Source organism: Thunnus maccoyii, chromosome 10, assembly GCF_910596095.1.
Source record: "Thunnus maccoyii chromosome 10, fThuMac1.1, whole genome shotgun sequence".
NCBI lineage: Eukaryota > Metazoa > Chordata > Actinopteri > Scombriformes > Scombridae > Thunnus > Thunnus maccoyii.
In genome coordinates, this window is record NC_056542.1 from 21,108,259 (window position 1) to 21,219,736 (window position 111,478).

Here is a 111,478-nt window from a genome sequence, read left to right on the forward strand (position 1 = left end):
GTTTTACTACACCACAAGGCTGAGATGGCTAAGTATGTCTCCAGTTAGTTAGCTACTATACATCTAGCATTTTGTTTAGCATGTTATACAGCTTTGGACAGGCCTAAACATAAAACCAATTTAGAAAATACAGTATACATACATTAATAATGCATCCTTAATAAAAATTTAATCCATACACTTGTTTTAATTGTAAATAAGCCTTGCACCGTGACCTATACCTCACAAATTGTAGGATCAAGGTTACAGCTTAGACTGCACCGACCCAAACAATCTAAAGTGCAAACTAATGAGTACTACTGTACCAAAATCAACCGAATGGAATAATGTCAGCTACAACAACTACAACATGTTTTTAAAGTCCCAGTGAAAGGGAAGTTAGAGTGTCTTTAGCTTCTGTACTGTGATGTAGTTCCAAATGAAACGGTGTATTTTAGCGGTGTACAGTTACAAGAGGGACTTAAATCAAATCCTTCGCATTTGATTGGACCACAACACTAAAAAGTGGGCAGGGCTTACAGAGTTGAGCTTGATATGCAGCTGCAGAGAGAAACTGAGCTACAGAGGACTGTTAGCTCCACTCACACCTCCACCACCTGTTGTTAGATCAGGAGGAGGATGAGGGAGAGTTGAATGAATTAGACCTCAGCCATACTTTGATGTAATAAATAAATAATACTCTGATACTGATTTGTTGACAGATATTTGGCATATAACAAGAGATGAATGAACAGTTAACACAGGGACACAGTCAAAACTGGGAACATGCATTTTTCATTTCATGGGACCTTTAAGTGTGCTTTATTTTCATAATGCTCAGCCTACTTAAAGGATACATTATTTTCATAATGGCCAGTTTACTCCACTAATCATAATTTTCCTTGACGACCCAATTATTCTTTAGGTGGCAAGATGAAGCCATTCACGAAGAAAATTTGAAGTCAATGGAAAGATGCAAGTTTGCTTGAGTCGGACATGTGTGTTGAGCTAAACACAAACAGATGGACACACTCCGACAAACACAGTTGGTGCATCTGTTGCTAGATAGCTACAGCGTTGGCATGTTAGCTGTTTGGGGCGAATAAACACAAACAGGCCAGCGGTCAAATTTGCGTGAATGATGTGAGGTGAAAATTTGCTTTGCTTTCTGTGTGAACACACCTTTAGGAATACAGTAGGACACAAGCAGAGTGCTCTTTTATAGTAGATTACTTACTGTGTCATAGTCAATTCTTCCTGGGAAGAGAATAAAGCCATACATCATGATCACCATCACACAGCCCAGTGACCAGATGTATATGGCCTCTGAAAATGGGAGGCCCAAAATAATTTCAGGAGCCCTGAATGTGGGGGAAAAATATTACATGGAATGAGAAAACATAGTTCCAAACTAGTTAAATCAGGAGAGACAAGTGAATGAAGCAAAGATAATTGTTTATTATTCAGATCATATTGATGATTAGTCTTGTCAAAAGTCTTTGGTGCTTAGACTCTACAGGGAGGTTTTGTAATCGAGGGACATCAGTCCTGAGCAGCAGCAAGATAAATCCCCCCATGGAGTCCTGACACTGGTGGTTGTGGTGGCTGATGACTTCCGCTGAGACTGATAAGGCTGATGAGTTTGATGACGTGATGAAGTGATGAAACTATGAAAGTTGGTGGTGATGGGAAGTTGGTGGGGCGCGCATGACTGTAGCATGAAAGCAAGAGGGAGAAAAACATATTTAAAAAGACAGCCACAAGATGATAGGCTGACAATGGAGGTGTGTCACCTTGCTATTGGATAGATGACTGGCTGGTGTGAACAGCTGATAGCTCAATGGACAGCCCCGAATAATGACAGCAAAGGAAATTATGAGTGAGCATGTGAGAAATATAACTACAGGCTTATGCAAAGATAGTCTTCCTGACTGAACCTTCGCCATAGCTCCAGCTTCAGTACAAAGCTGTTACTGCAGATGAGAAGTTTGAGCCCTGATTAAAGATTTCTCAGTTTCAAAAATGATCCATTCCTTGCCTAAAGCAAGGTGTTTGGTGAACCCTGCCCGCCTTGGCTTGTGATCTGAAAATAGCCAAGCCGAGGTCAATCAGTTTCACCTTGACTGACTGCCTCACTTGATCCACCATGGTGACTTTGTCTAGTTTCACGTCTGTATGGATCACACCAATTCTCTTGAGGGGATCGAATGCTGTGGCCATCTGCAAGTAATAATTTTACTAATAATTATAAAATGTATCTATAGAAAACAGGATTCTGAGCAAAACTTACAAAGTGCTTAAATCATAAAACTGAACTAGGACAAGAATAAGTACAATGTCAGTGTGGACCACGGTGTGAAAGCTTTAAGTTTTGCTTTCTAGCTGATGCCATACCTGCTGGATGACAGTTGTGATGTCCGCCAGATGCTTAGGACTCCCTAAATCCAGTGGGTATTCCTGTAGGCTGATGTCCAACATCTCAAATGCCAGACTAATCCTGCTGTTCATGAAGAACTCATTATAAAACTTAATGATGTTAAACTTGTCTAAGTTGTGGCGCATGAGGACCATTTATCATGTTTGCCTGAGGAAACATGACAAGTTTATTCGTTTGTTCACAAGGACTGATTAGCCATTAACAACAACAAACAACAACAACAACATAAAAGTCACTACTAGTAGTTCTCCCCCGTAATATCAGGCAAACAAGGTCATTTTTTTGGAGTAGACATCTGGCGTATGTCTAGCATTTGACATACAATCCTTCGCCAGGAAACAGCTGGAATTTCACACAGGCTGCTAGTGTTGAGTGTGAGGGTGCTTACATGTGGTCCATTTTGCAACTGTAAAATTAAAATTATTAGTGTTCTACCTCCTGGCACAAATCATTGTGGTGTCTGGCGATCTTTACAGCCACAGTCTGAGTTTCCTGTGTCACACATTTGATCACTATTCCAAAGCCACTCTCTCCCAGAATATGCAGGAATTTATGCCTTTTGGGGAGTTGGAGCCATGGTTGGATTTTTTAGGGCAGGTCTCAGGGGAAGACGATGAAGATGAACTGTCCATGAGTATATTTATTTTTTCAAAGGCAACGGAAAGTGAAGTGGGGACCAAAAAGTGCTTAATTTGTTTCATTACATATTTCACAGGAAAACACATTATATCTGAACCTTTACTAGGATTAAATTTAGGATAGGAGAAAATAGGTGGCCACTTTTGACTTACTCTTAATCTTGTGATCTCAATTTTGCAGATTTCTCTCCTCTTTCCTCCTCTGGCTATGAGTTATATCAGGATATCTGGAGCTCAAAAATGTTGCAACATCATAGAGAAAAGAAGACTTACTTACCTTACACGGTTTGATTTTAAAGTTTCTTTGGATCACTTTAAAAATTGATTTTCTTGACTCAGAGCTTGCTTCAGCACTTGCCCTCTGTTCAGTTCAACTCTGTTAAATGACCTAATTTCTCAGCAGAATTAATGTGAGACATTAGTTCCACAGCATCTTTATGATGTCATGATCTCTTGAAAGTTTTGTTTTTAAGAGTTAATTATGTGCAACAACCTCACAACAACGTTCCTGTACATATAGACAAAGTGAAGCATTTATGAAATATATTCATCATTGACAAGGTTTCACTTCACACAACTAAATTATGTAAAAATAGGTTGGATTGGTGGGTCAGTGCAAAATGCATAAACACTGATTTGGTCTTTGTACAGTGGCTAAATGTAGCTATTTATTGATGTATTTGACCAACTTGACTATGCATCAATTAAATGTCTCTTAATATTTAATTATTGATCATGACACTATCAATCCCTGAGTTACTGAACAGCAGAGACAGTCTGGTCTACTGTAGTCTGAGACAGACAATTGGTCTGGACAAAACCACATTTTCAGGGGTCACATGATTGACTTTTTCTTTTTTCAAGTATCATCATTGTTTTTTTATTGAATAATGTTTTATATTTTGTATTTTAAAAAGTATTTCAATCACGCCAAAATACTGTGTGGCCTGGCTACATTTAAGTGTTAGCTGCAGGTGGTTTAAAGGTTCACAATTTTTCAAGTCTGTCTTAAAACAATAGTCAGGTGCCCAAATGAACATTGAAATAGGTTTTTCTTGCCATAATCTTTCCTCCTGTTCATACTGGCTATTAGAAGATCCCTTCATAATGTGTTTACAACGTAAGTGATGGGGGACAAAATACACAGCCCTTCTTCTGTGCAAAAATGTATTTAAAAGTTTATCAGAAGCTAATATGAAGCTTCAGCCATCCAAATGAGTCACATCAAGTAGATATCTTTCAACATTACAGTCTTTTTAGTGCCAAAGTCCCTCTTTTTGTTACTGCCTTCCACCGCAGCTCAACAGGGAAACACTGTCTGAGAAACACAAAGAGGGAGTTTGATGCTAAAAAGACTGTAAATGTGGCAGATATCCACTTGATATGACTAACTCAGACTGCTGAAGACTCATATAAGCTTCAGATCGACTTTAATACTGTGGATTTTGTCCCCCATCACTTACATTGAAAGCACATTTGAAGGGGATCTTTTAATAGCCAGTATGAACAGGAGGAATGATTACAGCAAGGAAAACCTCTTTTGTGTTCATATGTGCACCTGACTGTTGATGTTGCAGTAATGCGGAATGTGTTTAACTAGTAGACTAACCAGGGCAGCCCTGAAAGAGCAACTGCATGACTCACTAAAGGGCAGCATAGAAAAAAGCTTGATCAAGTAAAATATGTTTGTACACCTGCAGACACGCCAGCCAAGTGTGTGACAGCTTTTTAGGCATGACTTGCAAGTGCATTAAGGAATTTTTTTTTTTAGTGACAGGTTGGGCAGCTCAGTCCCCATCTTGATCCCATAAAATTCCTCCTAAAATTGGACAAAATGAGCATAGGCTAGGCAAAATCTGCGACAAACAGCCTACCCCCAGTGGGTGTCTTCAAACACGCTGTATATTTGTGACACATTGCAGATCTTCATATTTCAGCATTCAGCAGGACATGGAAGTGACTGCTACCTGTGTGATGCTGAGTTTTATCTGTGTTCCCTTCAATTCTTTAAAGGAACATAGAATACTTTTTTTTTTTTTTTTTTACATTTAAATAAGAACCCAAAAATTTTCAGGCATCCTCCTGACTCAGTTTCCATGTTTGTATATCTATGTTTAGTCCAGACTACACAAGATATGTCACTCAGTGTGACATATCTTATGTGTCATATCTTCAGTGTGACAGATGCAAAATTGCAGAAGGCACTTTATCACACACATTCACCTCCTTACCTTTTAAAAGATGGATGTCTGAAATGGTTTCGATCATAGGGATTAAAAAAGAGAGGTTTATGAGAATCAATTCTCTGAAAAGAACCTTCTAGAACAACCTTATGTTGGAACAAGTGATTGACCTTGTTTTTTCAGACACACTGTGTAGCACTTTCAGTGTATGCTGGCAGCCCTTGTGTGTGTGTGTGTGTGTGTGTGGTCCTTGCAGTGTATTATGTAACTTTGTCATATTCTCTGCTTTGCTAAATGTTGCTCAATTCTCAAAAGTTAAGGTTCAGGTCTGTTTTTTGCATTCTGTTTTTGCAAGCTCTGTCTGTCTGTCTCTCTTTCTTCCTCATTTTCTAACTGTATAAATATGCTTACTTTGGAGGATAAATAGACAGACAATGAGATAACTCCTGAGCAAAAACACGCATGACTTTTGAAAAGGTATATGAACCCAGAAAACAGACTTATTGTATGGGAAATGTGTGTCATTAACTGCCCTTAAAGTGTGTATGTACTGTTCGGGTTTGAAGGAAAATTAACGCTTGGAAAATGGTTTAAAACAAATCATCCTGAAATGTGTGCTCAGCTGAAGCTGGACCTGTTAGCCTCTCCTTTTGCTGCATACTTTTCCCACCATCCTTTTTCTGCTTTGCCCACCCCATTCTCTCCCTTCCCCAAATTAAAGCATACATACATAGCAATACACTTGCATGCAACCACATGCAAACATATACACACACAGAGGAAGTCCAAAAAACATGTGAGGACTTGCCACAGGGGAGGAATGCAACAAGAGACTGAGCCAAGAGAAAAGCTTTTCATTCAGGGCCCCTTCACACACACAAACACACACAAACAAAAAACTAATGGATTTGCATGTCACTGAGAGAAGTATCCACTGTGCGCACATGATTGGGTATTTATTAGCTCACACACATGTAGACACACACTCACACACTTGACACACGCAATTTTGGCTGATTGCTAATTGATCTGGCTCTCATCCAGCCTCTCAAAATGAAAAGCTGACAGTCTGAGTCAATATGGCCCCCTTTCTTGCTATCTGGGAAAGCTGATTATTAGGGAGAGTGAATCTGTGTGTGTGTGTGTGTGCAACAGTAACAGTGTGGGTCCATTTGTGTGTGTGTTTTCAGTCTTAAGATCGACACATTAACAGTCTCGGTAGGCCAACATTGCTTTCTACCTGTCTCCGTGGGAAAGTTGACCTGGAGAGATTTCTTTGTGCTTTGCTTTCATATTATGCAACAGTTGCTATCTGCAGACGTTTAGCGCCCCGTTGAGAGTCTGACTTGATTCACTAAAAGCCTGAACAGAAGGGGAACAGTGATAAACACAGAGAGGACGGAAATATGCTGGTAAACAATGTCAAATGGTAAACAATGTCAAGAGTAATGACGGTGTTTGAGGGTTAAACTCCTTACCCTTAAAAACATGAATGTGTCCATCCATCCGTGTATGTCTGTGTGTGTGTGTGTGTGTGAGAGAGAGAGAGGTTGCCAGCTCATTACCTAGGAGCCAAGTAAACAATGTCAAGAGTTACAATTGTGTTGAGCAACTCAATTACCTTCAAGTTCTTTGGCTGAAGACACATGCATGACATGTGAAAAAATTTCCCAAATCAAGCGGAACAGTCGCTAAACCACAGTAAATTAGTATACCACCTTTCATCTCAACTGTCCGCAAAATTAAAAAAAAATGTTCTTGTTGTGAATCTGAATATCCTACTCTCCAATAATAGTATCATATTAAAAATAATTAAGAATCATCAATATAATTAGCAAACAATTTACAGATGTCATGCACACTTTAATGCGATTGAACTGAAAGCAAAATTTTCCCCGGCTCATAGAATAGGAAATTAATAAATCACAAGTGAAGACAATAAAGACAAACTCATCTTGTCACTTTTGTTAAATACATGATTTATGTGCACCGTTTGAGTTCAAAACTAAGCTTTATCATTCTGAGTGACAGTACAGTAGCTGCCGAAGGCATCGGAGTATTCTACATATCAAAGCAGCCTTTACTCACAGAGCTTTTCTCCACTTGAGGTTATCAGTAAGTGCTGGATTTGTCGCTTAACATAAGTGTTACAATGCTGCCACTATCTTTTAGTAACAACAAAACAGATGATATTTCCTCTACAGTGTGGTATGATTACAATGTGTAAATCATTTTTTACAGTGTCACTGTGTATGTAAATGGTCATTGAAAATGTGTGTATGTGTGTTTGATATGAAAAAGAGAGAAAACACAAAATTACTGCTGGCTGAGAATCTGTGCTCATAACGAAATGTAGCCATCACAGTAGTCACATCATTGCTCCATGCTCATCCTGTGATTTATTTCTTTCAAAATTCAATTTTTTGTTTTCCTCTCAGTCATCTGAAGGCACAAGGAAAGACCTGGCAGCTGGCCATGTCAGAGACAGTGCAGCGCACAGATTTAATGCTGCATACTGTAACATCCAAGACAAAAAGACCTGCACTGGCTGCTGCAGGATTGAAGCAGAACTGAAGACTAATATGATGGCTATCTTGCTACTGTGTATTGATAGATGAATAATACTTCATTGGGTAATTGTGGCATCATTAGTTCATGTGGCAGTTTTCAATTTGAATATTAGATGTATTTTTGGCAGATGTTAGCTTGATGGGGCAGAACATGACTTCAGTTTGTCAGTTTAGCATCCTCAGTTATTCAATGTGTATTTAGAAGGATTTCAGTTGGTAAATCAGGCTTAAAAGCATGAACAGTCACTCTCCTCCCTGAAATGAAGGAGGAAGGAGTGAGCAGCATTCACTGAGCAGACTAGAGATTTTGACATTTTAGGAAATACACTTTGATTTCTTGCTGAGAGTTAGGTGAGAAGATCACTCTCACATCTATCCATTAAATATAAGTCTACAGCTGGTAGCTGGACAAAAAATAAAGTGTAAAAATGACAATTTGTCATTTCACAGGCAGCTACGTGCCGTACTATTTCTTGTCTAGGAGCAGCAAATTCTTGGAATTAGCGCTGGTTGCCTGTCAACATATCCTGGCTGTTTTTTAAATATTTTTTGTTGTACACTTCAATTTTTGTACCGATTCAACTAAGAAGATATAACTTGTTAATTAATGAGCTTAAGAGGTGCTGGTCAGTAGGATTTTGTTTCCTTTGGCCATTTGTTGAATAAGGACAGGCAGAAAAGAGCATTCATTTCAAGTAACAGTCTTGTCATTTTATTATTTTGTTTGTTTAAATTATTTGTGCTTCATTATTTTATGTTTCACATACCTAATTTGTTGGGATTGTGCAGTAAATATTGTTAAAGTAAACTTAAACTGAGAAAAAAAACACGTTTTGCATTTAATGAATTATTAACGATGACTGTTGATTGTTAACAGGTTCAAACAGAGTCAGACTAGCTTTTCCCCCAATTCCAGTCTTTATGCTAAGCTAACCAGCTACTGGCAGTAGCCTTATATTTAACAAATATGATAGCGGTATCAATTTTCTCATCTCCCTCTCAACAAGAAAACAAATAAATGTATTGATGTATGTAATAAATCTTCAATTATTTCTTAAAATTATCCAAAACATGTTAACCAAAGTATCCTTAATATTATCTCATCATTTAGTTGTGGTATTATTAATACCTATTGATATCCTAATCATGAACTTGCATGTATTTTAAGTTTTACTGTGGAAGTTAAATGCATCAGAAAAACAAATGTGACAACAAAAAATAGAACGGTTGAGTAAGTTATAAATGATGTAAATGATGCCAATGTTTTTCATGATTCAAGACATGAGAGCTGACATTGGATCACTGTCAACTCAGTTGCACACTGAAATACTATGACCACAACATGGTTACTGTATGCAACCTGTTAAAGAAATACTGTGACATTTTGAATTTGAGTCAGCTGTCACATTGTGGGAAACTGTGCGGCCAGTCGGGCCTCCCAGTTTCAATGATGAATAGTGACATAACTAACAAGACATCTCAAGGGGACACTAACAAAGACAAATGTTTAAAGTTTTTGGTGAAGAAAAATGACAGAGTTAAATACAGAGTGTCCTTTCAGAGCTGATGGTGAATAAATTATATAATTGGTAAATGGAAGGCAGTTTGCCATTACATTTTGATTGAATTAAAAGTGAATTCATCTCAACCCCTGCTGCACGTATCCAGTCTTTCCAACCCTGGACGTGACAGTAATGCCCAATCTGTTTCTTTCAGTGTGTCCTTCTCTATATACATCATACCATCCCTCTGCTTCAAGTCCAGTGACAGTCCATGTTTTCTTCTGTGGTTCCTCAGTCAACACTTAAGTCATCACAGCCCTTAAAGGGGAAGGTTTAAAACCTAAAAAACCTGTCCATCAAGAGCACATTCCACTCAAAGCAAAACCAATCTGGATTGGTTTCTCCAGTGTTTCTTTAACTTGGAGTTGGAGTAGTTTTCAGAGAGAGGCTACATTCGCTCAGCTTGGGTCCCCCGCTATAGGAGTTTAACGAGGTGCACTGCATGCGGCCTGCAGAGAGGTGGAGAAACACGGTGGATTTCTGTTTTCAAAGCAGGTGAAATGTCCCTTCAGAGAGGCTGTCAGGCTACCAGACCCAGGCGGGAGATCTTAGCAGAGAGGAAGGAGTGGAGGATGAAGACAATTGGCTTCGGACACGAGTGGAGGTCCAGTTGCTGGAGGAGGATGAGAAAACAAAAGAATTAAAAGGCAGAATAAGACAGAATATTGGATAACATGACAGGGATAAAGAGGAAAGAATATGATTAAAAGATCTGAGAATTCATTAAGGCTGAAAGGATGACAAAGAGGGAAGGAGGCACAGTAGGGAAGTAAAAGAAAGGGGGTTTATAAGACACATAAAACCATAAAAATATATTCAAACCTAACTCCATAGTCAACAGTTCCCCATGAGGCAAGGATTAGACAGTCCAAGCTGGAGCTAAGCACTGTATACACACAAACACCACATCATTTTGAACAAAGCTCTTTTCATAGCCTGAATCAACAGTGATTTTACCGGCGCAATGACTCACATCCTGTTTCTAAGACCTATAGGGAGATTGAACCTATAAATTCACACTTAAACTACTGTTTGGTCTGTCAGATGAAACACTGAGGAACTTTTAGTGACTACTTCTACTTCTCCAGTAAACTGTGCAATGAAATATGAGTATATCTACACATTACAACTGGGCAACAAAAGTCTTATGTATCCAAAAAGTCAGTTGGGGATAACTTATGCTAGCGACGTGGCTCTTGGGGTGGCAATGTTTGGTACAGATATCCATGGAGGCCAGAGTATGAATCCTAATGACTTTGGTGACCCCCTTACTTTTCCCCTAGCGCCACCATGAGGTTGACATTTATGATTTTGAGGAAAATGTCTTGACAACTATCGGAAATTTATGAAATTTGGTACACACATTCATGCCCAACTCAGGATAAATCATCATCACGTCTAAATCTTTTGTTTTATGACCAAACGCCTGCATGCTAATGACATTACCATCATCGTCAGCTGTACTTTAAGTTGAGTGCTAATAAGCAAATGTTAGCATGCTAACATGCTAAGCTATAAACATGGTTAGTGTATTTGCTTTAAATCATCAGGTTAGCATTCTCACTATCTGCATGCTGATGCTAGCATTTAGATCAAAGCACTGCTGTGCCTAATTGCAACCTCAAAAAGCTGCTTGCATATACACCCTTAGTAATGTTATTTTCTTCGCCCTGCTGTTAAACCATAGTGCCTTGGTGCATATAATATTTAGCTTTCCAAGCCACGATCAATGGTTTGGTTCGGACTAAGCTCTAGAAACTAAAACAGACTCTGTGTTGGGGAGATAAACTGTCAACTGTTGTGACTGAGACAAATTTAGACATACATAGTTCCTGCCAAATAATGACAGTATATTCAACACTCTGAAAAAATAGACCCGGCTGATTCCACTTTCAAATGTTGAGCTAATGAGCCATCAGCCACATCCATAAGTGCCTTGGGATTTTTTATAAAGCCTTGTCTTTAACTGTGCTGGGATTCGGAAATGCTACAGAATCCAAAATCTATCCTGCTAAGGTAGCCAACAGAGGGGTTTGAATCAAAGCTCCCAAGTCTTTGCCTTCAGCATAAACTGGGCAGTCAAAAATGAATGTATCTGACAGAGGTTTTAAACAGAGCTGTATATGGACTGTTATACCTACAGATTGTGGCGTTCAGATAAAATGTGTTTCTATGTTTCTAAATCCCATAAACCTAGAGAGTAAATATTTTAGTTTTAAATGTCACTTTATTTCCCATCATACAGTAAATCACAGTGCTATGGCTTTATGAATGATGGAACATCAATGCTGTTTTTCTGGGTAAAAGCTGTTTGTATAAGTGCCACGTGACTGTTATAAAAGAGCTACTCGAGCTCCTCCTCCTGACAACCACATAATATTCATCATCTGTTGTCAAATGAGATCTAAGAGATTAAACACTGAAATTTTTAATACAAAAATTCCACACATATTGGATAGTAGGGGCTGAATATAACTGGTCCTGATTACTTTGAGGGTGGCCCCACAGTGAGTTGCTGAGCAGTGTAAACAGATTAAAACTCTTACAGTATGTGACAGTTTTTTTTTTTTTTAAGGAAACTCCACTCTCAAAGCTCTTACCATGTAAGACCTACAGACGTGTGAAGTTCATTTTATTTCAGTGATAAAGTGCTGTAATTTACTTTCTGTTGGACCACTTTCCCCCTGCCTGTCTGATATACTTGTACTCCAGTTTATATTTTGCTTCACATGAACTTGTTCTATTTATTGTGGATTGTACATGACCACAGTAAAGTAAGCTTGATATTGGATTTTGTTGTTTCCAACAGTAAAGCAAAAAAATTTAAAAGGACAGTTATTAATGTATTTCTAAAGGCAAAAAGAAAAAAACATTTCTCAGTTTAACCAAAGATGAAAAGGGATATTATCAACGGAAATTGTTTGGATTATGTTAAGATATTTAAAAATATTTCATCTGAGTGGTCTGTGCTCATATTCAAAATTCACAATGTATGAGCACTACACGCTGTGCTTTCCAGTGCTCCAAAAATGCATTGTGTGTACCCAAACCATCTAAGAATAAATATGTGGAAGCACTGTGGATTCAATGTGATAAGTGTGAAAATTGTGGATAATGGTAAGGCTGTTTGTTGCTTTTGTAAAAATGTTACTGCCTTAGTAACATTAGCTTGTCACTCAAGTGATGTTTCTTCTATTGTAGCTGAACAAAAAAGGCTTCAATATTGTCATTGTCATTGTCATAAACATCATCTGTCTTCACCCAGTTGTACACAATAGATAGATAAATAGATAGATAAAATGGATCCAAGACTGTACATCACCAACAGTTGTTTTTAATAAAGTTACAATTTTGTCAGGTGGATGTTTTTCTGTCAGCAGAAACTGATTTTTCACCCTGTTTGAATTAAGCGGACCATGATCATGGAGGACAAAACACAGGCCAATTGAGTTTCTGTCAGTGCTAGGTGGCTGGGTAACATGTCTTGTTGCATTGTCTGTGTCAAAACATAATGCTTGAAGTAAGAAGACACTCACAATCTCCCCCTCTTTCCCTCCAAAGTCAAGGAAGAGCATACGAACTCCATCATCTGAGGACATCTTTAGTTTTTCGTAGGGGTAGGAGAGGAGTACTCGTGGTCTGGTAGGAGTGTGAGTTCCTCTCTCCTCCCCATTCTCCCCATCTCCAAGTTTGGGTTCAGCCAACACAGAGAAACCCTGTTCGTAGTGAATCACCAGCCGGCACTCCTGACCCCGGTAAAGACAACCTGAAAGATAGAAAGACAGAATTCAAGCTAATACATTTCTCTAATCCAGTGGTTCTCGAAAGGGATTTTTACACTGCACTTAGCCCAGGGCTAAAAGCATTCTTAGAAACCTTCTTAGTCCCAGGCTAATGGAGCTGTTCGCCCCAGGCTAAGAAAGCTGTTAGCCCCAGCCTAAGAAAGCTTTCACACTGGCACAATCCTGCCACATTCCAAAGTGGGCTAACCCCAACTTTAGCCTGGGGCTTGCTGGCCCTGCTCCGGAGCAAGGTTTGCCCCGAAGTTGCTAGTGTGAAACAGGGATAAAGTTGTGGATTAGTCATGCGTCATTCTATAATGTAAACATTAGTCATGTGTGCCAACGGACATTTAACCCAGAGCTAGTAGAAGTAAAGTGTGAATCATATAGCCCTGGGTTTAGGTTAACCCTGGGTTAACAATGTGTGTGTGAAAAGGGGCTAAGTTATCCCAGGGTCAACTCTTAGCCCAGGGCTAAGGATAGTCCTGGGCTAAGAATATGCAGTGTGAAAACTAAGGTGGGGTCCAGGGACACCCAGGGGTGCTTGAGAGTGTTCCAGGGGATCCCCAGCAAAAAGGGTAATAATTTATTTTCAATATAATTACAGAATGTGTGATTATTTTGTTCATGGGTTTCATACATTTTCCATAATAAAACATCTAAAAGCAAAAAGCTTACCAGATGGGGGTCTGTGGTCTAATTTGTGTTAGTTTAGGGATCCTTGATAAGAAGAAGTTTCAAAACCACTGCTCTAATCTATTTGACTGTAGAGCTTCATTTTGGTCTGTTTTCTAACAAGATGCTCATGAACAAATCCTCCTGTTCAAATCCATATTTCCATGTATTAATAATGTGTGCATAACAGAAATAGGAGCTAAAGTGCAAATCAGAATGTGAATCCTTGTCCTGCTACGTAAATTAAAGAGTAATTAATTACACTGAGAGGCCAAAGTTAGGCTATTAATCACACTTGTTTGTGTAAATAACAGTATACTTTTAATTGCATATTGTGGACTTTAAATCTATTAATCGCTGTTTGTAGAAAGCCTCCTCAGATGTGTGAAGTTGATTTTATTTCAGGAGTTATTTTGTGATGAAGTACTGTAATTTACTTTCAGTTGTACCACTTTCCCACTGCCTGTCTGATATACGTGTACTCCAGTTTATATCTTGCTTCATTTCCCAGAAGGCTTTCTGAAACCCCTGAGAATGGGTGGATTGTGCATGTCCACAGTAAAGTAAGCTTGATATTGGATATCATTTTTTCCATCAGTGAAGCAAAAAAAAAAACTTACAGGGACAGTTATTAATATATTTCTAAAGGCAAAAAGAATAACATTTAAACTCAGTTTAATTACGAGTGAAAAGGGATATTATCAACTGACATTGTTTGGATTATGTTAGCTGTTTAAAAATGTCTCAGATTTCTTGAGAAAATGTCACACCACATTAGGTCACTTTCATTCAATTCAAACTGCTGTCCAAATGTGGGAAAAATATTTAATCTGAGTGGTCTCTGTTGAAATTGAAAAAATTACAATGTATGAGCCCTACAGGCTGTGCTTTCCAGTGCTCCAAAGATGAACTGTGTGTACCAAACTACCTAAGAAATAATATGTGACTTGGAAGGACAGGGCCATTCTATATGATAAATGTCTTATGTACAGTTCCAGTCAAAAATTTGGACACACTTTCTCATTCAAGTGAATGGGATGTTTCTATAACTACATTAAACTATATTATAACTATATTAATATATAAAAAGATGAATAAAGTTGATGCAATTTATTTTTCAGCTGATTTAGTGACATGCTGTGATCATATGGTTGGAAAAGCCTGAGACAGATCAGTCTGCTTCTGGGAATACTCAACAACAAGAGAAAATATGAGCTGAAAAACCGGTGCCAAAAAGGGCATTAACACTAAACCAATCCTACACCATGTAAACAACTCACATCTCACGTCTACATGGTAGAGATGAAGCTACAGCCAGGAGACGGTTAGCTTAGCTTAGCATAAAGAGTAGAAACAGGGGACAACAGCTAGCCTGGCTCTGTCCAAAGGTCACAAAGTCCACCTATCAGCACCTCTAAGCTACTTAATTAAGTCGGTATAATTTGTTTGTTTAATCTGTACAAAAACTGAAGTGTAAAAATGACAATTGCCAGACTATATCTTTACTGGGTGCAGTTGCCAGGCAATAAGTGGAAACTCCAGGGAGTCACTTAAGCAGTATCACATGAGAGGGAGTGCTGTTGTACTGAATAATATGATTACTTTCGGCACTCGGCACTTGGCCTGTGGCCTCGTACCTATGACCAAATAACAGCTGTGCTGATATTTAGCACCACCTTGAGTGTGATATTGCTTTTATACAACAGTTCTACAAGCGTCATTTATTACTTAACAGTAATAAGTGACAAGATATTATGATCGGTTTGATTATTTAATCATTTATTTGCCTCCACCAACACAAATAGTTCCACGACTGGACTGCTGCCAAGCAACACATAAAACATTTTCCTGCACATTAGCTTGCTAATTTGTGTAGGTCTACATGTTACCATAGGCCAGCTACTTTGTATCATGTACATTTATCTGTATGTTTCCATTTATTGTGCAACCAGGGAAATAAGAGTCTGTTGACAGCCGCTTTGGTGGTGTGTGACTCCAATGAGTTAACAGCTTGATCAGACAGTACATTGCTCCATCGTTTCCTGATCTCCATAGATGGTCTCCAGTAACTTTTTAGTGAGCTTTCAGACTTGCAAGACAAACAAGTATCTTCAGTTTCTTCTTTCTTCACCGCCATGATCTCCTTCGCCTCGAGTCCTGCATCAGACAGTTTCTGTATGGCAGTGGCTCTCAGGCTGTGGTTGGTGTAAGACGTGTGTCTCCCTGTCTCTTTGCACATCCTGGGTAACATCTGTGACAGCTGGTTTACTCCCAGGGGAACAGCGGTATACCAGACGCTGTCTGTCAGAGCTGTTACCCTCCTGGGCTGCAGACAGAGGGCTTTTGCACCAGGCAGAACTTTGCTCAGGAATTTTTCAAGAGATGCTACCTGGCAGAGAAGATTTCCCCACTCTTCAAACATAGCACCCCTCAGATTTTCTCTGTCTCTCTCCAGTGGTTTTTTTTTCTTTTGTTAAATGTCTTGGTGAAATACTTTGCTCCATTCTTGTCATGTTTTAGGATGAATGATTCCCCTATTTGCCTCTGCGTCCGAAGTGCAACTGAATATCATACCAGACCTTTTTCAGTAAACCTTTTGGAATGTCTGGACTTAGTGTTGCAGAATATTTTAAGATGCTGGTGTTCAGGTGAAATTGGGGGGTCGTGTGTTCTTTCTTTTCCTGCCCTTCTAATCTCTTTTACAACACCTTAAAAAACATTATTAGCTGATGTGAATTCTGGGTCCTGCATTAAATTCCATGAACGGCTAACCAGAGGCTCGTTGACATAATGATTTAAACCAGGCCGAAGCCCAAGGTAGCTGCTAATGCTGTTGAGCACCCCTTTAGTTGCCCGGATGGATCCATAAAACTGCCTCAACTGTATTCAGCTCTGTCTTCTTAATGGACTGAATGTTGAGGTTTACATTTTTGAGACTTAGCCAAGTCTGAAAGCAGTTCAAAGACCATGTTGTTTGTTAGCTTCATTTTTGCTCTTCTCAAACTTGTCTAGGTCGGATGATGTCATATGAGCACGCATGGAGGTTTGCACTGAAGTATCTAGGCTTCTCTCCTCCCATTTGTCCTCTTCTGATGATGATTCATAATTAAAATCAAATTTGTGGAAATATGTTCATCTTTGTGGTGCAAAGTTTGTTACAATCTAAGCTAAATAACAACCGTTAATGTAATTAACAGTTATTAGAACAACTGTGAAACGGAGTGACACATGTATAGTTAAAAGTCCCAGTGCTGTTGTACTCTATATCAGCATTCATGAGATGCCTCTTGTCTAATCAAATTACTTAGTCAGAGATACTTGTTGTCTAATGCTACGTATTTACTGAACAGGTGTGAAATTGGCATTGATCATCTAACTCTCAGCAAAAAAATTGAACAAGTGAATTTTTCCAAAATGTCCAAATATTCCTTTAAAACATCAGTTGACCTTTCTTCAGTTTCAGAGAGAATAATGATTGGTACAGTTGGTGTTAATTACTGTTATCATCTATTGTTCATAACTATCATATTCTTGACTCTTACTGCTCAGGAAGCATTCACTCTCAGTTGCTAGTTTATTAGCTTTACCTAGCTGGCAGCAATCCCACAAATCTTACTTTGATGAAGGTTTTAATATAGTTTTTCTTGAAACTGTTTTAATTCAACATTATATCTGTTTTGGAGTCTGTTTGTGGTGCTGTTGAATTGTATTATATTGAAAGGTTTTTCTAATATTTTTTCCACCTCATTTATATGATTGAGGGTTATTAACACAGCATTAGTTTTAGCTAAGCAACGGTGTGTAGTTTCATGCTCTCCTTGTTAAAACACATTGTACCATTCTGTTGTGTTCAGTTGTCTTGTATCTTTTCTGCTGCTGTGACAACTGAGAGCAACTGTTAATACATTAGTTATCTATCAAAAGGGCCCTTCTGTTCCCACTCGTGTGTCCTATGTCTATTACACATTACACTTTACCACATTTCAGTGGCAGACTACTCTCTTCACATGGAGACCATCCTGCTGAAAGCGCAGTGTCATTTATCCGTTCAACAATATTTCCCATTACTTTCACTCCCGCTCTCATCTCTTTTCACAGCGTGTGTCTGGGCTGAAAGCTAAGTGTACTATCTTTATCTACTCTCCCAATTTACACATCACTTTCCTCTGCTTTCATGACAGACCCGTCTCATCTCCACACAGTGTGATATAGCTGCATTTATTCTTATTTTTCAGTGTCTTGACAGCAGAGATCCCTCCCTCTCGGCAGACATGAAGGCCGCACTCTGAAAACTTCATTTACAGCATAAGCTCTTCTCTCTTGACGACATCTGATCTACCGAGCAGAGTGTTTGTGTGACAAAGAGACAGCAAGTGAGAAGAGAGTTGTTATCTTTCCATTGTTTGCTGACAGCCTGAACAGGATGTGTGTGTGTGTGTGTATGGCACCTACAGGGAGCGGTTTGTGTGTTTGCATATGTGTACATATGACAGTGAGAATGTATTTTCTAGCTTGCATGAAAAAGAGAGATGGAGATGCATATTTGTGTGTCTTGTCTTCCTGAGGGCTACAGAATACCTATGCGTGTGTGTGTGTTATATGTGTGTGCTGTCGCTCTCTGTGGCCTGCCTCAGCCTCTTTTGTCCGACTATCAACAGGCTGATTCTTTGACTACTTAACCGTGTTGTCAGTCAAACCTCGCTAATCGCCCCATACACACCTAAATCCCTTCCTCGTTCGGCTCTTTATCTAAAGGCGATTATGAAACCAAGGTTGGCAAATGTGTACACAGTAACACACACACCAGGCCTATGGTCAAACAGATTTTGCAAATAGTTTAATTTACCCTGCACGGAGTGGCAGATGGATGGTTTGTGCTGCACAGTAATGCTATCAAGTCTTAGAAATGCATGCTGAATTGATTTTGATTTTCTGTGACTGGAATTTTTGGTGCTTTATTGTGTTCCGCACAGTTTAACAATGTATGAAAATCTAACAATTTCATCACTAACTAACACGAATGTTCTTGCGCTGAAATAAGTTACCCCCAATCATAAACACCACTACAAAGGTGGGTCAAATTAGTTTGATTGCCAATTAGCAACATTTAGTCAGCTGTAAAGGAGGTATGGTAATTAGCACTTTAATATGAAAGTTTTCAAAGCAAAATGAGACAACCAACAGGGTGTCAAAGAGGCAAAGTCGTCAGAGCCCAAATTGCAGGTGCACTGCAATTTGGGAAACTGCAATTTTAAAAATGATGTCAAGAGGGTAGTCTGATATTTGTAAATGGAGCTGAACGTTTTTACACTTTGGTTTTGTACAGATTAAACACATATTTACCATACAAACATGAGAATGGTATCAATCTTCTTATCTTCCGTTCAGCAAGAGAGCAATTAAGCATATTTCCTGATTCCATGATAACTGGGCAAACTCCATATGCTAATGAAGATCATGTGATATAATAAAAAGCTCGAGAACATTCACTAAATGTACCTCATGGTTGTTTTCTCAACCAGAGTTTTGAATGTTTTACAAGATCAGTGTATTTTCCTTCTGCCTCATGAAATACTGCATCAGTTTCTTCATTCATCCTTCACCATCTTTAATTGGCTGCTTGACTACCAGCTGACTAGTAATGTCCAATCACATTCATGCAGGTGTTTAGTGTGGCCATTATAACCACATGTTTCCGTTTCACTATTTACCTACTGATACGCCAATACCAACTACTGTATGCTGCTGCACTTCCTCCTCCACCATCTCACACTTCTTCTTCAAGTACTAAGCTTTTGTTAGGGCTGATTTAACTAAGATGTAACGTTCATGAATGTGTATTAAAGTGGATTAGTTCTTGAAACTGAATCCTTGTTGCTACTCAGAGTGCTGAGCCAAATGTAACTGTATAGATATTTGCTATAAAATAATAATACATATTTATTAACAGAAGTGTTTGTGACTAAACTTTCTTTGTAAAATCACAGAGATGTTCATTTGTTTCAGTATCTCTCAAATTGGACTGAATATTATGGATTGACAAATACTGTTAATTGTCATGCAAACAAATATAACTTTTGTAGCAGTGTTTCTGCTGATTTTGTTTTCTTGAAGGTCTTTTTTCTTTACCTTATCTTGTCTAACCCCTGCTTATATAATGTGAAAAACTACTGCATTACATTCTTGTACTTCTAATCTATTGGAAAATATTCAGCATATTTTTAAATTGCAACACCACAGAAGCAACAGTATTGTCAAACCACTTTGGTCAGGTGGGGTGTTGGGAGTATTACAGTACATAGGAAGTGCTAATGTCAGTTTTGTGCCAGGAGCAGTGTGGAATATTAATCCTGCCTCTCCTTATCAAACACACTAAAACAACACTGGTGTGTTGATTACAACTTCAGGAAGTAATGTTGATAGGAGGGAAACTGAATCAAACAGAAAAACAAATACACACCACTAAATATGCAGTATAATATCCCTCGAACCCTGAAGACCACCCTGTCATGATGAAAAATGAATCTTACAACTCTTATTCTAATGATGTGTAAACAATTTGGCGAGACAAATGTCTCCCTAATGGCATAACAGTTGTAAATGAAGCAAAGAGTGTGTTGTCTTTGTTGTGTTCATGAGCGAAAATTAAAAGTGAAACTCTACTCTTCTATCTAACCTTGATCTGTGGGGCAAGCAGGGTTTCCCACCAGAGCACACACATACACACACACACACACACACACACACACACACACACACACACACACACGCACACACACAAACACGCAGAGAAAGAGGCTTTTCAGGCTGCAACAAAAGCCCTTCTATCAGCCTGACGGTGAGTGGAAAAGACAGAAGGAGGTTGAGAAGGGCAGAGAGTAATAACTCTGACGGGATGAGAGACAGAGAGAGGAAATGAAATGAATGAGGGAAGGAGAGAGACAATGAAAGAGGAGGGAGGCACTAATTCGGTTACCCGAACGACAAGTAGAATTGCTAAAAGGTTATTATGGGACAGGAACTCAGTTTTCACTGTCATGTTTTGAGCTTGTAAATGACATTAGCAGCAGGTAAAGTACTTAATGTTTTTAAACTGCATCCCATGGCACTACATTTTAGGTGTCACAGCAGGTTAATTATGTTAATTTTCCACAACCACTGTGATAAAAGAGTGCCACAAGGCATTATGCTGTTTACCCGTTCATTAAGGAGGTCCCAGTCAACCTCTAAAACAATCTAACATGTTATACAGCTGTCACCTTTGACAACAACATTAACGACAAGCCTGTGCTAATACGGGAATCAAGTGAAGTGGAATTAATGGCAGATACATCTGAAACTGATCATAAAATTATGTGTTGAATCTGTAGTTCAAAGTTCTTTCTTGACCTCGGAAATAGCTGATGAGAAAACAGTCTAACCACAGGGTTAGTATCTGGTCTAGTGTTTTCGAGTTGCTGGTTAGCTTAGCTCAGCCTAAACCCTGACTTGATGTTTTGACACTTTGGTTTTTGAACAGAATAAACCTCTACCTCATGAAACACTGCACAGGGCTGTCAGATTATTGATTTTTGTTAAATTGGTTAATACTGCAGTGAAGACAGATAATCAAAACAGAAAAATAGATATGCAGTAAACATAAGCAAGGTTCAAACCTTGACATTATGACTGTATGATATGCAGGACCTTATCGAGCTAATTGCTGAAAATATCAATATGACCTCTGAAGTTTAAGTCACCTTAGACATAATAATAACATAAACGACAGCAGGCCAAGTGTCCCCTTTAAAATCCCTCCAAGAATGACCTGCTGCCCGGTGAGTGATTGAGAGTTAATCTATCTTCAGAGCAAATCTTTATCATGAGCCATGACAGTGAATAAACCATCACAGTGATTTATCAGAATGTAACACAGATGAAAAGCTGACAAGGTCAGCGCAATGACTCCTCAAGTGGCAGTGCTGAAAAATGAGTGAATGCACTTTGGTATGCATTATCACACTCCTCCTCGGGCAAGTGTAAATTACTTTCCTACTTCCACAACAAGAAACCGAGGGCTCGGTGCTAACATCAATCTGTTTCAGGAAAGTTATGGGATCTATTTCAGGCAGAAATTCAATAGTGAGCAATAAAGTTTCAAAACAATTCTCATCTTTGATCATTCTTTTGGCCTGTGTCACTGACATGTATCCTAAATCAGAATTATAAATGTAAAGATGCTGTGATAAATATTCTTATATTAACAATGAATCAAATGACAACATGAAAGGTGTCGCTCGTACTGATGGACCAACAGAAAAACTACAGGGCTTTATCGAGCCTGTCAGCATCTGTCAGCTTGTTGTTTTAGTTTTACAGTTTTGATTCATTCTCCCACTCTCATCACTTCCAGACATACTAGCAGGAAAAACTCTGAAAACTCACTGCACACTATCCGTTCAGCATCAAACAGCAGACTAAGGTTCATTTAGTATCTGTTCTGGTGTTTTTGTGTAACTGGTTCACTTCTGCTTCCTACTACTGACTGCTGTTTTTATATATTTTTGGCTTTTTTTTGGTCACTTATTGACAATGCTGTGTGGTCAGAGTATTAATGGATTATTGGATTTATAGCCAATAACTATTAATCAAAATGCCTGGATTTATTGGTCCTGATCTGTAAATCCTTACTCTGTTTCAGCTTTCAGGGTGTAATCATTTATAATTGTAAGCTATCCTTTAGTTAAACCTACTGACTTACTGATTACTACGTGACTGGAGTTGAGGACGCACCTGTGCACATATTAATCATATCCTGGTTATGGGTCTTATCCTGCTGTGGATCATATTATGATGTTTACATGGAAAATAAGTAACCTGGTAACTCATACGTGACTCTTTCACAATGGTGTGAGCAAATTAACTGCAGGGTTGCAAAACAAGCAGCAGCCAGCAAGCACAGTTCATGATATGACAGGGAGCGTCAGCCCCAATGAGTGCCCCTCTACAGACTGCCTATAGACTCTCAGCATCAGGTAGTACAGAGTGAGCAGAGGGATTTTTTTAACAGCAAAATGTACAAATTGGATGTCAGTGACGGTCTTTAAAAAGTACATTGTGTGACCGTAACTAACTACAAAATATTTCTTCCTTATCTTTGACACCCCTCCAGCTCACCTACACCTAAAAACGTCTCTTGTGCTCTGTATCTGCTGGATATGTAAATAAGCAAGTGTATGCTGGAAAGTTTGCCATATCAACATAAAAACTTAAAAAGTGAAAATACGTCAGTGTTGTGTTTACAGCTTGTTTCCGCTGTCCCTAAGTGGCCACAAAAAAAAAAGAATTAAAAAAAAAAAAAAAAAAAATCAATAAACAGAGGTATAAACTTTATCTGTTGATCCTACTGTGACAGTGCCTCAAAAGCTACACCATGTCAATACTGAGCAGCTTGTTTCAGTCTAGACAGCGTTTTGTCATGGCATTCAATAAGATGTCCTTTTAACATTCACATTTTCCTGCTAACAACCATGACATACAAAATCTGATTATCACACACCTTAGATAGTGTTTAATTCAAACCGAGCCCTACAGACGTGAACGAAGCCTTGCTATGCTCATCACAGCGTAACATTTACACCTGGATCAATGGTTGCGGAGACGATTTCGAAGAGTTCTAACGAGAGTTTGGTGGCGCCAAACGATGTGGAAACAGCAGTGAGAAAGAGGGGGTATGGAGTTGACACCCTGCATCATTGGCTGCTGGATACACTCCGTTTCGTATATGAGTGGAGTCTGAAGTGAAACTTAATTTGGCACAGTGTTTTTATAGATGGGGAGAGGAGGGGGACCCAGGGGAAAAATGCAGTTCCCAGGACATTTTGTGCTTGGAGAGAAAGGGAAGCAAAGACGGAGAGGGGGGTATTCTGTTGGAATTCCCTGGACAGCCAATATGCAATGCCAAACATTATACGCACACACACACACACACACACACACACACACACACACACACACACACATACACGAATAGCATTCCTTTCCATAAATAGCAAGTGCTTTGTCCGCGTCTTCCATATGGCTGTCATATTATATCACAACCCCTCTTCTATCTCAGTGTACGAGTGGACGTGAGAGCTTGTGCAGTGTGTGCGTATGTATAAATTTGGCTTTATACGCTGGATTTAGACGTTATTTTAGGCTTGCAAGACCTCAGGCAGTACTTACCCTTGCAGCCTCTTAAATCTCTCAGGATATGTTTTGCTGCAGCACGCCTGAACACGTCGAGGAGGCATCACAGAATCCAGCACAGTGACCTGTGCAGCTCAGTTGACTCCATACACGTGCTTTTATCTGTCAGCTACATGTTTGAGTCTTCCTGTCACAGTTCATAGTGTCAGAGTGTGTTTGTTTCTACATGTCTTTATCCATTTTAAAGCTGTGATAGTGAATCCGCATGTTTATGTGTAATGTATCTGGACTCACTTGTAGTGACTTCCTTGATCATCTCAGCTGAAGCGTGACACCCGTTGACTATATGTCGAGTCCACAGGGACAGATCCTTGGTGGTCTCAGCTCGGAAGAGGTATGTCTCGATGCCGAGGCGTGTGCCGGTCCGAGTGGCAAAGAACAGCTCCGTGCCAGAGTGAGGTGAGCCTCGGTCAGGGCCAGAGTGGACCAGACTGGAGAAACACATACACTGTCATATAGTGTAGAATATTTAAATTACAGTTGCCATACTACAATAGAAATTATTGTCTTGCTGTATGAAAAGAAAAACTTGAGAAACTTTCTAACTAACACTTTCTTGTTATGAGGATATTTTTTCCTCACTGTGGTATTTTCCTATCAAACAGTTCATCACATCTTGAACTGACTTTCATAAAAACTGGTGGTCAAAACTATTATCAAGGACTAAGCTGCAAGTTACAAAAGACACATCACAAGCTGTGCAAGAGTTACTTCAACAAGACTGTAAGTCTATAGTCACGGTAAACAATTCTGTAAGATGGCTAAAGCCTTGCAAACATCCTCACAGTGGCAATGTGAACATGCTGATGTCTAGCAGGCATGACGTTTACCAAGTTCTCCATCTTAGATTAGTGTGTTAGCAATGCTCACATTTGCTGACAAGCAAATCAGCACAACACAAAGTGCAGCTGAGGCTGATGGGGATTGTCATTAGTTCTGCAGGCATTTGCTCATAAACCAAAGTATTGAACAAAAAATTTGACCTGACAATGGTGCTAAATGAAAAGTTGAGAGATAGTGAGAGAGAAAGTAATTAAAATTCATCCAGAGGGGAACATGAATGTCTGTACCAAACATTATGGCAATCCATTCAAAATGTGTCAAGATATTCAAGTCTGGACCACAGCAGTGCAATGGTATTTAGTAATATCAATTATCTATAGATATACAACGTGTGTGTTGGTTTTAACATCAAGCTATGACTTATTTTTCATACTATTACATGACAATGGAACAATGTATCTTTAATATTTTGTAGTGCAATAACTGTGTTTGTGACTTCTGTGGATTTAAATGTGGACCTACCGTGTTGCTAGTAGTGGATAAGTGTGTGCCGGGCTCTGCCAGGCCTCCTTGCCTCGTGGTACACTGTCGTACAGCAGCAGGTCTTTCTCTGTCACCACCACCAGCACTGGCTTCCAGCACTCCTTCTCACTCTCTGTCTGCAGCACAAACAAACAAACAAACAAACAAACAATGACACGGCTGTATCCATGCATCTATTTTCTGTACCCACTTAATGTATCCTGTGCAGGTCATGGGGTGACTGCTGTATTCAGCTATTTAACTGTCTGAATTTTTGTCAATAGATTATTTCACTGTTTTGTTTAGTACATAAATTAACACTGCTTAAAGTAATATATTAAAATTGCTTACTGAGTCTCACCAGTGGCCGCAAATGAGTCTTAAGTATGAATTTCTATAATTATATCAAACATATGCAAATTATTGTGATAGTGTACCCAGTAAAAGTTTGAATTTAGTTGATGAATGAATTTAATAAGTGATTACTTGGATTCTGATCTAATTGCAGTGGATCCTTCAAGCCATTAATCAATCCTGCAAAGCTGCTCAATTTGAATTTGAATAAAGCACAACCTCCATTACTTTGACGCTGCAGGATTGCTCTCCTCTATTTGTCACCAACACTAAAATCTTCCTCAGGTGGAAGCAGGTATTTTATCAGAGATATCAATGGATGTGCGGCAGCGAGTTGTTTTATGCGACTAATGTTATGTCAAAGAGAGGAATAGTATGTGTGTGTGTGTGTGTGTTAAATATGTAAAAGCCACCTCTCAACATAATCCATGGGTGGCTGGCTATGCAAACATTATTTATCTTATTCTTTCACTCTCAAGATCTTATTGAAGGGAGAAACTAATGTGGGCTGTTATAAGGCAGTTACATGGATGCTCTATATTGTGTACCTGGTGGGAAATTAGCTAAAAATAAAGGTGGCTGGTGTGCAGGTGCAGATACACTTTCTACATATTTGCTTTGCTGTGTCCCCTCGCCCACCCATCCCTCCTATTAAGCAAACCTCATCGCTTTTCATACACACATACACACACACTGTTAATCTCTTAACTTAGAGCACACAGATACACACACACACACACACAGCCCTGTATTTCATTTTACAATGCTCCATAACTATTCTCATTATGAGAGCTTATCTGCAGCCCAGCCATGGAATCCTAAGCTGCTCTTTGAAGTTCTGCCTCAGCCAATCATATCGTGGGATTAAGAGGGTCAAGGGTCAGCTGTTTAACATAATGAGAATATGTTGCTAAGTAACAGTATTGTACTGCATTTTAAGGATCAAATATTGGCAAATTCATGAGGACTATACTAGACAGGTATGTGTGTGTGTGTGTGTACAGGTGTGTGTCTGTGTATGAAATAGAGTGAAGCTTTAGCTGTGTGTGTTCTTGCTTGTGTGAATTTCAAAGATGTATGCACACATGTGTAAAGGTGCACGCGCACACGCACACACACATATACACACACACAGATGTAATTCTATACTTGTGAGGACCCTCAATGACATAGTGCCAGCCCCGACCCTTATCCTCAAGTGAACCTAAATCCAGTGTCTGATCTTATGCATGATGTCTCTTGGCCATGCACAGTCTGACAGGTAACAGCAGACAACATATGAAAGACATATTTAAATTCATTCTGTCAGTAATTGTGTGACAGAATGAAAAAATTACTTCCGTCACTTTTTTATTAAAGTACAAATGAGTGCAGCGTCATGAATATCTCGGAGGAAAGATTGTTCAATAGTGTGTCCCAATTTGAACGATTATCTGGTCTCGCTTCTCTCGATGACAGCCAGCTTTTCACCCAGCAGCTCGGAACAGTTGAAAACACTTTTGACACAAACTCACTATTCACTATCAAATTTAATGGCAATTCACCCAGTAGTTGTCAAGAAATGTCACTCAAAAACACAAATAGGATGCTTATGGTGGTGCTAGAGGAAAAGTCAGGAGATCACCAATGCCATGATGATTCATCCTCTGGAAGCTATGGATGTCGTTACAATATTTCATAACAGTCCACCTTTGCATTGTGGAGTTATTTCAGTCTGGACCAAAGTGGTGGAGCTATACCAACCGACACTGTCACGCCTAGAGCTGTGCCATTAGCATGACAATGTAAATGCAATTGATTAACTGATACATAAATGGCTGATCATAAGTGACAAACCTAAAAACAAGACCATTAAGAGTAAATCTGGAAATGAGCAATTAAGTAACAAAATACAAATGAAACAAAACCTTCAAACTTATGTCTAAAATAAAACCCACATCTTATAAAACAAGCAAATATCGTGTCATCTATAAGTTTCACACAAAAGAGCCCTAAAAGTATTTACAATTAAACAGTAGTTTGCCAGGTAAAATGTCCTCACTTTCTAAAAATGTCCTCGCTTTCAAGTTCTAAAACTCAACTTGGTCTTCTCAAAGCTAGAACTAGAGTGCAGGAGCACATAAAGACAGAAGGCACCCCATTAAAATTAGAAGCACTGAGCACACACACACACACACACACACACACACACACACACACACACACACACACACCAACTCCTACCTACCTTCCCTGCCAGCCATCCCAGGTGTCGTATCTCTTTGCTGCCAGCAACCCCTGTCCTGGCTGTGTTCTGGATGACTTCTGCCAGTGCCCGCTGTGGTGGGATGACAATTTTTAGTATATATACGATTGTTCAGAACACATTAGATTTAAAGCAGCTCTGAGAAGCTGAATAGTAGCCACTGTACGTAATCACTGAAATATCTCACTCTAATAGTCGCATGAGGATGATAATTACCTGTAAAATCAATGAAATCAAAGACAGACCTGTGCCAGAGTGAATGTGACAGAGTGCATGGCAGAGAACCAGGCCAGGGCAGATGGTTGATCTGGGCACCGCAGCACCACGGTGTGCCTGGCGTCAGGGGAATGCAGCTCCAGTTGTCTGGAGGAGGAGATAAGAAAAGTTAAAATGCTTTAACCTCTATGTTATCACAGGGAAGGAGGGTTGTTCTAAACTTTTCTAGTTCAAAATTGTTTTTGAATACTGGAAAGCGACTGCTAACCTTATCAGGCAGGCCTAATTTGACCCAATTTGGACTGAGACCCATAGCTTTACCAAATGTTCTCTTTTTAGGTTTCAGCTTCGGCAGATGCTCGTTTGTCTCATTCACTTGAAAATGGAGACTCAGTCAGAACAATGAAATGTAGTGCACTCAAATTTGAGTTTATTCAAGTCAATTCAAAACATAAAAAAAGGAAAAGGCATTGCTCATGTATTCTCTGTGGGCCATTTGACACAATGCTGTCTCCTACTAAATTTCCATAACTAATCTCCTTATATCATATGGGAGTATTTCTGGCCTTGAGAGAAATACATCAGTAGGATGTCTTACTATCTCACTGAACGGCTCTTTGATTGTGTGCTCAGTAAATGTGAATTTTAAAAAGGTACATGTCGCAGCCCTTACAGTGCATACTGCAATATGCTTCGTACTGTAGCATCAGTGCAATTAGAGAGCTGCAAAAACTATTCTAAACAGGTATGCTAAAACAAGTGTCCACTGTCCTTTTTGTAAGGTAAAGTAAGTAAAAATATGCAAAGTGAAGACTGATATTCCAATTTTTACAAGCTTAGAGGACAAAACATGGTAAACGACTCTTCTATTGGCTGCCTCATGCTGAGATTTGGCCATGTTTGAAGAATATGAACTCAGTGTGTTTGTCTCAGGAGGTTTGAGCAGTGAAAACGAACAGAATGTGGAATCAGAAGCTCAAGTGAGAAGTACAGATACTTCTGTGATCGATCAAGAGAACTGGCTCAACTCAAATGTCTTTAGAGTGTAATGGCTGCCGACTTGACTACTACCACCTGTTTCTCAGTTGGTTAAAATTGTTGTCAGAAAACAATGGGATATTCTGTCTAGTGACCCCATTGTTGACCGAGAGTTTGTTAACCCTCCCATATTCGCTACTGAGCAATCAAGTAATTTGAGGGGCAGACACGTATGTTAGGCCTACACATTTTTTAAGCTCTCTTTCTCTCTCTCTTTCCCCGGGAAATTTTCCTTGTTCAAACCGTGTGAATTGTAATGCCATGATCAAAGAGGACCATTTTTTTACATCCCCACATGGGCAGGAAAATGAAAGTCAGGGGTAGAATCACATGTAGGACCACACATGTAGTCTACCATTGAAATGTCCTTGTGGGTTTTTCTATGTGGGCGAGACGAAAAGGGAATTGAGAATTAGGAGGATCTTTGAGCATAAGAGTAGCATCAGAAATAGGGATGAGAGGTCTCCTGTAGCCAGACGCTTTTATTCTGCTGGCCATGGAGTTTGTAGGTTCATGGATATTGAGGCTGTTAGGCCTCTATTGAGAGGTGGAAACAGGGAGAGGAACCTTCTCCAAAGAGAGGCCTATTAGATACACCATTTACAGAGTATCGTAAGGGTTTAAATGATGAATTGTTCTTGTCCTGTTTTTTTATGAATACAGATGGGTATTACTGATGTATATTGATTTGTATTTTCTATGGAGGTTGTGCTTTCTATGGAGGTTGTGCACTGGGCTGGAGGTTGTGCACATGATGAGTTTACATATGTACATACCTGCATTTTCTTATTGTTAGTGTGTAAATCAGGTGGTCACTTATCTGGTTGTTGCAATAACAGAATGTGATATATTTCTTCTTATGACTTAATTTTTCTGACTAGTATTTTTCTTACTAGTATTTGTCTTTTGATGATGTTGTTTTGATGATTTGTATCAGCTGGTTGTTCATCACAGGCAGTCCCTGGCTGCTGTTTAATAGGGGTTACACTCACATAAGAAACACTGAGGAAAGCCTAGGGTTTCCTTCTGCTGCTGTACAGTATTAAAAGTATTACATACTCATTTGTGAGTGTGATCAATGTCAGTACGATCAGTATTTGTAGCACAACAACATATTTGGTAAGGCAAAAAAATAAAGAAGTAAGATTTCAGACAGCACACCATCAACTCCTGATACCTGGAGCTGCTGTTTGGTGAATGAAATGAGTGCAGTCAGTAAGAAATTGCTGCAGGGGTTACCCAGGGCAATTTTCAGGGAGTACGCGGTTCGGTTTCAACTTCAAAACTCACAACACGAATGAAACTACATTCTTTGTCCATTTTGTTTACTGTACCGCCAACTCTGAAACAATCTAACATCTCTCTTAACAGAACTTTACTGTCCAGGTGGCCCCAGTGGCTTAGGAGAAAAACTACTCCAAACCGAGGGTGGTTTCAACTCTGCAAACATGCTTTCTTTGCAGCTTTCTTTATTCGCCAACACTGGGGACCTGGAAAAGCCCCAGTGAATGTGATGAATCTGCTCTTCCATAAAACCCTCAGAGATAGGAGAGATCATCTAGACCAGCTCCAGGTGTTGCATGGGGGTTAAAAATAGAACTAATGCCTATAAAAGGCGAGTTGACTAAGGACAGGGCAGAGCAGAAGGAAAGGAAGGTGGAGGGACTCCAGATGTGTGTTTGTGTTGTGTGCAGTCTGAAAGGATGGTGTTTTTTCTCAGCAGCAACATGACCCCCTGACGTTATATAGTACTAGACCTCGAGAGAACATTATCTGCCATCTTCTGGCAAAGTTTCAGAGTGATATTGGGGCTACATTAGCATCTCTGGCTTGCATGGCATGGCCCATGAACATGGGGAATCACCTAGGGACCAGCACATTAATTAGATGACCGCGAGATGGACTTGAATGTATGGAATTATATAAGTCTGGTCCTGCTTGAATGGAGATCAGTCCGTCACTTGATCAAAGGGTAGTTGTTCTCACAGGATTATCACCATATACAGTATATAAAATATGCAGATCCAAGCTTGGTAGGTCTGTTCCAGCATACAGATGTGATTTATGCAGTGATTGTATTCTATTCATTGAACAATCCTGTGTACATAAACACCAGTCCCATGACAGAAATGTCAAAATATAAATTTTAAAGTAATAACATTAATGACACTATTGCTGAAATGCTTGTGTCTTCAATAAAATAAAGCAAACTATAAGCCTATTTCAAATTAAACCCTAATCTCCTTAAATGCGCTGACAGATGAGATGACATTAAAAACACACAAATATGGTTAGAATTAGTCGCTTTATTGTCTGTTTTGGCCCACCGTGCTTCTGCCTAAATCCAGATGATGACTCAACATGGAATAATTTCTGTTGCACTACTGCACAGACTGGCTGCAACCAGAGCTGTTTTTAAGTCTTGACAAAGCAAGGTTCGAATCAAGTCTCATAAGCGAATTGCGAGTCGCTCACAAGTGTTTCAGGTCTCAGAACATTTGAACACGTTCCTTTTAAAGCTGTGTAATAGTGTGTTTTACTTTATTTGGGTTCTTTCAATGCAAAGGCAAAACGCAAAATAAATGCAATGCAAAATTTGAGTATTTGCGGCCATGCAAGGCCTGCCTATTGCCGTATTACTTATTTACTTTATGTTCTGGGATTTTACCAGGTCAATAATTAAAATATTTCATTTTTGTCTTTGAGTATCAAGTCAAGTTAAGTCCTCTGGCAGTCAAGTCTCAAGTAGAGTTGAACGTTTTGCTGTGATGCTTTAATTCTTTTAGCCTTCTCACCTGTTTTACATCCAAGTGGCTTTACAAAGGTGTTGGACCATCTTTACTGCTCTGACCTGAGGTTATTAGGTTAGTTGTAACATTAGGAGGATTTTATGCACTTGATGCTCTACTTGTTGGACACCAGTCTGCAATCAGCCCTTCTGCTCTAAGATGGAGTTCTTGTTGTCCCTATTGAGCTGAACCATTTACCTTTACAGATTTTGCACTTCCCTTCTTTTACTTAATCTAGAATATTTCACCATTTTGCCATTGGTGTTCCAGTGTACACATAGTATGTGAATACACAGACACACAAGCATACACATGCTAAAATCCAGTGACCCCACAGATAATTCTCCCAGGAAACAAAACCAGACTTTGGAGAGAAATTCTGGAAAAAATTCCCGGTATTCAACCTCAGTCTCAACTAAAGGAAGAGTGGTTCAGAGTCTCACCAAGTCCAAGTCTCACATCTCAGGTCTACAGCCTTGGCTCCAACACAATCATGTTTCCTACACTGAAGTGTGTGTAAATATTGGGCCAGTGTCACAGTGCCACAAAGTGCCCTCTCTCGGCTGATCTGCAGCCATTTTAAAAATGCTGTAAATGGGCAGGGCTAACAGTCGGACTTCTCTAGGCCACAAGAGCTGCATGTTTAGAAAGGTAAAAGATGTGATGAAATGTGGAATACAAATAGGTTCTCCACATCAAACCAACGATGCAGGAGTAAAAGTTAAAACTCTAAAAACTAAAAAAGAAAGATGCTACAGTAACAGGTTCTATCATTACAGTTGTAAGGCAGATTCTCCTGCACCAGTATGTGAGTAATCTTATCATATCATCTCATAGTATGCAGGCTTGCACTTGACCCAGGTGTGAGAAGGAGAATTAGAAAGAGTGTATCTTTTCATCCTTTCAAAAACTTGTCAAGGTTAAACTGACATACTGTAGAAAAATGTCATACTGTGAGGAACCATGCTGGTTCTGCTGCGAGTCATCTCTCCGCTTTTAAAGGTTTTCTGTGGATATTCAAGTCTCACATGCTGACACTGAGGTTTTTTAAGTCTGTTGCTTTCGTAATGACACAGACTAATGGTGAAAGAAAAAAAGAGATAGATTTCATCCATTTTAGGAGCTAATTCTTTTTCTCCTCTTGTCTCTTTACATCTCTGTCTTCTCCTTTTCCTTATCTTTACTCATCTCCTGCTTTCCTTCACTCCGCTTCTTTCCTTTTCCTCCTCCAACCCTTCTCACTTCCTCTTATCCTGTCTCTCCAAGCCTCCTCATAACATTTTTAAATGCACACTGTAAATGATAATGAGGCACTCATATCATATTTCAATATATCACTAATGTCACAGAAAGCCTGACTTTATTTCTTTGTATACGGTGTATGCTAAGGTGGAGAAGCATAATAATTTAGTAAAGATGATTAAACTGATTTCTGGATAGTCTCTCCTCTCGTCTCCTTCACTCCTCTTGAATCGTCTTTTATCATCTCTTCTCATCGCTGTGCCCCTCCTTTCCTTATACACAGTTTAAACATCTGCTAAAATGAAGAGAGAATTCCTCAGAAGGATGCCACATGGAACTGAGTCTAGTAAAAAACAACAAGACAAACCAGATTTCCCTGTCACTTAACATAAAGCGTCTTAAAACATTTCAGCCTTAAAATAAGGAACACAGAGAGTAAATTTAATCTTGCCCTGTAATCTTTAACTTCTGGCGTAACAGACGACATTTCAACTTGGGTGTCCTTCCATTTAAACATTTACTAAATATTTACCAGTGAGTCAAAGAGGAATTTGTCCTGGCTGCGAGGATTAGGAAGGAACTTCATAAAAAAACCTGCGGGTCAAGGTAAATTTGGCAAAGGACTTTATGTGTGTCTATGAATCTGCCCTCGAGTTTTATCAAACCACAAAACACAGTGTTATCTGGGCAAAGCAAAAACTCACTTTGGCACATGTCACGAGATGAGATATTGAACCTGACTTCTTGTACAACCGGCTAACCAATAAAGTCAAAGTTACGGCCAACAAAGTGAATGTTCAACCCTATTGTGCTCTTAAAGGGTTTAATATATTAACTGAGATATGTGAGAGTACAGCTGAGTCTTTCACTTTCACCGTTTCTGGGAATTTTGAAAGCGATTGAATTTGGTTTCATACTTTTGTCTGTGTTTGTTATGTAACCTGTTTAACACGTATTCCCATTTCCAGGAAAACTTTGTTAGTTACACAGATTAATATCTAGGATTAACTGGTCCAACCACAACTTTATGCTTAGTAAAATCTAACTACAGCCATATCCTCACTAATGTCTTTAAAAGCTTTTACATGTGTACAGTCTTCAACATGATGAACATTTTCAGTCCAAACTTGTCTTTTCATATCAAACTGTAAAAGCTATTGACACCAAGCTGCTTCCTATTGATTATTGAGTTCAAACTCTCATAAATGCAGCAGGAAAAATCATATGTCAGCATTTAAAAAAAACTTGAGTTTTCCCAGGTTACATGGGAGGAGATTAGCTTAGCTTAGCATAAAGACTGGAAGCAGGGGAGACCGCTAGCCTGGCTCTATCAAAATGTAAAAAATACGCCGAAAAAACACCTCTAAAGCTCACTCACTAATTTGCACATTGTTTTTAAGCAATTTAATTTTAAGAAATAGAAGAGAGAAAAATTTTAATTTTAGAAGGATATTAATTTTAGTCACAAGTTCACATGAAGTCAATTGAAAGATGCAATTTGACATAAATTTATCTAGGGCGGTGAGAACTGATTCGCAAATGTGTCTGTGTGAGTTGAAAATGTTTCGCATGAATGATGCAAAGCATAAATTTGCATCATGCCAATTGGATTTTGGGTTTAGCACTCCACTGAGAATCCCATTGTTGAAGCGCAACCTCCCACTAAAGCATAAATTTGCTTTGCTTCCTGTCTGAACACAGCTTTAGAACAACAATTATAAATTATATAAAACATTTGCACATTAGCTTAGCTTCAGCCATGCCACATACACATTATTTCTCAAACTACTAACTTATCTGCTTCAAAAATAGGAATTCCACAATTTGACCTCAGTTCCTTGTCTGCATTTGAAGTGGTCAAGCATGATCATACTGCCACAGGCAGGAAGTACAGAGAATGGCTAATGGACACAATCTCTGTCAATAACTTATTCTACAGACTGTACATATGCCCAGCAAGGAGAGGTGACATTTGCTTTTCCCTCTGTCAAGGAAAATGTGCGTTTTTACTATTTAACTTTGTTTAGTAAGGAATAAAAAAAGCTTCGTCTGGTAGAGAACCATTTGCTCTGTCTATGGATGATGTTCTTATTTTTCATTTTGTTGAGTGTTTCAGTTGTGTTTGTGTTATTGATTGTTTGTGCATGTTGGCATTTACATTTTACAATTTGAGCACTGAGCAGTCTAATGACGCCTATACGGGCTGAGAAACTCTGAAGTCACTGCTCACTGTTTCGACTTGACTTTGATGTTTTCTCCATCGCCTGAAGCTTTGAAGTTTAGTGAGGTTCAACTATCTCAGACTTCTAATATCATACATATGCAGGGCGACACACATGAGTGGAGGAAGAGAAGGATGGAGAGACACTGAAAAAAAACACTGAAAAGTGGACAGAAAGAGACACTTTGAACAAGAGAGAGAGAGTAAAGAAAACAAATCGATTCATTCACTTGCTTTCCATCCTTGGTTTTAATCAAATCCTGATGCGTTTAAATGTCTTGACAGTATATTTAGTGCAACATTAATGCTGTCAAAGAAATTTAAACTGAACAAACTTAGATACAGAGAGAAAGACAGCAGGGAAAGCAGGGGACACAGAAGGAGATCATGAAAAAAAAGGAGAGGACGAAGTGATGACAAGCGGTAAGGGAAAGAAAATGGTAAGAGAGTAATAGAGGGAGAGAAAACAGGGACAGAAAGAACACAGTGTATACAGACTGTGACACCAAAAGAGTTGAAACAGTAAATCGCTTTCCGCCCCCATGCTGCTCGATTGGGCCATTGTCATATTACCAACCAATTAACTTGACGACACCTCCTAACAGACCACCCCCCGCTGACTGAGAATTATCTTAGTGCTACTTCAAACGTCTGTCTTTAAGAACAACTGAAAAACACTAGTGAGTAATCCCCTCAGGATAGCAGGAGAGGGCTTGAGACCCAGGAGAAGACTTTTCTATTCAATCAATGTCACACTGTTGAGTTAAAGAGCAGGTCATGTTTTGGTTGCTTCATACTTGAACTTTGGGCAACGACAATGGCAGAATAGCAGCCCGCCAGCTAGTTCAGGCAATCAGCTTGAAAAGGAAGCTTCACTTTCGTAACTACTGTGCAATTATTTATTTTACTTTAAAACTCGGCCTTTCAGCAAACTGCCATCCTCTTCTACTACCTTTTAATTGGGACTAGTGTTTCAAATCAGGACAATCAACTTAAGAGGCCAATGTAAGGGAGGCCTGACACAAAAACACATATTAAGAAAACAACTTGTACCACCACTACACTCACATGGCAGACTCTTCTTATTGCAACATACATCCAACGCGCCCTTTTCATGATCATGTATGTAAATGATATGGCTATCCAAAAGTCTGTCTGTCTCAATACTTTTCAACTTCCCTTCCCTGTCACTGCACTCAGCCTCAAGTCCATTAGTTCCTTCTAAATCTTAAAAAAACAGGGTCATAGGCAGAAGTTTCCATTTAAAAAAAAAAAAAAGGCCACTAATTTTGCAAAACATCTGGGCACTGTAGTTTTTTGCAAACATTAGTCAAACAGCAGTAAATAGTGCATTTGTAGGGGACTATTTTCAGTGGTGGATTAATACATATTTGGAGTGCTAGCATTTAAAGCATCAGAATGGTGTTTGTGGGATTGACAAAAAATAAATAATAATGCCCATTTTCATAGTAATTGAGGATCAAATATCCCATTTCAACAGTGAGTCTCATTCATGTGGATTTTAATAGTTTTGGGATAATAATGGAAGTCTATGGTACAGAGGAATAAACTCTGTTGGGCTCTGGATACACAGGTACTACTTGTTAGTAGGATCAATTCACTGTATGCTTTTGTCTTTTCACAAGATTGGTTGATAATAAGAAAAATATACAATATTGCTAGTCTTTTTTCATTTTAAGCCATTAGTGCTCTTCTCACCCCTTTTTTAAAATTTTTTTTATTGGTGATACTGTTAACGAGACATAGTGGAAAGGGAAAAAAAAGACAAATCAAGCAAATAGACAAACAAACAAACAAACAAAAATAATGACAAACAACAGCAATGACAACATCATATTACAATGAAAAAGATAGTAAACGTAGAGAGCAACTAAGCAATATGGATTGATTGTGGGAAAAGGGAAGGGGGGGTGAGTGAGAGGAGGGGGAGAAAGGGAGGGGAAGAAAGAAAAAGTGAGAGCCTTAATAATTATAATAATAATAATAATGATAATAATAACAACAATACAACAACATATAGTAATAATGATAATAGTCTGTTTGATAGTATACTGTGGCGGCGGTAGTGGCAGAGGCAGCCACAATAACAGAAAAATGGGTTAAATAATTAGATATTTAAATTAATTTATATCAATTTATATCTATTTGAGTTTATATTAATTAAATTAAATTAATATGGCTATGAGGGGTGGAGCCAAACACACAGAGCCCAAGGAGGGGAGGACACCATCACCCTCCCACACGACAGCCAGCCCCCCCAGCAACACAGCCACAGCCCAGGGACCAGACCAGCTGAGACCAGCTAAGGGGTATTCCTCCTATAGTATTTATTTGTTTTGCTTCTTTCCCTTCTCCCCTTCTCTGTCTTTTGTTGTTTGTTTGTTTGTTTGCTTGTCTGTTTTGGGGACCCTTTGGGAGAGAGTTTGTCCAGTGGGAGGTGACCATAAATTCAAGGACCACGGCCATACCACCGGAGGGCAAGGAGTCAGGAGAGGCGGGCGCCCCCCCCCGCCCCACGCCCCCCACTGCCCTGCAAATATGACATTACCCAGACTTACGACTGCCTCTACGTCCACCACCACCACACTCAAGGACCAGAGCAACAGCAGTAATAATAATAATAATGATAATGATAATAATAATGATTATGATAATAATAATAACATCAACAACAACAACAATAATAATAATAGCATTATTGATCATATCTGGAATAACAATAATAGTGATAACAATAATAATAGTATAATTCATAGTATCTGGCATAAATGACAATAGTAGTGATAACAACAATAATAATAATAATAACAATAATGATAAAGATATTTAGTTTCTAAACAACAATAATTAGCCTATTATGATACATATTGATGATATATATGTATAACTGAAATGTGAGGGAGCAGGGAGGGAAGAAGTAAAACAAAGAAACAAAAAAAAAAAAAAGGAAGACAAACAAAACAAAAAACAAACAAAAAAATGGAAAGGAAAAGTGAATTAAATAATTAAATAAAATAACATGAATTAAATTTAAAAAATGTTATTGGTTGGGTATGTGGTCTGATATGTGGTCATGTACGTGGCTCTGGCTTTGGTTATTGATTTGGATTGGATTCTGGGTGGAGTTTTAGGTGATTAATGAATATGTTCCATGTTTCCTCAAAGGCTGATATATTGTTGCCTGCTACACTGCTCACCTGAAAGCAACGCTGTAACTACTGCTGCTGCTGTCCACATACTAGCATTTTATAATTGCCTTGTCCACCGCAGCATCCAACTGAGCTCAGAGTTGATGATGATGATTTTGTTTTGGGATTTCGACTAATTAGTTTGTTTGATAACCTCTGTACATGCATTGTTTAAGTTATCTGATAATTTGATTACTTTGACTTGACTGTTAATGATGTAATTTTTGTCTAGACTGCCTGGGCGTCAGTTGATGTTTGTATGTCTGTATGCTGTCAGTGTTTGTATAATTTTATATGGACTCCAGTGAGATAAGCAGCTGCAGTAGCGGAAACTAGTGGGGATCTGAAAAAAGAATAAAGAATAAAGTAAATGTTTCCGTTTGGGGGGAAGTTATTGCCAATCCCCACTCAGTGCTGTGCTGAGCTGGGGCTTTCCCTTTGAGGAGTGAAGAGGTCAGAGCCTAGAGGCCATATATCAACACTGTACATATTCTACATTCACATGATAATCTGTTCAAAGGGAGTAAGCTGCCTGAACTACAGTATGTGAGTGGTTAATCATTGTATGAAATTGTTCTTAGTCTGTGAATGAAAAGCAACAAGTATAAGAGGAGCAGAGGTACAAAGAGCAGACAGATAATATTTAATGAAAAAATGACAGAATCTGCCGTCTGCTTCTGTTTTGTTTGTGTGTGTGTGTGTGTGTGTGTGTGTGTCTCACCTACCTGTTCTCAGGGTCTGGTGTGGTCATGGCTCTGGTCACATAACACATCTTAAGTGGTAGGCACCTCCTGTCACCCTGCAGTGACAGGGAGGGCTGGGGAGGAGAGCTCAGAGGGTCAGAAGAGGAGGTGATGGGAGTGCTGCCAAGGCGGGGAGACTCAGGAGGTGGGGTTTCCCATCCGATCTCTGACACAGGGGACCCCTTTCTGACGTACGGCGTTGCCTCGCGCATGTATTTGACTGGACAGGAGGGAAAGAAAGAGATTTTCAGCATAAGCCATGCTAAAGGTTGAACACAGACATGAAAGTAGAACATTTTTGAGATTTTGGTACTTTTGGTCAGGGTGGATGATTCATTTGAACACAGTACACATTGGCAAAATATACAGATACAGAATAAAGCCTTCCATTGTTTGAGGTATCGAAAGTCTTTCACCCACTCTCTCTTTGGGTGCAATGTGTCAATTCTTGCACACAGACTACTCACTCAGTAAATTCATACTGTTAACTGCAAATCACTTTCCTTTCTTTACACAACAGTATGATCTAACCTTTGTCTTATAAAATGCTTTATGAATTAATTATGATTATATTGCTAATAAGAAAAAACATTCTTTATTATTCATCAAGTGGCACAATAATAACAACTACCCAAATTATTTTAAATATTAGATTTGAAAATAATCACATTCATAGGATTTAAACTTCATCAAGGCCACATCTGTAACACTAAAGTTACTTGGCTCTGGCATTGTTTTAACATCATTTTACACAAAGCCCAATTAAAATCTTAGAATCTGTCTGTCTGTTGTTTAACCTTGAGTCAATCTTTTGATGTGCACTTCAGCAGTAAATAAAGAGAAACTTGCTGTTTTAAACGTAGTCTGTCTCTGTGTTAGGAGGAAGGATGTGGGGATACCACAGATGTGTGATACACAGCTGAAATAGACACAGCTTATTACTGTACCACCAAGGTGTTTGGTAAGTATCACAGACCGTCACAGCCAGGGCATCAGATAGTGTGATAATTCTCAGCAAAAGCTATGACACTTGAACTCTGCTGAAAAGGCCCACAAAGATGTGTGGGTAGTCCAATGAAACTTACATTTCTTTAGTAACAAAACTTATGGCTATAGCAGAGGTTTGTATTTTCCTTAGGTGTTTTGTTTCAGGTTTGCAAGAACAGCTGAATAGATTTTCTTTAAAGATCTGGTATTTTGGCCTTTTTTGATTCTTTTTTTTATAAATACTGAGTATTTTAAACATATTTGTGACATTTTATTCACCAAAAGTTGTTTAGATTTCTCCAAATCCATTTTTCCTTACAGCCAATATCCCCTCTGTTCTCACCTAATCTGATTGGCTGGAGGTGTGCCCCCCCAGCCAACTGAAATACTAACTAATGAATAATGCAAGTTCCATACATCTTTACCTGGAGTAATGGCGGCAGCTAGAGACATAAGACAGTATATAGCAGTCTATGAACTTGAGTCTGACCCTGAATGAAGGGGAAGAACCTGCTGTTGCACAGTTAAGATTTCAAAAGGATGTTTCAGAACTGTAAGATCATGTCTAAGTTTCCAAACAAAGTAAAAGTCATTTTTTCAAACATTGCCAGAGGTTGTTAGCTTAGCTTAAGCATAGATTTTTTATTAGATTTAGTTTTTTTATATAAATTATATTCCTTTAGCTGAGTAACAGAAAGAAATAATGTTTACAAGTGCGTTTGTTTTAAAACATCCAAAGATTGAAGATGAAAAAGTTGAAAATCCTGAGTCTTGTTCAGCAGACAGTCAGCTGTAAAATGTGTGGAACACACACACAACCACTTGCTGATAACGGGGAAGATTGTCTCCAAAAATGAATTTCAGCCATTTCTGAAGTAAATTTCCATTTTCTGGAAGGCTGCAAAGACTTTTTAGCTGCTGAACAACAAGCAACAGCATAATTTCAGTGTTCTGCTTTGCTTGTCACCTGGCTGAAATCCAAACTCCGACTACAGAAGTTACAGCAGGGGTGGACTTATGCTAAAGCTTCCTGCGTACTTGATTTGTCGTTCTGATGTGATGTACTGACGGGTTTCGCTGCAACACTCGCTCAAAATTTCAAATAACTTAAAAAGACAGAGGAGATAGAATTGAGTAATTTTACAGCATTGGAAGGTCCCCGCCATCACCTTAATCCATCCCAAAGCTAACTTTTCTTGTTTCCCACAATACCAGCTCTTTAAGGAACCAGTTTGTAGGATTTAGTGGCATCTAGCAGTGAGGCTGCAGATTGCAACCAAATGAATATCCCTCCCCTCACCCTCCCCTTCCAAGTGTGTAGGAGAACGGTTGCTGTGGAACTTCCGAAAAACGTGAGAGGCCCTCTCTAGAGCCAGTGTTTGGTTTGTCTGTTCTGGGCTACTGTAGAAACATGCCAGTGGAAAATGGTGGGCTCCCTGGAGGAGGACCCGTTCCCTATGTAGATATAAAGGGCTCATTCTATGGTAACGAAAACACAACAATTCTTATTTTCATGGATTTATACAATAATTAAAAGATACACACTAAATTCCGCACACTGGACCTTTAAAGTAGACCTAACCAAGTTACAAACTACATGTTATTCTATCACTGGATTGTATTCAAACTAAAACAATTCATATTTGCTGCACAGACAGCAGGAGGCTCATTTGTTGAAGTGATTACCTTTTGTCGCGCTATTACAATGAGCTGGCACATGTCTGCTTTCAATTTGAAATGATAACAGCAAATTTCAAAATGCTAATAGCCAAAACAGACTCAGGTGGCTCTTCACCTCCCAGTTAATTCCTCAAAACGCAAGTATTCTTGCTGTAAGTTGGACTAATGATTCACACTTTGTCTCTGCTGCTACAGGCAGGTGGCGTCATCAGAATTATGGCTCTGAATACACTGAGGTGTCGTCCCAAAGCCTCCCAATATTTCCTGTCAGGACAGTCACAGCTGATGCTGCCGGGCAAGAAACTGTCCAACCAATGAAACAGACAGCTTTACTTGTTAAACCCCGAATCACTGGAGGCTTGATAGCGATTTTAAACAGCTTGTGTTTTTATAAGACGTTTGAGATGGGGAGAGGGAATGATAAAAGAGGACACATGTTTCAGTGAAAGACAGAAATAGAGAGGCAGATATAATGTGGGTGCTCAGTATGCTCTCTATGTCCTGAATGTTCTGAATCCTTGGTATGCCATAGATGTTTAATTGGCATATCCCACTGTACGTGCCGCATATAATTGGCATATGGCATTTGTAATCCAGTATGTGAACTATTCTTTGGAGAAGTACGATAGACCCCTATGAGACTGTGTAACAAGCCTAACCGCCAACCTGTAGAGGAGAGATGACAGGCTGACACATAACACAGAGGAGACGGGGGTGATGTGAGAGTATCCTCAATGGCCCTCCAGTGACGATATGATCCAATTGCACAGAAGAAGAATAACCCACACAGTCAAGATATGCGGCTATCAGATTAGGAAGACCGAAAAACGGCTGATGGGTTTGTTAAACCACATCATAACAAATTAATTCAATGGATTGAAACTATCGAATCTGAAAAAGTAACAAGATTTTAATAACTGAGAAACACTTGTGCAAATAGAAAGCGGCACAAACACACAGTCTGCCTCATCTTCTATGTTGTGAAGCATAAGGAAGGTAAACAAGGAAATACCTTAGATCCACAAAGTGTGCAATAGAATGTGTGTGAGGACATTTTTGCGAAATGAGAACACTCTGACCAGTCCTCACTTTGGGATTTTGTACACAGTATGCCACAAGGTAACACCAGGAACACATGTCTTAGATCAACATAGTGTGTGTGTGTGTGTGTGTGTGTGCATTATTGCTGGACTTTGGACATTAAATGACACACACACACACACACACACATACACGCGCTTGTAATCCTTTTATTAAACTTCTGCTATCAATATCAAACTCATGATAGTGTCAAACAGAAGCAAAATCAGATCGTGGTAAGCTGCTGATAATACTGAATGTAAAGACTTGTTTGACTTTACAGGGCTTCACTTAAAGGAATAATTTGACATTTTGGGAAATTTGCTTATTGGCTTTTTAGCAGAGGGTTTGATGAGGAGATTTATACCACTCTCATGTCTGTACGGTAGATATGAATCTACAGCCAGCAGCAGATTATCTTATTTTAGAATTAAGACTGGAAGCAGAAGGAAACAGCTAGCCTGGCTCTATCCAAAGGTAAAGAAATATCTGCCGGTTGCTTATCAACCTCATGAGGATGACTAGGTGCCAGGAAGTCACTGTGCCCGAACAAGAAATATTCCTGCACATAACCCCCACCCGGCCGTAAGCATGTTTTTCTGTGTTTTTTCTACAGATTAAACAAAGAAGATATGACGTGTTAATTTGTGAGCCTGAAAGGTGCTGCTATGGTAGCTGTTTCCCCCTGCTTCAAGTCTCTATGTTAAGTTAAGATATTCAGTTGCTGGCTGTAGCTTCATATCTACTTTATGGACATAAGAGTGCTATAAATTTTCTCATCCAACTCTCTGCAATAAAGTGAATAAGCATATTTCCCAAAATGTCAAAACTATTACATTAAGTGAAGCACTGTCAAGAAAGCAAAATAAGCAAGAGCATCAAAAAGGCTATTTCCAAAAATGCCAAACTATTTCTTGAATACTTTGTGGAGTGAGGCAAAGAAAAAACGATGAGTTTATTAATCACAATTCAAATATGCCAAATACTCTCTGATTTCAGTCTCTTAAATGTAAGGATTGGCTGCTTTTATATCTGTTATGTCATTGTAAATTGATTATCTTTAGGTTTTGGACTGCTCGTTGGACAAAACAAGCAGTTTGAAGACTCTGGGATATTGTGATGGACTCTTTTTTTTTTTACATTTTAAACCACTAATCAGTTCATTTGTAATGAAAATAAACAGCCCAACAGCCTAATTGAGAGAAAGATAAGGGAGGATTTTTACTTTGGCAACAATGATTGTCAAATGAAACTGAAAGTATAGTGGGTATATAAGTAGCTATAACACAAATATTACATCTAGTACAGTAGGTCATTTGTTTTCAGTTAACATTTACAAAGACAGCCTGGCAATAGGAAATGTAAACTCATTGACCAGCGTCACTGTGCCCCGAAATAGAGCTGTAAGTGTTTCCAGAGGAGGGGAAAATAAATGGGGTGGAGTCCAGGCGATCGTTACGCTGGAAGTGTGTAAATGTGTGTCCATTCCCCTGAGTCATGTTTCTATTCCATTACAGCACCGACTCAGCCAACTCTGTACAATAACCTCAATAGCACAATAAGAACTTGGAGAGGATGCAGCGCTCGTTCTACTTAAGCCTTGATTTGAGAGCAGCTGGTTTGCTGTTACATAAGTCAAACCATAAGATCCAAATCAGAGGTTGCCCTCCCCCTCACTTCTGATTGAATTTTTCTGTTTCCCTTTTTCTATAAACTTGGAGGATGCACATACAGACACAGCTCAGTCTTTTTCATTGTGACTACTCTCCATCTCATTTAGAAACAATAGCTTACTGTAGCAGTGTGATGCAGATGTAAGAATGACAGTGAATTACCAAAGCCCAGCTGCTCAACTCCCCATTAAAAATCCCATTCACTTCTGTTGATGACGGTTAAACATCATTCACTCATTTCAAAACTGCACTTAACCCCATTCAATTACACATTTTACAAATGTGGAAATTTACTTCTTCAGAAGTGGTGTTGACAGTGGAGCCCTGGATTTCAATATGTGTCTACCACACACGTTCACAATGAACACACACACTCGCTCAGTCGCATTCCTCACCATGTGTGTTTATGCAGCACAACCCCCTTCACACTCACATACTCTCTACTCTACAACATCAGGTGTAATGACTATATTTGTCTCATTGTGTCTTCTTCACCTAATGGTCCTTACAAATGTTTAATGAGGTCTGAAGTCATTGAACTTCTTACCATATGCTCCGATCTTTATCTGGTGAGAAAATGTACCAAATGAAAAAAGAAACCTCCTCTCATTAAGCCTGTGAAAGAGAAGATAGAAGGTTTAACACTGGTAGGAGCTGGAAAGAGAACAGACCAGGTCAAAGAGGCAGAAAAGAAAAAAGGACTCCTCTGATTACAGAATGAAGGCTTTCACTCCTTGTAGGCACCGGGCAGGTAGCTGGATACAGCAGCACAAAGGGCCTTTACAAATCCACCCTCAAGGCATCTTTTTGTAAGATTTGAACCAAAAGAGTTCAAATATCGCCTTAACTGAACAATGAGCACTGAATGAGGTGAAGGTCCTTTTTTACAGAAGGAATTTGACAAAAATTTGAATGTGCGTAGGTAGGAGTAATTATTAAAACTGAACTTTAATGTCAAACAGTCATAATAAGCTCTAGCTAATTCTCAGCTAGAGCTTTCTCTTTTATTTTCCTTATTTTTACATTCAACATACTGCTGTTTATGTTGGATTAAAGAGACAGTGACAGTGAACTTGCATGCTACTTTAGAAGCTCTATATTAAAGAAAATGAATGTCAAAGGTCTTCTGTATAATACTGAACATCATAATATATTGTTCTGGGTTTAAGTAGGTTGATGACTATGTGAACGTGGGAATTTCAGTTTCTAGTAGCCACACACGTGCACTGAATTGTGAACACAGACAGGAACTAGACAGATGAAGCTTGTTTGCAAAAAATCAAATAAGCAGAAGCAAATACAGTGGATGTTTAGACTACAGTGTGTTCAGAAGGATAGGTTAAGTGTGATATCTCCATTTCACTAAACAATAATCTGAATGGAGCCAAAATGAATTTCCCCAATATGTTAAACAAGTGTCAGAAAAAAAAACAACAACTCACATTCCACATATTCTTACATAGTGTTGAGGCCAAGGATCACACCATTAGATAACTACATTAGTTTATGGGGTTACAGGTTACAAAAAAAAACCTGTTGCCATATTTCAGACTCCTTTCACAATTTAAGATTTATGTTTAAAATGAGTCAGCATGAAACCAAGCATTATCAACCAACTCATAGCTAGCTACAGATAAAAGCTGGCAGCAACAGTTGTCATTTCAGCTGGAAATTTCAGCCAAACTCAACAGTCAACAGCTAGAAATGAAAAGCTCGCTTTTTTCTACCTCTGTCTGAAATCAAGGATCCATTGTTCAAAACATTTTGCGTGGTAAATCTGCCATATTTGCCATGCGAGAGCAGAAAGCTTGACAAGACATTAGTGATAAGGAGACTTAACGAACAGTCAATTACTGCATTCATCCTCCATAGAAAGTAAGTGCATCATCCTCATAGCAAAAACCTTAAAATCTGCTGCTTATAAACTACACAAACTAACAAGGTGCTTCTTCAGTGTTTGCTTAAGAAGGCCCAAAATTTGCAGAGGCATCTCTTCCTATTGCCAAAAAGATGTTTTCATAAAATAACTCACTCTTCTCAAAAAACGTGGAAAAAGTAAAAGGCATGATATCTTAATTATCATCAGGCATTAAAATAGAGAATTGTGTGGTACATGTCACATTATTTCCATTAACGGCAACTTAAACCACCATACTTCCTCAAAACCACAGAAAGTGTTAGCAGATGGTGGCTTTTTTCCCCCGGTAGGCTGTTGACTCATCAACAGTGACATGAATTCAACAGAAGCCAGCGGAGCTGCGTAACAGTCTAACAGACTTTTATTATGGGTCATTTTTGGTCACACTGTTTTTTAAATTTCCACTTCAAGTGGTAAACTTGAACAATAACTCAGTTTTATGATGACCATTACCAGAAAACTAGGACAAAACAAATATAATAGACAAAAACAATGATTACACCAGCTTAAGCTCAGGGTCTCTGCTTTTTTTTCCGGCTGTATAAACATTCGCAGAGGAGAAGAATGAATGATTCACTCTATTATCTTCGCCACAACAATCACTACTGCAACACCACAGCTGTTGTTATTATCATCACCATCATCTGCTCTGAGTCAGACTCTGCAAAGAGTAGCGGAGGAGATGATAGCTTCTCTAATGACATAAACAGTCAAGTGGTAGACACATCTCTCTCTTTCTTCCTCTTTCTCTCTCTCTCTCTCTCTCTCACACACACACACACACACACACACACACACACTGACTGTAACATCAATCTCGACTACCCTGCTGATGACTAGACTCAATGACACACGCACACACACAAGTAGGCACATGCATACAGACACATGCACACTCTGCATCATACAGCTGACGGTGGTACATATATACACATATACACAGACCCATCCAGATGTCAAGTGGTGACAGGTACAGCTTGTTAAGAGCTCAAAAGGAGAGCTCACACAACTCTGACTCATTTCCTGTCTGTTGAAGTGAGACACATGTTTTTATTGTATTCTGACTTGTCATTCTTATTTTCTTCTTTCATGTTTAGGCTTGATTTGGAGTTCTCTATATGCTTGTAAATAATACCGTGAAATGCTGTGTGAGTGTAGTATTTCCCTCATTGTTTTCTCCCACCATTTTCCATCCTATTAATCAGTTCTGACCAAAAAAATCTCCATTGCTTCAATATAGGGTCCTGACATAATTTCCATCAAATATTGGGGCACATATTCACTACTATTCACTACTATTCACACAGTAGCTATCTACATCTTTATAGGCTACAGTGACAAAAATGTACATTTGGCAACTGAACTCTTACTTGAAACTGCAATAGCTGATTTTTTTGGCCACTTTGAGGCAGCGGAAACAAGTTGTGATCACAACACTGACATATCACCACTTTCAGAGTTCATATGGCGAAGGAAACAGTTGCTTATTTACACATCCTCCAGCTATAGAGCAAAATTATCATTCATAAGGAGTTGTGTTTCTGACCACCTGGTGAATGTAAGTGCTGAGGGAAATAGCTGGCTCTTTAGCTGCTAAACTAACTGTGTCTGTTTACTGTTTAGTGCTGAGCAGGTAGTGTACAGTGGGTTTTTTTCTCTGAAAACAGCTGCCAGCTGCAGCCAAAAACACTATGCGCGGTGAGAGTGAGTCAAAACTCTGAAACTGAAGCTGAAACTTGCCATAAAGTTCTGTAAAGCTGAGCAGAGCTGCAGCTTCACGTGATGATTCTCTGCAGGTTCATCAATACGAGCGACACCTCTCACATCACACATTCTCATTTAATACATTGTTATATTGTTACCCTTATAAAATCTGATTGATTATAGTTGCTTTAAAGATGAATTAATTTTGTTGTTCTTGGTCACTTGCACATATTATCACCATATTAAGTTTATATGGCACACTTGTTAGCGAACAGTTTCCTGTTTACACATCCAGCAGACACAGAGCCACAATAGCATCTATTCAAAGTTGTGTTTCTGGCAACCTGACAATTGTAAGTCCAATATTAACTCCCCTTTTAGCTCTGTTTTGGTCTCCCCACTCCAATGTTGGCGTCTTTAGCCACTACATGCTCCACTTCACCTCAGTTTGTCAGTAACTTTGTCTGCATTACAAAATTATAGTCTTTTTATTTACAAATAATAAAAATGCTAATTATGTAAAAGTTTTCTAGCACTAGTTCTACAACACCATGTATTACTAAAACAACCTCTACTACTCTGAGGCCAGTGAAAATTAGTTTAGCCTCTTAGCTGTAAGTGAACCTTGGGAAGCCTTTGTTCTACCTACAGTTTGTTTGATGAATGATAACACTTTCCGTTAGTGTGATACATAAATGTTCTCAATAAATAATCTGACAGTGGAATTCCCCAAGCATTTTTTTTGCATATTTACAAATTCTTCATTCTATTTTTTACATCTGCTGATAAACCTGTCATTGACAACTTTCTCCTTACCTCAGATATTTCAAAGAAATTAATGTCTTTATTTTAACAGAAGTTACAGGCTCTTGTCCAGAACAACATTGATAAAATAATTAGTACATGGGAGGGAGACACTGGAGTTGGACTAGACAGGAAGGAACTGATACTGGAAGAATAAGGAGGGAACACTGCCATTTTGGAAATTAAAATACAAGCAGGACTGTTTTTGCTTGGACATTATTCTGAGGGCTTGGACTTCATTTCTGGACAGTACACTTTGATAAAAAAAAAGCTTCTTCTGTGAGCAAGACAGTGCATTTTGCTCTAGTGGATAAAAGCTAAGACCCCAACTGTATTCCAGTGGCACAAAGAAATATATATGGTTCTTCCAATGGAATGATTCTTGCTTCTTTAGGTACCATTTTGTAGAGATTACAAATTTGTTTTTGTAGAGATTATTCCTCTACACCATTGCATTTTTGAGGGGCTTGGGATGCTCGAAAACTCACAAAAATTGGCACACATGTCAGAACTGGCGAAAACTGCAAATTTCTGTAGTGAATGGGCTCGGGCATGGCCAGTGGGCTCCATGGCGCCCCCAAATGAAGAGCAATGTTGGGATAAAGTTGCTTTGATTTTCATGAAATTCAGTGGGATCATTGCTCACATCATTCTGGACATAATACATTTAAAAAAAAATTTTTTTTGCCTGACAGGAAGTCAGCCATTTTGGACTTTGTGTGTCAATTTTAATTTTACTAACATTTTGAGGCCTTTAGGATGCACAAAAACTCACAAAACCCATGTTCGAACTAGTAAATATTTTGATTTGATATGACAATTGGGCTTGTGTGTGGCATCTTGGCTCTATAACGCCCGGTAATTACTTTTAGCCTTGGACATATTTCACATTGGCTTTCATTAGCTTCACCCAACCGGCCGTTGGCCATTTTGAATTTTGTGCATTTTTCCTGTATTTTATACAAACTTTTTCAAACTCCTCCTAGAGGGTTTATTGGATTCATTTGAAATTTAGTCAGTATAACCCTCAGACTAATGTGACGCTAAATTGTGAAGGAATAGTTGATACCTCCAAAGATGATGTCATAGGTCATGTGACAACATGCCATTTTAGGCACTTTACAGGTATCGAACTTTTTGAAACTCCTCCTAGAGGATTCAACAGGTCCACCTTAAATTTAGTCAGTGAAATCTCAAGACCTTCACAATGCCAAATTGAGAAGCTTTGGAGTTTTCGTGGAAAGCTGTTACCATGGCAATGCGGAAAATTTGCATGTTTCACCATGACAGAGGAAACTGTTGTAACTTGACTTTACATTGTCCAGTCTGCCCCAATTTTCACACGCTGGATAAGAGTCCAAGCCTGAAGACATCTACATGTCCATATTGAGTCATAGTCATAGCGCTGCCTACTGACAACAGTAAGGCAATCTTGTGTGACAAACATCATCCAATTTACATGAAATTTATATTGTGTGGTCTACACATGATACACACATGGATGTCTATTAAGAGCTGGATAGGGCTCCACCTCTCAGCCTTGCAGCCAGTTTTTTCCCAACGGCCACTCACTGCCCAAAAAGCATTTTTCCCAAAGGCCACCTTTGTGAAAGTGATGTTTGTAAAATTGTTGACAGGACACCTCAAACTGAAAACAAGTTATGCATTATGACTCTTTCTACTATAAATTTTTGGAGGTTTTATATTTGTAAAATTTCCTCGAGCCAAGAAAAGCAATTTAAAAGCCTGTGATGTCATCACAACGTAAAGTTTATGGGCTAAGCAGGAACTAGTGGGTGGGGCCTGTGGGGGAAACATTACTTTGCATATTCAGTGGGCCACACAACATGGAAGCATGGAGCTAGAAATTTTTTTTGGCATTTGCACCAGCCGAGCAATTCTTATTGAACTGAATGGGTGCCATTTTTGGTTCGGTATCCAGCTCTTATAATACATCCATGGATGTACAGCAACATGACGTATAATTAGTGGGTGTTCTCTAGCGCCACATGGTGGACACAGGAAGTGATATATAACTCCTTCATGCAACATCCAATATTCATGAAAAATGCATATGCATGACAGGCGATCCCCACTAAATGTATTGCTGCATCCACTTGTGTAGCACCGCCTACGGGCAACAGGAAGTGAAACCTAAATGACACGTAGTACATCAAATGTATACACAATTTCCAGTATGTTATCTCCAGTGCCACTTACCACGCACAGGAAATAATATTTCGATACCACGGCTGCCGCTCCCTCCAACACAAGATGTGAGGGCCCGTTCATTGCTGCTTGCAGCATTAATTCCACTTATATTTGGAAAAAAAACTATACAATACAACCAATACAAAAACAAATATCATTTAAAATATTACATAATGATATGTAATACTAATCTGATCTCTCCTTGTGTGGGTTAGATATAATCAATTTCTCTTATCTGTCTGTAAAACACTCAGTAACCTAAAGTTAGAAAGTTTTTCACGTTAGACTACTGATTGTTATTCATAAATACAAGTGAACTAAACCACACAATTCTCCACATGAATTGTTCACATCTTTTTGTTTTTATCTTACCCAATTTCCGTTCATGCTCAGAAGGAAAATTAAGCACCCACATGGTTGGACTGAAATATCAATCATCATTGCATAAAACAACAATGGAAAAATGCATACAATAGGAGGAAAACAAAACCGTGCAACAATAACAGCTGTGGACAATTAAGAGCACTTATCCTTGTGTGACCTCCTCTTGGCCACCATTGACACCTGTTTCTCTCATTCCTGCCCTATGAAGTTATGACGACTGGCAAGCAAAGGGATTACGTTATTATGTCCTGATGTTGCCACCCAGGGCACCTCACAGGTTGTCTAGATGGGGACTTTTTTATCAGGAGTGGAGGGAGACTGATGGCACAGTCAGATCGAAATTCACTTCTCATTCATGTCTATGTGTAACAGGGTGAGACATATTTTCTTCCAGTTGCGAATTGACCTGCCTCTTTCGCTTTGAGCAGAATTCAATCTGAATGAACTTTGATTTGTGAAACTGTGAGGCTTGCCAATGGGCAGCCAGTTTGGTGGGGGGGTGGGGTGGGGGGGTGGGGGGTCTTGACCTGTCATTCAGAAAATATACTTATATGGCAAAATAAAATGATACAAAAAAAGAAGGGCTGTTGTTTGGCTGCATGGAATGCAGGTGTAACTGGAGCTTGAGGCAGGACCTGCACACCAGAATCCCTCAGCGATGTTTCTGATGTTTAAGTGTTCTGTACTTTTGAAACAAACTGGTTTGTACGAGATATTGTCTGACCACATCTAAATGCAAAAGTGTTTATACCCAAACACACTCAAACACGAGGTGAAAAGCTGCTGTCATGGCCTCCTCCTAGGCCAAAGCCACATTGCACTGCCTCCCAATCTCTCTACAAGAACTCTTTTACACTATTTTATATGTCTTTTTGAATTGAACCGTAAAAATGGGAGAAACAGTGCGGATTGTCAGACAGTCTTTCCTCAGAGGCATTCATGGTGTTGCACTCAGTTGTACACACAAAACGTCAAACAAGAAGTTGTGTGTAGAACAAAAAAAAAAAACAATCTTGAGAGAAGTTAAAATCCTGCCTGCACATACCCTGGAACACAGAATAGGCCTTTTTCTTTTTCAGAAGACATATACTGTAGGAAGAATGTGCACAATAACAGGGTGCCAAAACTGAAGAGACTAAATAAAGTTCAGCCATCATTAATTCTATTATTTACACCTGTGCTTTTCCTACTGTGACATGTCAAAATATCTTTTGTGAATGCAACACACAGCAAACTGTCTAAGCGTGGCCTTTTTATAACCTACAGTACTGTACGCTGTGAATTAAAGGTGACCTGATTAGGTAGTGTTCCAGCTGGACCTCGTTAGCTCACTAACAATCTTTCATGTGAACGTCTCACCGCAGTAAAACCAGTCCTTCACTGGACCTCCATAATGGCACCGGCTGTGGTTGCTAGGAGCTTTGTGACACAGCTGCAGAGCCTTGATTGATCCCCATAGGGAAAATTCACTTTTGGCCTGTCAGACTGCATGCTGAGCCATAGAACAGAGCCAGCAGAGTCATAGTCTTGCTTGGGGGACACTTTAACAAAGCAGCTGCTCTCTGACATGGGGACTTGAACCCTGGTCCTCTTTTTGGAGAGCGGTTTTAAGCACCGGATCGATCTGCTACCCCCTTACAGCCTGCATCAGGTGGGAGAGAACGGCTGTTGTCTATTTTAGCTCAATTTGTCTACCATCTTCCTAATGAGTTTCCAAGATGGCTAGTAAAATACACAGAAACATGCACGTACACAGCACACTCACTTGCACACACACAAATACACAAAAATACAGTGCCCTGTACACACACGCAGGCATGCAGACGCACAGTCCTCTCCCATGAGACGTGTACTATCTCTCCTAACAGTCGAATCAGATGTTTCCTCCTGATCTCTTTCCTTGTATGCCACAGCTTCTCTCAGATCTTAGAAGATGGTTTACAGTAAGGAATAAGTGGAATAAAGGGAATATCACTGCTCACATTTTTTTTAATTCGGAATGAAACATTACATGCTTGATAACATATTAAGTGTCTCTCATGGCCCCTAGAGATCCATGCAACCCATTGAAAACACACTTTGTACTATTCCTCCATGTTTCACTGCTTTCCTAAATGCAAATGATCCCTGTGAGAGTGCAACTGGGGTGAACTTCTGCCTCTCCGTTACCCTGAAGTTACAGTAACCCTCGCTGTCATCTTTATATCAGCTTAGCCTCCCTCGTTGGCTCTCCTTCTGTTTCAGTCTTTTTCTATCTCTCTCCCTCTCAGCATTTCCCTATTAAATTCACATTTCAGCTCCACCCCCCTCCTGGTTTTTCTCTGCTCCCTTCCCTCTTTCCTTTTTTTTTCTTATCTCTGTAAGTTTTCAGCTGGGACCTGTTTTTCCCTCTGCAGTGTAGCCCCTTTGTACCCGTGGGAAGGATCATCACCATGTTTGCATGCATGTGTATGTATCTCTGAGAGAGAGACACTTTGTTCTTACTGTTTTGGGTCCAAGAGTCCTCACAGGAACAGGAATTAAAAACTCAGAAGTGGACACTTGTGTGAAACGTTTTCCAGTGTGTGAGAGTGTGTGTGTGTGTGTGTGTGTGTGTGTGTGTGTGTTAAAAGGGAAAAATTCAGTCTTCAGAGTATAGTCTGCCAGCCATCAGCCTAATTTTCATCTTCACTTTTGCCAAAAAACAACAGTGTGAGTGAATAAAAGTAAGTGCGCGTGCCTTCACTTAGGTGCATGTGTGAGACGCTTGAGGAAATGAAGACCTGGATTTGTTTGAGTGGCCTTGCTTAGAGAAGAAAGGGGGGGAAAGGGAGGCCTTATGAGTTTGATCTTGCATGTTTCTCCCATGGAACCTCCATGATTGCATAATAACTGTTTTCCTTAGAAATCTGAAGTGTTCTTTTGTGCAAAAAGCAGCCAGTCAGTCACTTGTTTTCCAATATTGCATAAACCAAGCTTGTCCTGATGGTAAAGCTGCATTGCATACACCTAATAAGTACAGTGTCTTCCCCTCTCCTGCTCAGAATTAAATAAAATTGCAGAAATGCCAGAAAAAAAAGTTTCACTTCTCTTCAATTTGGTACCGTGGGAGAGATTGTACGTCAACAATGAATTGTGACTTTGTAAATGAATAAGAAAACACATTTGATGAGATATGACTAATACTGGCTGGTGCAAAACAAATATCATCTTTTCTTTCTTGGCTTTAGTTGTTAACCAGTTCCTCCTTACTCTAATGGAAAATAAATCACAACCCCTACAGCTAGGGATGGGAAGATATATGATTTAAAACACTCATGATAAGTTGATTGTGGTGAACTTCCATAATGGGGATAATCATGAATATCCTCATGTGAGTGACTTGAAAAAGCTGTATATTACCTTTTATTTACCTTATTTTAGATTGTTTTTTTCACTAAAAAGGATGTTCACTAAAAAAAAGGATGTGTGTCCTTTCTGTGACACAATAAAAATATTTGTTTCTTAACAAAATGTAAGGTGAAGTGATTCCAGTATGTTTTAGTGCCATTTAAGAGTTTTAAGCATATTTTGATGATTATCAGGATAATATCTTGAATCGCAATTATTTTGGCCAGGATAAACATGACATGAGATTTTCATATCATCCAATGCCTTTTTACAGCAGGGGTTATTACTCCCAGGCTTCAGCACTCAGAGCCCTGCTGCTTTTCATTCTGCTCGTCTAATCAGGGAGTGATTTATACCGTGGACACTAAATGAATGCAATCAACTGGCAGGTACAATAGAGAACCTGCAGTACTTTGTATCCAGTGGTCCAGGATTGAGGACCACTGACCGTGGATATTCTTAATCTCCAACAGCCAACAGCAGTGAATGCAATAGGCAGCCATGTGAGGTGAGAAATCAGTTGATGGAAACCTAAAAACTCTCAACTAGGGCTGCAACTAACGATTATTTTCATTATCGATTAATCTATTGATTATTTTCTCGATTAAACGAATAGTTGATTGGTCTATAAAATGCCAGAAAATTGTGAAACATGTCAATCATGTTCCCCAGAGCCCAAGATGACATCCTGAAATGTTCTGTCCTGACCAACAGTCCACAACCCAAAGATATTCAGTCTATGACTAAAGAAACCAAAAAATATTTTCATTTGAGAAGAGAAGAAAATTTGGACATTTATTTCTTAAAAAATGACTCCAAACAATTTATCGATTATCAAAATAGTTGGTGATTAATTGATTGCAGCTCTACTCTCAACCCTACAATAGATGTTTCCTTCACTGAAAGACGAGGTTCCCATAGCAAGGTCAAGAGTTCCCTTGAGGGTTACATTACGTTTGGGGCTGAAATACACCAACATTTCTGAAATATTTTCCAAACACAGACTGACCTTGACTTTCCTGAGATCTGACACTCATCTCTTGTCTCTCAACGTATGCTGTACAAACCCTCACTACAAGACATCCATAAAAGCACAAGCACACGTGGAATCCCTAAAACAACATCTTATCTTGTGGGAGTTCATTAAATGATTCGGGACATGTATGTACATGGAAAAAGTCTGGGAGTCCCTGACCCATCACCTCTCCTCGATCCGCCTCTGAATCTGACTGCTTCAGTCATCCTGTCTCACACACAGTCTGCCCAGCCTGCTTACCTTCCAGAGTCACCTCTTTCCCGGCCCGTTTCAGCGCTTGCACAGCTTCGTCATGGGTCGCGTCCCGCAGGTTCATGCCGTTCACTGACAGGATGGCGTCCCCGACATACAGAGCCTGGGTCTGGTCCGCTGCGAGCCCCTTGAATATCTTACTGATGAGGATGGGCATTTTATTCTCCTTCCCACCTTTGATGCTGATCCCGAGTCCCCCGACCTCCTGCTTGGCCACCTTGACGCACCGCTTTCTGTTGGCGATCGCCTCGGGCACTCGCTCCGGTAGGTCCGTGAACGCGGTGCGCACAGTTTGGGGGCCGTTGTTGGAGTTGGTGTTATTGTTGTCGAGGTAAGATCCGTTGGTAACGCCGTTAGAGTTGACATTGTCGTTAACGCAGCTCTCCTCGCAGCTTAACGTGAGCGCTTCCTCGTTCAAGTTGACCAAAACTTTGTGCCACCGCTCCCGCACCAAAACCTCCAGAAATCCACTTTTTTGCACTCCGGAGGCACCAGAAACTCCAGTCGCAATTACCACCGCCATCTTTGGAGCATTTCTTTAAAATGACATGTGATTTTGTGCCCAGCACGCTCTCACACATTAACTTCCACTCTGTCTCCCTCACACTCAGGCTGGACTTTGCCCCTCTCAAGTTTTCTGCGGGACTTGTCAAGCGTCCCCTCCAACCAGCCTGAGCCCTTTCGGCACAGGCTGCCCACCGCTCCGCCTGCCAGAGATCCTATCTGATGGGTGGAGTTTGCTCCCCCCGCCGTCAGGCGATCCCATCTCCAGATCCTGCATGCACAAACTGTGTTCATCATTTCCCCACAACATTTGAGACGTGACAACTGACTTAGAGGTAAATAATAAGCATAATCACATTCATAAAAATCTAATATTTTATCAACTTCATGTGTACTATATTGATAAAATTTACATACATAGCATATTTTAATATTCATTATGTTGAATCATAGGATATATGATTAATGGGTTTTGACTACATAGGATGAAGAGAGCATCTGTTCACTGATGGTAAAGATTTTTGAGAATTACACCTATTTTGTAATAGCCCTATGTTTGAAAAAAAAAAATTAGACTTGTCGGAAAAATTTGACTTGATCTGAAGTCTACAGTCTTCAAATGTCCGGTGAGTCCCACTCCGCCGTACTTGACCGCGTTCACGTTGGAGTAGTGAGATCGGTCACGCGCGTACAGGAATGCGCCTGTGCCGGTTTTGATGTTTCAAAAGAGAGAAAGAGAGGGCGTTTTGTTAGGAAGCTCTGACATGGAAAGACCCCCCTGCGAGGCTTTGCTCTCCGTCTTTATTGTTATTCCAAAGGACATCCTCGTGCCCTGTTGACCTTATTGGCTCGTGAGAGTTCAAATAAGTGAAATGAAGGTGCAGTCAGTGATGACTGGAGCCGCTTGATGCCACCGGTGGTCCTTCACAGGGATGAGGACAGGGAGGCTGAGAGAAGACGCAGACAGATGATACGGGCAAACTACAGTCAGCCAACAGGACATGATGACATTAGGAAAAAACTAATAAGCAGCTGTGGCTTTAGTGAAGGCCCAGAAGTTTCTCCACCACTAATACTCCTCAACACTACTGAACAGGATTTTGGATCGAAGGACACCTAGATCTATAAATATGCATTTTCCTGTACTTTGGGTAACAGCTTTCTCACTGAAGCATGACATCCTGTTTAATAAACGGCTGAGGGAAACCTTGCTTCACAGTGATCTATGAGCAATGTAGTTATGACACCTGCTGGTCACATTTTAAACTGTTTGTCTGTCCTGGCATTACATGAAAACCAGTAAAGCCCCTCTGGAACAAAAAGATACACATGGGATCCTTTGCATCAAGTGCAATCAGTATAATGAACAAAGTGCATAAAAATATCTCCATGATGGGAGATTTAAATTACATAAATTGAATCAACTTTTGCGTGTATGTATGTATAGTTGATGGCTTGTGATGTATGTGTGTGTGTGTGTGTGTGTGTTTCTTTATTTTATGTGCATTATGTTCATTCTTTTAGTTTGTTACTCATCATATCAGTGGCACAAAGACACATTTCCTGCCCTGGTGCAATAAAATTTATTCTATTCTAGAAATACAGCAGTAGCTAAATTTATATCCTGAGGCCACTACATGTTGACTGACAAAAATATTACCATATATATTTACTTCCCAAATCCTGTAGAATAATCCATAATTTAAATGTAAAATATTTATTTTTGATAAGGATGTTTATTTATATGAACATTTTCACAAAAAAAGATAATCGAGATACATATTTGTGTATTTGAGCTACACCTTCATGCTAAATATTTAGATTACAGTGCAGATCTATGACTTGACCACAGGCCTTTAAAGAATAGGTTCCCAATTTTTTAAGTCTGTCCTTAAACAACAGTCAAGTGCCCAAATGAACGTTGAAACATGTTTTGCTTACTGTAATCATTCCCCCCGTTCATACTGACCACTAGAGGATCCCCTCCAAATGTGCTTACAGTGTAAATGATGGAAGACAAAATCCATAGTCCTTGTTTTGAGTAAAAATATACTTAAAAGTTTATCTGAAGATAATATGAGTTGGTCAAATAAAGTAGATATCTTCCACAGTTACAGTATTTTTTTTTTAGCAAAAGTTGCCCTGCATCTTCACAAACTGTTTTCCTGTTCAGCTGTGGTAGAAGACTAGTAAAAAAAGAGGGAATTCCGCATAAAAAGACAATGAATTTGAAAGATATATTGATATATATTGATATTGACTTGATTTGACTAATTTGGACAAATAAACAAATAAACTTTTAAATACATTTTTGCATAGAACAAGTGCTGTGGATTTTGTTCCCCATCATTTACATTATAAGAGCATTATAGGTTCTAAAAGGGATCTTCTAAAAGACAGTATGAACAGGAGGAATGATTACAGCAAGAAAAACATGTGTTAATATTCATTTGGGCACCTGACGGTTGTTTTAGGCCAGATTTTAAAAATTATGAACCTATCCTTTAAGCAAAGCAAAAAATTAACTTTTGTATTTTCTCTTAATTTGAGCAACAGTTTCTGTGCTCTAACAATTGCATAATGAGTTTATCATTATTAGTTTATTATCATGAATTTAAATGAGTTGAAAACAATAGTTGTTCTAGATTTTAATTCTTATTAAAGGATGTATGCAAATATATGGGAAATAAGAGCATTATATAAAATCATAATCAAAATCATAATTTAATATATGTATATGTCATTGTATTTTCCATGATTAATCAAACTGTATAATAATGCACAGGCATGCTTCTGCCTTACTACTGAACTGCACCAAAGAGGGGATTAGCTCATTTATTTTGAGAAAGAGACCAGAAATTCTAAGAATATTTTGGTTTAATGAGGTGTAGGAGCTACAATTGATTTTTACTTTTATATGGAAATTAGCTATCAGATGGAATTCTTTGTTGTGGTAATGACCTTCACAACAAACAAACAAACAGAGAATGCAATCTTATTAAAGGTATTTAAAGGTTGTTAATGAACCTTTTTTTAATCCTCATTCGTTGAGTACACACTTCTTCTATGCAGCAGGGAGCAGCTGCAGAGAGACACATGCTTATACTCAAACAAACCCTCATACAATGAGTTTGTATTGCAGGTCTTGGAAGAGAGTGAACCGTCATGCTGAAGAGCACTTCAGTGATGATGTTGCAAGCTTTCTGCCTGAAGGGTTTTGTTTTCTGTTGAATTATGATAAATGTTATGACCCTTCTGCTTTAAGAAAAACAGACTGCAGATTCTTTGCGTGCTTCTTTTAGCTCTACTTGTTCCTTTCCATTCTTTATCAATGCTTGCTCTGTGCCTTCACATTGTTACTGAAGCATACTCTTCACATTATGTTTCACTGGCATGAGCGTCAGTGTTGTTATTGGTCCAACCGTGTTCGTGTTCACAGATGAGACTATTGAGAAAAATTCTCCCGTAAACTGCATCCCACATTATTAGTTCTTTTAGTATTTAACATTAAAGCCATGAGGTAGCATTAGAGAGACTGCATTTACAGGTGAATAAACGATTGAGGATATTTTTGTAGAAAAACAATTATGTGTTGATCAGCAGTTGAAGTATCAGGAAGTCAGTCATTGATGTTTGTAGCTTCTCTTTCATGTTTAAATGAAAAAAAAGAGAATAGTTGTGATTTTATCTGCACCTGATGGTGTGGAACAGACGAACCCGCACAAACATACTGTATATCAACAATGTTTACAAGAGACAGCACATCGGAAATCATATCAGCAGGTCAGTACAAAACAATACTATGAGTGGGCTGTTTGTGAACTGAAAATAACACATTTAAATGAGATTTAGTTAGCACAGGTAGGAGGTCACACTCAATAACAACTGAACGACTGCCGCAGGACAATTACCAAGATTTCTACAGGTAAGAAAAGCTTGTGAAGCAGATACAGTTGATGTTATCTGAAGAAATACTGGAGGTGATAAAACTTCAAATAAAAATGGTGTTGCCATGTTGTTCAGATAAACCAGAACAAGTATACTAGACTGCAGACACCCTTGAATCTACATGTTTAACAGAGAATAACTAAAGCTTTGCAAACTTTTATTCTGTTTTTTTTTAACTTTGACTTTATCTAATTAATGACTGATATGCAAATCTTTCCTGAGAGCAAAACTGAAGTTCAGTTTGCATTAGTCCATATAGCTGTGGCATTTAATGATTTTAATTTTCCTATTTGGGCCTTGTCCTTGTGTCTAACTATCCTTTCCTGTCTTCTCTCCCTCACCACCTCACTCAGATACACAACTCAGAGACTGGCAGATAAAAGCGTGGTTTGATGGTTCAAAGCAGGATTTGTTAACCTGTGGACAGTCAAGACAGGCCAAAAAGGAAAAGGGGAAAGGTATGCAAGCAGGGAAATATCATGAAAGGGAAACAGGAACAGACACACTGGACCACTAAGACTGACTGTACAATATCTGGAAGGGAACAAGGGGCAGGTATGTTTGCTGGGGGATTTATCAGTAGATTGGGAAGGCAGTCAGGTGGCGTTGAATGAAACACTGGGGATTACTGCAGGACACAGAGGGTATAACAGGCAGAAATGAGACAGTTGATGGCTGGCAGACTCACAACAGGACAAGTACGTAAAATATCTTGGCATACAGGTCCATAAAATGCAATATTGCTTGAGCAGTTTTTCAAAAATATGCCATAACCTTTATTTATGCAAAGTAAAAAGGTATTGTGTATTCAAGGTTAGTATAATTAAAGGCATTAACATATGACAACACACAATGTTACTAGTTAAAAAAATGACATGAGATACTACACTTCTTTATCCCTCATATTCAAAAGAATGATTAAAATACCGTTTTTTAGATGATTGACTTTTGGTGAGTGTCACAACAAGAAGCCAAACAAACCAGGCAGGACTTCTGGACTTCAAGCTTGACGTCACTACAGATGTCACGTTGAACCTGGTATGAAACTGGTCTGGCAACGTCTCAGTTATGGCTGCTGCTGCTGCTGGAATCCACAGACTTCCTGAAGTCGAAGAAGACTTTCCATTTCTGAGATCAAGTTTTTAACACAGACAGCCAGTCTCTTTGCAAGACTTTTAACACACTGGATAGCGGCACTGGTCACAGCTGTCCCAACAGGCGATCTGACACAGATCTACAGATATAATCCAAGAGTATATATTCTTTATTTTAATTAGGTTTCATGATTGGAATTAATACAACACTTTATAACATTATTGTGCATTAAATGATTACAGGAGTGGCATGGTATCCAGTAGAAAAAATACAAGCAAATTGCAGACACATTTTAGTGTATTGGTGGTGAAAATGTATTTGACATACAATACACAACTTCAGCTTCATATTTTTCATTAGGCAATAACACTCATTCATCAGGTGAAATGTGACATTATCAATTTCTAACTGGTTTAAGGCATAACCTCTGAAGTTCAACATCGAAATTCAAGCGACCATAATTACAAATATAAACTTGTGGTGTTGAACGTGCAGATGGAAGACAAAATATTTGTGGAGTGAATCATCTCATTCCAGTGAACAAAACATGGAAATGCCTCTTGTTTCAACTTAACCCTTTTAAGAGTGAAGACTTAACAAATACTGTAGCATCAGCTTATTTTAGGAGCCTGATTTCCTTTGAATGTCTGAGGCAGGCCCAGCTGTTCCTTGTGGTTTGAGTCGGTGCCGTTTTAGTTTAATGGACCTGTATTTGCACTGAGGCACACAAAACTTCCCAAAGGAAGTAGTCAATTTATTATAAGGAATTATGCTCACAATCACATTGTATTTCATGTCATATTTGTTTAACATGGCTTAAAGGGGTTAATGTCATGTGGAAAGAGTAGATGGGAGGAGTCACACCGTTGCATCATTTACAGGGAAATGAAACTTAACATTGTTGCTCTGTACAAACCTGAGTAACTGGTAAACACAGTTCAGAGAGGCAGCACAGCAGAGAATCTGCATACAAGAAGGTGAAGTTCAACTCTGTTTATATACCTGATAATATTCTGATATTGTAGAATATTCATAGATATTACATGTAATCTAATTGTTCATGTCATTTTCCATGCACCTAAATACAGATACAGGACAGGCTGCTGTCAATTATGTTTACTTGATGAATATTGTAAACTTTTATTACACATTCTTATGAAACTTCATTAGGGAGCATCACAAGAGTCATATCAGTCACTTTATGATCATTTTGCCACCAGAGAATATCAATATAACATCTGTTATATGAACAATAGTTCAGATTTCTTTGTCAGTCATGATTGTTTGTTGTGTAAAATGGCTCACTCTAGATTAAGTCTTGATCTATTTTTTATTTCAATATAATTGAATTGATTTCCCTTTTTTATTGTGTTTTGAAATTGTAAGTTCTAATGATTTTCTTTGCCTTATTCAGAGCCATTTGAAAGACCTCTCCTCTTCTCTTCTCCTTCAGATAAGATATGGCCACAGCCAGCAGTTTCCTGTCTGAAGATCAGTTCCTGTGCTCCATCTGTCTGGAGGTTTTCACAGAGCCTGTTTCTGTTCCATGTGGACACAACTTCTGCAAGGCCTGTATCAGCAGGCACTGGAAGGACAAAGAGTGGTGTCAATGTCCACTGTGCAACGAGAAGTTCAACAGGGGGATCAAACTTTGTGTTAACACAGGATTCAGGGAGGTTGTGGAGAATTTCAAGAAACATCGTATCATAGCTAAAAATAATCCCCCAGTCAAAGCAGGAGAGGTGCCATGTGACTGTTGCCGTGGCGTCAAGTGCAAAGCTTCAAAGACCTGTTTGGTCTGTTTGACCTCTTATTGTGAGATACACCTTGAACCTCATCAGAGAGATGCGGCCTTAATGAGACACAAATTGACTGATCCTGTGAAGAAGCTGAAGGACAAAATATGCAAGAAACATAATAGGATTTTAGAGCTCTTCTGCAGGGATGACCTGACCCATGTTTGTGCCCTTTGTACAGAACATAGGGCACACGATACAGTCCCTTTAGACGAAGAGTATGAGGAGGAGAAGGTTCAGATGGAGAGGGAAAAGATGGAAGTAGAGGAGATGATACAAGAGCGACAAAAGAAGGTTCAGGAGCTGAAGGATGCAGTGCAGACCAAGAGGAGGGACAAAGATGAAGCAATAGCAAATAGTGTTCAGACTTTAAATGTTTTAGTAGCCTCCATTCACAGACACCTGTCTAAGTTTTGTCAGGTGATTGAAGAGAAGCAAAGAGCAGTAGAGAGACAGGGTGACATGTTGGTCACAGAGCTGGAGAAGGAAATCACTGAGCTCCAGCGGAGAAGCACAAGGCTGGAGGGCATCTCACACATTGAAGATCACCTCCAGTTCATCAAGAGCTTCCAGTCCTTCACCTCCTCCTCTTCACACACCAAGAACTGGTCTGACATCAGTATCAACAGTCAGCACTATGTGGAGGCAGTGAGAAGAGCTCTGGTTCAGCTAGAGGAGACACTCAGCAAAGAGATGACACAAGTTGGACAAGATTTAAGGGGAAGCTTTGATAACATCCTTGCTGACGATACTGAAACAGTGAATAAACCAGCCCAGACAGTCACAGATCTAGAGTCCCTGCCCGAAGGCATCAAGTTGAACACAATTCGGCGGCAGTATACAGTGGACGTGACATTTGATCCGCACACTGCAAGCGACCTGCTCGTAATTTCTGAGGATTTTAAACAAGTGCAACCTCCTCACATTTGCTGGAGTGACAGTGGCGGCCCATTTAAATTCAACAGATATGCCTACGTCCTGGGAAAAAAGGGCTTTTCTGAAGGGAGATTCTACTATGAAGTTCAGGCTGAATTGAAGACTGGCTGGGATTTAGGAGTAGTCAGAGGGTCGATGCGTGGGAAGAAGATATTCACACCTAACTCCAGGAATGGAATCTGGATCATAAGGTTGAGGAATAACACCAACTTCAGGGCTCTACATAACACCCCTATCAACCTCTCCTTGAAAAGAAAACCTAACAGAGTCGGGGTGTTTGTAGATTATGAGAAGGGATTGGTGTCCTTCTATGATGCAGACACTGAGACTCTGATCTACTCTTTTACTGACTGCAGATTCAATGAGAAAATCTTTCCATTCTTTAGCCCCGGTCCCCCTGAGGATGGTATAAACTGTGCCCCTCTGGTCCTCTCACCTGCTGAAAACTGGGAACAGAAGGTACAAAAGACATCTCAGAAGACAAAGGATATTCCGCCACAATCTTCGGATTCCTTATTATACATTATTATTATTGGCATTATCCTTGTTATTAGTAATGTCATCACATCCATACAAGAACAGAGTTGAATAGATTCTGATGAAATCTGAAATCTGAATCTAGTCAAATCTGATCATGATAAGCCCAGCTCATGGATATTTTGAGAAACTGGGCCATGCATACATCTTAGTAAGCTCAGTTTGATAATAAGAAAATAATCACCGTCTCCCTTTGTAATGTATTTTTGATATTTGTTGGAGATGAAGTGGCATGTTTATGTTTTATCTGTATATATGTACTTTTGTAATAACATCAATCATTTTCATTTAACAAAAGCCTTTTAAACTCATAAAATCTATTAAGAATATCTTGCACATGTATGAAATCTAACACAGAGGTTGGTACCTACATCCATATTTTCTGGAAATGTCCAAAGATCGAGAACTTTTGGAAAGAAGTGAAGGACAAAATAATCCACCTATTCACTGTATATTGGCAGCAGATGTGGACAGTACTGAAAGGAGACATAATGCTAAACTGACTAGGATATTGTTGTATATAGCAAGGAAAGTGATTTTTAAACACTGAATCTCTAAGGACAGTCCCACATTAGAGGGAAAATATTTAAAATACTGTCTCTGGAAAGACTAACATTTGCCCTGCATGACAATATGCTTGGATTTATTAAGATCTGGCAACCTGTGGTAGACGTGATAGATCCTCCTGGACTCAGCTTCATTCTGGCTAACTGAAGGGACGGAGACTGGCTGTGATGTGCATAACATATGTTACCTGAAGGCTAGTGTGCCTGGTTTGTGTATTCGTGTGTATGCATGTGTATTTGTAGGCTATATATATATATATATATATATATATATATATATATATACACACACACATGCATGCATACATACATACACACATACACACACACACACACACACACACACACACACACACACACACACACACACATATATACGTATGTATGTATGTATGTATGTATGTATGTATGTATGTATATATGTATATATACATATATACATATATGTATATATATGTATATATATACATGTATAATATGTTGTAAACCAGCTTAAAACTGGTACAGTGGTGGATGTACTTGCAGAGGAAGGAGGTATAAAACCAGCATCTCCTTCCATTCACAAACTCATCTGTCACTTAATCACACAAAATGGCAGAGTTTCATCAACAATATTAATGTTTTGGAAATTGTATTTAGACTTCTGTATGTTTGTTTTGTTACTTGGGCTTGAATTTCAAGTGTTTGATATACAGAATTAATGCACATAAAGTTGCCCTTCTTTATCAAATATGATGCTGGTGTCATTTCTGAAATGAATCAAACACTCTACACATTTAGAGTATGAACAGTTTATAATGCTTAAAAAGTGTTGAGAGTTATATATTTAAGTCAATTCAATTCTATTCAATTTTATTTATATAGCACCAAATCATAACAAAAGTTATCTCACGGCACTTTTCACACTGAGCAGGTCTAGAGCAGGTCTCTTTAATTTACAGAGACCCAACTTTCCACCATGAGCAAGCACTTGGGGACAGCAGCAAGGAAAAACTCCCCTTTAATGAGAAGAAACCTCAAGCAGAACTGGGCTTTAGGTGGGCGGCCATCTGCTTTGACCAGGTGGGTTGAGAGAGAAAGAAGGAGGGAGGGGGAGAGAGGGGGGAGAGGGACACAGAGAAGCATAATAACAACAATAATAACAATAACGACCATGATAATAATACAGATATGACTAGTAATGAAGATAGTGACAGAGGCTTTATTCAAATACACCACTAGAGGGAGCAATCTACTAAATTTCTCACAAGAACAGTTGACTTCACTCCCTATTAGATTCAGTTAGACATAAAACATGATACATGACATGGACATTACAAGATTTCTCCTATGAATGGAAATTTCTTATATTACATATTTTTTTACAGTACTTTTTTTTTCAAGTGAAGCAATTTCAACCATTTTTTTTTTTTCAGTCTAACACTTATGACCGTCAGATTCCTGACTGTAGGAAAGAGCAGAGTAATTAAAAAACTAGACAGATGGCAAACACAGCCGGGCTGTGAGGTCTGACATTTTTCAACAACCAAACTGTTGAGCAGCACGGACTGAAAACTGAAGTAGAGTGGATCCATATCTCACTGGAATGATATGTGTTGTCTTTGTCAGTTCAATCAGGAGAGACAACAATATTTACTGAGGTTACCTACAGAGAAGAATTTAGTCACTAAGACCCCATGAACATGATACATCTTCTCTGAGACCCATGGCCATGACGATGTGAGAGGTCTCGATGCTACAGGTGGTGGAGTAAAGCCAGCAGATAGAAGATGGAACCTCTCATTTGAATCTCCAGGAGCATCTTGGAGGTGGTGATGTGGTGGGTTGCACTATTGTAATAGCTGTAATTCCCAATAGGAAGAAAAGTGAGAAGGAGGACATCTTCTTTTCCCCAAAGCTTCATTAAATGGACTGCAGTCAGACAGCATTCATACTAGACAAATCTCTCAATGTGATGATAATTTGAAAACCTATTTTAATGTTCATTTGGGCACCTGACTATTGTTTTAAGAAAGACTTGAAAAGTTGTGAACCCGTCCTTTAAGTGTAAATAGTGAACTCGAAATGTTCCTGAAATAAGGTGCCAACATATTTTATGAATTTATGCATGTGGAGAAACGTAACATATGATAAACTCAACAGTATATGTTGTGTTGTTTGTGTAACCTGCTAGTATGAATGTAAGTTTTAAAGATAGAAATATATTTCACATTTGACAATGTTACGTGTCCATGCACCTTGGTGAGGCCGTAACAAACATAATCATTAAGAAGTCATTCAGTTTCAAAAGACATTTTCTAAACTATCGAGTTGTGGTGGTTTAAAACTTGCTTAATTTTGTCACATTTTACAAAACAGTATCTCCAAACACATTTCACATTTCCACTCATGAGGTGAGACTCAAGTCATGAAAGAAAACATGACCTACAAACACTTCAGACATGATATTTCTGTCTACAACAGTGGCGACTGGTGACTCAAAAAATTGGGGAGGACAGGAGGAAAACTTATACTATATCATTGTCCCCCACCTGATGAAATCGGAGGCGTGGGGAGAAATTTTATATGCCAATAAAACAATTTGCTTTCAAAAACAAAAACCTCTGAGTCATGAAAAGGCTGCCTCTTTAAAGATATTTAGCATATACACATTTTTTCTAAACAAAGAAGTGCTCATTTTAACCATGTAGTGGTTCAGAATGTGTGATTTTACCGACAAAGTTAAATTCAGATTTATAGTATTGTTCTGTTGTGACAACAGATTTATGTTCTCATCAAAAACAGACAACATATCACATGATTTACATGTTTCCTATGTATTTTCTTAGTATACAGAAATATATAAAGTACCACAAAGTTTATAATCTGATACAGGTACAGATCAGTGCTGAACACTAGAAAGAGTGAGCACTAGAAACATTCACAGATCTAAAAGTGTAGGTTCACATCAGAAAGTATTAATGCATGTATCAAATATAAGACTTACACACTTCTCTATATGCACCACATACAAAATATAGTCTACAAAGCTGACATGTTAACACTTCTTATTGTAGTTACTTTAAGCTTATTACTCAATATACAGATCAGCATAAAAACAAACTGAAGAAATTGTCACAAGCAAGCAGCCAAACCTCCTGCACACTCATTCACTAATCACACAACATCAACAGGTGACTGAACAACCACTCAATTAAAAACTGGACCGAACGTGCAGATGGAAGACAAAACATTTGTGGTGTGAATCATCTCATTCCAGTGAACAAAACATGGAAATGCCTCTTGTTTCAACTTAACCCTTTTAAGAGCGAAGACTTAACAAATACTGTAGCATCAGCTAATTTGAAGAGCCTGATTTCCTTTGAATGTCTGAGGCAGGCCCAGCTGTTCCTTGTGGTTTGAGTCGGTGCTGTTATAGTTTAGTGAACCAGTATTTGCACTGAGGCACACAAAACTTCCCAAAGGAAGGAGTCAGTTAAGGGTTGTTAATTAATTTATTTATTATTAGGAATTATGCTCACAATCACATTGTATTTCATGTCATATTTGTTTAACATGGCTCAAAGGGGTTAATGTCATGCGGAAAGAGTAGATGGGAGGAGTCACACCATTGCATCGTTTACAGGGAAATGAAACTTAACATTGTTGCTCTGTACAAACCTGAGTAACTGGTAAACACAGTTCAGAGAGGCAGCACAGCAGATAATCTGCATACAAGAAGGTGAAGTTCAACTCTGTTTATATACCTGATAATATTCTGATATTGTAGAATATTCATAGATATTACACGTAATCTAATTGTTCATGTCATTTTCCATGCACCTAAATACAGATACAGGACAGGCTGCTGTCAATTATGTTTACTTGATGAATATTGTAAACTTTTATTACACATTCTTATGAAACTTCATTAGGGAGCATCACAAGAGTCATATCAGTCACTTTATGATCATTTTGCCACCAGAGAATATCAATATAACATCTGCTATATGAACAATAGTTCAGATTTCTTTGTCAGTCATGATTGTTTGTTGTGTAAAATGGCTCACTCTAGGTTAAGTCTTGATCTATTTTTTATTTCAATATAATTGAATTGATTTCCCTTTTTTATTGTGTTTTGAAATTGTAAGTTCTAATGATTTTCTTTGCCTTATTCAGAGCCATTTGAAAGACCTCTCCTCTTCTCTTCTCCTTCAGATAAGATATGGCCACAGCCAGCAGTTTCCTGTCTGAAGATCAGTTCCTGTGCTCCATCTGTCTTGAGGTTTTCACAGAGCCCGTTTCTGTTCCATGTGGACACAACTTCTGCAGGGCCTGTATCAGCAGGCACTGGAAGGACAAAGAGTGGTGTCAATGTCCACTTTGCAACGAGAAGTTCAACAAGGGGCTCAAACTTTGCGTTAACACAGAATTTAGGGAAGTTGTGGAGAATTTCAAGAAACATCGTGTGACAGCTAAAAATGATTACCCAGTCAAAGAAGGAGAAGTTCCATGTGACTGTTGCCTTGGCAACAAGTTCAAAGCCTCTAAAACCTGTTTGGTCTGTTTGACCTCTTATTGTGAGACACACCTAGAGCCTCATCAGAGAGTTGCGGCCTTAATGAGACACAAATTGACTGATCCTGTGAAGAAGCTGGAGGACAAAATATGCAAGAAGCATAACAGGATTTTAGAGCTCTTCTGCAGGGATGACCTGACCCATGTTTGTGCCCTTTGTACAGAACATAGGGCACACGATACAGTCCCTTTAGAGGAAGAGTATGAAGAGAAGAAGGCTCAGGAGGAAAAGGAAAAGTCAGAAGTACAGTATATAAAACTGAAGCGACACAAGAAGGCTCAGAAGAAGAAAGTAGCAGCGCAGACCAAAAGGAAAGACAAGGATGAAGCAATAGCAAACAGTGTTGTGTCTAATCAGTTGCAAGCTCCTAATGAAGGCCCTCACGAAATCAATAGATGTTCCTGTGTCCCTGGAAGTGGACAGGAGAGGGGCCTCTTTGACAGGCGATTCTACATTGAGGTTCAGACCAAGTGGAAAACAGGCTGGCATTTAGGAGTAGTCAGAGAGTCGATGCGTGGGAAGAAGACATTCAAACCTAACTTCAGGAATAGAAACTCGAACATCAGCTTAAGGAATAACACCAACTGCATGGCTCTACATAACATCCCTGTCCACCTCTACTTGATAAGGAATCCTGATAGAGTCTGGTTATTTGTGGATTATGAGAAGGGATTGGTGTCCTTCTATGATGCAGACACCGAAACTCTGATCTACTCTTTTATTGGCTGCAAATTCAGTGACAAAATCATCCTATTCTTTAGCCCCGGTCTTACTGAGCATGGTCTAAACTGTGCCCCTCTGGTCCTCTCACCTGCTGAAAACTGGGAACAGAAGCTACAAAAGATGGCTCAGAAGGCAAAGTATATTTGGGCACAATTTATGGAAGCCTTATTTAGCTTTATTTTTATTGTCTTTGTCCTTGTCATTGTCGACACATACAAAACAGAGTAGAAATAGATTATGATGAAATCTAAATCTAGTCGAATCTGATCATGTTAAACCCAGCTCATGGATATTTTGGAAAACCGGGCCATGCATACATCTGTCAGTAAGCTCAGTTTGACTGGAATTAATTGCTGTCTCCCTCTTTAATGGCTTTTTGATATTTGTTGGAGATGAAGTATCATGTTTATCTTTCATCTGTATATATATTTTTTGTAAATACACATAATTTTTCATTTAACAAAAGCCTTGTTAACACATAAAATGTATTGGGAATATGTTGTACAACAGCTTAAAAACTGCTACAGTGGTGGATGTACTTGCAGAGGCAGGGACAGATAAAACCAGCATCTCCTTCCGGTCACAAACTCATCTGCCACTTAATCACACATAACAAAATTGAAGTTTCATTAACAATATGAATGTTTTTGAAATTGTATTTAGACTTTTGTATTATTGTTTTGTTAATTGGGATTGAATACCAGGTGTTTGATATACAGAATTTATGTACATAAAGTTGCCCTTCTTTATTAAATATGATGTCATTCTGAAATTTCTGAAATGAATCAAACACTCTACACATTTAGAGTATGAACAGTGTATAATGTTTAGCTGGTAAAAAAGTGTTGAGTATTATGACAGAGGCTTTATTCAAATACACCACTAGAGGGAGCAATCTACTAAATCATAATAACAGTTGTTCTCACTCCCTATTAGATTCAGGTAGAGATATAACATGACAATTTATACAGAGGAAATACTTCATTGCACACTTAGCCACCACATTTGGAGTCTTTATTAGGTTTTTGTCAGCAGGAGCGGTCATGTACAAGCCTTAAACTTGTACATTAGGTAAATTAGCTGCTTAGCTCCTCAAAGTCTGACTCTAAACTGATAAAAGGCTATAGGGGCTTTAAAATATCTGATATAACTAAATTAACAGGTTCACCATGTTATGAGTTTATGAATATACCAATGCAACAAAACCTTGGTGTATTGTTTAGGCTGTTGGAATTTTTCTTTTTTTCTTTCATTTCTAATTCATTTCAGTTGCCTTATCTTTTTCAAGTGTAGCAATTTCCACCATTTGAAAAAAAAGAGGTTTTTTCAGTCTAACACTTATGACTGTCCTGTGTGCCTCTTCATGACAGTGGAGATAAGAGAGACTGTAGAAAAAAGGAGAGTAAATAAAAAAGTACACAGACGGCAAACACAGACGGGCTGTGAAGTCTGACATTCTTCAACAACCAAACTGTTGAGCAGCACAGACTGGAGACTGATGTAGAGTGGATCCATCACTCACTGGAATGATATGTGTTGTCTTTGTCAGTTCAATCAGGAGAGGTTACCAGGTTACCAGCAGAAAAGGACTTTGGCAATTAGACCCCATCAACTTGATGCATCTTCATTAAACACAGGTTCATGACGATGGGAGAGGTAGAATCCCCCCAGTTAGAGGATGCTGGTGGTGTGGTGGAGGAGTAAAGCCCAGCTTCAGTGATGGACTGTGGCCAGACAGCATTGATACTACACAAAACTCTTATTGTGATGATGATGTTTTTTTCCTCAAGTAGTATGGAGGTAAAATCAGAGAAGTCCTGAAATGGGATAAACAGGATTTAAGGGTAGATGTTTAACTCCAAATTTTACTAAATCAGATGGTCACATATTTTATGTCTATGATAAACTCTAAATCTTGTGTCGTTTGTGTAACCTGTTGATATGGTTACAAGTTTTAAAGATAGAAACAAAGTCTTTCAGTTTCAAAGCATTCCAGTCCTAAACTAATGAGTTTTGATGGTTTACTTTTGTCACATTTTATAATCCAGTATCCCCAAACACACCCAGCATTTCACATTTCCACTCATACCTGAAATCCAGGTTTAATACTCTTCCAGGAATGAACTAATGAACAGATGAACTAAGCGTTACAAAATTGAGACCGGCCAGGTCTGCTCTGTCAGCTGATAGCTTATGAGGCTAGAACAGTGACACTTAAATTTTGGCAACAAAAATAAAATGCTGCGGTGAGATGACCAGCTGGTCTCAACTGGCCAGTGGCTCCAAAACGTTGCAGCAGATTTAAAAACAGGTGTTATTTGGATAAACTGACCACATATATTGGAAATCTACATGGTTATTTTCTTGCCTGAAAAATATTAAATCTTAATAAAGTGACGTAAACAGTTCTAGAGTGAAAATTACAATTACAATTTAACTGTCACTGTTTGAGCCCCATAATAGTTCAGACAGGGAGGCGTGAAAGAAAACATGACCTACAAACACTTCAGTCATGAAGTTTGAGCTGCAGCTTGGTGGTTACTCAGCTGGTTCAATATTTAACTTTTTACAGCCAGGCGCAGTCAGTAAGTCTGTCCATCAGGTAACAGTCAGTCCATCAGTCAACCAATCGTCCAGGCAGTGGCAGCCAGGCTGTTAAGCAGCAATTCATCCAGCTACTATTCAGCCACTCAGTGTGGCAGATTGTCAGCGAACCAGATTAGGAGTATCAAACTGCTTACAACAGACAAACACACTCTGTCAAAATGATCACAAAGTCAGTTTTGATTAAGCAATAGGCTACTGTACCTCTCAAATCTGTTCAGAGAAAAAAGCAAAAGAAAAGATGCATTTGACAAGATATAATGTTCCTTACTACAATATGAATGTTTGATATGTGCAAATTTGCCCTTTGAGGATTTTGTTAAATGTTCATTTAGAGTAATAGAGTAAATACAAATAGAGTAAAACAATGATAGTGTGTTAATCTCATCCCGTAACAAGAGTCTACAGCCCTGCTCGCAGCGCTGTGAGGCCACAGCGGTGCTTTAAGCTAAATGCTAACATGCTCACAGTGACAATGTTAACACCCTGATGTTTAGCTGGTATCATGTTTATTATGTGCACCAACTCAGTTTAGCATAGTAGCAAGCTAAAATTTGCTAATTAGCCCTAAAACACAAAATACTGCTGAGGCTGACAAGTCTTGCTCAAATTAAAGGGTTATGATGGTGAGAAAAAGTTATACTTCATCTGAGGGTCATGACCAAATTTCATGGCAATCTATCTAATTATTGTTAAGAGATTTCACTCAAAACCACAAATGTGAACCTCATGGTGGCACCATAGGAAAAGTCAGTGGATCACTAAAGTCATTAGGATATGTCACTTAGGAACCATAAATCTCTGGACAACATTTTGTGCCAATCCATCAAAGAGACGCTGAAATATTTCGCTGGGTAATTGACAACTTTGTGGTGCAACGTGGCAAGTCAGAACATCACCAAAGTCAGAGGGCTTCATCCTCTGTGGACCATGAATGTGTTTACAAAATTCTGTGCCAATCCATCCTATAATTGTTTAGATAGAGACAGACTGACATTGCCTTGCCAGCTACCACTGACATACAGTAGTGAGTGCAACACGAGAATGAGCTTTAAAACCTGCTGTATATCTGCAAACATTACTAACATGTACCACACACCTCTGCTCAGCAGAAGCCATAAACATGCGACCAGATGTGTCGACCACAGTGTCAGCCCCCCACTGATTCAAGCTACTCACTAAAGTTCCCACTGCGAAGCTATTTAAAGAAGCAGAAACAATCCTACAGGGGATAACGGGGGTTTCCGTATGACCTCACGAGGTAGGGTTCGGGGGGGAGGTCAAAATGTCACATCAACGTACCATCACTGGGGCTCAGAGGTTTAGCTCTTGGGTCCTATGTGATAGCATGAACATCCTTGAGTGTTGAATCTCCAGGAAGAGGTCTACCCCAAATGCAGATACGTCTAAATGTACAATATGCTCATCTCCAGGCAAAGCGTTGTGGTATATAAGTCTATCTCAGTAAAAACAATTATATTTAGTATACTAATATATATTTGATTCTTATGTGTTCAAATATACTACGCTTTCTATGACCTTTTTTACTATGAAATACCGAGACCAAAGGTTTTGGCTAAACAAGCTTTGAAAAAAGTGATGAGTTGGCCATACTGATCAGTGTTAGGCAACACTTGACATACATTTCACTGACCTAAAATCTACATAGCACATCCATGAAAATAGGATTTATAACATAACAACAGTGATGTAGAGCAATGATCTGCCATACATCAGACAACACAAGAGGCCAGTTGTTGAGAGAAACTATAAGCTTTACACAAAGTTTACAGACCATTTCATTTACTTGCCCCTCCTCATTTATCATATACCTTTACAATATCTCCCTCTCAGCAAGACGTTTTGGGTCCTGTCTCTTCATACTTCATAATGACTTCCTTGATCAATCACAATCAAGAGATTCAAACTTCGATACAAAAAATACACATTTATTTACAAATGTTGAGTTTTGCAGACAGACAGATACAGGAACAAGCAATGTGAAGAATAATTCAAGTAGTAAGAAAAATGATACCACACACCAATATATGCAATTATTTTTTACATTGTTACGGATTAAAGCTGTGTATTTGATACACACTCAGTCAAAAAAAAAAGAAGCTATACAGCAAGTATTTACAAAACTTTTGTCATTATAAAATAAGTGTTGCTCATGGGCACTACTTTTAACAAAAAACAGAGAAACAGTATCACTTAATAACCTAAAAACATACATTTGCATTCATGGACATAATGCATTTTGAAATGGGAAGGATTTCAGGCAGATGTTAGAAATGACACAAAGTCACAATAATGACCCCTCTTCCATAGGTTGAGCCCTTGTTGTGGACCAGGTCAAAGTACACAGTCCAGTTATTTAAAAAATGTGTCCAATAGTTGGAAACCTTTCACTGCAGCGCCAGTAAAAGATGAAGGTAACAGCTTAACATATAATCCTTTATCCCTGCTCTCTTGCTCCATCTTTCTTTTATCAAGCTGAAAATAACAGGATTACAGTACAGTGTTGTTATTGGGGTTTTTTTTGTCAAAGTCTCATAATACAGTAAGAGCTCAATTTATTCTGAAATACATTACATGAAGATACGTTCTCAAAATCGGGTTAGAAGGCTTCAGTCAACCATAATACTCCTGTATGTCTGCACTACCCTGTGACTGTACACCTTCATACAAGTTGATCTCTTGAACAGAGGTTGTTTGAAGTTACCTACAGCGAGAGCACCTTCAACCAATAACCAACTGAAGTCTGTTATGAATGGCTAGTAGTGTACCCTACATGATCTCCAGTGGAGAGAATCAATAAATCACTATGTTTAAGTGCTTTGATTCTATTGAGCAGTAGTGACAATAATGACACTAATTTGTCCACAGGATGTTACACGATTCATTCCCTCTCCAGGAGGGGGAGATAGGGAGCTATTTGATTCTCTATGATCTCAGCCTCATAAAAGGATAGTCATTTCTATGAATGCAAGCATGATTCAGACCATAATAAGCAGATAACATTGTTTTGCCACCATGGATATGTCGCAAGTTATATGCAAAGTTTAAGTGTTCTTTTTACCTAAAATTAGAGTTGATACAACTCATGTTTTAAAGTAAGGACAATACTACTGTCCTTCAACCCATATCAGAGGAATTCCTGGATTTACAGACAGTCATCAGCTACTATCCAAACTTACTATTCATTATAACCTCTTCATTACTTTATCTTAGAATAACCTTATGACATTATGATACCAGATGTGACCTATAACCTCATTCCACTGTATCCCAGCTCTGATGGCTGCCATGCAGTGTTGTCATGTGGGCAGTGGTTGTGGCAGGCACAGGTCAGGATCACCATGACCGGCCTCCTGGTGGTTTTACCGTTGGCACACTGGAACTCCACCAGAGCGGTCTTGGTTCTGTGGGGGGTACAGCAGCGGCCGTCTGTGCAGGAGCCACAGTAGCGAGGCTTGTAGGCCTGGACGCTGGTGCAGTTCTTATAGGAGAGGTGGACGGCCTTGTTGCTCCTCACCATTCTCTGGCATTTACTGCCTCTCTACAGGGAGGGAAAGAGCAATTCACTGAATGAATGTATGTTATATTTTTCTAAAATAAATGTGATTTTTTTTTTTAACAAAATCCGGGTTTTACTAAACAAAAAGTAAGGTAGTCTATGTTTTTTCATGCTACAGGCATCTAATAAAGAACCTGAAGAATATGGCGTCCAGGTTGTTCCAAAGAACCGCGCAAAACGTACCTTTGGTGCAAGCTGTGTCAGCTGTGTCTGGTCCTGCTGGTCATCACAGGGTCTGATCATACACAGCCGGCTCTGCTTCACCAGTTCACACCGGCGGTTCTTATTGGTGACCCTGGTGGACACTCCCATGCCACAGGTTTGAGAGCAGGCACCCCACTCTGTGGTCTGCTCAATGCAGTTCAGGCTGGGGTCCCAGCCATCAAAGCTCACTGTTTCCTCCTGACGATAGGCTACAGGGACACACAGGACAGAGGAGAGTGGGTTAAACAACACATCTTCTTGTAAAACTGTCCCACAATTTAAAAAGTAAACTAAGCTGCTTAGTTAGTAGAAAACTTGAAAGTGAAGGGAGAGTGAAAATTAACACAAAGCAGTATGGTAAGTCGGCTCAGTTGTGAAGTGTTATTAATGTCTTTCCCCTTCTACTGAAAGTGAAGGTTGAACTTGCCAATCTTCAGAAATTTTAAGTGCTCAGTTTTAAGAGGAAACATCTGTCAAGCTTTTTCTGGTATGCAAACTCTCTGTAAATAAATGTTTTAAAGCATATCCTGTGAAAACCTGTGGGCAACACAATCCTTGACATACTTGTGTTTGGATTCAGCTGACTGCAGATCTATCACACCTATCACTATCAATCTGTCTTCTATTTCTTTACTTTCCTCTTTCCTTCTTCCTTCCTTAGTTCCTACACCCTTTCCTTTGACAGGTCAGAGGAATGTACATAACCTTTCAGCTTTGTGTCTCACACTGGAGTGACACCAACGTCAGAGAGGAATGGGCCAGGAACCTTTTTTGTATGTGTATATGGTCTAATCCCATCTCACTGTATTTCCAGTCTTCTCACCTGCCATGGCAAAGCCGCCCAGTGCACTGGCTTCAGCCTGGGGCTCACACACCCACTTCTCGCAGCACTCTCCTGGTATCTGGACCCTCCGTGGCATGGGACAGTCTGGCCCAGGCAGCATCACGTCCACTTTGCAGCGCGGTACACAGGCAATCTGCCCGTCACGGCACATACACTGATACTTGCAGCTGGGGAAGAACGTCTGGCCGTTCTGGTAGACTGAACCATCCAAAACACAGACATCTCCCTCATGAGCTGGAGGACAGAAGTAGGGAAAAGTGGCATAATGGGTTTATTTTACTCCATAAATAATTCCTCATTTATTGAAATAGTGAGGAGTTTGGCTTCATGTCCATTCTGTGAGCATGGATTTAATATTTTTACATTTTTACATTTATATCTCTGAGAAAGCTGAGAAATGTACGTTTTTAGGTTTAATGGATAGATAACTGCACAAACATACAAACCAAGTTCTTCAAATTGCAAAAACTGTGAATCTTCAATAGTGTTAAAAAAGAATATGCCAACAACATGATGCTTCTTAGTTAGAGTTGGACTCTAACGTGAGAAAAAGCTTTATTTGTGAATGTCATCACTAGCAATAGATCACTCACCAGCACAGATACCAGTTCTCTTATGGACATCTGCTGTGTAGTCACACTGCAGCCCTTTACGTGTGTCACAGGGGTTCAGTTCAGAGCAGATCTGTCCTTTCTGACGAGCGCACACCAAGCAGCAAACACAGTCGTCAAGGATCAGGGGCACCCCAGGGAGACACATCGGAGGCTCTTTAGGGCACTGGCATCTCTGAGGGCACACCTGGGACTGCACTAATGCAAACACCTGGGTGGAAAAGAAAGTTAATTTTGTTGTTGAACTGTGATAAAATATTACATAGAGAAAAAAATGGTTTTGGTAAATATGAAAATTCTCTTATCATAATTTTACAAGATATGAAGGCAGGTTAACATTTTGTAAGCTGGTGGATTTTACATAGCTATCATTAGCAGTAGGGCAAATGATAACTTCAGTAAACTTAAATCACAGTTACTACAATGTCTTGCTTAGTCAAAATGATGTTTAATGAGGATAAAAGTGTTAAAATAAAACAAATAAAACCTGTTTTTACTAAGCAAATGAAGATATAATTCAGTGCTCTGGGGTTACGGTCACTTTCATCTCCTAAAGTTACAATTGACTTTATGAAAATTCATAAAATTATTGATTGAAAAATAATCTCAGAGCTTGATACATATTTCATAAGAACAGTGAACAGATTCAATGTAAAAGACTAAGTAAAAACACATACATTTTGTAGTGTAATTATTGTAACGCTTACCTGTGCTGTAAAGCAGAAGACAAAAAGCACTCTGTAAGACAGACAGACCATCTTCATGTGAAGTAGAGCAGAATCAAAAATATCTGTAGTCAAGAAACTGTTCAGTTGTCTGATTTGAGTCCTTTGGTTCAGGGTTGAATCTTCCCTCCTCTCCGGCTGGTGGTGTAGCAGAAGGTTGTAATCTCTTTGTCGTTCTGGCTCAGGACTCAGGAGGGGAGGACCTTATATAGCGGAGCTGTCCTGCTGGCACCATGACGACAAACAGGAAGGAATGTTGGAGAGATCGCCCAGAGTGCTGGAGAAAGACGAGAGTCACATTTTATTGTGAGATCCTGTCAAAGAGGAATCACATAGAGGAGTTCAAGCCTTTTGCAATATAATATTCTGCAGAAATAAATCAACCACTTTTATTTATATATCTAGATATGGCGTCCAACTTAGAATCTATACTTGTTAATTTAAAAGATTATTAAGAGTCAGTCATTAACAACAATTTTCTTGCATACACACCTTGATTTTTTCTATTTTGGGTATTATTGGGGATTCCCTTTTTGAGTCCTGGATATTCATGTTATTACACGAGGCCTACAGGTTCCCTTTAGAGCCACTGACAGACTGACAGTGGGTGGTGACCCTTTGACCTCTCTCCCCGAGCTCTTCCTGGAGAGTCACGGTGGAAAACCTTGTTATTCCCAGGAGGATAGTTACTGCTTCCTTAAATAGCTACACAGTGGAAACTTTGGTTCATCGGTAGCTTGAATCAGTGGGGGGGCTGACACTACGGTCAACACATCTGGTCAGAGATTGTGATGGTTTCTTCTGAGCAGATGTATGTGGATGGACTTGCGGATCCTGAGCAAAAAAATCAATGTAACAGTTTAGGGTTAGAAACAACTGCATGCTGCAAGTAGCTTTAAAATTTATTGCGTATTCATGGGTTGTGTCTCTATAATGATAATATCACTTAATGGAGGGTGAAGGTAAAAAGAAAAAACAAGCAGATCACAAAAGGCAAACAAGGCAACATGCTTTTCCTACTTAATGAATGAGTAGTCCCAAAAGATTATATTGTTATGTTGTTCAAACAAGATCAAGATGCAAGTTATTGTGCATGAGATAATAATTTGTGCGCGAAATGTATGTTGCACACACAAAATATATAAAATACCATCTTACAGGACTTCGGGGGCTTTGTGAATTGTTGAGTTTTCAGCTTTTTCTGCTGCACCACCAGTGGCCAAATAAATAACTGAATGAAATAACATAAAAATCCACATATCTACAGTCTGCATTTGTGATATGAGCGCCACCCAGTGGTACTCTCAACAAAGACAGTGGCAGCACCAGCAACCCCACAGCAACACAAACTAAAAACTCTGCCATCAGAATGGTCAAATTCTTCATAATATTCACTTGTCTCATGGTAAGACAGCTTGCTTTGTTACTGTGTTAATGTTTACAGTTGCTTTAATGGCAGTGCAACTGTTTGTTTGGGTCAAAGCTTTGCTAATTGGTGTTTGATAAATGGACAATACAACATTTTGTCATCAGTGTAATTCAGTGGCATGCATAGACAGCAAGTTGTGGTGTCTCCTTTAATTTTTCTTTATTTATTAAATCCTGTACATGCATCGTGCTCATGAATGAAACTTTCTCATACAGCTGTCTGATGTTGCCATATGTTGTTTTTGCACTGGACATCTGGGGGTTTTTTTGGCAAACAGCATGGCTACTAATATTGAGGGAGAGGTTGATTTGCATTGTGTGTTGGCTCACAGGCCTTTGTGTTGGGAATCTGTGCCCTCTTATCCAAATCTGAAAGACTTTGAAGAGATGAAGTGGACGTTAGAGAAGCTGTAGTGTGGGTGTTTGTGTTTTAAATGTATAGTTGTGTGTGAAATCAAACTTCTCACATGTTTACACTTCTGCAAAATTGAATGATTACCTTTTCTTTCTTCTATATGGTAAAGCCCTTATGTTTCAAAGGTAGACTATAGACTATAGATTTAATGTGCACAGGCACTTTCATTTTGTTGTATTTATTTTAAGGTAAAACTTTAAAGAGATTAATTAGCATCAGGCCTCATTAAGGTCCCTGCATACCCTCACAGGTGTTTTCAGTTATCCAGGCTGATTAGACAAACTGCTCAGGTTGAAGTTTCATGGATTCCTGAGAAGATGCAAGAATGTGTCAGCTTTTAAGAAAACATCATAGTATTTAGTATTGAATTTTAGCTGATACGTGTGGAAAAAAAAATTTAAATAGGCGTACAGTGTTACAGATCAGTGTTCAACATTTCTATACTTCATACTTGACATGTACCATGTGGTTACAATCACTGCCAGACATTTCATTTTAAAAATATTTGTCTATTGCTACATATCTTCTTTTTATCAGTGAAGTCAAAATTTTAAAATATTTGACCTAGAAACTGTCAACAGCAAGCCAGCTGTTATGGATAATGTTTTGATGCAGGTCCAAGTTTGAAATCCAAATCAAATTCCTTCCAAATTTCTTCCTTCATCAATGAAAGATCTCACTTCCAAACACCTCAAATAGTTCTTGGTCTGCGCTTTCTGTCCATCCACAGTCTATATATGTTCACTCACTCAGTAAGTGAACAAGAGACAGAGAGAAAGGAAGTGGGGATAAGAAAAGCTTTCTAGATGACTTATGATACCAGCAAATGGTAGGTAGCTTGGCCAAAGTCTTGATTCAATGCTGTTCAAATAGTTTGCCAGTGGAAGTTGAAGAATGTCAAACTTCACAGCCTGGCTGTGTTTGCTGACTCTGTGTGGATTTCTACTCCCTTAGTGCTCCTACTTTGGTATTTTTCAAGTAAAATCTGTCTCTGTTCTGCAGCCATGTAGAGAGACAGTCCAGGACATACCATGGACATTTTCACAGCTGTTAAAGACCAGATATAGTTTGGGTTTTATCGATCATTTTGATCAAACTAGTACTGAAAAAATTTAGATGAATTAAGTCCATGATATTCTAGTTTGAACCCAACTACATTTGTCAGGTTCACTGCTGTCATCCAGCATGTGCTGTTCGGTCCAGGCAACAGCCTCATATACCTGAAAACATGGCTGTTCACAGGCTAAAGGAAACATTTGAATTGTTTATCTCCCCAGTTTCAATCAATCTCTTCAAAATATATTTGATTCATTTGATTATTAACCCTCAAAACAGTTCTTTAGCATCTGAGGCTCCTTCTCTCAGCAACCCTTTGGCCCCATTTACGCTTGTCATTTCAAGCATCTCGTATCTGGATAAAATCCAGTGGAGATTTAATGCACTTTTGTTTAGAAAGATCACAGATAGCTCACATAGATTACACAGTTCAGTCACAAATCTGAGTGCAATCCGCAAATCAGGGTTGGCTCTACTGTACTTCAGTCCAGATGGTGGTAATACTATTCCTGAAGCTGTTGTGGTAACTGCCAAAAATACCAGAAGAAGAATAACTTCCACACTTTAGTTGCAAGTTTAGTTGCAACAATAACAGTTTAGCTAGCGAGCTAACAGCTATCTATAAACTAACACAAACACAGGGATGAATCGTATGAACTAGGAGCTAGACAAAAGTTTTATCATCTTGTTTGAGCAATTGGATTTCAATCCATCTCAAGTGCTTCTTGGATGCATTTACATTTATGTTTTTTGATATCTTATAACTATCCAATCCATTTAAGTGTAAATGGGGTCTTAGTTAGTGGCAGCAAAAACTAAAATCTAAAATAACTTTTGTACAAAATACTCTCTATGCCTCTATTTTTCTCACAGAATACCCTGAAAATTTGAACGTGATTTTATTTGATTGTGACTTTCTCTGTTGAGGAGCATTGGGAAAATGCCTAGAATGCACATGTACATCCTGGAAAACTAAACCTTATGGGCTTATTTGCTGTGTGACAGCTTGGCACAGTATGGCAAAGTGTGATATCTCCCAGGAATGAGGTGGAAAGTCTGCATACGCACATTCATGGTATCTGTGAAATACTTGCACTCAACTCTGCAACTCGAGGCACACAGGAGGAACATATGGAAGAAAACAGAGTGGTAGATGGAGATGAAGATGGAGGGATGTGAGGAAGACGTAAAAAGAATGACAGAGACACATGCAGTGGACAGTGTGAAGGCTGAGTAGACACTTTCCAGTCTTTCTGTGGCTGTTTCCTTTGTCCAGAGGGGGTCTGTGTACCACTAATTGTTTGAGATATGACACCATGTGTTATTATCACGCTCATCTTATGTTTACCCCCAAAATGCACTTTATCCTCCAATGGTAGGAACGCCTATCTACCACTTGCAATTGAGGTTTGACACAGTCTTTTCTAAACAAAGAAAGATCACACAGTCACAGCCTAACTAACACTTAGCGTGTTGGCCCGGTAGCTGTTGGTGTTGGACTCTGCTGTAGGGCATCAAGCCTTTTGCCAAGTCGTCAGGCCACACAGTGGATGCCGCCTCTGAGAAGTCACCTTGATTTACTCAGAGTTTACACAGACAGTCTAACATCATTAAGGATTTTGCTACAAATCCTACAGTAACAGTAACCCTCGTGGTCAACAGTCTGTGTGGCGAAGTTGATGCAGGATCCAGCCTCTCATTTGTGCTTTGACTGATGGCATTTTGTTCTGTTCACAACTGAAATTTGAGGGAATTATAAAAACCATAATTACATATTCTGTTCACATGCATTATCTTTATATTTTAGTTTATTGTCAGTATTTTGCTCTCTTTATCTATAGTTTAGAGCCCACTATTCATTTAGGAACATTTTCCTAATAATTCCAATGCAACAATAACATAATTCGGATGAAAGACAAAAGTCTTTTGGAAGGAAAAGTTTTGTTTGTATTTTAAAATGTATATATATTTATTCATGAATCCATGCTTGCAAGCTCAGTATTAGTCCAGGATACAGAAAGACCCACATAAAAGGAATCCTTGTTGGAGAGAAAAAAAGAAATGTATGAAAAAAAAAAAACATGACGACTTACAAAGGTCAGTAACTGTTGGAAACAGCACTGTCTGAGACCTCATTTTTGCAGTTAATCACAGACTAAAACTTGGACAAATGAAAACAAAAACAGCATTAAAAATTGCATATCATGGAACTGCTGTACTTGTGTTTTAGCAGGTGTAACGCATAAACTGAAGCAGCAGACAAAGCTTTAAATAGAAATTTTGACCAAGAAGTTTGTCTTGGCTAGATTTTTGAAAGTATTCAGTTTGTTATATGTTTTTTGTATTTCAGTAAGTCAAATAGCATTATCACTTCATAAGGTCTTTTTTTCTATTTTCATTTATCTTCTTCACTGCAGAAAAAAAGTGTTGCTTCAAAAGATTTAAATGAATTATCATTTTAATGTCTCATTCAAATTCTGTGGCTTAATAGGTTAACTGTCTGAAGAATCCTAACAACATTCAACACTGAAAAAACCATCTGGGATGAGTCATACTGTGTGTCGATCAGTTATGTACAACAACAGTTATGAACAAAAGTCCAAATTTGGCTTTTTGACAGTGACTGAATTCTCTGTAGACGAATGATGTAATTACAGGCATGGATTCTTGGGCCGCTTATTTCCTGCATGACATCATATGTTTTGATGGTTTCTTAAAAATGATAAAATAGTCTCCTTTTGACTGTGTGTGATACAGAAACATTTGAGAAGTAAATCAAAGAACTTAAACACCAGGGATTTGAGTGTTTGATCAGTTATCTTCGAAAGGAAACCCAGACTAATAACTTGTATCATTCCACATGACTAAAATAGCATTTCCTTTAGACAAAATATTGTTGTATTCGCATCATTAAACATTGGCTTCCAGTCTTCAGGCACGTAACCCCACAGCCACTGTTACTGGCTTACACATGACATCTCCTGAAAGGAATTTTAATCATTGTTGGTCTGTCCGTGTTGCTAGACACAAAATGGAAATGTCAACTTAATGGGCTATACAACCAGTGAGTTAAAGCATTGCAGATGTTGCTACAGGGATTGTTTGGAGACAGTTTGCATTTCACTGGGAGTTCATCTCAGGCTCTGGTTGGGTTCAGGGAGAGTTGAAAGGTCCTGAAGAAAGAGTGTGGTTGCTACTCTTAGAATCTCTTTTCATTTTCATTCTTTTTCTTCCTCCATCTTAACCTCTCTCTCTTTTCCCTCCTCTCCCCCATGCACATTTCATTAGTTTACATTACTTCCTTCACAGATTCACATAGGAAATTGTGTGATTTCAATTTGCTGGCCAAGTGGCAGTCAGGCGGTGGGTTTGAAAGCTTGGGAGGCCACCACAAATCTCTCACCCAGGGTTTATTTTTTGTACGCCACTGTACGTGAGCTGAGACTCTGGGACAGAGACAGCTGTATCTTACGGTGGGTGGCAGTGGATAGACCGTACAGTCTATGGGATAGATGCAATATGAAGCCTCTGCTAATAAATCATGGAAATGTACTATGGAAAATTCACAGGATGCATTTCAAGAGGGATGTCAAAAGGCTTTATGTCCTGTTAGAGCAGACAGAGAGACCTGATGGCATTCTGGGTGGAAGAGGAGGAACACTAAAGGCTGGTTTGTAGTGTTAGACCAGACTCTTCTATTCTACTCATAGACTAGACAAATGCAAGTTAGACAGTCTTACAAAAATAAAGACTGACTATTTTAAGCTTAAAAAGTTACCTACCCCCAGGATAACTCAGAGCTAATAGCCATGTTTCCATGGTAACTATAAGTAACACTTGCTGACCAAATATAAAAAGAGGAAAACATGGCTCACAGTTTGTGGTTTGCTTACATGTTGTAGTGTGAGCAGAAGCAGTAACCTGTTGGAAATAGACAGCAGCGAGGATTTGTCATCAGTTATTTTTTGTCTGTTAACCAGAATTCATGACAAAAACTAGACAGCTTTGTGCAAAGGGTGAGTAGATGTCTATCTGAAATCTGACTATTAGTTTGATCTAAGTAAACCATAGTCAAAGTCTGTCTTTGTGAAACCAGCACTAGACTAAAATGCTTCATGCAAGTGGAAAGTGGTGTCTTTGAAAAATTGTACTCACTTCAAAACTACTTTTGTGCCCTTGTGAAAAGCGGCCAGCTCTGTGCATTGCTGCTGTGGAGCTCCTCAGACTAATAGTCCAGTTTACTCATGGCATTGTGCTATAGTCTCTGTGGAAACCTCTCACAAAGTCAAATACATATTATTCACATACTCATCAGTTATTGGTACCTGTAGCCACAAGCTAACAAATGATTTACAATCTCCCATTTATCTCTTGTCAAGTTTCTCTTTGCTGCTCTGACAGGACACCAAGTTGAGTGTTCGCAGTTATTCAGCAGCCTGCATCTGTTCCATGATGATGTTTGTGTGAATTTCTCCTCAGTTGGAGGACCGAACACATGGCTGCCACTTGGGGGAGATCTCATATGAAAACAAACAAAAATATTAAAATTTATGGCCACATTTTTACAGGTGTTATTTTTAGCAGTGCACAGAGAACACCAAAAACAGAACAAACCCAGGGAGGCCTGACTGGAAAGATGAAACACAAATATTTCATTCTGGAAGGAGGATCAGATCACAGACTGTAGAGTCTAATGTTTATAGTAAGATCAACTATTATCATCCTTTGGGTAATCTTTGTGTCTGTGACTTTGTGTAACTTTTTTTTTTTAAACTATTTTTTTATTCTCAAATTCAGGATAACACTGAAAGTATAAAAACATACACTGTCACCTTGAACACCCCCATCCTCCTCCCTCACACTCTCCCACATCTTCCCTCTACGCACTCACAATCACATACAGCTCACGTTGCATTTCATGCTTGTGGGAGACAAAAGTAAGATTAATAATTGTGGCAATAAAACAATAAAAATAGGAATAATAACAGTAAAATCATGAGGAAAAAGGGGTTATAACTATATCAGGGTATAGTAGTAGTAGACAAATAGTAGTATACAAAAAGACAACAGTTTAACAATCGTCTAGGATCAGGCCTGTTAACAGGTCTTATCAAATGTGAGTTTCTGTAAGCATTAGTAATGAGTGATCTGTTCCATACAGTACAATCAGTACAATTCCTATAGTTTATGTAACCAGATTGCATGAGCAGGGGGATCTGGATCTAGCCAAGAAATAGTGATACATTTGATAGCTGCTGCAATAGAATCTGAAGAAGGTAAGTATGTGCCTATCTTTCAATACTGTCTGGTATCACTCCAAGTAGTGTTACCACGGGGTCCCTGGGTAAGTCAATGTTAAAAACATCCCTGAGCATTAAATATATGTTGTTCCAATAGGTCTTAAGCTTTGGACACGCCCAGAACATATGCACATAGTTAGCTGACACCTCCCCACATGCCCTTCAGCAAGCACCAGACGCAGATGCATCAAATTTACATGTTATATGAGATGTTCTAAGGAAGGTTACAATAAGTTTCCATCTGAACTCTCTCAATGTATTTGATCTGGTGACCATGTGGGCCCCTGAGCAGATCTCATTCCAGGTCTCTTTATTTTAACATAGTGGGAGTCAGTCTCAACCGTTGTTTAAAAATGGACCATAAATACTGGAAATGGTTTTGCCCATTGAATTATTAATTTGTAGATTAATCAACAGCCTTTCAACTGCCTTAGGAGCTTGGATCTTATCAAGGTCATCTTTTTTTGTGTAGAAAATGTCTAAGTTGTAAATATCTATAGAAATCTGTCTGCAGGAGATTAAATTCATTTTTCATTTGTTCAAAGGACTTCATAATTGGCCTTGATTGATTAAAGGGCTGGTGCAGATAGATTAGCCATTTGCTCTGTGATGTCACCGCAAGTCTGACTTTGTGTAACTTTAAGATGTTTACTGCTGTAATTGGCACCTTGCACATATTTCATTAAATAGTTATGTACCATAAATGTCACATTTAAAGGTCTGTTGCTAATTGCTTGCTTCAGATAAACTTGATGCTTATTTGTAATACTTGCCCAGTCATCCCACCCAATTTCAAAGTATTTGGAATAAAAACGAAGAATTTCACTGTGCAGCTGGTTTGAGTCTTTGGCTTCGTCACATTTTGCTCCAGTTTAAAGAATGCAGTAACTTTCACATCTACTTCCTGGTCTGTTTGGGGAAATTAATGTAAATGTGTTTGTCAGCTACATGGGACTGTCCCATTTGTGTAGAAAATGACGCAAGTTCAGAGACCTTTCCAAGAAAACACCATGGCCCCTCTGAATATTTACTTAACGCCATTTTAAATACTGCTTCCTTTACTTAGTTTACATGTTGTCACAGTGTTTTAAAGTGCTGTGTGACGTACTTGTGCTTACATTGTTACAGAAATAGTAATACTAGTAATCCTGTTAAAAAAAGAACTGGTAGAATACCATGTCACTATCTCTTAGCTGTAACCCTCTCCAGACTTCTTGCTCCTTTACTGGAGCAAAATGTTCATTTTTTATACAGGATTTAGCTTCTCATTTATCAAATATTATCAGATATCATACATTTAACAATTGTTGATGGTTCATTTTAATTTGTTTTTTGTTGCCATGCCAAAGCATCTTAAAGACTTCAGCATATGTCTGTGTTGGGCTGAAGTCTCCTAATTTATCAGACAGTTAATTCAATAACAGCCTCCCTTAGATCAGATCCATTATAGCAATTAATGTAAAGTAAAGAAATGTAAATTCAGGGCAATCTTAAAAAAAAAAGAAAAAGAAATTACTCAGACAACAACAACAACAACAACAACAACAACAACAACAACAACAACAACAAAACAACCAAAAAACAAACATTTGTAGATTAAGAGGGGCAGTTGCTGGATAGAGGTCAGGAGTAGACCCACTCTTCACTTTTCAATCTAACTGTCACTTATACATGTTATTTTTACTTGACTTAGGATAAAAGATCTTGTAGCCAAAACATATTTTTCCTTTGACTGACCTTCTGTTGTAAAGATCATGAACGTGCTCAGGTGCAACCATGGAAACCAATGACCTAGCAGATCCATACATTGTGAATTATGTTTACAATTCAGCTTATAGGTTCCATGTTCCATTTAGCCATGGCATTTTGGGAATGGCAATGTTAGGTTTCACCTAGGAGAAGGACAGAAACGCAACTTTAAAGGAGGGCGGAGGGTGACTTTTAAGGGTTACAATTTACAGCATCTGTCTTATTTGTTGTTTACTCAGTCAGCAACCTTTGGAGGCACAAAAAGGCGTCAGTCGTCTGTCTCTGTGAGGAGCCTGGTACCATGACCTTTTATAAATGTGATAAATGTGACTATTTGCTGACTCATTGCACAGGCACAAGCATAGATAGACACACATCAGCTTCATGCAGCAAACCAGAAGAAAGTTTTTGAATTCTTTTTAATTTTGAAGAAAATACTGTAAAATTGTGTGAAATGTGTGAGAGACATTGTTTCTGTTTCAGGATGAGTGGGACAGTGGCTGTTCATATAAAACAGTTTTTCTACAACAGAACCATCAGTGGTTTTATGTGAATCTACAGCTGTGGGTAAAATTATACATTTTAGAACAATAACAACATAAATATATGATATGTTCAAAAAGTCCTTTGTTGAACATGTTCAGAGAGTGAATTCAGTTCCCATCAAATGGCCAAGTTTAGAGGTATAGTACCATCTTCTGGGGATAAAAATGAACCAACTCACTAAGTAGTGCGGCTAATGCAGACATGTTTTAATTTTGAGTATAAGAAGTAAACACAATTTTAAACTTTTTGTTCAAGTCCAAAATACCACTGTCAGTCTCTTATTATTATTATTTTTATGATTTGTGATGTGCAAGAAAACAGAATGCAAATTAATCTGCAGGGATGTCTCTATGTCTCTAGAGAGACTCTCACTGTACTTACTATATTTATTTTAATCAAAAAATGTAATTCATGGACTGCAACACCTCAGCCTGGCCATTAGAGGGCAGCATTACTAAAGATTTTTAATATGAGAGGGAGGGTCTCTCTCTCTCTCTCTCTCTCTCTCTCTCTCTCTGTCTCTGTCTCCCTCCCTATCTCGCCCTCCCCCTCTCCCTCTCTCTCTCTCTCTCTCTCTCTCTCCCTCTCCCTTTCTCTCTCCCTCACTCACACACAAACACACTCAGACAATTATTAGTTCAACAGATGCAGCCTTAATAATAAAAGGACCTCCAGCAAACACACCAATATTGGGTAAACAGTTGCAGGCTTTATATGACCTCTAGTAATTTACAGGTGTTCATTATTGATATACTGAGAGTCCCCTCAGTTTGCATAATACTAACATGTAGTCTTGTAATAAGGTTAAAATAATGCACACAGTGTGCATCTATATTTATATCCATATAAAGTCAAGAGTAAATGACAATTCATGTGAAAATTCATCAGCTTCATAGGAAGCACAATATAATTGTTCATCTATCAATAATAAACCAGCAACAGTCTGATGATTTCTCACTCAGAAAATAGCTATTGAATGATTATAAACTGAATACGAAGAATATACTAGATACACATGCAAAATTAAAACATATAAAATACTAATAACTTTGAATAATCTCAGTGGAAATTCTTTAAATTACATCCACTTTTTCTCATTCATTGAAAAATTCAGAATCTATGATTATGCTGATATTTATAATTTTTAGTTTCTGTTTGACACAAGATATTTCCTACTTCACTGAAAAGTCCATTCTTGGTGTATGTGCACTGAAGGTTTCAAATTGCATACTGGACCATGATTGGCTCAAAATTTGTTGTGATGTTGCAAATCATAGGTACATGTCTTAAACTCAGATTTAATATTCTGACCTGCTTTTGCAGATGAATGTGAAAACAACCATCTGGTGTCAAATTCTGCTCAATAAAGGTCAAACAATAAGCAAAACAAATTTTCAGTGGATGGGGACTCGACACATTGTGGTGACAGACAGAAGTGACCAAGGTTGCTAACAAGCTCTTTCTGTAACACATGTTACCTTACCAGCTCTGCTCTCTAACAGCTCCTAAGGCTGCTTATATTTCTCAAACTCTCATCAAATCAGGCCACAATAGAAAGGAATGAAAAAGATTACTGTAATCTAACATGGTCTCAGAGAGGGATCCTAAATATAAATGATGATGATGAAGAAATAAATAATAAATAAATAAAAAGGTATTAACACAATTATAATGTGTATTTAGTCTTATAAGTTACAAATCATGCTCTTAAGTTTGACCATAGCTCCCTGCTGTACTTTCCTTGATTTTGTCACATTTGTGTTGTCTTCCTCTTTCATTTGCAAGAGATCACGCACTAGAGCTATAAAGCCTTAGGTGGAGCGCTTGCTAATGTGACAGCAGTGGAACACCACTAAATAAATGCATCCAACAGGGTCATTACTTAAAAATTTTATCTGGCTTAACTGCTTGATAACCTGTTTTGTAGCTCAGAGCAATTCTATTTCAGGGCTGTGAGGCCACAGTTTAAAAGCAACACTTCACCACTGTATGAATAGAAACAATGTCATAGACTTTAAACAGGGAAAAAACATGGGTATGTAAAAAAGAAGTTTGATTGTAATTGTAGCTGTCACCTCACATTGTGAGAGGCTGCTGTCTGTACAATATAATCATTATAGGCTAAAGCTTTAGAAAGGGGTTGAATTTATTTCACAGCAGGGGTAAAAAGACGTAAAGCTAGGCTTACTGTGTATGACTTAAGATCTTCCTGGTTGACTGGCAATCGCGAAATATCAGCAGATACGGTGACATTAATGTGACATAGTCCACAAGACAGTCTGGAAGCACTGTCATTTCTGAAGTCTAAAACAAACCTTCATCTAACAGGGAATGGACCAGCTGTAAAAGAGTTATAAAACAGTAAAACCTCTTATTTTAAAGATGGGAAAACAGATTTGTCTAAAGAGAATAAAATCAGGAAAAGCAGCTCATCTCATCTTTCATTTGACTGTGAAATCTTATTTTTTATTTGTAGTATTTTAGCGAAAAAAGGCAGTACAGTATTGATCCTGCATCCATTAGAGTACTACAACTTTGTATTTATAATTGTCACACTCTATGTTCACACACACACACCACAATAGCTGTTAAACCTCCGGTGTAAATGAGGCCTGTGATTCAGTTCAAGGCAAAGCTTTCAGCCGAAATGGGAAACTGTTTGTTCTGCAGCAGCTGTGTAGCAGCTGCTCTGCCCACACAAATACACACAATTATAAGCCCTTAACTGTACAGCACAGCATGCAAACACTCACACAAGTGTATCTTTTTACTGTATCTAAACACACCATGTATAGTCTCTCTTTTTAATGTTTGTAGTCATGCCTCTGTTTAATGAACACACATACACATAGACAGAGCACCACGCACCACCACAGCTTTGTGGAGACTCACAGGGCAATCAGGCAGTTTGAGGTGGAGTAAAGCTTTTAGATCTGCACCATTAGCTCCCTTTTAGTGGCCGGAGGGGTTTCCATCTCCTTAACTGCTTTGGTTTTCTTTGTCTGGCTCCTACTTAACAAACAAAGACTCGCCCTGAAAGCTTGTTGCATCTCACAGGACCAGTCACAATGACCTGCCTGAAAGTGTATCTGATAGAAATTAAAAGGTTCTGTTCAAATGTTTAGGCTGAAGCCAACTTCTACATTTCTAAATCTATATTGGTTTAACAGAATATCAAGCTTACATGACCAGGAGCACCGTTTTTTTTCTTTTATTTTTGATGGATCTATGGTAATGATGAGTCAATAAAATCAAATTATACTACCCAGAAGGTTCTCCATACAAACAATACTGTCCTTCACTCCTGGTGACTCATCAGTCTCTTGAAAAATTGTCTGCATTGATGTGTTTGAGGGAGATATTTAATGAGTCATTGCATGAAGAATGTGAAATCCAAACAACAATTCTATTATAATTCATTCTTTGCACTCAGCCAAACATCATTTACAATGAGTTGAACATGACAAAAGCTTTCAAAAAACCAACAACTAAGCTATATAATTATTGCAATTATAGTGATGGATAATACAGCAAATACCAAAACACATAGCTTCTTGTCAAAGTGTACTCTTGGACAATGTAGGAATGTAGAGCTGCAACGATTAGTTAACGGTTAGTTGATAACCAGAAAATTAATCCGTAACTAATCTGATCATCAGTTACGTAAAAAAGTTATTGTCATTGATTACTTGACATTGAAAATAATAGTTAGCTCTAGAGGTAATGAAACAATAAGAGTATGTCATGATCAGAGCTGATTTTTAAGATTATTAAATGATAGAACAATGACTAATGACTATATTGTTTAGGCATGAGTGCTACTTAAAACTGCTAATTACTCCAAAAGTAATAATCTTTAGTCAATGTACTAATGTTTTAAGTTTTTTTTAACTTATTAAGATTATATTATAGTATATTATAGTAGCTGCACGGTCAAACAAACAAACAAAAAAATTAAATAAAAATCAATATGCTCATCACTTGTCATAATAATATATTTTCTAAACAGCAAATAATGGTAACAGGACAATGAACAACACACTTCAGATTTTTTTTTCTTTTTCATGCAAGAATCATGCAAATGGCCAAACATCAATAATGGCCAATGTTCCTGCAGCTTCAAACTAAGAGAAGAAAACTTTATATTACAATAAAAAAACACTTATTTTTCTACCTTGTCAAAAGCCACAGACAAACTGATCATTTTACCACAAATCTCACAGCACAGACATTTTTTTTTTAGCCAAAAAGCCCCCCAAAAACATTCATATCTCATTCTTTTTTTTGGCCTATAACATGCACAAGAATCACTGTCACTTAAAGTAATAGATTTACAGTCGTTTAATTTTCTTTTAATCCAACAGCATCAAATTGTGTTTGTATCATAGTAAAAATCAAATAATGCTACATGAATATTGACCTTAAATAATCCAATAATCAGACTGATCAGCATCAAAACACAGCATTCTACCATTAGCTCACTCCCAGTACACACTTGATTAACTATACAACAAATACAGCGTCAGTGTTTCATAATATCATACTATACTATAATTGTAACTAAGGTTTAAGCTTGACTCCCAGACACAGAGAGAGCTCATTTTTCTGTATCTTTCCATCCTTGTTGACGTCACAGTGGCGTAGCAGAACGGCTCGCAGCTTGTCCAGCTCAGGACCTGTGATGCTGGGCTGGGGAAGAAAACAGACATTAACAGTACATTAACAGACAGAGGGAGGGGAGGGCGAGTTAAAAGTCTTTACACAGGAAATGTGGTGTTGGTAATGTGCAAGCCTTCTAGCCTTTTCATGAAGTTGTTTCTATCTGTTGAGCTCTAATTTGTGCACTGTCAGTGTTAGAAACCAGTGCTGTTCTAATGAGTTCATACTCATTAAACTCAGTCAAGATCTGAGTGAACATGCTTTCTGAAATTCAGATACTAAACAACAGCAGCAATGGTGTCTTACCCTGACCAGCTCCATCATATCTTTGACCAAGCCGTCCACCTCAGGACCTTCCAGCGCTCCTGTCTTACTCTAGAGAAAAAAGAGAACAAAAGAAAAAGGATGAAAGAAAGAAAAATGATATAATTACTTCTCATAATTCACATCCCACTCACAATACTCAGTCATTCATTAGCTTTCCTTTCCTAGGTGTATTCCTCAGGGTCATTAGTGGGGCTGAAACACATCCCAGCATACATTTGAGAGAGGGTAAACACCCTGGACTATGCTTTCAGCAATGTACAGAAGATAATCATATTTACATTTAATATACCTACAGGGTGCATACAGTGCAGTATGATTTGAAGCAAAAGTACAGCAGCGCTAATTGACAGTGTCACACACTGCAGGAGAAATATGACATTTCTGTCCCTCCTTCTTAATGCAGTACTGCAAAAACACTTGCTTAAAAGAAGTTTCATACATGAACAAATGAGAGATTATGGTCTTGCTGGAAGACCTTCACTCTTTAAAGTTGAAATTTGTAAATTTCAGTATGTTTTCACCCTCTCCAGTAGAGAGATTGTGTGAAGGCCTGCTGTTTACTTGAATCAGCTATTGCAAAACTTGAAAGTGCCACCTGCAGTATTGTTAAATTCTTGAAAACACAAACATTGTGTCAAACATGTCACTCACAGACTTGTGTGCTAGATTTGTTTTAAACAGATTCTCATTAGCACAGTCACAGATGAGAAACCAAAGCTGACTGAAAGCTGGCAGAAACCAAAGGACACAAGTCACTTCTGCATACTGACTAAAAAGGTTTTAGACAGACTATTAGTTTGCTCAGTGCACCACTTGACAAAATAGACAAGCTCATAAATATGATTGTACTGAGTAGAGGAAGTTTATCAGTGACTCCTGATAGGAATTATTGACTCTTATCCAGAGCTATATGGTGAATGAGTCTGAAAGAGTTAACTCCTCATCCCCAAGAATGACCTGACAACATAATCGGTGTTTTATTTCATTATGTTTCATTACCGGAATCAGGGAGCTAATAGAAGTCCTCTAATGCACACTGCCACACACTATGCAAATGTGAAAGTGTTATAAATTGGAAATGGAAAACATTTAGTGGCAGTGATATCTGCTTCCATCACTGTATAAAAAAATAACCCCCCTTGTGCTGTTGGAGCAGAATTGTCCTTTAGATAAGAGACTTTGATAAACGAATAGAGAAAATTATATTGAAGCAATGTCTCATGTCACATTCTGTCAAAGACAAAACTCATGGAAACTGGCAGTAAAAGTAAACTGGCCACAGGCAGTAATACTAGTAATACAACTGGCCATTGAGCAGCTCTTTTGGCACCAGGGTGTGCTTAGCCCATGGATGCCTTTTGAAAAGAACAAGTTGAGGGAGATTGTTAGTTGTCCTCCTCATCAACATATCATTTCCTGAACCTGCAACCTTTGGACACAAACTGAACAAGCGTGTACAAGCACTGCAAATTGGAAACATGATGATCACATTATAGAGGTTGTTCTGTAAAGGAAAATGCAGTCCATATTCTAACATTTTCCTTCCTGCAAAACACAACAATCATTAGCTTTGGTATAATGAGATTATGAAAGTCCTCATCTGTCTCCCAGTGTATTACTGTACTTACAACATCATAATGCTCAAATATCTTCTCAAAGTCTCTCTTCATCTCCTCTTTACTGGAGGCCTGGAGAAGACGAGAGGAGATGAGATTTTACAAATCAATAAGATAAAGGGTTGAAAAATTACATAAAAATGACAGAGGAGAATTCATCACATAATTTATCCTCATGTTTTCATTTGCCAAAATGTTATAAAGAACAAAAACAAAACACGTACGTCCATCTGGAACTGGAGCAGGAAATTCTCCTGTAGAGCCAAGATCCTAATAGGAAAAAAATACATATTCTAATGTCACATTGCAAAACTGTTTGAGCTATCACAGAGAAAAATATCTGTTATGGTGAAATAATCACTTCTTTTTCTTTGAAAGATACAGAATCACACTAAAATAAGAGTGTGGATCTATGTATATGGAGCCATGTTTACATGTACTTTTCCTTGAAAGTATTATTCACCACAGATTGGTACAGATGTATGTTTTTTCTTCTTTTAATTACAGCTGCAATGATTAATCCATTAGTTAATCAACAGAAAATTAATCGCCAACTATTTGGACAATCGATCAATTGTTTTTAGTCATTTTTTTACAGGAAAAAAAGTCAAAATTCTCTGGTTTCAGTCTCTCAAATGAATAGAATATACATCAAATTAATATTTTCTGGTTGTTGATTGTTTGAGCAAAACAAGACATTTGAAAATGTCACGATGTGGAAAACTGATCAAAATTTTTCACACATTCTGACATTTTATAGACCAAACGACTAATTGATTAATTGAAAATAGTCAACAGATTAATCCATAATGAAAATAATCATATGTAGTGGCCCTAAATGTACTTAAACGAATTTAAACATAATAAATGATGTAACATTTTCACATAAAAATATCAGAACCATATTCACCTTCAAGACATCTCAAAACAAAAGCTGGATAAACAAAGTAAGGTTTTGTGTTAGCATTTGATCAAATCACTGTTTACTGGCAACAGAAATACTATACAGTAGGTTCATAGCACCACCTGTGTTGTGTAATACATTACAGACAATCAGAGGTGACAGAAACTTTGCCTCTAAACATTGCTGGCACTTGAAATAGTAGCTCTCTGGAAAATACCTGGCCAGGTCGTTCAGGTCCAAACGGCCATCCTTGTTTTTGTCAAAGATTTTCATCTGCAAGAAAAATAGGATGTATTGAGAAGCAGAAAAATATCACCTCACACCACCTGAGACTCATCAACCAAGTCGACCTTCTATCTGGCTTTGAGTGTGAGTCAGTCTCTTCCAAACTGAAATCTATAACACATAATCTAACTATAATCTATCACAGTCCCTGTGAACAATTTGTGGTTTTCGTCTTTGGGACAGCAGTTTAATTTGGGAGTTGTTAGGAGGAATGAGGTCATTGTATCTACCTTTTTCATTTGGTCTTGTATAGCCTTTATTTGAAATAAACATTTGATGAGTGGAGGACAGGATACTTGCATGATTGTGTGTGCGTGTGTGTGAGAGAGAGAGAGACAGAGAGATTGAGTGAGAGAGAGAGAATTGTATTACTACCATTGTGTCAGTGTACTCCTCCAGCTTGTCAGATGACACTTCCCTGTGGTGCTGCTGGAACAGGTCTTTCAGGAAGGCCTGAGAAAGATATTTATCTTAAAATCAGACAGTAAAACAACCAAATCCAGTGAGTTCAAATAAATTATGTTGTTACACAGATTTCACTATTTCCAAAAAAAGGATATTTCCCCCTCATGTCAATGAAGGAATGTCTAATGCCAGTATTTCCTTTCCAAACCAGCCACAACCATTAATACTTTATTAGACTTGACTAAATCCTCCCTCTCAACATCTACCAAGAATCTTTATTGTAAAGTAAAAAGTCTTGTCTTGTCAGTAGTTGAAAAGGACAAACAGTATGACAGCACAGGAAATAGTGTCTGAAAGTTACTGTCACTCTCTGCCAATGCCACCTCTCAGAGTGGCTCCTTGAACAGAAAAGAAACCTGTAATTGGTTCTTTTGTGTGTGTTTGCAACCTTACCTTCAGCTCCTGAGCTGAGATGTAGCCGCTGCAATCCAAATCGTACTTCCTCCATATCTATAGTGGGCAGTAGAGGGTGAATCAACAAATGGTTCCATGCAACGTAAAGCAATTATAGATCAGTGTTGGGGTTGTTACTCTAAAAAGTAATGTATTACACATTACTTGTTACTTTAAAAAAAGTAATGCATTACTTTACTTATTTACTCCCTATGAAAAGTAATTAGTTACATTATTTTTGTGTTACTCTGCAGCATTGCCAGTTGCCGGTTAATAATACAACGTTAAACCTTACCACATATCAGCACAAACCCTATCCTAATAAAGAGGGCATACACAACATCTTGCTTTAAAGGCTCTTTAATAAAGTAATACCACAATGCTGACAGCAAAGTTGGTGAAAACCAGCTGAAAGAGCACTTCACAGAAAAATGTTGTGGTCAGAACAAGGCAGGCCTTTCAAGCAGGCCAATCAAGGCTTCAAACTGCCTAAAAACAAAACTTTATCAAAAGAGGTTGGCCTTCCTAACACAGCCTAGTAAAAATATTAATTGCCTCAAAATAATATATATCAATAAATAAAATAATATAAGAGACTGGCCTTCGTAACACCATTAGATGATGAAAGACTTAAAAGAAAAAAAGAACATGTTTAAATGGCATATGAACTGGATTTAACGAGCCAAACAGAGTCAAACAAACTCACTCACTCACTCGAGTCACTCTCTCACCAAACCATGGCTTTATAGCAGACAAGTCCAGCTTATTTGGCATGTTTATCACTAAAGCAGTGGTTATACGTTATGAGGAGGAGTATCTCAAATCAATTGTCAGACAACCAGTTCCTCCTTAGAGACAGCACAAGACTGCCCAGGCTGAAGAGACTCTCCATGGGTGCACTAGACGGCATCGTAGTGTTGAATTTCATGGATATAGTCTTTATTGTAGGGAAAAAGTTCAGGATCTCCATCTCTCATCCCCACTTCAAATATTCAATGACTTCAGTGTCGGAGTTGAAGGAAGCTGTATCCTCCTCATCGAAAGCAAAGAAGTCATTCTCACTGCTGCTGGAGGTGGGGGTCTACTCATCGTGGGGGAAAGCACAATACTCAATAGTCAGCAGTGTCCTCAGGGCTTCTCTCCTCTCCTCTTCTCTCAGCCACCATGCTTTTAACTTCTTCAATGTGACAGCAGCAAGGAGAGCATCTTAGCTGTCCAACACAGATGCAAATCGCATCTTGATGGCCTACTATATAGAAAGACTGGATAAGGTTGGCTATTTACAGTTAAGCCACAGAATAGCTCTGGAATCAAGTCTAACTTAATCTAAAAGAAATGCAGACTAAATAGATGCAGGACGACTGTATGTAGGCTTATGCTCATATTTATCATTCATATGTATCTTTGACTAAAGCAGCATATTTCCATATCACAACGCTGCACATGCACATGAATGTATTGCTAGAAGATTAATTAACTCAGTACAAGCATCATGTGAGTTAAGGAGGGATTGTGACCTAAATCTGCAGTTTCACAAAAAAAAAAAAAAAAAAAAAAAAATCTGGGAGAGCCCGTTTCACAGTGCCAGTGTCTTGGACATAAGAATTTCCAGCGTTGGTAGGAGACTGCCATAGTAGCAGTTATCTTCACCTTGTGATATGTCCAGTGTCACAGTGAGTGGATTCATGACTGTGCAGCATTCCTTAAGGAATTGATACTCCTGTTCAGTGATGGCTTTAATACCTTGTCGCCAGCAGGAGTGTTCAACTCTGGGATGGGAATATCAGTGAAGTGGGATAGGGCATCTTGTTGTTGTTGGCACGATGAGTTTTCTTTTACACATATCCTCAACGAGATCAGAGGCCACTGCAGAACGGCTGGTCTTAGTCCAAGTCATTAGACAATTAGTCATTGTCAGCCATTTGTCAACATCATTACTTGAAATTAGGTTTAGTGTGTGTGATGCACATCTCAAGCAAGGGGAGAGAGAAAACTGTCCTTCTGGGTCAGTGGAAAACACTCCAACATCTGTGAATGTCACATCTTGATCTTGATGCCCTTCCTCATCAGAATTTGATGCTGTAGGCTCAAACATCTTTAAAGCCTTGATAAAATTCGACCCATTGTCTGTGACAGTTGCGGTGACTTTGTGTGATAGTCCATAAGTTGAATGAACCTGTTTAATTTCAGCTACAACATCTTATGTGTGTCATCCTGTAATTCTTCTGCAGACAATTGCAGCTTTCCCATGATGGAAATTGCTTGGGTTAATCCAGTGAGAAGTTATTCCTAGGAAGTTTTTATTGTGGCTAGTCCAAAAGTCAGCGGTAGTAGACACATATTCTCAGCTTACAAATATTTTCTTTACCTCAGTTCTCATCATAGCCTTTCCTGTCTGATAGTGGCCATCCGTTCCCTGTTATCTGTATTTTGCTGAGTATGTTTTTGAAAGACGTTGATTCTACTATAGAAACAGGCAACATTTCCTTCACTATGCTACAAGCCTGTTCATCTCTGCTTTTGTTACCTGTTGAAAATCAACTTTTGGCTGTTTGGTTGGGGTTGGCATACACTCAGCTTGAGCATCACTCTGGGTCAGGGTGTCTTTCACTTCTAGCTTTGTGTTAGCATGTTGCCTTTGCAGATTCTTGGAGAGATTTGATGTTGTGCTCACAGCAGTGGATAGTTGTGCCTGGGCAGAGTTTGTACTTTACCGTCACATTCTTGTCCTTTTGCACAACAAAGTCGAAGTAATGTGCATATCTCCACCCTTAAAAAGTTGTAGACCGCTCTGCCATTTTTGTCCTATCTTCTGCACAAACTCTAGTCAGGCAAGTGTGCATGAGAAGGTATGTTTGATTATTTTTTTCTATCCACCCATTCTGCAGATAATTAGAGTACTTATGTAATGTAAGTAAGGGCATAATTGTTTGATTAGTAACTGTTATGTGATTACTGAACTTAGGAACAGTAACATGTTACATTACTAAGTTACAGACGAATGTAATGTGATTACAGTAACGCGTTACCCCAACACTGTTTCAGATGCATGGTTCCTGTCTCAATGTTAAGCTTTCTCAATGAATATTTAGAATTCACAGTTTTAAGGCTGTCAGAAGACTTCCTCATTCTTTGTATGTGTTGAAACCCCAAGTCACTGATACATTCTCTTATACTCATCAAAAAATGAGAACAGGCTGGCTGTTGGCTGATCTGGTTTGACTGATTATGCAGGAAGGAGTTAATGTGTGGCCTAGTGTCTTATCAGTGTTGTCACTGCACTGTTCCTCTAAGTTCTTACTTTTCAAAAACTCACAAAATCAAACAACTATTGAATTAACATCGATAGTTATCAACATTTATGAAACATTTTTTTACACAAAAAGAATTTACAATCGGTACTCGGGTTTATATCTTTGTATCTGCCATGTATGGAAATTGGGACATAATTAGGGCTGCAACTAACAATTATTTTCATTATCAATTAATTGCTTAATTGATCAACTGAATCGTTTTGTCTATAAAATGTCAAAAATAGTGAATGCTCACATTCGAGAAGCTGCAACCAGCAATTTTTTTGTGTTTTTGATTAAAAAATTAGTAAAATAATTATTCAATTATCGAAATAGTTGCCAATTCATTGTCTGTTGATCAACTAATCGATTAATCAATTAATTGTTGCAGCGCTAGACACAATAGTATATTGTCAGACCACTGGCCCACCAGGATACCTCTGTACTTTTGGTGGTTTTTGGTACTGTATATCAGCATAGGTTATATTATAACCTTTATAATATATATGATATATAACCTAATAATTGGTATAGTCTGTGAATTTACCTTCATGAAGTCAACACTGTTGTCGAGAGGAGCTTCTCTGCGGAAAACCAAAAGGAAGTTCTCATCCTCAGGGAGGATCATATTGGCCAACTGGAAAACAAGGCAGAGGTCAGAGCAGACCAGTTAAGTCTTGTCAATAACCAATAACCAACAATAACCACCGAGCTCACACCAGCCATACAAACTTCACAACAGTCTGGGCTTGCAATCTATGATTTTGTATTAGAGGGAGAGTTTTTTTATTAGATGTTTTCTAGTGAAAAAATAAATCCAATGAAACACTTGACACTAAGGTCTATGGATTATCAGGACTGTGACACTGTTAAGAGGAAAGAGGCTTTGCTGCTGACTTTTTAAATAACATTTTAGATTCAGTTCACCTCTATTATATTAAGGTGGCAGCAGAAGTCTCAAACAGAATTTTCCAAACCTCCCCCGATAAATCTGATACTATCTGTTTGGTTAGACATCACTAGGGATGATCTAACTACTGTACACCAGCTCCTCCTGGCTCCTCTCCACAGCATGTTGCCCCGCTCTTGACTGTTCTTCTTTAATAATATCAGCTCTCCATTAGCAGATTAAACTGGGCCCCCATCATTAATCTAATTAAAATACAAGATGATACTGCGGCCATTTGGGTCACACAGCCGAAGAACAGCTTGCAGTCTGAACAAGCCGCAATGCACCAACAGTGATGCCAACAGCAGATGAGCCAAATGTTCGGGGATGAAATACCAACGAACAAAGTAAAAAAAGTCTTGACATTGTAGGGAGTTTTCAGACAATATGGCTCAGTTGGAGCATTAATAAAAGTGTGGCTAATTTATAATTGAATTATCTGTCATTTTGTTCAGTTTATTTAGTCTTTAAAATTTGAGAAAATTGTGAAAAGTTCCTATCATAATTTCCCACAGCCTGTAAGATCAGTAGCCCAAAACCTGAAAATCAGCTTACAATAAGAACAGGAAATTGAGAAAATGGGACTAGCAAATTGCATTTTTGCTTGATAATTGTTGGCTATTAATTTATCTCCAGATGATTAACCAATAAATAAGAACAAGCCAAGATAGTAGTTATCCTATGGAAGATCATGGAATGGAAACCAGGACGTATAGATGTCCACATTGGACGAAAATAGACGAAATTCATTCATTCATTAGCTGATCTGCAGGAGGTTGCTTGTCAAAATGTCCCTTGCATATTTGTGTAGTTTTGTACAGTAGTTTAGTAGTTTTTAGCAGTTTTATGTTAATTTGTCACACACACAGAACAGTTCAGATGAGCAGTTGCTGGCAATTAATACTTAAACTTGTGACTCAACAATATACAAATACAAAAGAAAGTGCACCTTGTGAACAGAATACAGTACACTCAAAGCACACAGTGTCCCCTTAATAATGTGAGAAGATGGCTTACACCAGACTGGACAGTGTGCATGGTAGTTAAAATGTGGATGGCAGGGTGAAACCCTCAGTCCCTGCAAGATCCAGGACTGCTGTTGAAATTATAGTTAAGAGAAAATACATTTCCCTGGTAGGAATCATTACTATTAATTATGCTTAAGTACAATAAATGCATGGTATGTTGTTTACCCTGTAGTAGTATAAAAGTACAATGGTGAGGAAATTTACTATTTACAGACTAAATAAACATTTGTCATTTTACGTTATTTTCTTGTGTGATAGTTAGTCAAAGTGCTGTTTAATAGATCAGTTTTAAGACACTGAACTAGAGGAACTACTGTGGTTTTAAGATACACTTGCTGACTTCCTTCCTAATGCTGTCTGTAGAGCAGAAGTGACAATGTGGGGAAACAGCATTACAAATGATTAAGATGACACTAACTGCTCAGTAGAGAGATATCTTGCTCATACTTTTCACTGCATGAATGTAAATTCTCATAGTGGGTTTGCACCGATCCAACTCGCTGAATTAGTTTTTTTTGTCATTCTGAAATTCAGTTGCAGTCAGTGCACCAAAGCAGCCCCTGGCCTAATGTTACTGTAGCTTACATAAAAAGATCCCAATGAGTTCCACACAGGTATGTATACAGATTTTAAATTTGAGAAAAAGAGAGCACTGGTATGAGATCGGGAATTCTTACTGGCTATTGAATACTCTGAATTGAGGCATAGGAATAGATATTGGGAGAGAACAATGTGTCCTGAGTTGGCATGACGTGTACAGTACTATAGCTTCAAATGAAGCAACAAAGAGCTTTGACCACACTGGGCTGTACCCTCATCAGCCACCGTAAATCAGTGTCTTCAACAGGCTACTTATGGCAGACACGTATTGATTTTTTCCTAGCTTTATGAGTAAAAGTCAAACCATTTGGGGTCTGTGAGTACAATGCATTAAGGGGATTGGCCTGATCAAGTTTTTTTTCCCGCCAGAAAGAACTGATGAAGCACTTCTGCTGTGCCAGGAACTGCATCAATTACACAGAGTGGAGACTGAAAGAACAATGTCATCAGATGTTGTCAGTCAAGTTTGATTAAATCAGATGAATTGACTCCAATCAAAATGTCACTTGAGAATGTCATACATAATGCATACTGTGTAGATAGAGTAAATTGTGGTATTTCACATACATGCATATCATGTATTGTATGGAACAAATGGTTTGAGTGCTGTTCACTTCCGACTGACTGTGTCTGTCAGCATGATGGCTTAGAATGACTCTTGGCGGTCCCCGGAAATTAGTTTTTGCTCTGCCTGAATATGGTACAAGCTGTATCATTGTCACGGATACAAGAAATAAATAAAAGATGAAGAGGAGATATGGTGGAAGAAGAAGGTATGAGTAGAATTTGAAGAGAGAGGGGTGAGTGGAATAGATAAGTCTGAGAGAGAGGAGACTGAGGAGAGGAAGAAGACTGACAATAAAGGCCAAATTAGCGTGAAAAGGTTAAATGCTGTCTGACGGAGAGCAAGACAGAGGGCTGGTGTTGGAGCCTGTCTGCTTTTATTAATGTGAACCATAAATCTGAAGGAGTACACATAGAAGAGATGGGAGGGTGAGTGTACAGGACTAAATGCAGTTTATCTTGAATAGGCGGTGAGGGTGTGGGTGCTTAATCACCACTTCTGCAGCATGAAACCAGATTCACACATGCAGACTCAAATATATATACAGAAAGACAAAGATATAACAAAATCCTATTGCTTCCTATTTCACTTTCATTCACTTACTGGCATTTTATGTTAAGGAAATACTGTACCTCCTGAATCTGTAGTTTCCCATCAGCGGTGGCATCGTAGGCGGACATAAATCTCTGCTTCAGTCTCTGAACTCTCTCTTCAGTCACATTCTCCTGCAGAGACACAATATATTAGAATACAACATTGATATATTACATGTATTAATGTGGACACAGATTTATGTCATGGGAAAATGAAATGAAAAAGAATGACATTGAAGGACAAGCACTTTACTGTGAGTCACAGTTATTTTAAGGAATGTCACCATGGATACTGTGATATCCGATTTTCTTCCTAAGGTCTGCTTTCTCAAACTCAGGCTAACCCAGTTAGTAAAGAGTTTATGTAGCGACATGTCCTTGGCATAACCATTCTTTCTAATACACAGAACAAAGAGTACAAGGCTTTACACATCAAACATTTGCCTCCATGACTCATCATTCAGTCAGTGAAATATATGAAACCTATATAATCTGCTGTGTAACTCGCTCATATGCTGTAGATAAGAAAGAGTCAGGAACTACTTTTACTCCGGAAACTTTTAAGCATGTTAAGCATGTGAAAAATATATTCTTGGAGATTATTACAAAAGATAATTTGAAAAGCTGCAAAGATACAGTCAGTTGCATGCTTATCTGAGTTAAGAATCAGGTTTTCTGTTCCTGTGTAAACCAGCTTCTCTCTCAACCAGAGCTCAGACAGAGGTTTAAAGCTGCTGAAGGTTAAAATATTTTAAGATGTTCAAGTATTTTAGAATATATTCAGCTGCAAATCTTCCAGGGTCTCTTTGCAAACCCTTGATTGCTGCACTGTAACTATAGAAACCTGTTGATCTGTGGTCTGAATCATCACTTCATGCAGTGCAGAGCACACAGTCTGCAGACTACAAGGTGCCAGGCCCTCACTCATTACAGAAAGAGAAGTATTTATCTCCAGCGTCATCTTTCTCTCAGGCACCAGCAATATCCTGTTGCTAGGCAAAAATTCTGTATCACATGTATAAATATTTGACTGAATGTACAATAGAGAAATTACATACAACACTTAATGCACACTTAGGTTGAAAAACATAGAGTTTTCCCACTGCATAAATATAATCATGTATTTTCTACAAAGATGTGGAAGATGAAAGTATATCAAATGGAAATTCTTTTTCACATGACACAGTTGTAATTTCATGTAGAAAAGTCTGCATAAATACTCGATATGATGCACTTAAGAAAATATAACTATACAGGCACCATGTGGTTAATGCTTCAACAGCTGAATAGAATATAATAGACTGAATAGAATGACTAGTGTTTTGTGTATTTCTCAGGAACTACAAAACACAGCACTTATCCTTGGGGCATTAATGATGGAAAGCAAACATCAGAAAGACAAAGTGACATGTGGTCTGCTTGTTTTAGTGTAGCCCCATTAGTATCCAAGGGAGTCTGACACACAGACACACAGACACACAGACACACACACACACACACACACACACACACACACACACACACACACACACACAATAGAACATGTAGTTGTGTGTTCATTTGAGTTTCTGCTCTAACTGGTCAAGGAGAGAGCTCAATCTTCAGTTGTGTCACAGCATTTAACATTGTTCAGTAAACATTTAATTTATATACACACAGACACAAACACAGGATACAGACACACAGACACAAACACAAGACACAGACACATACTCTTTTTTTTTTTCTTTCTCCAGGTCAATTTTTAACCGAGTCAAGGGCTTTCCTTTGCCAAGTTTCTGACAATGACCAGAGCTCTTTAATTGTGTTCTGTAATATCGTTACAGTCACCCCACCCATCCAGATAACTGCGAAGAGGCTCAGCTGCCCACACAGCAGAGATCAGAAGTGCTGCAAAGATGTATTGTATTTCTCAATGATTCAGGCCTTAATTTTGACAAATCATGTGTTACATGAAACACCCAACATAAACATGAGAAAATGAGTTTGCATCATATTATTATTGAACTTAGTGGCAAATTTCAACTGGCAAGTTACAATTAACATCGTCATTTGAAACAACAATATATGTTCCTTATACCTCAAGTAGTAGTGTAATTGATGTGGTATATAGATTGACACAGTATAGTAGTATCATATGCATCCATCAGTATCAGACTGAAATTAAATGATGTTGCCTTCTGCGGCATTGTACCTGTTCGGCTGCCTTGATGTGCATTTTACTGAACTGCTATCATCACAAGTTGCAGATGAATTCATCCAAATAAAGTTAACTTACCTGTGGACCCAGTCTCTTCATCATGTGACGGAAAAATTCATCAAGCTCTTTGCCCTCAATGTAGCCATTATCTGTTAAATAAAAAAACACATTTGCACCAGTCCTTTTGTTGTAAATTCAGTGATTCAAGTTTGAATTTTCTTTAAAATTCAAATAGTGAGAACTACTCAGACCTAATACTGAGAAGTGACTTTTCATATTTTAAGTTTTGAGGTAATTATTTTGCACTTTATTTCTGTATCAAGCCCCTTTCAGAAATGGCATCTATGTGAAATTGCTCATTTCTTCTTGTATTTAATTTTTGCATGAGACATTGCCATCTTCATACACAGAAACATCAGACATAGTTACTTTCAAATGTTTTTTGTGATGACAAAATGATACTAAGAACTTAAATTACTTCCTACAACCAAGACTCATGAATTTATCATCACAAATAAGGACAGCCTTTTTCTCCCTCATGTCTAGTAACAGTGGTAAAACAATTATAATTGAGTACTGTACTATCTGTCTATAGCATGCTTATGGAGACAAAAACTAAACATGAAGAAAAAACTAAACTGTTCTCACCATCAGCATCAAAGTGTTGCCAGATTTCCAGGAAACCAGCTGCATCCAGGTTATCAAAAGCACTCTCCATTTCAGTAGAGAAAAGGGAGGAAAAACTAACAACGTTCACACATCAAAGTAAAGAAAAGACTAATCTGACCAACTGTGTTGCACTGTTTCAATGGCTTGCTTGGTTGACATATGCTCTTTTTGACTTAGTAGAAACCACACCTCCTCTGAGTGTGTGTAAGAGAGAGAGCACAAGAGAGTGCACAGTGTAGCGTTGTATTTGCCATCTGGTGGTTGCATTGTTACACTACAAAACAGAAGATTTTGTGATAGTCCAGACACTGGAGATTTGACAAAGGAGACAATGCAGACATTTTAAAGCCTGTAAAATGATTTTAATCAATATTAATATTCGCATGAAGAAATGTCCAACACCAGCAGAATGACTTAGTGAAACATATTGATCCATGACCATAAAAATGGAACAAATAAGACTGATAATGAGCTAACGTCATTTGTATTTATGCATTTTTTTCCGGCTCAAGGAAAACAGTCATTGTTTTGCATTATTTCTTTTTTTGAATCATGATGGTAACATTAAATTAATAACAAATCAATACATAGAAAGAATTAATTTCTACTTTTATGAACACAATGTACATGTGAGAGGAAAAACAACAAAGGATGAAGACATCACCGGCCACTGTTTGCTTTTTTTCATTCCAAATAAGTTACAAACAAACCCTTAGTATAGTAATGTACTTAGTACCAAAACAATATAGGATTTGCTGCGTTCACATAGGCGTGTGAATATATCACAGTGTGTATATTACATGTGCATATATATATACACACACCTATGAAAGCACATATATACATACAGTACAACTCACAGCCACATCATGCAGTCACACACACATGTAGACTTAGGAGTCTAGACTTGATGCTACTGATTATTTTCACTTTCCCCACTGTGTGCCAACAGAAATTAAGTGGATGCTCATTTTTCAGGATTATAAAGGGAAATCATCAGTCTTTCACACAACATGACAGAAACACAGCCAGCTGCTTCTGAAACCCCACACAGAAAGCAAAAAAAAAAAAAAAGTCAAGGATGTCCAGATCATTTCCTTGCATCAGGAACAGCAAACAGCCACATGTGTTTGCTTTAAGTGTATTGCAAAGTGGTAGTGTATGTTTTCTTTTTTAGTATTCTGAACCTGATTTTCAGGCAAAAAGTCAGGGAGTTAGACTGAAAATTCAAAGCAGTTGTTGACATCAGAGGCAGATAAAACTATGTACAGCGAGAACAGTGTTATTTCCAAGCCATTATTAGTGATAAAGATGCAAAACCTAATCATAACTCTACAAAAAGACATCAATAGACACCATAGGAAAAGAACAGTAAGACCTTAGGCCCTGACTGGAATTAGACTTGTACAGAACAGTTCAGTAAAATGCAAGGTGTGCCCCTTTCACACTGCGCATAAAGAGCTGAGGTCTGCTGCACTGAGTGGGTTGTATATCTAACATTAATGCTTAGTTGGCTTGGCACACAAACACCAAATGGTCAAAATAATAAGTAGAAGAACAGTGGCCAAAGTTGATATACGATAAACCAATCCAATTTGGATCTCGCATTCTCTTCCCCCATTTATACAAATGAGTAAAAAAGAAAGAAAGAAAAGCCTACAGGTTGTAAATAAGATGATTTGCCAAAATCAGTTTTAGAGGATTATTGCAGACTGTCTAGCAGTGTGAAAAGAGCATTTCCTGCTAGAGAGAAAGAGAGAGAAAAGCCTGAGACCTGTGCTGTTGTTGTGGTGAAGCACTGAGGTCCTGAAAACGGTATACACATATAGCTACCCACAGTCCACTTTCACTTCAGGCACTGCTTTCTCGATTATTTTTCACAAAAGCGATACTCATGCCACAATTTCCTTGTTGTTCGAATGCCTTAGAAATGTTTTGTCCTGAATTGAAGGAAGTGAAAGTCAAATGAATCTGAAAGCTCTGAAGTAAAACTCTCTAGGAGATGCTGAAAAGGAAGAGTGTTTTGAAGGCTGGAGTTCCCTCAGTGTCCCACTTTTACACAAAGAACATACTGAAGAGGTTATTGTCAAAAATCTAGCTCAAATTAGCTATTGAAATAGGAAGCAAATGACAGTGCCTCCCAAGCAGATCACCTTTTGACGTTCCTCTTTTTGATAAGTTCTTTGCTTTCATTGGACCATCAACACATTAGGGGAATATTCATTAAGATATCAGTATTTTATCAGAAGTTAGTGTGTGTCTTAAAGTGTCTTTAAGAGCAATTCAGAGTCTTTTTTCCCAATAATTTTGTTTGTTCTGAGCTAGAAAGGAAGTTGTTGGAAATTTAGTTTAAATTCATTGGACAAATGACACCAGAGAAATACGAGCTGAAATATTTGTGATGGCACTCTGAATTGCAGTGAGTGTCACTCTACTTATATGAACACAGTAAAAATAAATGACCGCAGTTAAAGGCTAACATAAGATTTTTTTCCCATAGTGTCTAAACACATAAAACAGTGTTTGTTAACAGTACTGAAGCCTTATTGATTGATTGGAAGTTTAAAGTGTACCACAGTCCTCTAAAAGCACCAACACTTCATATGGTCACCCCAACTCTTACACAGACAGACAAACTTGAGCCCAGTGGGGGGTGTTTGATACAGTCAGCTGTTAAGACCCGGAGGCTTG

General features: G+C 38.6%; 6 protein-coding genes across 8 annotated transcripts; 2 read left to right on the forward strand and 4 right to left on the reverse strand.

Moving 5' to 3' along the window:
• Window positions 1–1,417: 1,417 nt before the first annotated feature.
• LOC121906247 (homeodomain-interacting protein kinase 1-like) lies at window positions 1,418–3,413 on the reverse strand. The gene is made up of 2 exons (XM_042424998.1): window positions 2,374–3,413; window positions 1,418–2,199 (listed from the first exon to the last, which is right to left on the reverse strand). Exons 1-2 carry the CDS (start codon window positions 2,548–2,550, stop codon window positions 1,996–1,998), a joined length of 381 nt encoding a protein of 126 aa, XP_042280932.1. The 5' UTR covers window positions 2,551–3,413; the 3' UTR covers window positions 1,418–1,995.
• A 5,417-nt stretch (window positions 3,414–8,830) lies between these two features.
• sntb1 (syntrophin, basic 1) lies at window positions 8,831–58,486 on the reverse strand. The gene is made up of 8 exons (XM_042424017.1): window positions 56,505–58,486; window positions 39,401–39,638; window positions 28,206–28,323; window positions 27,943–28,032; window positions 25,362–25,498; window positions 24,291–24,487; window positions 12,906–13,135; window positions 8,831–9,982 (listed from the first exon to the last, which is right to left on the reverse strand). Exons 1-8 carry the CDS (start codon window positions 57,037–57,039, stop codon window positions 9,890–9,892), a joined length of 1,638 nt encoding a protein of 545 aa, XP_042279951.1. The 5' UTR covers window positions 57,040–58,486; the 3' UTR covers window positions 8,831–9,889.
• A 1,233-nt stretch (window positions 58,487–59,719) lies between these two features.
• LOC121905730 (E3 ubiquitin-protein ligase TRIM39-like) lies at window positions 59,720–66,151 on the forward strand. 2 transcript variants are annotated; one of them, XM_042424209.1, is made up of 2 exons: window positions 59,720–61,426; window positions 63,517–66,151. In XM_042424209.1, exon 2 carries the CDS (start codon window positions 63,524–63,526, stop codon window positions 65,381–65,383), a length of 1,860 nt encoding a protein of 619 aa, XP_042280143.1. In that variant the 5' UTR covers window positions 59,720–61,426; window positions 63,517–63,523; the 3' UTR covers window positions 65,384–66,151. The 2 variants fall into 2 exon arrangements, with proteins under 2 accessions (XP_042280143.1, XP_042280142.1); XM_042424208.1 differs by lacking the exon at window positions 59,720–61,426 and adding an exon at window positions 62,903–63,040.
• Window positions 66,152–69,555: 3,404 nt separating this feature from the next.
• LOC121905931 (zinc-binding protein A33-like) lies at window positions 69,556–72,574 on the forward strand. Of its 2 annotated transcripts, none has more exons than XM_042424537.1 (2): window positions 69,556–69,619; window positions 70,096–72,574. In XM_042424537.1, the coding sequence occupies exon 2, from the start codon at window positions 70,103–70,105 to the stop codon at window positions 71,405–71,407; it is 1,305 nt and encodes a 434-aa protein (XP_042280471.1). In that variant the 5' UTR covers window positions 69,556–69,619; window positions 70,096–70,102; the 3' UTR covers window positions 71,408–72,574. The 2 variants fall into 2 exon arrangements, with proteins under 2 accessions (XP_042280471.1, XP_042280472.1); XM_042424538.1 differs by having other exon boundaries at window positions 69,575–69,619; window positions 70,057–72,574.
• Window positions 72,575–75,711: 3,137 nt separating this feature from the next.
• LOC121905775 (CCN family member 3-like) lies at window positions 75,712–80,024 on the reverse strand. The gene is made up of 5 exons (XM_042424282.1): window positions 79,730–80,024; window positions 79,005–79,233; window positions 78,391–78,645; window positions 77,547–77,776; window positions 75,712–77,345 (listed from the first exon to the last, which is right to left on the reverse strand). Exons 1-5 carry the CDS (start codon window positions 79,784–79,786, stop codon window positions 77,052–77,054), a joined length of 1,065 nt encoding a protein of 354 aa, XP_042280216.1. The 5' UTR covers window positions 79,787–80,024; the 3' UTR covers window positions 75,712–77,051.
• A 14,191-nt stretch (window positions 80,025–94,215) lies between these two features.
• On the reverse strand, window positions 94,216–108,923 carry scgn (secretagogin, EF-hand calcium binding protein). The gene is made up of 11 exons (XM_042424394.1): window positions 108,767–108,923; window positions 108,197–108,267; window positions 105,958–106,050; window positions 102,731–102,820; window positions 98,891–98,947; window positions 98,408–98,485; window positions 97,965–98,020; window positions 97,068–97,113; window positions 96,856–96,915; window positions 95,207–95,275; window positions 94,216–94,930 (listed from the first exon to the last, which is right to left on the reverse strand). The coding sequence occupies exons 1-11, from the start codon at window positions 108,834–108,836 to the stop codon at window positions 94,802–94,804; spliced, it is 819 nt and encodes a 272-aa protein (XP_042280328.1). The 5' UTR covers window positions 108,837–108,923; the 3' UTR covers window positions 94,216–94,801.
• Between the last annotated feature and the right edge of the window lie 2,555 nt (window positions 108,924–111,478).

What these genes read in the sequence shown, in the direction of transcription:
- LOC121906247 (XM_042424998.1), bottom strand. Translation starts at nt 2,550, where the DNA reads ATGGTCCTCATGCGCCACAACTTAGACAAGTTTAACATCATTAAGTTT. An exon ending in TCACAACTGTCATCCAGCAG is followed by an intron (nt 2,200 to 2,373) that starts GTATGGCATCAG and finishes TATTACTTGCAG; the next exon opens with ATGGCCACAGCATTCGATCC.
- sntb1 (XM_042424017.1), bottom strand. Translation starts at nt 57,039, where the DNA reads ATGGCGGTGGTAATTGCGACTGGAGTTTCTGGTGCCTCCGGAGTGCAA. An exon ending in ACACCAGACCCTGAGAACAG is followed by an intron (nt 28,324 to 39,400) that starts GTAGGTGAGACA and finishes CTCCTCCTCCAG; the next exon opens with ACAACTGGAGCTGCATTCCC. An exon ending in GATCAAGGAAGTCACTACAA is followed by an intron (nt 13,136 to 24,290) that starts GTGAGTCCAGAT and finishes TCTATCTTTCAG; the next exon opens with GTTGTCTTTACCGGGGTCAG.
- LOC121905730 (XM_042424209.1), top strand. Translation starts at nt 63,524, where the DNA reads ATGGCCACAGCCAGCAGTTTCCTGTCTGAAGATCAGTTCCTGTGCTCC.
- LOC121905931 (XM_042424537.1), top strand. Translation starts at nt 70,103, where the DNA reads ATGGCCACAGCCAGCAGTTTCCTGTCTGAAGATCAGTTCCTGTGCTCC.
- LOC121905775 (XM_042424282.1), bottom strand. Translation starts at nt 79,786, where the DNA reads ATGAAGATGGTCTGTCTGTCTTACAGAGTGCTTTTTGTCTTCTGCTTT. An exon ending in TCTTCTGCTTTACAGCACAG is followed by an intron (nt 79,234 to 79,729) that starts GTAAGCGTTACA and finishes TTTTCCACCCAG; the next exon opens with GTGTTTGCATTAGTGCAGTC. An exon ending in GAGAACTGGTATCTGTGCTG is followed by an intron (nt 78,646 to 79,004) that starts GTGAGTGATCTA and finishes TCTGTCCTCCAG; the next exon opens with CTCATGAGGGAGATGTCTGT.
- scgn (XM_042424394.1), bottom strand. Translation starts at nt 108,836, where the DNA reads ATGGAGAGTGCTTTTGATAACCTGGATGCAGCTGGTTTCCTGGAAATC. An exon ending in GACCTGAACGACCTGGCCAG is followed by an intron (nt 97,114 to 97,964) that starts GTATTTTCCAGA and finishes TTTTCCTATTAG; the next exon opens with GATCTTGGCTCTACAGGAGA. An exon ending in TATTTGAGCATTATGATGTT is followed by an intron (nt 95,276 to 96,855) that starts GTAAGTACAGTA and finishes TTTTTTCTCTAG; the next exon opens with AGTAAGACAGGAGCGCTGGA.